Raw genomic sequence first — 118,378 nt, forward strand, 5'->3', positions numbered from 1 at the left:
GTTCTGAATCCATTGATTGAAATATCCTGTATTACATCACATTCGGGACAGATTTCATATTACTAAATATTTTTTCAATATTTCATTTACATAGCTATTTTAAATCCCCCTCAAATTCTAAGAAAATTATAAACTAACACCAATGAAAAAGATACTGGTTAGTAATTTCTTAAAGTCATGGAAGAACCTAAGTTGCCCAAGTGTATTAGGGAATATTTTATGACTCAGATGTCTCTAGGGTAGACTATGCCACAAGAACTGGCATAGCGCTCTTAGTTCCTCTGTAGTGGAATCTCATTTGCTGACCTTCCGTGCTTTTTATTGTTTGAATCAATGTGATTTTTCATGAGACAATACAATGCAACTATCATACAGAATTAGAATATTGCCTAGATAAGACCAAAGCCTTAAATTCAATGGCAATTTAATGCCTGTGCCATTGTTTTCTTTTCATCTGCTCTGATTTTTTGAGGCAGGCCTCTCCCAGAAATGTTGATGCATACAAAGGAAGTACATAAAACTCATGTTTTGCAAAGCCAAGTGTGACATCCTCTTGCTACTCAGAAATCTGAAATTTCTGAAGATGCTGGTTGGTCTTAGGAAGAGTAATATAAAAAGACCTATGGTGATAAATATTTGCCATGTTGCCAAACACACCACTCGAAAGTGGTAAAGTAACATAAGGCCAGGTGCATCATCAGGGGTTAGACTGGACTGGGCTAAATGGACACACACCTTGTCCCAGTCTTTTGCCTGAGGATCTGACTGCAAAAGAGAATTTGGAATTCAATTTAAAACTGTCCTTCCTCAGAGCTGAAATCTGATTCAAATCCCACACAGTTAAAGGTCAAGATACTGCTAATAAGTGATACTGATATGTGATGCATAAGGCATCAAAATCACTAAAAATCATAGTTAGATTTAATTGTATGATTTTTCAGAAACCACAAATTCAAGTCAGTTCATTACAGTTATGAATGCCAGACCATCCTGTTTCAACTCCAGCTGTTTGGTGAAGTCTTATATTTGGTCTTATATTTCTGTGGTACCAAGTTGGGGTTTCTCAGTCTTTGTATGAGTTATGATCCCGTTTTCCCTTATTCCCAACCAGTATTTTCATGTTTAACTGTCCTTATCCTAAATGCCTCAATAGATGTGCAAGACTTAATCAGAGCACATGACATACTTGATTCAAGTGATGAATTGTGTCAGAGACCATGATTATATTGTATCATGTGTTTTTAAAAGAATAGATGGAGAAGCCATTGGAGGTCTCAACCTCCTTATAGTACGTACAATGCAAATTTCTCTTCTTCTGAGGCGGCTTCTCTTGCAGCCAGCAGAGTGACCCTGCCCTGGGTGTCTGCGGGAGGATCAGGCCTCACGGCGACCAGCCCCAGTCTTCGTGCTGGACATCAACCACCTCGGTGCCTGCTGGAGAAACGACATAGCTGGGATGGAGAAATGTGCCAGAGGTGTTACCTGGAATCGGGCAAGTCGGAAATCCTAAACTCCTACGAGGGACAGCACCAATTGCCCTAAAGTGACTGGGAGAGTCCGGGCTAGAGCAGTCCCTTCCCCAGCTGTAAATCCCCACATTTTTTCACATCAGCCTTGACACTTTGGCTCCGACTGGGCCAAATCCTCCCGGGCTCTGCCTCGGTCTCGAGCTCTGGCCCAGAGGGTGCCACTGGGTGCCGAGTGTCCCGGCGGGCTTGGGGACAGCCCGGCTCCTGCCCGTGCCGCCGGTGCGGTGGGAGGGAGAGCGGGGCTCCCGACGGCAGCCCCGGGCTTGCGGGAAGCGCCTGGCCGGTGGCTCGGCGGGGTGGCCGCGGCGGGACTCCGGGGCGGGGCGGCGGCCGGGGGGGCCGGTGCCTGGATCCGTCCGTGCCCGCCCGTGCCCACGGGGTATCCCCGGGGCCGCGGGCAGCGCTGGGATGCGGGACCGGCCCGCGCCCGGCGCCGAGTGCTCGCCGCCGCCGTGAGCGCCGCCGAACATGTTCCTGGCAGGCGAGGCCAGGGGAGATGCAGTGAGGCGCGGGGCACTTTTCCAACAGCTCCTCCGCCGGGAGAGCCAGTGGCACGGCGCGGCGCCGCAGCCCGCCGCTCTCCCCGGCTCCCTGGAGGAGAAGCAGCCCGGGCGCCATGCAGCGAGGCAGGGTAAGGGGCTGCGGGCCGGGGGCTGCGGGGCGCGGGCGGTGGCGGGCGCGGCGTCCCCGGTGTCCCCATCCCCGCTGACGGCGGCGTCGTTGCAGGTGCGGGCGGCGCTGGCGGCGCTGCTGGCGCTGCTCTGCGCGGCGCTGCTCCCGCTCCGCCCGGAGGCCGCCAGGGCGCCCAAGCAGCGGCCGGCGCGGACCCGGAGCTGCGGCGAGCGGCCCGAGGAGCTGCTGGAGCAGCTGTACGGGCGGCTGGCGGCGGGCATGCTCAGCGCCTTCCACCACACCCTGCAGCCCGAGCCGCCGGGCCGCCAGCACAACGCCAGCTGCCCCGCCGGGGCACGGCCGCCCGCAGACAAGAGGGTCCGGCTCCCCGTCAACCTGCGCAGCGCATCGCCCTGGGCATACAGGTGACTCCGGGCGCCGGGGGAAGGGAGGTGCGGCCGCCTCAGGGGGCCCGGCGGGCTGTAGGGAGCCGAGGCGGTGTCCCCGTGCGGGACCGGCAGCGCCGGACTCCGCCGGCTTTGCTGCGCCGTGCCCGGGGCGGCTCGGGAGGCGAGGGGCGGCCGCGGCACCGGGCAGCAGCCAGGAAAAGTGCTAAAACACAGTCTAAGTAGGCGATATAAGGTAATTACGTAAAAGCAGCTTGTGTGAGGAATATGTCTAGCGGGCAAAAAGAGAAATGAATGAGGTGGAGCAAGCCATGAGATGGAGCTCACACCCACATCCACACCCACCCGGGAGCACAGACCACCCTCAAAAAGTCACTTAGGCAAATTGTCATATGTGATAATGAGAGGACCCTCAACAAAGGACCACCACCAAAGAAGCACCTCTTGATTCTGCAGCAGCCGCAGAGGGGCTCAGATGCTTTCCCCAAAATGTGACTCCAGACGCGCCGCTGTTTCTAAAATACATCAGGGTACAGTCTGTGTTCCCACCCACCACCAGAGCCGTATCTTCACCTACCAAACACTCCCAAGGACTGGATGTCGCATTTGCTGTAGGAGCGTAGGCAAGGAATGAGTACGGCAGTATTCTACACCTGTGTTTTCAACCTGTGCTTTGGAAACCTCCTTCCCCTGAGGGGGAAACAGGGTCTGACAGACTATTTTTAGGGGGCATAAAAACAACTAAGTAAAGTAAATTTGTTGTGAGGCTGGTTAATACACGAAACAAGGGCCTGCACTTCTATAGGAAGCTCTGGAAAAGCTTGGAAACCACTGATCTAGTACACTAAACCCAGTGTGTGATCACATTCTCAGAAGATTATGAAGTCTTCTGGTGGTTTGAGTAAGACCAGCTTCTGTTTACAGCTTTCTGTAAAAGACTGCAAACAACAGGAAGCTAAAACATGCAAACTTAAAAGGAACTGACTTTCCTGCTACTTTTTATACATTATCCCTGGTATATAGTTTGATGCAGTTCCTGTGTATTCAGCAAACAGTTATCTCCTTGTTAGGCTCTCCAATAAATATTTATTTTATGGCATGGGTTTTGCTCGCTTTTAGTGTAAGAAGTAATCCTACTGAGAGAAAGACGGTTTATTTGCTCAGTAAGCCTTTCATAAGCAAAGTATTTTTAGCACTACTTTTTCTCTAAGAAGACTGAGGATTTTTAAGCTACCTAAGAGTGCACAAAGCAAATACCATGAGTGAAACACCTACCATTTGGCTCAGGTATTTTTTACAGCGGTTTTGGAAAATACTAGTGCTATCAGAAAATTGTTCCTCTGGTTTGAAAACCGTGCCTTCATCCTTACATCTTGTTGGACAGGTATTTATTTTCAGTTGGAGCTCTGTATAGACTTCTTAACGGAGAACCAGATGCTTTTTGGGGCTTGGCTTACAAAAGTAAATCCACTGTACTTTTCATCCAAGTGTTTTCAGACAGACCACTAACCATTCACATATAAGTAATTTGATGACATCTCTAAGCTAGGAATTCCAAGCTAGGAACTGTAAAAGATAGTGGGGGAGAAGTATTACACCATTAAAAGCAAAATCTAAAATATTCAGAGGAAAAATGTTTCTTTATGATAAAGAGGCCTGAGTATTCTGTCTAATTAACAGACCTCATTTACAGCTTTTTTTGTGACTGCATTTTTACTGTATCATTAGTGTGCAATGAGACAGCAATAGATATCTCAAGATGTGTAATTAAAGTGTAAAAGATAAGATTGCTAATTAGCTATTACCACCTGCTATCTCATAGATTTTGAAGCTAGATGTGAAAATTTGTTTTGTTCTGTGGTCTTCAACGGGGTACCCTGGAAGCTCCTTAATCCTATTAGAGTTACTCCATATCTTTGAGAGGGACACACAGCTCTCCATTAAAAACAAGTAATGTCCCATTATGCTTTGTCAATGGTTAACCAATTTCATTTACACAATCCCAACAATTTCTTCTCCATGGCTGGAGTGTTAATCTGAAAAGCTGCACACGGCTCTCTTCTGTACAGTGCTTTCCTGACAAGCCTACTTGCATTTAATTCTTTTCCCTCGTAAATTGCAACCCTTCACAGATTCATTGCTATCTCCTTAACTGCCTTCTGAATCACCAAAGTTGGTGAATGCTCATAAATAAATTCACTGTAGGCTCTTGTATGCTCTGATAGGAAACTGCTCAATGGCTGAATCTGACTACTTGAAATTTGCATTAGGGTGCCTGTCCCATTCCAGCGTCTCACAGACATCCTGCTCTCCGGCTTCTTTTCCGCACCTAAAGACTTACAGTGCCGTTCATTTCTGCTCTGTGCAGAAAGGCTCTTTTTTCTTTTTGACGTGCATTTTAATGCCTGAAATACCTCATGCTGTTTCTCTGTCTTCACTGGCGTTGCAGCATTTCCCATTGTTACCATCTGCAGATTTCATTAACATACTGTTTATACTCCCTATTCCAGATCATTAATAATAAAGATATTAAGTCTGGCTCTACTTACCTTCCCCTGAATATCTCCCCAGGCACCTGCTCCAGCTGTTTAACGCTGCTGCTTGTAATTCTTCTGTTCACATGACTGTTCAGTCCAAGTCAACTGGAATTTTTTCATATCAGCATTTATGAGAAAGAATCAAATATATTACTTAGAGAACTGTATAATGTTGACTCTACTGCATTATCTGTATCCCAAGCCTGTCATTCTGTTTTAAGTGTGGAAGAATTGGGTTTGACTGGCTCAAAGCTCAGATAATTCTTGTGTGGCTTCTTTGCTTGTCTTTGTTCTGTGCTTATTGTTTATTTTCTGTTACTTGGTATTTTAATTTGGTTATACAAAAATCAAGACTTACATCATGTTTGGTTTGCTGCAAACCAGAGATACAGGAGTTGTACATGGATTGCACCTCAGATCCATCTGGTCCCAAACCCTGCTGCTAACAGCAACCAACAGGTGGTATTTAAGGCAAAAGTTAGGGGGAAAATACTTGTTCACGTGTCTGATACTGAAATTCCATCCTGGTGGCCACAGGAGATCAGTATATAACTCAGGGCACAGAGTTTAATCACGCGAATCACTCTTTGCTCTGCAGAGCTATAAAGAGACAGCAGAGTTCCCTGAAGTCAGTTGAGCATGCTGGATTTGCTCAGCAGTTCAGGAAGTTGGGCTACAAATTACTCAGCTTTTTTTAAAAAATAGAGCCAGCAGGAGGAGTTCTGCCATGAAATCATCCTTCCATGAAACCATCAGGCTGACTGTGTGCCAGCTTGCGACATCTGTCCAGGGGTTGCTTGTCCTTTTTAGCACTATTACATGGACAGTCAATGAAATCCAGAAAGCCTGCTTGTACAAGGATATTCTGGCAAGTGCAAGTAGCATTTGGCTACTGCTGTGGTTCAGAATTGCTTAACAAGAATTAATTATATGGGTGGACCTGCAGACCCTACTGACAGCGGAGGATAGGTGCTCTTGTTAACACTTACAGAAGCCATTCACCAATCATGGTGAATCATTAGCAGGGCAAGCACAGCTCCAGAGATGCACAGAAAAGTTGCTCATGGACAAGAGCCATTATAAAAACGATTAATTTTAAATGTCTGCCTAAACATTTGTGGGGGGTCTGATCATAAAGCTCAGAGCAAACATTGAAAAATCTGATCCCGCTGAAGTCAGCAAAGCTTTTACAGGTAGTGCTGATTTGTGATTCTATTAATGGTGCTGCAGAGCACAGGTGACATTCATTAACTAGCTGTAGCTATCAGCTCTATTTTCTGATGTCTTAAGGCTACAATAACAATCATAACTAGTTTGCAAACACACTTCTATGGGAGTTTAGCAAAATTTTTTGTGTGTATTCAAGAAGTCTTTCAGGTTTCTGAATTTCCAAATCCTGTGGCTTTTGTTTCTGCCTCTGGGGCCTAATTCTGCATCTCCTAATGGTTAATTTACAAAGATTTAACTTTTATTATCAGTGTTGCTCTGATGATGTTAGCCAAGTTAGCCAGTCCCTCTCTCAAACATTGCCCAGCTTGTTTTTTCTGTTTTTCAAAAATCAGTTTCAGTTTATAAGCTCAAAAATCAGTTTCAGTTTATAAGCATCCTTGGTTTAGTGCTCATTTACATAAATTCTTAATACAAGTAATATAGGCAAGTCATTTTTCACTGGTAAAAGCCAAGCTTGTCTGCAGTGTGTTGAACAAAGTCATACAGGAGGGCTTTCCTTCAAATAATACTCCAGTGATTTTCTAGAAGCTTATCCAAGGCATTTTCCAGGATTTAACATTACCATGTGGCATGGTATGCATGTCCCAAAGATGGAGCCAAGGGAAAGAATACAAGGGGATGCAGAGCTGTCATTCTTTTTAGCTGAGCACGTTTGTACAGCTCTTCAGAAAATCAGTTAGCACTGGGCTAGCACTGTGCAAGCACTGTGCTACCCATAGTAGTAATACCTATATTGCTGCCTGTATAAAAAATAAATCATAACATGAACAAAAGAACACCTGCTATAGGGAAAGAAATGTCTTGGCAAGGAGGGAAAAAAGCTGTTAGCTCTTAATCCTGTAAGTATTTCAGAGTGTGAAGGAAGGGGATGATGATCTGCTTATTAGACTTTTGATAACATCCAGCTGTAAGCCCAGTGCTAACACTGATTTTCTGAAGAGTCGGCTCCCTGCCCCAGCACAGCATCTGACCCTGTGGAATCAGAAGCTTGGAAATTATGAAGTGACAATATTATTAAAAATACTACTTATAAAAGTAGTGGTACAGGAGAAGGCAGATGAAGACTCTGCAAGTGTTTTACTTCTGACAGGAAGTTTTCTCTTGAGTTTCCAGGCTCAGTATGTAAATGGCAGGAAGTTTGTTTTTCACTGGGAGCTCTCAAAGCACTCATAGGGTCATAAGGAAAAGTAGCCAAGTCACACTTCATTAGCAGTTCCAGTTCAGCACAAACCTGAACTTCTTGTTCCAGCTTCTTGTTCCAGCAGATGGAAACAGAGCAGCCCGGCACAGCTCACTGCTCCTGTCACTTGTGAACCAGGAGTGCTGGCGACGCAGACTTGGCTTTCCACAGCAGTGACCTGAGTTCACAGGACACAGGCAATCCTCATCAAAGTGCCTGGGCTTATATTCTACTTTTATAAAATGTCTGGTTTGCAGCAGTGGCCAGCAAGTGACACAAGGCTGCAGGGGACACTTGAGTACCAGGGGAAAGTTGCACTTCTCTGGTTCTCCACCACTCTTCCCAGCTCCGTCCATCTCTTGGGTGTAACGGAAGACATAGCAGGAACTTGGAGCGTGCATTTTTACCTGGTTAGTTAATCTGATCAAAAATGTTTACCCTCTTCTAGGAGAAGATGTCAAAATATGATTTGTACTGGTTGGTGTTTCTTAGTGGCTCCTACCCAAGCAGGTCTGGGTTCCCTAGAAAGACACAAATAAGGTTTTGTTTATATGGCTTTTCTGAACAGGTTTGAGTTACAGATGCAAAACCTTGTATATGGCTTCAAATTTTAGTGACATTTGAGTTTAGGTGTTAATTTCAGGAGGCATTACTTAGAGGCTTCAGTCTTGAAGTTCTGGTCTGGATGCAAAACCACATCTATATTTTCAATCCATCATTAAGTTTGGATTCTCTCTGATTCCTTCCAGTTCTCACTGTGATGTATTAACATCAAACTTAGTAATATAAGAGATTTTTTCCCCTTGGAAAGTAGAAAACCATGCCACAACCACACCATCTTTCAAAAAACCCACCCCATTAATACTTGATTTTTTCCACGTGGGAATTTGGATGAGAAAGGTAGTTGTAGACCATGATTCCAGTGACAGTGTTCTCCTGTTATCAGTGAAACCTCTCATGTTTGCATGCAGAAGCATGTTCATGCTTTCCACAAATAACGATATCATAAACCAGGTGCTAGAGATAATACAGTAAATACCAATAACTTGACACATGGTGTGTTTAACAATCCACCACTGAAATTATTCACACTTGAGTTTGAAATGGGAATGTATCACAGTAGAAAGGCCTGTGTTCCCCTTTCTTCCCTTCTGCTGGCTACCAGACATTTTATTTCACACTGATCCTGTAACATGAAGGTATTTCCTGGGGAAGTAAGCAAGTATAAATGGGACAGAGGAGCATTGCAAAAAATATCTGCAACATCACAGATGTCTGCTATTAGGGAACTGGTCAGATTTTTTTTTTGTGAGGAAAACAAATACTTTAAATTTTATATATATATATATATATATGTATATACACATACATAATGGTCATAATATATGTATTAAAAAGTCTCTTTTCCTTGATGACAGGATAATCAAGTTTGTGTTTGGCAAAAGCTGTGATTCCAGATTTCCTTTAACCAGATAAACTGGTGATACTTCTGAAAAGGGCAGCTCCCTTCTGTCCCTGCCTAAGCTGCTTGTTCACTCTGGCTGGTTGGTGCAGAGCTCTGTGTACATGTGTGGCAAGACAGCTGACAGACCAAACCTCAGCTTCTGATGGAGTTATTCCTTAGCTGAATGAGTTCCTTGATCAATCCTGTGACCAGGAAAACATCAGTGTCAGCCCAGGGGTGGTGTGAGAGGGAGAGCCAGGCTGCCTGTTCTCACAAGGATAGATTTTGTTGACTAGCTGTGATTGCAGTCACAGCTTGAGGCAGACTTTGGGTTCTGCCTCTTCCAAATCTGAAACCTCTTCTCGTCTCAGGGACAGACTGAAGAGATAAACGGTGAACACTTTGATATCCAAGAAAGTGCTGCCAACCCTGGGAAACACAATTTAGGAATTGCTTTAAATCTATTAAGATTTAAGATCACTTTAAGATCTATTAAGAGATCCCACCTGGAGGACTGCATCCAGCTCTGGGATCAAAACACAAGAAGAACGTGGACCTGTTAGAGTGAGTCCAGAGAAGGCCATGAAAACACTCAAAGGATGGAGAACCTCTCCTATAAAGACAGGCTGAACCTTCCAGTATCTCAAGGGGGCCTACAAGAGAGCTGGAGAAGGACTCTTCACAAGGGCATGGAGTGATAGGACAAGGAATAATGGCTTTAAACTGGAAGACAGCAGGTTTAGATCAGATACTGGGAAGAATTAAGAAGTGAGGGTGGCGAGACATTGGCACAGGTTGCCCAGAGAAGGTGTGGATACCTCATCCCAGGAAGTTGCAGTTTATTTCAGTGTGGGCATGAAAATGTTGCTCTTCTGTGGTTAGAGGAAGATACAGTAGACATGAATTAGAAAAACAATACAGAGTTCAGCTTTCAAGGGGAAGTCACATTTATGACCCCAAATATACTAGGGAGAAAAACCTATTGCAGAAATAATAGTATAATTCAATTTTATTAAAATTACTAAATTTTAAAACACCATGTTATGGCTTTAACAATAATAATGTTAATGAGGATTTGTACCTGTTTTTGAAGAACTCAAGGCAGATAAAAAGTTTAGAAATGCCCAAGCGTCCTTTTTAATGCTCTGTTTGCCTATTCAGTCCAAAATGCAAAACTCATTCTGTTTAAACCCTTGAATCTCACAATTCAGAAAGCCAGACACTTCATACTTCCATGTGCACTGTAGGACCCAAACAATTCTGTAACCTGTTCATGTTTTTTTTTTTACACCTTACAAATTAGAAGCCAGACAGCAACAGCTACAGCTATTTTTCCTGGCGAAGACAACAAAAACATGATATAATTATTATAATGATATAATGATATATAAGATTATATAATTCCAGATGAATATACCTGGTTTGAGAGGTACTAAAGAATCTGTATTTGCTTCCCTCTAGAATTTCCTATGATCCCACGAGATACCCTAAGTACATTCCCGAAGCCTACTGCCTGTGCAAAGGCTGCCTGATGGGGATCTTTGGCGAGGAGAGCTTGCACTTCCGCAGCACCCCGGTGTTCATGCCCACCGTCATCCTGCGCCGCACGCCCGCCTGCGCCGGGGGCCGCTACGTCTACACCGAGGATTACATCACCATCCCTGTGGGCTGCACCTGCGTCCCCGAGCAGGAAAAGGAGGCAGAGAGCGTCAATTCCAGCATAGATAAGCAAGAAGTGAAGTTGCTGGTGGGCCAGAACAAGCCCTCATCGGAATGAGGAATGTATTAAAAGTCATGTTTTAGTACTGGCCTCACATCATCATCTCACCACCTCAGGAAACTGCAGCGCCGCAACAAACACACTCAGTCATCCTCTTTTTCTGCTTACAGTTATTTCAGATATAAGATGGAAAGTCCAGTCACTCAGTTCATTAGAGATGGCAATTAATTCTATTTCTTTTGCTCATGTAAACTTGCTTAGTTCATTATTGCAAACTCCAAAGTAGCCTTTTCTTTTTTCCTTAGAACAGAACATTTTATCTTTGCTTATTCACAGTAAATTTTAGAAGATGATGCAACTGTAAGACATGGTAGCTATTACTATAGCAGGCTACTGGTTGAAGATATTTTTAAGGAATCTCTTATATTCTACTTTAAGTACCCTTATATAAAAATCACTCAGCTGCTGTACATGTGACAAATCAGCAGTTAAAAGGACAATTTCTCTGGCTGGGAGAGCGTCCCTTTATACTGCATAAACTCCAAGCTTTGCTTCTGAGCTGTTGCCTCTTTGGCTAATTTATACACTACAGAAAGGAAACCTTTGCTGAGGTGGAGTCATTCATGAAGCAATACTCTATGTGCTTGCTATTTTTAAACTTGCCAAATTGCTAAAGGTACAAAGGTGTTGAGAAAAAACATGCTAGAATATTGTAAAAATGCAGTGGTCTTTCTTGATGCGGACTATGTCTAATTACACAGAAAATATCAATTAGGATAAACACAGTTTGGGTCCCAAGAATTCTGTATTCTATTTCATCCATCACTGACTGCTTAACTTCCTTGCGATAAAACTGTGTTCCATGCAGCTGAAAGGCCAAAACATTTTTCATTTTAGGAGAGGAGATTCCCCATTAAAAAGAAAGTACCAAGGATCAGCTTCACCTCAGGTGCGCTGCAGGTGAGTAAGCAGGTCTTAGGTCTTAACTTCCAGATCCTACAAGAGGTCATTGAGTTGAGTCCCAGCCAATCCAATCTTATTAAATCCAACTGATTTTTACAATTCCTGTTATTCATTTCTCCTTATGCTACATGTAACAGACGATCACCTGCAAAAGCTGACCGGGCAGCCTTCCATCTGTGCAGCCTAATGCTGATGGAACTTGATGGCAGGCCCTCACCAGAAACCCTGCGTACACAAAAACTTGCATTTCCAGAACAAGAGACTGAAGTTGACTCAGCCTAGTGAATGAGAATCAGGAACGTCCAGGCATGCCTTGCACAAATGTAATTCCTCAGAGAGCCACACTCACCAAAACAGATAAACCTCTGAATGCACAGCAGAGAATCTCTTTTACAGATGAAAGATCATGACTGCAATATCTTTACAGAATAAACTTCATATACAGCTATGTATTTGCTATATCATGAATCTCTAAATTTGCCTTAATTCATAGCAGAGAAAGCCCCTACTCTACATAAACAACTCTTCTTCGGAGTGTTGCTGCATGAAGAATGGAAAGACTGTGAGCTAATCACAATTAGCCAGTTGAAGACAGAATGAAAGTCATATCACAACTCCATGTCTTGGTGCATAATTATTGATTGTGCTCTCTCCAACTCAGTCTAGCATAACAGTATTTTTACAGTGCAACCTGTGAAACCTCTTAGAAAGCCTAAAATAACTTTAAGAACTCCAGAAATTAATAAAGATTCCCATCACATTGTCAGATTGAAGTTTGTACCTGTGTTTTTTGTGCAGATGCTTTTCCTCAATTCTCCTTGTCTTTAGATCTGTGTTTCCTCCAATTGTGATGCTTCTATCTCAAGAGGATTCTCAAAGGTGAGTTCAGAGATGGTCATAAAATGTTTATACTACTCAGAGAACAGCTAATTGCCTGGCTGCTGCCAGCAATTATAGGTAGTTTCCTTTTCTCCAGAGAATGTAAATACTTGCAGCAGTTACAACCTCTTTTCCTTCCTCCTAATGTGGAGGAACTTCTCACCCTCTGAACAGAGGGAAATGGTAATCAGAGGGGCTCAAAAGGGAGGCAGACCCACAAAACTGGAGAAACACTGCACTAGGTGATGTTTCAGTAGCCTGATCCAGTTTCACCATTAGATTGTGATGTTTTCCTCCACATACACACTTATGGCAGTGTAAAGCTGAACCTTCAGACTGCACAGTATAGAAAGCAAATTCTTCACCCTAACAGGCAATAAAATAAGCCCAAACAACAATAGCAAAATATCCAACCATGCAGCACTTAACATTTAGTAGATACCCAGAGGGGCTACCAGCTAAATTTGGCCAAACACTGTCCTCCAGCAGAACTCATTGTCTGCCCAAACACTTTTGTTATACAAATTTGTCTGCAACAAATTTGTTATTAGAGCACATGGATATATATTTGCATCATGTGGAGAAAAAAACAATCTCATTTTTTTTACTGCAATTCTCTTGTCTTCCAGACATAAATTATGGAGTCATTTTTAGGTTTTCAAGTAACTAGAGCATGTTCAGGGAATTCCTGGGAGGTGCAAGCCTAAAATAAGGTAAATGGAACATAATAATTTTCTCCATTCCAGAAAAGTAGATGCTGTAGTTTATAGAAAGTTTCAGAAATTGGATGACTGAAAGTACTTGAGAACTGCAAAACCTCTATGGATCAGTAGATCGCTTGTGTTGGTGACCTCCTTCTTGTCACACTGCAACAAGTGCAGAAAGCTTCCTATGGTTCAGGCATCTTTATGTTATCTTATTCAGAAGCCCATTTTCCCTTCTTAATCCTCCTTTTCCTCTGTGACAGACATTTTAGCTGAGCCAATTTGCTTTCTGATCCAGCTTTCCAATTAGGTGTCTCTTAAAAGCTGTTTATGCTTTAGCACGAGCAACTGTTTGATATTTTGTTAGTGAGCAACTGTTTGTTAATACTTAGCATCAAGAGCTATTAGCTACACAAACACTTGCTGGCCTTCCAAATATCCTTCCATATATCCTTTCTCTCCACATTACTCATGTGGGAAAGGTTTAGTGTTAAATGTAGTTTGCATTTGTTTGGAATTGTTTTTTTTTAATGAGGTCATCACATCATGGATTTATATCAGTTTCACTTCAAATGTGGTGTGACATTTTCCAGCTTCCAGCCCTCTGGTTACAGCTGCCACAGCCTTGCCTTTAATTTGCATGGGGGAGGGAGTGTTCATTGGAGTTGCTTCAAGGCTTCACAAACTGTTGACAGAAGGAAGACATGAAATGCCTCACTGAACCAACTCCAGGCCCAATAAATGCAAACAATTCAAAGCTACAACTATCTGGCAGCTGCAGCTGATTTGAGAAAATTTTTTGTTGTGCCAGGAAAATCTTTTCCTTCAACAAGGTTGTCCCTGGAATACATTAGGAGCCACAAAACACAGAACAATATCCTTGGTAATGAGATTATTTTCTTGTCTGTAGTATCGCTTAAGGTAGTGTGGAAAATTCCTATCATTCAGGAAGGCTGAGGAAAGCCTTAGATGCTAGTTTGGGTTTACTTACCAGTCATCACCTGAAGGTGTCTGTCTGAATAGGTGAAGATCTACAGCTACACATGAACATGGAATTGCATGGGGGAACATGAACATGAAAGCAGCAGGAGGAAAAGGGAAAAAGGCTGTGATGTGCTCAGAAAGTATAAACACCCATTAATCCCACAGGGACAAGGGAACAGCCATGAACTAGGGTAGTTAAAGAGGCTGTAGCACATATGACAGTGCAGTCATAACTGCCACTGGAAAAGGAGCACGGTGCTGACACTTCACCACCGTCTGTTCCAACAGAAAGTCCATCCATGAGACACCCCGGTACAGTCAGTCACTACTTGACACTGACATTTTTATTCACAATCCTGTTACAGAAGAAAAGAGGGTTTTGCTGCCACATACTATTTCTTAAAGTTACCACGCTGGCACAAAACACAAATTCACTATGGATTTTTGTGACTTGTACCCTTCTCAGAAACAGCTACTTCTTTGGAATAAAATATGACAAAAATAGCTTACCTCCCATCACTGTTGAAGGCTGTAAATGCCACTAGTCAAGCTGCTTGGGCAGCTGCCTGCACTCACTTTTAAGAGAGAAGCTGGTGGACAATGGGCTGCTCTGTTAAATGCATCTGCACAGATTTTCATGTACCCTCAGTTCAGTAACTATGCATCTTCACAGTGCCCCCTTTCAAAGCAGTCTGACCTACCTGTGAGAAGCAGCAGTGATTTTCTTGGAAGTGAACTTCATGGTACAACTGAATGGTGCACTTTTATCTTTTTAAGAAATATCTCTGATGAAGTTAGCAAAGTTGACTTTTAACTTTGCTATGGAGAGCCCAGTAATACACATTAACCAAAAGGAAGTGAACAAAGCAGCAAAATAGGTGAGGCTTCGATTTGAACAGCACATTCTAATTTAGGTGGGTGGCAGGGGAACAGTATCATCCCTTCTGGCAATCATACCTGTCCCACTTGAAGCCTCTATGTAGTTAAAAACAAAGTTTCATGAGTTACCTCATTGTCTCCATCTGCTTGGTGTGCAAGACACTGAGGTAATAAAGCAGTTTAAAGTACAGACTAGTGCCAAGAGCTATGCAGTTACCATTCTGGTTTGCTTTATTTTCAAACGGGCCACATGAAAGTGATGGTGTAGCCTCCCAGAAAACAACTAAACCCAGGTGTATTTCACCTGTGGACAATAATTTTCAGGGGAATTCTGGCTCAGCAGCAAGGAGAGGCCAGTGCCTGTTCTCCATGAGCGCTTCCTCTGCTGCACATCCCTTGTTTTAACAAAACCTGTGACCAGCCTGACAGAAACCAAGGCGTGTGAAAGAGGAAGAAAACTGTTACCACGGAACCCAGGAACACTACATGCAGGGAGGAAGCAGCAGGTATAAAATGTGAGGAGGGAAAAGCCTTAGGAAGCAAACAGATCTCTTGGAAAATGGGGAGTGGCTTGGGTGGGTATTTATGAACCACTGTTGTGTTCAGCTCAGACAACACCATTCTCTGAGCACTGAGAGAGGATTATAATCCATCTATATTATTCCTGCTCTGCTGTTTACTCCACCAGATGGGAAAATCTGCATCCAAACAGCAGAAACGTGAGTATTATCACTGCCTTATAAAAAGTCTCACCTCACAAGCTTAATTAGGCTTATTGCCACCACAAAATAAATTTAGTACTTGATTTTACGTGATTTGTTTTGTAGATGCAGCATTTCTGTTAGCCTTTACACAGTATGACATACAAAGACAAGTGCTTGTGTTTTGTAGAGTGTTTTTAGAGATTATAAAAGTGTTGAGTGCCTTGAAATTTATGAACTAATTTCCACACAGAAATACTTCAGTAGTGTAGTCAAAAGGTTAGTCAAAACCGAGTTTAAAATTCCCAGTTATCAAAAATCTCTACTTATGCAACGCTTTTCCAATTTATCATCTATTTTGACTGAAATATAGTCCAAACCTTGAATATAAAATCTAACATGTTTCTATTTGAAACAGTGGGAGTTTATCAATATGTTAATCCTCAGTGGCTTTGTAAGATTCAATGATTTTTAAGATGCTTCTATTCTACTGCTCTGCTGCTGTCTGTGGAACAAGAGAAAAAGATAAAACCAGGCAACTGGAAAAAAATACCATAACCATTCTTGTAACTTGACATACCTGTAGATCCTCTTTAGTTTGATACTGAAATTATTAAAATGCAGGCATTATATTTAATCAGAGCCATTATGGTTCAAGATTTAAGGGACATGTTTGGGTCACATTACTACAGAAGTATCAAGTTCTTTGGCAATGACGATTCTGATGGCTGCAAGGCAAACACCTATGTGTTGTTATAAGCTAAAATCACTTCAAAGAGGTCACTGTTGTGTCCTCAAATGGTAAAAGCTACCAGTTAAAATGAAACTCTAACAAAGAAGTTCCCATTATCCAGCACCTGCATTGCTTGGTCTGCATTTACCTAATATGAAACACAGTAACTGCAAATGCTTACTCATTTAAGAGAGAGAGGCTATCACACCGTGTTGATTCCAGTTATCCCAGAAAACAGTACTCAGAGCCGACTATTTCAGCCCTGAGAACTGTGGCATAACTGACAGTTAACAGAAAGAAGCTTGACTGAAGAAGTTGTAGATTTGTAGATGATCTTAGGAGAATCAGTCCAGTCCAGAAGCATAGTTCACATAGCATCGAAATTCATTGGCTAAATTTCGTGAGTGTTTTGGAATAAACCTGCACATCTTCACACCAAGTTGCTTTGCTGCCTCTTCCTCCATGACTGCACCTGCAGCAAAAATAATTGGTATTAAATAAGAAAAAACAGTAACAGAATGTTTGAACTTTTTAAATAGCTCCTCCCAAATGCATACATAGAGAGCCTGTTTTTTTTTAAGGAAGGCAGGCTTAAAGCAACTACACTCTCAGCCTTCCTTAAGAACAGAATCTGTTGGGAAACTTAAAAGTAAATCTAGAAGAATGGAAGACATTCCAAGGAAATGAATGTCCAAGAAATGTCATAAAAATAAGTAGAGGGTATCAGTGCCCTTTTTACAGAAACCAAACTTGAACTCAGTCTTCTTGCTACATTCCAAGGAAGTTAAATGGTAGCGAGCCGTGGGAAATGCAAACAGATTACATCTACTCTTTCACTTACATAAACCACGGAGTGATATTTGCAGCTACACACTGAGAAATCACTACTTTGAGCAGTAAACTGAAGGACCACCTATCCATTCTAGGGAAAAACTTCTGAGAACCACCCTTGTGTCTGACTGCCATGTGCACTTAAACCAAGGAGCAGGCTTTCTATGGCCACATTATTTTAATTTTTCTTTATTTTGCCTGCTTGGTTGCGTTCCCCCAAATTGTACATACAGAGGGGCTTTGACCTTTGCTTTTTGGAAAGGTTTCCCAGATGTCTTCAGATAACAATACAGTAATAACAAAACAGTTTAAGAGAAGCCATGACTTGGGTAGACACACATCACTTCTCAAAACAGCAACTGCACCTTCCTAAAGAAGGACCCACAAGTACAGATATCTAGTTATCTGGTTTCTGCTTTTATTACTGCTTTTTAATTCCTCCTGCTGTATTTCAGTGCCTAAAACATAAACAATAACTTGCACCTATGTTTGCCATTCCCAGATTTCAATCACTGCAATTATAGAGAGTGGCCCTTCTACAAGAAAAATTATATTTCTGAAATTTTGCTGGATGATCTTATAATTCCTCAAAAATTTAGTAAAATTCATAATGCCATAGGGAAAATGGACTGACTTGAACTATTAACACCCGCTTCTGTTTAAAATAAAGGTTGAACTCAAGTACTCAAATAAAAAGCTTAGAATTCCTCCTTAAATTGATGATAATTCAGCATTATTGAGTTAGTATTTGTCTCATGTAAGTTTGTCATTAGAAAGAGAGAAAAAAGCTACTTAAGAGGACCTAATATTTTTGTTAGTTATACCTGTGCAAAGCAGAATCTTTCCTTTTGTTAAGTATTTGATGGTCTCTGCAGTCTTTTGAAGACACTCCTCAGACAGATAGGGTGGATCTGCTATTACGATGTCAAAACTGTGTGGCAGGAGATTTTCAGGTAAGTCCAAAGGGTGGTTGTAATCATAGAAGATAAACTCTTGTCCATACACAGAAAACCTTCTGTCATACTCCAGTATACACACGGAAAAATCCTCACCATCCTGTTCTTTCAGTTTCTGGTACACACTTGGTGCACTAATGCATGCTATCCTGAAAAAACACATAATAACTTGAAATTGTAATTTTAAAAGGCAAATAACAGCAACAAAACTCTACAGCAGTCCTCAGAGAGGCTTTGGGAAAACATTTTAAACATTAGTCACAAAAATGTAAAGTATTCTTCCTCCATTCTAACAATTAATTGCTTTAGTAACAAAGTCTTAAGTATGAAAGTCATTACCTGTTGAACCCCATGCTACATAAAGATCTTAAGCTTAATTACAGAGAAAGTCTTGTTGCAGAAAAGCAAAGAAGTACACTCAAAAAATTTAAAATTACTGTTTATAGAAGTAGAAAGAAATCCAAGTTTTTTCCATCTGTTCTACAGAAACATAATACAAAACTAAGAAAATAATTACAAGTCAATAATGTGCTCTGAAGCACTTTGTGTTCCTCAAAAAATTAAAAAGATTACTAGTAAACTTTTACAAGGCACAGCCTACAACATTCAATGAAATGATAAACAGGAAGATCAGTATAAACTATTAACTAAATAACATCAAAGCAGTTCTGCAGTATCTCAGTTGAACAAAACTGAAGTACAATCAGTAATGAATTAAACTGCATGCTCTTGTCTACATAGCAGAAACAAAATATTTGCAGAGGAGACATGTTAAACCTACAACACAATTATTAAAACTTACCTGCCACCTTTTCCAGCTGCCAGAACTGCTTCCTTAGCCAGGCACGATGCAGTTTCATCACTGTACCAAAACTGGCTCAGTTGCTGAGAAAGAAAATGCACGATTACAAACAACATCAAATCTCCTCACTATGCTATGCGGCCTTACGTGTGGTGAGTCATAAGTGAAGAAAACCACAATCCACAGCAACTTCTCAGTTCACAACCTGTAAAGCTGGAAAGGGGACTGTTTTCCTGACAGTCTTCCTACTTCTGTAATCTAGTGATATGCAGCAGGTACCTCACACTCTGTGTTTCCAAAGCATGAACTGCAGTATCAGGAAAACCAAGAAATCCAAACCACCGACAAGGTATTTCAAAACTAATATGCAGATGCACATTATTTATGTGCTCTTAAATTGAGTTCCTTCAGCAGATCAGGAAAAAGGACCTTGAAAAGTGACAGTATGGGAAGAAAGAAAAGGATAAGAAAGCTAAATCAGAATGGATCAGAAAAAGGAAGACCAAAAAAAACCCAACCCAGAGACAAATCAGAAACCAGTCTGTCACAAGTAAAAACAAGCAGCAAACTAGTCATCCACAAAAATAAAGAAATAAAACACACACACACACACACACAAAAAAAAAAAAAAAAAAGCGAAAGGAAAGATCATTTGGTCTTGTTACACTATGTTTGTCTCAGACTCAGGGAAGAGTCTTTACTACTATCACATGCCAGGCTGGAGTTAAAATTTCCAGAAGCAGCTTTCTGTTAGCAGCTCTATTCCCTCTCCATGTACTTTCAGTTTGCACCCCCCATGCACATGTGGAGCAAACAACTATATCCAGATTTAATACTAAAGCAAATCTCCCTACAGTGTTGCCATCCATTAACAGGAACATCTTGAGTGCTCCCCTCTTTAATTTCATTATCCAGCCACAAAATAAACATGGTCAGGACTAGGCCTCTATCTGCGCTTCATTCACTGAAATTTATAGTTTCTTACCCAGTCTTCTTCTATTGAGCCAATGGAATATTGATTAAACCCTTGGGAGGTCTTCATGCCCTCTCTCTGCTGCTGTTCCAAATAGAACTCCTGGAGGGCAGCCAACGTATGGGATGAAAGCTGGGGAATGTCATCATCATCGTCCATTTTCTTAGATGTCAACAAGAAAAAAGAAATTAATTAAATTAACCCTTTTCAATGGTGAATGATTTTTAAAACAGCATAATCTTTGATGTAAAATAACTTCCACCGAGAATGCAGCTAACTAGGAAAACCTCCTAACAAAAGAAAACTTATACCCTCTACTTAAGCGCTCTTAAATCAGTGAGAGGCCAATTGGAAATAACAAGTCTCCACAGAGAATTCAGGAAGAGCAGCAACACTGTTCCCTTTCTGTACAACATGGATTTGGCTTGTGTTCTTACAGGGAAGTTGACATTACAGCTCTTGGTTTCCTGTGGATCTGGAAAATCCTACAGAAATTATTCCCTTCCTTCCTAGAAATAATGATAGCTATTGGTCATTCCTTCCCATGTTCAAAAGCCACATAATTTTGACTCCAAATGAACTAAACTAGCATTCTAGCTCAGCATCACCTGGTTTTAACTTCCATGCCATAAAAAGATTACTCTAAATGCCACAAATCTACAAGAAGGAAAAAAAAAAAAAAAAAAAAAAAGGCAGTAAAGAAGCTCCAAAAAGACACGGTATGTACCAATGGTAAAGCACAGCCATTTTCAGAAAGCTCCTGATCTGGGCTCTGCCAAGCAGCATCCCTGAGCCCTCTGACCCCAGGCAGCACAGCAGCCTCTCCCAAGGAACGGTGCCACCTCGTGGAACGGAGGTGCCGGAAAGGACTCAGCCAGTGAAAAGAACTGGAGAAAACTGGAGAGAACTCAAGAAACCCATTTTCCCTGCATCCACCCTAAGAACCAGCACACGAGCAATGCCTTTAACAGAGCCTGGAGACAGGGATATGCCTGCATTATGCAGAAGTCACTGAGAGCCACCAGCCACCTGAACAGTGAGTGAACATTTTGAGCAATTTCAAGTGGAGCTGATCAAGGTTTTTCCTCTCCTCATTCCCTGAATCACAAGGAGAGTGCCAGAACTGGCAGTCTCCTCCCCTTCCACCCTTTCCTTCTGCTCTAACAGAGCTTTCAAGATGACGTCTCCTAAAACAACTTCCTCCTGCTTGCTGGAAAAATGGTACTTTACCCTGGCACTGGGAGAAAACTCTGCCATTCCTCTGACACAGTACGCACCTAAGGAAAGCTCTTACCTGCAAAACCTGGCTTTTCCAGAGTATAATTTACTGGCTTGCTGGCTTCTCAGGCCAGGCTGGCCAAAGAGGGACTTGTTCACAGCCCAAAGATCCTATGGCATCAGCCTCACACAAGAGAATTGCGGAGGCAAGCTACCTAGTAAAACCAAAATCATTATTTTTCCCCTAGTTTTTCATTGAACAAAACACAAATGTTTTGACAATATTTACATTATTACATTATTATTTAAAGTTTATTATATTATTATTAAAATTAAATTATAGGCCATAGAGATCTTTTATCTATTAATAATTTTTAGTTGATTTTTTTATATTCTTCCTTTTGGTTTGTAAATTAAAGCCTTAGGAACCAAGAAGTAATAAACTGTGAGGTTCTGCAAGGAGAGGTAACTCAGAACATATGGTAGAAATATTATGTACAACTATTACAAATGCCTCCAAAATTCAATATATTTTTCTGAATGCATATACTGACTCGGGTTATTAACATGAACACATTCTCATGCTTAAGAACTACATCAGAAAACCCTTAAAATGAGTTTATGTGTACAAGACTTGTAAATTCCTTCAAGGGAGACAGTTCTACTGTTTGAAATCCCTTCATTACCCCTTCCAGAAAATTCACTGCTCTCAAGTCCAGAAGCAACCCTGAAAGTTCAACATGAGGATGGGAAGAAGCACAGAATCCCACAGTGCCTCTGACACTTAGGGAATCTTTACAATCTTAATTCCCAAGGCCCCTGAGGCTCCAGTTGACCAATTCCTGCTTGCCCCAGGCCCGGGGTCCCTCCACAGGCAGACCATGCTCTATCCTCACACAGACACTCTCTGAAAGCCACACAGGGGAAAATCACATATCCAAGAACAGCTCAAGAACACTGTGTAAGGTTTAGAAAAGCAACATCCACAGTGAAGTCAAAGTCCACCTAAAGGAAAACACCAGAAAAGGAGGTAAGCTCCCTCAGATAGAGAGGAACAGGAGGGGCTGTGTTCATAGGGTAAAATGGCAAATTTGAATGCTACCAGTCCCTAAAGGGCCAGATCTACCCATAAAACATGAAAAATGAGGTGACAAATTATACCATGTGAGCTGCAGTGCAGCAGGTAGGATGAAGGGGGTGGATGTCCCTGCAGACTCCTCAGTCCCTTCCCCTGCCCACAGCTCAATCTCTCTCTTATTAGCTGAGGCACTGTTCAGGCAAATGTCATCACTACAGAGTGCAAGCTCTCCAAAGAAAACAAAAAATAAATTAAGAGGGATAAGAGCAGCACAGGAGACTCGAAGGCCTTGTCCACTAAACAATGTTGTAAGTATTTAACAATAGGTTCTGGCAGTCATGTATGAAAAGTCTTTTTTTTTATATATATATATAGCCAAATTATAAAACAGAGGAAAAAATACTCAAAATAAACACTATGGAAAAAGTAACAGTCTTTGGTCCCCCGTACCTTTATTTCACCTGTAGTTATGATCATGTGGAGAACAGGTGATAAGAAAACATTAGGGAAGACTGCTAAAAGGCCATGGAATAGAAATAAATCTGGAAAGCCATGCTGCTCACCACTGGGAAGGAGGAAGAAGAGGACAGTGTTAGCCCTTTAGATCTTTTACCAAGAATATAAAAAGCACATGTGCAACTTCAGAAAAGATCTTATTCTAAGAGTAACCTTGATCAAAAGACAGAGAGTATGAAACGGAGTTAAATCTAGTTGTCTGCATTTTTCCCAAGCTGCCCAAGTCAGTCTTTGAGACAAGCAGCTCATCATCCACAGTGTTTATAGCACACATCGAGAAAAGATGGCCAGTGGTGTGCAACCGTAATGAAAATCACCTGGAAAGGGCTGCAACCACCTGCCTGAAGGTTGAGAAGTCCTGATCTAATAGACTGGAAAGCTACTAAATGTCTGGACTTGTGCCTTGATACCTCAAAAGCCGGAATTTTACAATGCGCCAAAGTCGCACAGAAAGTTCATTGAAGAGAAGCTCTCAGAGGATTATCAAATACACAGAAACTGCACTGGATTAACAAAGTAAAGTCAGAAGTAGCCTGGTGGCTACTTCAAGAGAAAGGAAAATATGATGTGTCCCACGGAAGACGCGCAGGCAGGGCTCGGGATCGCTGGTCCCTCCTACACGTGGCGGAAGGGACACGGACGGTTCCCGGAGAGGGCCCTTTCCTGCTGTGCCCTCCCCCGTGTATCGCTCCGAGGGCACCCTGCGGCCACACAGAACCCCCGGGTGGGAGCCCGGCGTGACCCCAGCCAGCCCGTCCGCGCCTCGGCCGCCATCGCCCGCGGGGCGCAGCGGGGTCGGCCGGTGACGGGACGGTGAGGGGGCGATGACGGGGCGGTGAGGGGGCGGTGAGGGGGCTCCGCGCCGCTCCGGCCCCGCCACCCCTGGGCGGGAGCGCCGCCGCCCTCACGGCGGTCCCGGGCGGGCGGCCGCGCGCGCTGGCCCCGGGCCGCGCTCCCGCCCCGCGCGCGGCCCTCGCGCCACTCACCGCCCGCCGGCTGCCTCCGCGCGCGCGCAGCTCGCCCCAAGCCCCGCCCCCCGGGCCGCGCGCGCCGCTCCGGCCGGGGCCGCGCGCCCCCTGCTGGACGCGGCGGGGCCAGGCGGAGCTGCCGGCCCCGGCCCGGCCGGCCCGACCGCGAGCGCGCCGGGAATTGCGTGCGTGCCGGGATGTGCGACGCGTACGGGAGCCTGGGCTGGGGGCCGAGACTGCCTCAGGCACCCGGCCTGTCTGACTCGGAGAGCACAGGCATCCCCCGAGTCAGATGGCAAGTGTTCAGAAGCCGCCAGCTTCTTCCTTGCACCGCAGCCCAGCGCCCCAAACTGGTTTTCTACATCTGGCTCTCCTGTCCAGGCTTTCCATTTCTATTCAGCATTAGCAGGCTCGAACAAGTTCCCTTTCTTGCATACAAATAGAAGTCGAGCCGATTCTTAGATGCTTTCAAAAGATAGCAAGTTTTAAAATACCTTCCTTGTTTAACTTCATAAAATCATAGAATGGTTTGCGTTGCAAGGGACCTTAAAGACCATCTAGTTTCAATCCCACTGCCATGGGCAGGAACACCTTCCACTATCCCAGGTTGCTTCAAGCCCCATCCAACCTGGCTTTGAACACTTTTAGGGATGATCCAAATCTTGTCTGGGCAACCTATTCCAGTGCCTCATCACTGTCAGAGAAAAGAATTTCTTTCTAATACCTCATTAAACATACTTGCTTTCAGTTTGAAGTCATTCCCCCTTGTCCTGTCACTATATACCCATGTAAAAAGTTTCTCTCAATCTTTCTGTAGGCTCCCTTCAGGTAATGGAAGACCACAGTTAGGTAACCCCAAATCCTTCTCTTTTCCAGGCCGAACAATCCCAATTCTCTTAACCTTCCCTCATGTGAGAGGTATTCCCCGCCTCTAATCAAGTCCCTCCCTGGGACTTGCTCCAAGAGGGCAATATCCTTGTACTGGGGACCCCAGAGCTGGAAGCAGTATTCGAGGTGGGGTCTCACTAAAGCAGAGGGGAAAAATTTAATTCATTGTATCTTTCCCTTTGGTCATAAAAACTTCCCGTTTCCCTGTTTCTCATGTGTAGGCACAACACGCTTTTCTGGCACCTCTCATGATCTCACTGCCCCAAAAAGCTCACCCATTTCTCTCATTCTTTCTTTATAAAGTCTGATGTTTGTAAAAGTTATGTGCATAGTGTTGTCTCTGTCTCACTCAATAACTCTCCTTGAATCCAACTCATAGGAGGTTGCCCATCAGATTACTTAACCCAACAGCAGACTCTTCTCATGTTCTCCAGAGCAAGAAGTTGTATCAGCATTGCGCTGAGTAAGAAACTACTGTTTTACCTACAACCTGCTCAGTCTTCATCTGCCACAACATTTCACTGTGGCTGAACAGAAAGCCATGGGCCCAGCACTGGGCATTAATGAACAGAGCAGAACTATTGCTTTGGAAGACAGAATTACTAAATTAATGATAAAATATTTTTGCAGCACAGCTTACATAAGCAGCAGAGAATCAAATTTTCTCGCCACCACAAGATATAGGGATAAGCCAATTTTTCCTTTCCCTAACCTCTCTCATGTGGAAACAAAGTGTTTCATGACAGTAGAGAACTGTGGGCATTTTCATTTGGTTTAAAAGACTTCTTTGCAGTCTGGATCTGGCATTCAGTGCTTTACCTACTTTGTCTTTGAAAGTTCTTGCCAAATAAAGTCTTCATCCCAGCACAGAAGACTGTGACATATGGAGGACATCCATATCTATCCATGCTACCACCACTGCTGTAATTTAAAACAAACAAACCAACCCCTTTTCCCTGCATTGTGGAAAGTGAAATTGTCTTGATATTGATACCTATATAGCATTACTGAGTGCAGCAATAAATGTGGTTTAGGTACTACAGTGAAATGACACTTCAGTAATCTCCCTATTTCATGCATGTTTGTAAGGCGTTTTACATCAAAAACATTCTGCACAGGGCTGATAATGAAAGTAGAAATGAGACTGGGATGACACACGCTCTCAGTCCAGGTTTCCCAGAGCAGAAGACTGCCCCTTGACAAGCAGTTCCTCCCCACCAGAAAGGTTAGACAGATCACATAAGGGCACATGGCTGTTTGGGGGCTTGGGGGTGGGCTGACAGGGTGACATTATTTAGGTTATGCTATCAGATACTGCTTGGCAGCAAACACAGTCCTTGCTTGAATCCTGTTACAAGACAGTTCTAGAAGCAAAGCTCCAAAGGAGCTCAAGTGACCCTGTAGGAAGGAAAAAACCCAGGTTATCTCTGGCTGCAATTCCTTTGCGATGCGAGGACAAATGAATCACAAACACAGGAATACCTGTAAAGTGCACCCTGAAAGAAATTTCGTATTAGCAATTGGGTTTTATTGTTCCCTAATATTTTTTGCAGACAGATATTTCCAGTTATCTATCTTCCCTGTCCTTTCACTGACAGACCCATGTCACACAGCAGTGATACCAATGTCCTTGAGACAAACCTGATGATATAGATCACTGCCTCTTCCCTAATGCACTTGCTAGATCTGAAACAGTGTTTAAAAACACAGTTCTATCCTGGAATGCAATAGCAACTTGTACTCACAGGGCATTTCTATTTCGGGGTTTGAGTTTTTATTTTTACTAATGAAATTCTAGTTTTGCTCTCACTGTAGCACAAGCCATAGCCATATGAAAAAGTATAATTAGGTTTAATTACTATGAAAATAGATTATTAAATTCTAATTGTAGAATCTTTCCTGTTGCCATTAAGTCTAAAAAACTTCTATTAACTTTTCAAAAAAAAACCTCCAAAAACCCTCACTAAAAAAACCCCTCAACATGTTCAGAGCTGGCAAACCAACTGCACATGGATTTGGAAGGCAGCAAAACATGCAGTGCTTTACAACCATAGAAGGATTATTTCTAGTTAATAACATAATCCTACTTGTGATGATGGGAAACAGCAAAGAGAAAATATTCTACTTAGAAAACAACCTGCAACACCTCCTCTTTGCAAGCAAAGCTTGCTGCAAGTTTACTTTCACTCCCAAGCTGTTCCCCCTACAGATGGAGAATCAAATGTGTGTTGGAGCCCCATGGGGTGGCTGTGTGGGCCAGGTGCACCACAGCTTCCCAAGACCTTGTGGCACAATGGAAGGACAGACTGTCAGTCAGCCTCTTCAGAACTTGCAGTCACTCCATGAATTCTCGTACAGAAGTAAGCTTTCATCTTTAAGTAGTTCATGGAGTCCCAACTCTTTCTCTATGTTTCTAAGCTAGAAATCTTAGAAACATCACAGTGATACAGGATCCCCGTGACTTCTTTATATTTTGCCAGACTTTGTGCATTCCTTGGAAGTGATTCAGGATCCACAGAGGGCTACAGCTTTCAGACAGAAAAATGCTCTACACAAGTGACCACTAGTCACTTAATACCACCTAGTGGTATTGACATTTAAAACAGACTTTACAAGTATTTGAAAAAAGAAAACCCACCCAACCCTTCAACAGAATTAGCAGTATCTATACTTCTGTACATTTTCACATCCCCATAGATTTTACCATGGCTTCTGAGTTACACAGTTCTCTTAAAAATGTCCCGAGATACATGGTAACATCCAACCTTCATAGCATTATCTGACCCCAAAGCCTTTACCATGGTTGTTTCTGCTTTTTCCCCCAGAAGATGTAATCACTCTGCCATCACAAGAAGCAGGAAGGAAAATATATAAAATATATTTAGCAAAACCAGTAAAATTAAAGTGGAACAGAAAATGCAGTCAAGTAGCAAACATGTACAGCAGCAGATTTTACAGTTTTTCCTACACATACCTCTGCACTTATTTCACACACACTCTTTAAGGAGAAGGAAGCAAATAGAAATCAGATAGTGTTACGAAAGAAAACATTTCTTTTCCTGAACAGTAAATGGGGTTTATTACTGCTTTCTGCTTTTGAAACTCCAATTCAGATTATATATATACCTCTAAGAAAAATAAGAGAAGGACACCCTTTTCTCTGTCCCTAAAGCAAAATTACACTGTCCTCCTTTTACAGACTATACTGGTATCTTAAATAGTTACACTTGTAGGATCTAGTCATTATCTGGCCATCTTAAGAGATGCAGGTAACAAACATTTTAACCAAGATACAAAACAGGTATCCAATTTTTCCAGCTTTCCTGAGGCTGAGTGAATTGTTTAAATACATGTGCGCTTATCAAAATCCATGTTACAGTACATTTTAACAGTAGTTTGTTAAGAAATCATGAAAGTGCATAACAGCCTAAAAGCAGGCAAAAAGTACTTCAGAAGAACAGTCCTTCCTTAAAGTGGCAGAAGAATATAAGCCTTCCCCAAAGTAGTGTTGATCTTGTGTGAGGACACCAGTGATCTTCCTAGAGATTCCACAGTGTGGTGGTGGGCTTTTGGCTTTGGGGTTTTTTTTTTTGTGAGTTACAACAATCATTTCAATGAACAAAAGACCATTAATAGTATTGGTGCAGTTCCAAAACTAAAGCAAATGTCCTGACAGCTTTTTAAACCAAGTTACCAGTGAGGCTTTTAAATCAATACTTGTGTTGGAGTCTAGTGATGAATTTCATTCAGGGAACACCGAACACAGAGACAGGAAGCAGTCTGAATATGCCACAAACCTAAACTGCAGCATCCAAAACAGTAAGTTAAAGCAAATCAAACATATTTGTCTTTACAACCATTAACAGTAGGCCAGACAGAGAGAGGAATAAAAAGGGAAGTACATCACACCCACAGCTTTGCTTTAACTTGTAAAGGCAACAGCGTGTCAGGAAAATCAAATCCAATACCATCTAATAGATGTTAAAGTGAAAACAGCTGTTCCACAAGATTCAAATATAGACAGCAGAAAAACTAGTCTTGAATTATGTATCCGTCACAGTGGGTAGCTTCTTTGCTCTCTTTGGATATATATAGATTTGTCTGGAATGTTTTCCAAAATAAACAGGAATTTATTATTTAATTAACAAAACTTACACTGATAGTATTGCATTTCATTTCAGAATTCCAAAACAGTACTCTTTCCCCCAACAAACTTGTTGATAAAATGGCAGGCTTTTGCTAATCCCTTTCAAGATGTCATGTTAAACATTACAGAATTACACTTGTAGATTGATCTGTTTTTCTTTTTCTGGATAAGATTGCAAAGTTATCACTTTCTTCTCCTCCTCCTTCCCTCTTCCAGTTCATGTACAACCTGCTGCTTGGTTGGCTGTCCAGACAAATTCCACTTGGAGGGTTGCACTTTTGTACTTTTCTGCTTGTAAGACATGGCAAATCACTGAACGAAAAAATCCACCACCAACTCCACCACTCACAACTGAAGCCAATATAAGTTTCAAAAAGGCAAAATTGATGGGGTTTGTGTATACTTAGACAAACAAGTGTGAATAAAGGCTTTGTACCCAAATCGTTCAAGTTTATTCCAGGACTTATATTTAAGGTAAGCAGAATAGTTCCATTTTCTACATGAAAGGCTCTTGGATACGCTGCTGTTAGTCTTACTAATTGCTTTCAGGAATTTCCTCAAAATTACCTTAAATGTTTCTGTCCCGCCCCAAAATATTCTCTGAACAAAACCATGCTAATATAAATATATAACTGCATAATCTTACTTTTGAAACCAGTAAAATTCTAGTGATACATACAGCCAAGATATATAGCAAGCTGTCACTACCATAGTAGTTGCGTAGTTTTACTTTCAGGATTTGTGAAGCTTTTTTTTTTTCCCCTTTTCTAAATGTTGTGAGTGCATGGAAGTAAGAGAGGGACACTAGAAAATAGTTGTAGTTTATTTAAATGTAATTGTATTATAGCACATTAGGAACTGCTGCCTGTAACTGAACTTATCTGATATCCATGAAGTAACATGCTGTTAGATGTTCCTTACATAGGAACAGATTATGAGCTTGGGGAACCTTTCTGTGCCAGATACCATCATAAAAACTGTTTAGATTAAATACACACACACACACACAAATTAAAGACCCAGAAATCAGTATTCCTTTTGAGTAGACAAATGCCACCAATATTAGTGACCTGAAAAGTAATTTTAAAACTTCTTTTGGAAGATGGGGGAAAAGATTAATCTGATTATATATTCACAGTCATTTCTGGTAATTGCAGTCCAGTGTGAGATACTGCTGTTGCACCCCTAATCACACTTTTTTCTGTTGATGGATAAACTCACGCCGTAAGTGCTGATGCAAGCTAAAGTTACTCCACCAACTTTTAACCTAATTACTGTGCATTCACTGTAGTCAAAGAGCAAAAGGTATAGCCTAAGGTTTGATCATGTTGCTACTTATTTTTCCACTGTAAGGAAGCATAACAAATGCTTTTTCAGGGATTCAACACAGGTGAGATTTTAGAAAAATATTAAACAAGAATACGCACAAATCACACATGGCCAAAACAAAATAAAAAAAGTCTTTAGTGGAAAACAATTTTATCCTCTTCCTGCTTAAGGATCTTAAAAATACACAAAGTGATCATTTCAAAATTGAAAATTCAGACATGATAAGGCTTGATTACACAGCCATTTCCCAAGTCTTATTGCAATAAAACGTGAAATACTTATATGCTACTTCATATCTTCAACTGTACAGATAAAACAATACTTGAAATCAACTAGCACTTCAATCTCTGTGTTTTTAATATATAAACTCAACACAGTATTGAATGACACATTTAAAATATTTACACACTTGACCAACAGCAGTACTAGCATTTATTGCCTTAAAACTGCATGTTCACTGCATGAAAGTTTCTTATTTTGCACAAAGAGAACAAATATTTTTTTCCTAATTAAAAACTCCTGAATGGTTTAATGGGAGATTGAAATGTGTGGCGAATACTATTAGAGAGGTTTTTATCAATTTCAAGTATCAAGCTGTAACAGATTGGAAAATTACATGGGTAGTAGTATCTTCCTCTTGAGGTTGGAAGGGCCTTTCAAATCTGCTTCAGAGCAGCTTAAAAGGACAGGAAAAGCAGGGGAGGGAATGGGAAGAAATGAAAAAGCAGAATCAATTTTAATTCACTGAAGAGAAGGGAAAGCCAGAGGTATCTTAATTCTCAGTTTCTAGAGCCCCAAGAAATCTCATACTGAAAAAAGGGTTTTATAAGATAGTTGAGTTTGAGGCTCTAGAGCAAAACACACTTCATGATTTGCTTAATGATCAGTGCTAGAAAACATTAATCTAATTTACTGAAAACAGAACACAAGCTACTCAAATGCTAATTTATGGGGGGGGGCAGGGAAGCAGGGCTGGCTCTTTAAATTTTAATTGTTATCATTAGGCTTTGGTTATACTTAGTGACTGGAACAGACATGGGAGAAACATGTGGTATTTGTTCCTTGCAGAAAAATGTAAAAAAAACCCAAAAGTAAATTAAACCAAAAACCCTACCACCACATGCAGCAATTGTCACAAGCAGAGGTACCAAAGCCTGAATAACCAATAACTGTCCTCTCTCTTAGAAGATCAGAACTGAGGCACACTGGTGGGGAATCTCACCTTATGTAAGACAAAGCCGCCATTTCAATCGGCTGTAATTGAAAAAATGACAATTTACAGCATGCATTACTGTACTGCAGTAGATCAGTCCTGGGAATACTGCACCACTGCTGCCTCTACTGGGCTTTACCATTATGAAAATCTTCTGTTTTCATTACAGTAAATCTTACACCTCACAAAACTAAAATTAAAGTATATAATATTTACATAGCATCTCAGATCCTCAATGCATTTTATAGGCATAAGCTAATCCTCACAACATCCCTGTGAGGTAGGTAGGTGTTAATGCTATTTTAACAACAACACAGTTCTAGTGACTTGCCAATGGCCACAGAGGATCCTTTGGAAAAACATTAGAAAATTAGAGGAGCCTGGCTCCTACTCCTGCGCTTATATTCATCAAGCTACTTCCATAAAAAACCCACCCTTCTTATGTAATTACTTAACCAAACCTGAAATTACTTGAAGTGTTTTACAAGCAAAAATTCTGCAAATTTGTATTTTTTAATAGTTTTACAGATCACAAATTAGAATCTGCTTTCCCTTTTAAAGAACTAGATTTAAAATGGATAACTGCTCAGAACAAGCTTATTTTCTAGAACTACATGGCTTAGATATAAAGGGATTTGCCCAGGTAAACACTGGGGCTTTAGTGAGTTCTTCTCACTATGAAAGCGATGACTCCAATTCAAACCCCTCTCTTTCAACTAGTAGGATTTGGACATGCTGAGAAAACAAGTTTCTCATTCCTGAGAAAAAAGGTGAGCCCTTTACTATTAAATAGTGAAACACAAACCTCTGGGCAAAAAGTAGCAGATTCTGGTGGCAATTCAGTGAAGCTAATTAAGGCATAAATGCACATGAAAGTGGAAGTTTCATGCATTCAGTCCACTTCTCCCTGTCCCTATGTATATGTGCTTTCAACAAGGTCTTGAATTTTATGATTGAACTTGATGGTCATGCTTGTCAACATTGAAAACTATAGGTTGACCAAAATTATTATGCCAGCATTAGAACTATTACAATGGGGAAGGAGCTGGCAAAATGGAAAAGAAGTTAGTCTCAGAATGAAAACACTGGTCCAATAATCTGTTTCAGCAAGAAAAGTCTAGACAAATATATTTGTTACAATTATATCATGCGGCATTTACAACTCGGTCTGAATTGCCTTTTTTTTTCCTTCAAAAAACAGGTGCATTTTTAGAACCATTATTCATTTTCCACAGTGAATGGAAAATTAATGCAATGATGCTATAAAACTTTCAGAACACTTATGCTGAGTCAGCTCTCAGTGTTCCCTACAGTCTGAGTCTTTCCTGTGGACCTCAGTGTGCTTTCACACCCTGATTTACAGCAACTGGATGTGTAGAAGATCACAGAAGATTCTTTTTTTCTATTTTTTTTGGTAGGGATGCAGAAGTCAAATAGCTCAGGTAGAAGCAGTCACCAGGAGGAGTATGAATGAACAGGACTTATTTCCAGAAGCCTTTGCAACTATTTCATGAATGTCACTAAGCAGAGATATCTTAGCACTGCTCTGAAAGAAATATAAAATGGCATGGAAAGATCCCTGTTGAATATATGAGAGCGAAAGGAAAATTTAAAAAACAGGAAAGTGTAACATCAAGCAGGAAATTACAAAAAAAACCCAAACCCTTATAGTTTTCCTTTAACATATAGTATTATTTTTAAACAAAGGGCAAAGGAAATTTTTAAACTACCTTTAAAACTAGTCTTTGAAAGTGGGTGTTCATACTTTAGCTAAAGTCTTGATACTCAAAAATGCTGTGTGTTTCTGCTCGCTACAACAAAATGGGCCTGAAAAGAAAAATAATGGGCATGCACATTACTTTGTCCAGAATACAAACTCAATTTGTGCTCCCGTTTATCACAATATGCAAGAGATTTCAACCCTTTAAAGTTAATAAATATTTTTAAATAGTGAGCCAGTTTTAGGATTAATAAAACAATAGTGACAGAGCTAGTTATAAAAGAAAGGATGACTGAGTGTATCAGTTACTCAGTCAGACCCAAAACATGGAATATTTGTTATGATCTCTTTGAAGACTTCAGTCTGGATACCTGACATCAGGCACATCATAACAAACCAGCAGCTCCTACTGGTGCTGATGTTCCCAGGCTTCAATGCCCTTCATCTGAAAAAAATGAGGTTTCAGAAGTTCTGCCCCATCCAATGTACAAACTCAGAAAAACTCCAAAAGCAGTTTCAAAAACAGCAAACCCCAACTTAAAAATAAAAACTCACAACAGAATGATCTGTTCATTTGAAACAGAATGATCTGCCAGGATCATTGTATTTTGTGCAAGTGCACAGTCAAGAAATCCTTTTAAAGAAAACCACTAGAGTTTAAAGAAAAAATTGAGAGCAATACCCCTGTTCTAAAATACTATGCAAGTTATCTTAGAAATAAAATACTATCTGGGAAGGTACACTATTATCTAACAAGTTTTATGGTCACTTTGTAATGTGTAAATGTGCCCTTGCCCAGTTTTCACATAAATTAAAAGAGAAAAGTATAATAAAGAGATGGTATTTTTGGCCTTGTGGATCCATGCTTGAGACACTTATGGATTTAACTTACCAAAAAAAAAAAAAAACCCACCCACAAAAAAAACCCACAAAAAATGAAAAAACAAGACAAAAAATGTCCAAAGACAAAAATAAACAATCAAACAAAAAAAACCTCAACAAACCTTAGATCACTTATAGCACAGTATTAGAGATTTATGTCTGTTGTGAGATTCTGGCTATTGTGACTAATTTTGAGATGAATAGCTGAAGAATGGCACAGAATTGCAAACACTAAGCTATACATAGCCATATAAAGGTGTATACCAGACTTTTTATATCAATTGTAAAAACACATGGGAAATATTTAACAGCATAATCTATTAGAGATCTTAAACAGAAGGGCCCACTTCTGCCTCTGTGTATTTCCACAAAAATAATTTTACTAGACATGCAGCATTTGTGTTTGCTTCAGTTTCCTCTGGCTCATGACAGGAGACAAAGCAGGCCTTGTTTTCATATTCATGTGCTGCTCTCCCTTGTTGGTTCTATATACTCAGGGCACTATATTCTGCTATGATATAAGCTAAAGTGCTGATATAAAAAACCAAGCAAGAGCAGAGCAGCTGGGAGAGCTCTGCAGAAGCAGGACTAGATTCAGCAAAAAACAAAAATCTCCTACAGCAGAGACTTCTCAATTACCCTTCCCCACTGGAGTCAAACAGACATGCTTGAGTAAAAGGGTTTGATGCCCCTGTGCTAGCATAATTGTTTTAGCTAATGCCCAACTTTACTAAGTTTGCCAGTAATTCACACCTTTTGGGTTGTTATTGCTTAAGCAAACAGTTCAGTGTAGAAATACATTGCAGTTGTGTGCAACCCAGGTGAGAATCAAAACAGATACTGAAAGTAAAACTACACATGAACCTTGCATTAGACACTCATTCCAAAACAACACATCAACATGAAGGGCTGCAACAGATACACAGCAGCTCAGTGCCAATATCCTAAACCAACTCTCAAGAGTCAAATCTTGCCTTAAATTTCTTACCTAAAGTATATGAGCGTTTTTTTTTCTTTTAAATTAAGGCAATGAAATGGCTACAGTTCCTAAAGTTCATTTTTGGGGAACAAAAATATACACCTCTTTTTTTTTCCTCTGAACTTTAGGCAGCAGAACATAATGTAAAAACCTGCATTGCATTAAACCTGCAGTGTCAGGTTGATGTAGAAAAACAGAACCAAACACAAGTTAAAATACCATTTGGTTTTTCTTCCCCATTGGAACTCAAACTTTAAGAGAGGAAAAATAAAGCTTAAAATCAGCTAAACTGTTTAGAGCTTTATATGTATCTGCATCACACTCTAACATGATTTTGGGTAGAAAAGAAATCTGTGTTTACATGACCACTCATATTTTAAACCAGTACAGGGGGAAAGGCACTGCATTTATTTCCTTGTGCCCATATCCGTTTGCGCATAAATGGAAAAAAATTCAACTCAGATTTTCTGTTCATTCTCTTCCACACCCAAATATGACAGATTGCAGCTAACACATAATAGCAGAAGCTGATTCAAAGTTGACCTCTCCTATTCCGTGGTGTTATGTTCAAACTTCCAGGCTCTCTAGAATCTGAGATGGCTGCAAAGAACCCAGAGACAGGTACAAGATTTAGTCAGCATTCAGCATTTCTCAGTGCATTTTGCAGAAAGGGTCTAAATTAGGCATAGAGTTTTGTTGTTTATTTTACACAGAGAAGTCCACCAACATTTGCCATAAATTCTTCTAAACTCTTTAAGAAGGCCATCTTCTGCTTACGGTCCAGTGTAGGAGGAGTGCTGCTTGCAGTAAGCTTGTTGAAGGCATCTGCTAACCGCTGGTAAATTACTGGATCTTGTTGAGTTGATAGCAATGTTTCAACTAACTCTGAGTATTCAGCCTGTTAAACAAACATTTAAAAAAAAAAAAAAAAAAAAGAAAGAGAGATACAATATATACAACTTCTCTCATCAGGACAAGATCCAGAATAAAGGCTGTGACAGAAAACCATCAGTACCTCTTCACCTCTCCTCACAGCCTTTCACCTACCTCTAAACCAGATAAAATACTTCATCCAGGCTGGGTATTTTGTAAGGTAAAGAAGTCTTCAAAGCGAGGTACAATGCTTTGCAGTGCAGAGTAAGATTACAGTTTTAAGGCAAAGGACCTTCTGGCTCTTCCTTAGCATAGGCTTATTTCTGCAAACTGGACTGTTTTTTCTTGATGCCTGTCCCCTGTTCCATACCACCTATCTCCTCCCACAGGTTCTCCATTTTCTAGGGTTCCTTCCCTGGGACAGAGAGCTTAGATTCCTTTCTAACAGTATCTTACTTATTCTCATGCTTATTTAGACAGAAACAAAAGACAAAGAAACATATCAAACATGACTAGAAGGACACTGCCAAGAGGCACACACCTGAAGCAAGTCCAAAGAGACTGAGCTCTGGGAGCACAGGTGAAGGACACAGGAGTCAGAATGGCAGTTCCCCCATTCTACCCATGAGGGGTTGGATGAGGTTGGATGACACAACAAGAATTTGCCACCTGTGGGTGGTATCACAGGGTCCTTTTCTCTTACATGTTCACAAGTTCCTCTTTGAGGGATAAGGGCTGCTAAGAAGAGAGAGGATGCATAGGACAAAGTGGCTTAGCAATGTCTTTGCCAAAGGCTTGCCAACCTGGCAGGAAGGGCTTTAAAGGGCTTGTTGAGGGAGGGTGGTAACAACTTGTAGATAAGAGACACAGACTAAGAGCATTAAGAACATAAAGAAGTGTCATGGGTTTAAAACTGCTCCTCATAAAGGATGAAATAGGCTGAAAGAGGCCAACTTGAAATGCCTGTGTAGAAGTGTGTTCAACTTTGGAAACAGAAGGAGCTAGAGGTACACATGCAGGTTCAGAGTTGCAACATTACTGCATGCACTAATATGTGGTGGGACAGGTGGCATGAGTGGAGTGTTCCAAGTGACAGGAGGAAGCTTGTTAGAGCTCTTCAGGGCAGAAGATGACAGAAGATTGACACTTCTGTGAAAAGGCAGCCCAAATTAAAGATGGTTTTCTACACACCGGGCAGCAATCTAGTTGAGTGCTTAGGAATCATGATCAGACGAGAAGCAGTAAAGATGACATCTTTTGGGGTGAGATCTTGTTACAAATCCCCAGAACAGGGCTTTTAGTCATCTTAAAGCAACTTGAGGAAGTTTCCAGATCAGACTTACAAGAGATTATCTCCCTGACATTTGCTCACATACCAGATGGGCTACCCAGGGGTGTGACTTTGCATCTGCTATTCACAGCTAGTAAGAGCTGGTCATGGTGTTGTAATTAATGCCAACCTTTCAGTTATCATTAAATAGTAGAGTTAAGGATTCCCAGGAAAGTGAGGAAATAGGGCAGCCAAGTACAGAACCTGGACATCATGAGAGCAGATGTCACCTTCTTCAAGACCGGTGAGTGGAATCATGTGGGAGTGAGTTCTGAAGACAAAAAGAACTCAAGAGAGCTGACAGGTCCTAAGGACAATCTCTTCCAAGCACAAGAATGGTCTGTCCAGATACAAATGAAACAGTAAGGACACTGATTCAGCTAAGCAGGGACTTGATGACTGAACTCCAACACAAGGGCAACACATGCAGGAAGTAGAAGCAGGATGAGCTAGAAAGGAGGAAAGCAGAAACATCATCTGGACAAGAACAATGACAGAAAAAATGAAGTTCAGCTAAAGCTGAATTTAGCAAAGGACATCAAAGACAACAAAAGCAGCTTCTACCAGTACTTTAAGAGTTAAAGAAGGAACAGGGAAAATATGGGTTCTAATGCTGAATGGAATAGATGATTTAATGATAGTAGACAAGAGGTAAGGCTGAAATAATCAATGCTTTCTTTTGCCTTGGTCTTCACTGACAGGTTTTTCCAGACCTTTGTGACTAGAGATGGAGTCCAAGGAGGAGATGAAGTATGCATAGTAAAGAGGATCAACCCAGGGATCTCTTGAGAAGTCTTGATGCATGTAAGCTCATAAGACCTGTGGGAATCTATCCAAGGGTTCAGAAAGCTGGCTTATGTCATTCATTACTGGCTGCTCTCTATCATCTTCAAATGACTAAGAAAATCATGAAGCAAGTACTCCTGGAAGTTATTTCTGGGGATGTGAAAGTCAAAGGACCCAAGGGAATGGCCTGAAGTTGTGTCAGAGGAAGTTTACGTTGGGTATTAGGAAAAGGTTTTTCACCCAGAGGGTGGCTGGGCACTGGAACAGGCTCCCCAGGGAGTGGCCACACCATCAAGCCTGACTAAGTTCAAGAAGTGTTTGGACAATGCACTCAGGCACATGGTGTGGCTCTTGAAGATGGTCCTGTGCAGGGCAAGGAGTTGGACTCAATGATCCTCATGGGATCCCTTCCAACTCAGCATATTCTGTGATTCTGAGAACAGGTAGCGTGGATTTACCCAGGGTAAATCATGCTTTACCAACCTGTCTTCTTAGACAAAATGACTTACATCTGCGGCTAAGACGAGTGCAGTGGATGCCTAAGGTCAGCAGGTCTTTAGCAGCTGTGTACTGCACCCTTGCAACCAAGCTAGGATTTTATTGTCTAAGTGGGTGAACTACTACATGTGTAAAAACACATCTGCACCATCAGCCTATAAAGGATTGAGGCTAATGGCTCATGGTCCACCTGGAAGCTGGTTGCAAGTGGCACTGAGAGCTCTCATCTGGACCATGTCCTGTTAAACATTTTAGTCAGTGACCTGGAGGAGAAGAGGAAATACACTCTTCTCAAGTCTGGGCATGAAACCAAGCTGGGGAGTGCAGCCAGTGCATTCAAGGGCAGGACTGACATTTAGAGGCACTCAGGCTGGAGCAGTGAGCTGACAGGAGAGTCATGAAACTCAGCAAGGACAAATACAAAGACCTTCAGCTGAAGCAGGCAGACCTTCTGAGGATGGCCCCTTTCAACCCAAATGATTCCATGATTTATCAGGTGCACAAGAAATAATCATTCTCCTTTAACAAATGACTTCAGGGTGTGTCTGAATGCCATACCTGATGCAAACACACTAATGTGTAGAATGCTTCACCTGCTGCAGTTGTCATTTCTGTATTGTGCTTCTGAAGTACCAGCATATCAAAAACCATCTGAAATTGCAAAACAGAAGTATTTGTGTAAGTGTAAACTTAACTTTCCACTTTATCAACATTTGCTGCTGAAGCTCATCTTCACTTCTGATAATAACAATGAACATTTATTACAAACATCCAAGGTTGCTGTTTGCTTTGTTGCCCCCATTTTTTATTTTTGGATTTAGGTATCAGAACTTTAGAAGCCAAGTCTTGGCTTAACACCATAAATTCACATCTCAAAGCACTGGAACCTGTTGTTGATTTATATCAATTGTTCAGAGAAACATGACATCACTTGTATTTTTCTCCAAAAGCTGCAGATATACCAGAGAAGTAATGAAAAAAGCCTTTGTTCTTCCAGAATAAAATACAGAACCTTTCCTCAAGTTTTGGAGATTCCTATAGCTCACAGAAAGTCAAACAAGGAACAGATTTGTAAAGAGGGTTATTATAATTTTAAGTGGAAACTCAGAAATAAGGAATGAAACTATGCTAACTTAGAAAATACATAAAGACAAAATTATGCAAGTTTTCATTCTCTCAGCTTGTCTGATGAAAGCATTTAATGAGCAATCCTCAGAAATCCCAGTCAGTTTGGTAAGAAAAGATGTCTTAAGTAAAACTGAAACATATACAAAATCAGAAGATAAGCACACAGATTTCACAATTACTTTGTTGCCAGTTAGTAGGAACCTGGTTGCTAGCAGGTCACTCCAAAATTCATTAAAGTGAATGGTCCTAAAAGTAGAGTACTGAACGTGATACTGAATTAAGAAAACGCGTAATTCATTGGATACATAGAATGAATGACAGCATTTCCTTTCTAGTTCCCAGCTATGCTCTTTCATGCCTTTTCTTTTAGTACTCTACCCAGCCTCCAGTTCACAAAATTCTGGAAGCCTTCTGTTCACAGCTTCACCAGTAACTGCTAAAACTGTCAATCTTGAGTGCAGAGCATGGATACAAAAATTACATTCTCAGAGGCTTAGGTCTTTGGTTTACTGGCTATAATAGATGTGTTCCCTCTACACCTCCATCCTCTTTTGTACTCTAGTCTGATATCTTCAGTTCTTCATGCCCTCTTTCTTCTTAAGCTGCCACTATTTTTTTTTTTTTGTACGTAACAGGCTGTTTCTCACTATATGTATTATCCTGATTAATCTGGATATGATCACTGTTTGGCCTCTGGATGCTACCTTTATGCAAAAAAACAAAGTAACAAGAAACATAGATCCCTTACCTTAAGAAAGTGCCTCGTTGCTAGAAAAAGGGTTGAATCTGTTTCTTGTGCTTTTGCACACTGTTCTGCTAACGGTGTTACAGCCTCCAGACAGAGCTGGCAAACCTCTGAGCTCATTCTGATAATGGGTGTTAAAGAACTGAAGTCAAATTTTGATTAAATTGTGGTCAAACTACCCAGCTGTGACACTAGAAAATATCTGAAATGCTTATATGTTTCAAGGTTTCTTTTCACCACAAAGTTGCTAATTAAAAAAATCTAATTAAAAAATGCTAGAAAAAAGGGGGGGGGGGGAAATTATTCCAACTTTATTATTATCTTCTTTTATTAGCTACATGCCCTAAAGTAACATAACCCTCTCTGACATAACATTTTCAGAAAGAGTCCCTTATGGTCAAGCTCATCTGTTTCTGACACGTGCCACAGATTAGTGAAAATGGTACTCCCATTATGAGAGGGAGAGCCCATTGGCACCCTGACAGGAAATGCTCTGGAGCCAGCCCAGTAGAACAGCAGCAATGTTTTGTATTACCAGCTGAGAGACTAATTCAGGAATGGCTTTGGGATACCAGCTGAAGGCTTATGAAGTTACACACTCTGAAATGAAGTAATGGAGGAGGCAGGAATGGCTGCCAGAAAAAACTTACATGCTAAGCTACTTAAAGGCTGCACCCAAGCCTCACAAGTCAGAGGCAATTCAGCTAATGCTGGAATCTCAATGGACACTACAGCAAAACTCTCAATCTCCAGAGAGCAGAGTAAGAGTCAATTACCAATATATAATTATACATGCAGATATTGATAGAAAAAGAAAAAACAAGATATTTTTAACAGGTCCTTATAAAAGCAACTTAAATTTTTAAAAAGCATTCCCAAACACTTTAAAGGATACGATGACATCCCTAACTCCAGTGAGTACATTAGGCTCTTAAAGAGGTCCTCTGGAAGTTGTGGAATTTTCTCAGGGAATATCTCACATATGAAAGTTATTAATTTGTAATATTGATTACACAGGGATGGAAACTGTCAAAAGAAAAACATGGTACTTTTAGATTCAATCACGTAACTATTTTGGCATAATTTTCAACTGTACAAAGAGAGAATACTGATGATTTGCACTGAAGAGAAGAATTTTAGTAGGAAACTTGAGTCATTAGAATGGCTACAACTTTATATAAATAAAAAAACACTGTAGTACAATAAAAGAAGATTCCTAAAGAGGAACAGTAGATGGTGGCAGTCTGATATCTGCTCTACACAAATTACAGGAGTTTTATTTCAGACACAGACAAATCTAGTCCTGTGGGGTAAAAGCCTCGTGAGCATTTGGAGCACAATTGAAGGGCTCCCAGGGCAGATCCCTGGCCTTGGTTTGATCTAAAATGGACGTGGCCCTCGCACTCAGCAGGCACTACTGGATGAGAAGGCATGTGGAGAGGGGACAGCTGAGACACCCTCCTGAAGCCTTCCCCTGCTTTGAAGTAAAACATGAACACTGCAACAATGAAATGCTGCCGTCCCATTGTGTCATATGTTACTGTTCTACTGACAAGCTGCTGATGCCTATGATCAACAGCCATCTGTATTGTGGAAATAAATAGTTACTTTTAACTCATATCACTATTTATGCTTTTTGCCACATTTCTGACACTATCAGAGAAAGGACACCGTGAGCCACATTTCAGGTTTGGCTGTTGATCTGCACAGACTTGCTCTTAGGAGAAAAGTTTTGTTTAGGACCTTCAGATATACATTTTCTCAGCTTACAGTATTTATTTTCAAAGAGTATTTAGAACTATGGAACAGTTATTTACATTTATGAAGTCTAGAAAATTCAGCTTATGGAGTACATAGAGGAACGAATTCTGGGAATTCATTACTATAAAGCTTTCATATTCTAGCAACTCTGTGTAAAGAATATACTTACCTTCAGCAGATCTTGTGACATTAGAGGCAGAACTAGATTAACCCCATATAAAACAACATCTGCTGCTGATACAGACCTATTTGTAACTTGCCCAGGCTCATGTCCTCTAAATACTTCATCTGCAGAAAAGAAAAAAAGTATTTTGTATAAAAGGAAGATTAAACATATTGAAGGAACGATCCCATTTCTTTATAATATAGACATTTTAAAAAATAGGACTAGTCTCCTCTCTCCAAACAAAACCATGAGGCACTGTACTAAAATAGAAACTTAGTGAGTGGAGGCTGTCACATCATTCTATATTTATATTCATTAGGACTAAGCATTTCATAATCACTTGTACCAGATGGCATGCTAAACCAGAACACTTCAGATCCTGAGGGCTCCCTTCCATTACAGAATACTGCATTTGTTACTAGTGATAGCTGCTTCATGCCTGCACACATGAACACATAGTATGTAAAATATAACTGCATTTTTATACTTTTAATAGATATTATATATTTACATATGCTTTTATATATTTTATGAACAGAAGGAGGAAAAAATGGGAGAGCTAACAGAGAAAGTTTGGATGTTGTCAAGTTTTCTCCAGTTACAGGTCAAGGCCTACATTTCCCATCAACTGGCAATGACCTTACTTTTATAATTCCTGCGTGGAGCCAACAGCAGTATGTAGAAAATTCGCAATAGATTTGATCTCTGGGCATTGCATCTAGGTTTTATTCACATTACTTTGTTTCATGGTAAATGTTTTCCACACAACTAACATCCAGATCTCAAAGCAAATGCTTTACAAAGCACTGGGTTGTCCATTCAATGGACAAAGTCTAAATCTGCTTCTGTACTTGTGTTGTGCATGCGTGATGAAAAAAAAAAAAAAAAAAGTTGTCCTGCATTTCAGAGTACAAGATTCTCTCTTTCCGTATGTACCTCAGAAAAGCATGAATATCAAAACATGCTTGGTATCAAACTGAATCTGCCTGGGTTGTTATCTGTGCAAAGTATATAGAACATGGTGAGATATGAACCATGCAAATTTGCAACAACTGTACTTTCAAATGGCAAATACATGTAAGAAAGTAACAGGCTGGGATACAAGAAGGAACCCTTAACTACACCCACAAACCATAAGGAATGTTCTGTGAAAGAGGAATACAGAAAACCCTCACATGATGGAATTTTAATGACTCAACATTTCACAAAAGTTGAATCCTGTACTAAGACCACCCATCTGCTCTCTGGTGCTACTTTACTACTCCAACTTCTCTATGTGCTTTTTGTTATAAAACTGCTGGTACAACATATTCAGACTTGCAACATTCAGATTTCAAGCTGTTTCATACATCCATAATTTATTTTATGACAGCAATAATAATTTCAGATGTTAGAATATTGTGAAAAGTTATTCTTTGCTACTTAAAATAGCAATTTCCATATCCTGACCTAGTCAAGCCTGAACTTCAGCTTTTACTTTACATGGACTGAATACAAGCCCCAGAATGGTTCTTACAGTTTAGAAAACAACATGTGGTTCATCAATTACCAATTCCTTAATACCTGTATCACTGAAATCTATGAATTCCTTTGATAGAAGATTAGTGAGAAGCTCCATAATAAGAAGGAGATCCTGGTACTGGTCTTCTTCTGCTGTAACATCTATCCGTTGTCGACCTAGATTATTCTTGGAATATACCTGGAGCAGAGTTAGGCAGGCCTCATACAAGTTCATGGCTTTGGCCTATAAAACAATGTTACATAATAAGAAAACTTCCATACGCTAAAAGCAAAACACGTGGTTTTAAGATGGCATTACTTGGTAGACAATACTTCAAGATTTTAATTTCAGTGTATGATCACTTTTGTACCAACTGTACACAAAATCATCAATGAAACAGCCACCTTAGACAATAAGAACACTTATAGCCATATATTGATGTGATACTGATTGAAAGAGCAAAACATTAATTTTCTGGATTCCTCAAGTCTTTTGGTTGTGGTTTGGGACAGACTGACATATCTCACTAATCTCACAAACCAGATTAGCAACAAAAGTCCCCCGGGACACACTTCACTTATAGAAGTTTGGATCCACAATACACTGTGCATTCTCAGTATGGAATAAGCAGGAACTCTTCCAGATGCAAAAACAAAATCAGCCAACAGTGCAAAGATGCAAGTGCACTGCACAAACTCAAAATTTTAACTGTTAACTTCTTGGCATCTATTAATGCCTTTCCTAGGACTAAGGCATGGTCTCTATGGTATGTATTTGCAACATAGAACACTGCTGCAATTCTCCTAGACTAGGCTTCAGAGAAGTTTGATATTATAAAAAAGTACACAACATAGTCTGTTCCTCTTCTGCCACTCATGCATAGAGTTAGACTAGTGATGAACTGTGGTTAAATTTATGGGTTAAAAAAACCAGTCTAAATGTCCTGCTTTAGTCTTTGCAAGTGTATGTTTTAAAACAAAGGAATTCCTTAACAGATGTGTCCATATAGTCTTTCTTTCTCTCTATAAAAATCATTACATTTTATTTTGTTTAAGGAATAGCACTGTATGTACATTTACAAACATTTACATTTACAAGCATGTGCACACACACTCTGCCCCCTCCTTCCCCTTCTGGTTGTATTTACCTCTCCAAGATAACAAATTTGTTTATGTGCAACTTCAACAAAGACTTCTATTATGAGATTAACAGTCTCTGGTGTGTTTTTGTATACTTCCATTAATCCAATGCAATTATTAAGGAAGTCCATTAGGAAATTGAAGAGAATTGCTACATTATCAATCTGGGTAGCCTCAGCAATGCCACAGAGTGCTTCTAATGTAGCAGTGATTTCCTGCTTCACTTCCTCCTCCTGGCAGATCTGCTGAAAGTTTTCTTGATTTATCACATTCAAGAATCGCTGCTGAAGTGGCTGAAGAACCTTGAATTTTTTCAGAAAAGTCATATTAAGATAAGCATACTATTATATGAGATGTGAGGTTTAAATCACTTAGTAAACTCATTGCTTTTGGCATGGCAGTACAAGAATCAATCACTTCCAGTTTTTAATGGCTCGGTTATGTCATTCTCTGTCACATTAATGCAAGCAGAAGTGGTAGTGAGCAGTACTTCTCATTGTCCATCATGGCCTGCAGGCAGGTGTCAAAATGAGCACCTCCATAAATATTTTAGGTAATTTTGTAGTGTATAAACAAATAGCAATGACTTTCTCTGGCTCAAAGTATTTGATTCCCTTCAAATTCAGTATTAAGGGATTCCCTTCAAATTCAGCATTAACAAGCATTAAGCTTGTTAATGAAACCATTAAGATTAATGCTCACAGTAATCTTTGCCACATTATGATTCTCAATAGCAAAATCACTTTTGTCACTGTCTGTATTTTGAATTTAGAAACACCCACAAAAATAGTTGAATTTTTTTCCCAAATTACTTGCACTACATTACAGTTTTACCTTAAATCACTAATTTTGTAGCTCTGTCAATAAAAGCATGTTTTTATCAGAAGGCCAATGCTTTACAAAGTCACATGGTCCTTCCTGATGCCATTTCAGCTGCTTTTTAGCATCAGTCTTTCTGGTATTAAACATCTGAGCTTTAATGGTGCCAGGGCACAAAGAGCTAGTCAAGACTCTTCATTATGTTCCACATCAGCTTTTTACTTACTGTCATCATTAAGTGATAACAGGATAAATCATAACACCATAAAATTAAAATGAAAGGAAGAAATGTCCCAGTGCAAGGGAAATTTTTAATCTTCCATAATAGTCTCTTTCAAACGTATTGCTCTACTATCTGCTTCACAAATCCTTCAATTAATTATTAGTGGTTTCTCTTTGAGTTAAGATATTTTAGATACAATTTAGATACAACAGATACAAGTATTGACCATCAAAGAGAGAATAATTTAAAAAATCATCAGTATTAAATATCAAAATATGTTACACAAATTGATTTTGTGTCACTATAAAATTCCCTAAACTAACTTGTTGCACTGCTAGGTTATATGCAAAAGCAAAATAGCTTACCTCTGTCCAGTATTGTTGCTTTGTTTCTGTATCCATATGAGCAAAACCTCCTAAAACTAAAGCTTTCATTAATGTTCTCTGCACAGAACTAGACAAATAGTGAAGAGGAGGGCTTCGCCTTGCAAACTGTTTAGCTAAATTCCACCAGTTTTCACACTGAATAACTAAGTTTGCCCTAAAAGAGGGAAAAAAATTTCATTGAAGACTTCACAAAATTGTATGAACAGAGCACATCAGGTTTCTAGCTGTTGCCAGAAGTTTTTTGTTGCTATATTTTTTTTATTCCTTTATTCTGAGGCTAAATTGCCTTTTGATTTTCATCTTACTAATGCCTCAGCTCTCAGATTTCTAAAGTATATACTCTGAAAATAAATCAATTCATACAGGAGAAAAGCAGGGAAGTGCTTTAGTTTTACACATATACACACACAAGAGTTAATGGACATATTGCATGGATTAAAAGCGTAGTCTCATTATTTCATAATAAAATAAGCAATTTATTCCAAAACTAGTTCCTGTGGGGTTTAATTTTTTTAAAGAAAAATCCTCAAGCATTTAAAATCCTCATACTTCAGAGAACAGTCTTTCAGTAGACTGTGAATGTATGATTCCATGTATAATTGCATGTGAATTGACATAAATAAAGCATTCAACAACTTCCTGCTTCACAGTTTCCAATATCAAAGAAAACTTACTGAAATTTTACTGAATCCACAAAATTCTGTATTAAATAAAAAATTTTAGGTTTACAAAACATATTTCAAACTGGCTTAGCCAGTATATGAAGTCCTAATCAACAAAAATTAACAGAAACACAAAAATCCTTGCAATAAGAGTGGAGACCAGTAGAGTTTTCCTTTCTCACTGTTTAAGAGTGAGACACAAAAGTAGGGAAGGAGAGTGCACTTCTAAACAGTAATAAAAATTTAGGTGATGTTTTGTCAAATACAGGTCTCACTCCTCTGCTTGTTAGACAAGTTTGTGGTGTTTTTTGCAATTATAGTATGTTACTAAAGTAATTTGACTTACAGAGACATGAATATGAAGTGCCCTATATCTGGATTACTGTGGCCAAAAGACTTTAAAGGAAGCAAAGGAACTTTTTGACTTCCAGAGGTATAGCAACTTACCGCTCTCTCCTTTCCACTAATGTTACTAGCAGTTGTACAGTATCATTTGCAAGGTCCTGCTCTGAACTCCACACTGCCAGGTTACTGATCACTTTTTCTAAAAGGTAACCCACAATCCACTGGGAACCCTCTGTATCAGCACCAAATGCTGTACTAAATGGCAGACTTATCTATAAGAAAAGCATTAAAATGAGTGAGTTTTACAGAAGCCAAAACCCAAAAGTGTATGGCAATCATTGTCAGCAAATTCTTTTCAGGCTGTCACTTCTTTCCTACTTAAATTACATAAATGTTACATAGACAAAGGCAAAGAATACCTGTAATAGAAAAATCTTTGCCAAATTTATCTTGTGATTTTAAGCACAACATCTAAAACAAACAAAAAAGGTTTGAGTTTGTCTAGCTGTTAAGGCCTGAATGAAAGTTCAAAAGCTTTAATAATTAAAAGAAAGATCCAAAATCACCTCCCAAAAGTGTTTCCATAAATTTAAGACATAATTCCTCAAAATTCAGTGGTAAACATTATTACTAGTTCTTGACCTATATAGAATCTTGTAAAAATTAATTTTTACTTCAATTTTTCTGCATCTGCATTCTGCAGATGGTTCCTTCAATCTACACAACTTTTAGGAAACATGTCACACTCTGGTCCTGGCACATTAAAATATGCTTCCTTGAAATTGCCTGTTCTCCCACCTTTAAAGAAAGTTTCTCAAGGGTGAAATCCAAAGACTTTGTAGTAATTGTGCAGGGGCCTCCTGTCAGCACACCACTAACGCTTCTACCTTTAAGAACTCATGATATATAAATGACTGAGCATAAGGTTTAAATAGAGGTTTCAATCACTTTCACATGTCAACACAAACTAAATGTGTGCATTTCCTAGACACTTTGTTTTGTTTCTTCACATTGTTTTTCACATGGATCTCCTTTTAACATGACCTCAAATCCTTGCCCAACTGGTACCTTTATGAATTCTTAGCTGTGCTATATGTATAAGCTGAATAATATGACTTCAAATATTTACAAGTCTGTGTGATACCTATTATTGTTAAGGAGAGGCCCCGTGAAGCATTAGTATTCTTAGTTGCTTCAATAGTGGAAATAAAGGGGAGGAGGAGACTTCTCAAAAATTAGAGCCAACAGGACCTCCTCAGGATGGGTGACCTCTGTGAGCTAGCTGGATTAGTTAGTCTGATAAGCAAAATCAGGATCAAGTTCTAATCATGATTAGTGCTGTCCAAGCACGGTAAGAAGTTGCTCTTTACAAAGAACACACTGTTGAAATCATGATATTTACAATGAGAATGAGGAGAGAAAGTAGCATGACATTAGCTAATGTATACTACCTTGTCATGGTATTAGGTACTATCTAACTCAGAATCATGATCAAAAGCAATCACTGTATTAGAGATAAAATGTAAAATCTGATGGACAGTCATGATTTATAACATCACTGCAGTCAGTGAGCTTCACTCACTATGAGCCCAGGAGCACTATATTATTCTGATATGGCAATGGCTACCCAAAAAAAAATCACATTCAGAGCAAAATGTACAAGAGTCCCCTAAAAACTTAAATTTCTAATTAGCAAATGGAAGCAAACATCAAATTTCAAACAAATTCCACAATAAATCACAACCCATATAATATTAAAAATACTTAAGCATTGCACTTTTAAATAGCTACACTGACATCTACATTCACAGGATAATATTATTGCTAATACTCACAAGTAAATTCATAAAAGTTATATCCTTACCTGATCATACAACTTTTCATCTACTAGGAGGTAAGTCTTTGCCCAGCGCTTGAGGAACCATACAATATCTTTGCCCATTTGGGGGCTCAGGAGGTGTGTGAGATTTGCCCTTATTGCTCTGGATTCTACTTCTGACACTCTTAAAATAGCAGATAACAACCTGCAGATTTAAAATACAATGAGGATGCTCAGAGCAGTTTTGGGAGAAGCAATGCAACTACCAAAACCACTTTCATTTTTCACAAAATATGACAGAAGGATCCGGATTATACAAAGCATTTCAACTCTAATCAAGTAAAAAGCACCTGAATTTATTGTTTTTGAAATGCACAGTAAGAGAGAGAGAGAATAGAGCAAATATTCTTCAAAAGTTCCTTGCACCACGAAGTTTAATAAAGGGTTCTAATTGTGCAGCGTTTGCAGTGTGACACATACCAAAAAACAAATACAGAAATGACCAGTTAGTTTTCTCTTGTTCATTACTGCTGGGAAATAGTCTGAAATAGTAAATAACAAGGTGATCACATGAATACAATCACTTCATAAAACTGCATTAAATACTACTCCTATAGTACATCAATTGAATTTTATAAGAATGTGGTTGTGCATAAGAAATTTAGGAGCTAACAGTGGCTTATTTCTTGAAGATATTTCAGAATTATTGCCAAAGGGCCTCAACTCTCTCCTTATTTTCGTCTGCTTTTATTCCCACTGCTGAGACACTGCATCAAGTAATCCTGTTTGGTGGCCAGTTCTTGAAGTGGCCAATAGTATAAGTGAGCAGTATTTAACTTTCTAAACACTAGGCACATACATCATTGCTAATGAAGGTACACTTTTTCTACCTTCTTCCCAGAAGAAGACATTTAAAGAATGCAACAACTAATCTTAGGTGAAGACTCTTCCATGTCAACTAAGAGTGGAATGCAATCTTCTGAAGTGCGAGGATTCAAACTGAGGACTCCTTTGTGAGCATCAGCCTTCTTGCAAAAAGAGAAGGGAAGTCTCTCCTGCTTCTTTTATAGGCTGACAGCGATGTCTGTACATAACTGACAACAAGTCCTCAAGCTCTGAGGATCAATTTTGCTGCTACTGCCAAGCTTGGGCAGTAACCCATATTCCAAGTAGAGAAGCTCACTGATGTTCTGGAAAGCATTTGCTTAAGCTGTATATGTGCTGAATTAATTTTAGAGTATACATTAACTAAAGATATAGATCTGCCAACTTCTTTTATTTCAGTAGTTTTAAGGATTTTCTGTAAAAAATAGATCAAAGATGGGTTTTCAGTAGAAATACAAAAAACATTTCTGTATATTCCCAAAACTTTGGCTTATGACGTCTGTAAAGACTATCAGGTCCATCTTTCATTTTTCAACATCCAGTATTTACATACTGCTTACTTTTCACATTCACAAAAGTCTACTCACATTCTAGGGTTTTTTTCCTTCTCTGAAAAAACATTTAATACACTTAATAGTACAAGATGCATCCTTACCTAATTACAGAGTCAGTTCTGTTGTACCCTGGGATGGAAGAGGCCTTTTCTCCTGGAGATCCCAGAATCTGAAGTGTTGTATTGATGTCAACCTCAGCTGAATGTTTAATGGAATATTCCATTACTTCTGGAGGTATTAGCGGAGTCTCTCCCTGAGTATCATTAGCCAAGAGGTAGCCTTACATTAAAAAAGAAAGAGTGATCACAACTTTCTACCCTAGGTTAACTTATGGCTTTCTGATTAAGGAATCCATAGACTTAACTGCAGATATCCCACCAGAATCAAATGTTCGTACAGACCCTAACACTGCTTAAATGCATACAAATTAATTAGAATCCTTAAAGCCATTCAGTAGGAAAAAAACTAAAGTGACAAGAAACCAAGACTGGAAAAAGAAACCACCAATGTAAAAACCAATTAAAAAAAATACAAGTTTTGCTTCATGTAAAAGTGCTACACTCAATTCATCTACCTGGAGGAGGGACAAAGCAACATTTTGTTGTCATTTTTTTCTTCCTCTATGTGGTAAAAAAACCTTGTTTTACAGCTTCTGTGCTGAGTCCATATCATTTGGGACTTCTGTTTTGCTAACATCTCAAATCTGTCAGTCTTCCAGACCTCAAGTACATGTGCTGTAATACAGTTTTCCTTGCCTAGCAACTGCAGATCAGTTGAAGCATGGGTTTTGATACAATACTCTGGTGTCTAGATAATATTAATTCCAGCTTTAGTTGTGGTTTTTGATATCTGACCTCATAACCATCTGTGAGCTACAAACTCCATCTCAGTGTTACAAAAATATTATAAGCACATTCATGTCAACATCTGAGAGCAACTTAAAAAACAGATCTTCAAAAAAGTCCCACAAATATTTCATACATTATACACTTCTCCAAGCAAAGTAGACTTAGTTGTTACTAGGTTTGCAAACTTAAGTAAAATATCACCATCTAAACCCAAGAGGCTCTAAATTCAAGAGGCTCTAAATTTAGAGCAAAATGGCTCTAAATTCCCCAAAACATAACAAAATAGCAGGTCATGGATCATCAGCACTGAGAAAGTCTAGAACTTACATGGTTCTCTGTCACCATTACTCTAATCTCATGTTGGTTCCCTTATGAAGTCATGTGCACCCAGCCACTGATACCATGAACAGACTAATTTCTTGACTAGGTTGACTGATAACACAACTCAAAAAATCTATAACAAAATTAGTTGCAGGAATTTCCAATGGACATTGATGGAACCTTTACATGAGGCAATCATTAGAGATAATATTCCTGTTACTCAAGGCAGATGATAGTAAGACAAGGACTTTGCAAGTCCTGTATATAAGATTAAATCATTGTAAGGGATAAAATGTATAGTCAATCAAGAGTAGTTGATATACAGGGATTTTTTTTTTTTCTTGAGGTGTTCCAGCTGCAACAAAACTACCAGAATAAGTACTATTTAAAGCTGTTCACTAACCTGTGACTAAAATAAGCCAATGAATATCCTCATACAGGTCGTCAAGCACTTTATTGTCAATTGAACCTGATGCTGGTGAGGCAAGTAATTGCTGCTGATGCCTTTGCAACTGTCCATGGAGCCTTGTCACTCGGTCTTCTAACAAACTGTGAACAAATAACAAAGTAGCTTCACTATTTTTAAACTGTCTTGGCAAAGCTAGGCTTTTCCTATGTGACTGCTTTATTGCTTTGCATTCATGACTATTTTTTTTGTACTTACCTTGTGAGAAGTGGTATGCAATGTTCTGCAGCAATCCTCCCCAGCATGCCTACGCTGGCCAACTGGTCACAGAACTGGTCTCTGTCATCTTCCTGCAGCTCACTTATTTCTTCTTCTTCCCGAGAGGCCACACCATTGGCAGTCTTTGGTTATTTCAACAAAATCAGGAGCGACCAGTTAGGGTCATACATGTTAAATTCATTGTCACCACAATTTTCTGCATTATTTTGGCTCTTTCTTGCATGATAATTTGCATTTATCAACAACAGACTTGTACTAAATTAGACAAAGAAGAGTTAAACAGAGCCAACAATATGGGTTCATATTGTTTTAAAATCAGCATTTCACAAGCTCATTACCAAAATGCCACTACTTTCAGTTCATTTGCTAACATTTCAGTAGTTCTCAATTGTCTGAGATCTTACATAAATCATGTAATAGGCAGTATTTTTCATGATGAAATGAATGTTAGACCTTTCATTAAAGATTTTCCTTAACCTATCGTTTGAGGGGAAATAGTAGTTTTAAAAGTACCACTAAAATTTTAAAAAGTACATTAAAAGTAAATGCTATAAACTCAGAAAACAGCAGACTAATAATCTTGATGATCTCAGTTTTATTTCTTGCTGATGCAGGAGTTGCACTGTTCAATTTCTCAAAGCTTCTCTTGCTTGCATTATAAAACTATTTAAATTATAATCAGATCTTATTCCTTGAAGAGATGAACCATGATATGCAGAAACCAAGTATAAACATTAAAAGTGTTTCTTTCTTATCTATTAATCATAAAATTTATGCAAGTAACAAAGTAAAATACAGGAGGCGGAGAAAGCCATCAGTCTGGTTTGTTTCTATAGAAGCCCTGGAAAACTGAATCCACACACAATTCTTTATGCAAAGTGCTTTTAACTCATCTTTTCTTTATGTAACCCAGCAAATCCTTCTCTTTTGGCAACTTCAAAGTTGCAGCTGTTTATTGAAGGGTGAGCCTCTGTTCTCAAAGCAGAGACTGAAAGTTCCTGTTACCGCTTTGATATAGAACAAGAAGCATTCTAAAATGCCAGCTGTGGCTTTTAAAGGTTACCCATGGGATAAATGACTTATCTCATAGAATGACATGAATCAACCTGTGAATACAAGTTATGTCAAGACCGCCTGATATGAATCCAAAGCTCTCTTGTGAAATATTTCTCTCAGTTTTGGCACTGTTATTACCATCTGTTACATATTGAGATAGTAGAATTATGTTTTACATAGTGCTTTTCAGAATGGGGTATCTCTGAGATCTTTGCACAGCATCAAATTACAGAGAGATTTTATACAGTTATTGAATTGAATCTGTGCAATAACTAACTCATCCAACATCTACATCCAACTGTCTGTATAAGAATTTATTTTAGTAAGATACAGATTCCTGGCAAATAGACAAATCATCTTTCTTTTTCAATGGTTCAAGAGATATTTGATGTACTTGTAAATTTTCTCTAGACAGTCAACTGTTCAAAAACTCAACTGGGAATTTATTTTATCCAAAAAGACCACATGATATTCCAAGTTTCTTCTACTTTGAGTACAGTCAGTCTATATTTTTTCAGATATTTATGCATGTCAGTTATATTTTGAAGACAGTGCATGGGAGGCAACAATCATAAAAAAGGTCCCCAATTTCACTGAGACTTTTAACTAAAATTCTAATCCAGAAGGAAGGTCAAAACTTTAGTCACTGTATCCGTGGAAAGAACAAGATACACACTGATCTGAGTTCCAGGTTTACAACTTTACATTCCTTTAGTTTCCCTCCAGAATGAGAGAAATGGACTGGGAAATCACAACTGAGTACCAAGTTCAGCATTTTTTTTTTTTTTTTGCATTTCCAAATGGAATGAAATGAGAGGATTTCCAAAGTCATAAATGGCAATTCTACACTAGCTGCCTTGAGCTACATAATATACAGACACCGAAAGACATGGGCCAGTTACTGTATGTTATCATCCAAAACTACTACAATGAAGGCTTACCAAATTCCTTGTGCCATCAGGAGCAGCTAGATGGCACTGAATGTAGGAATTAAAGACTTGAACAGCATGTTGGGTAAAGAAACCTTTATGGAAATGTTTGTCATCTTGGACCAAAGTAAGCCAAGATTCCAGTAACTTATCATATGCCTCCATATATACCATGTCATCTTTGTCAAGCTGTAAGAGATGAAAAAAAAAAAACAACAAATAGTAATAAGATTTTACTAAGCTAAAACAGAAGAACATACCTATATTTATCATTATTTTACAGATGTTCTTCTACTGTTGAAACAAACAAAGAAACCAGGATCTAAGGATAGCTAAGAAAATATCAGAATGAACTGAAGCAATGCATCAAAAAGGTCACTGCAGCTTTCATGCCTGATAGGCTTTAAAAACCTGTCAATGTGTTTGGCTAGTTCTCTTCACCTGTTGTTGCATATAGATTTATAGGTATTCCACTATCTCTGAAATACAGAGAAAGAAAAAACAATGATTCCAGATGAAATCACTGCAAGATTACAAGTGTTCAAGAAATGTTATTACAGGTAGCCAATTTTGATGATGAATCCCAACTTCTCATTCTATGAAGAAACCAAAACCCAATGAATTAGAACAGAATAAACCTGAAGTTTTCATTACTGAGTACATTTTAAATGATGTTTCTTCTTTTTAATTAATCATGTGCTTTTACATAGTACATAAGTTACCAAAGGAAATAACTTCTCTCAAAAACAAAGTCCAGAGTGGCAGGCAAACGAAAGAATCCAAAAAGCAATGTGGCCATTTCTTTTTAAAAGTATTTTTAATGTAACTCTCGATTTTTTGTTTTGATGCAAAAATTGAATGTTTGCAAATACATCCAACTTCCAAAAACTTCAGTGTGACTGTACAGATAAACATCCTACTAAGATGTTGTCTTCTTAAGTTTTAGCCAACAGGATGGTTCACAGAAGTTACCCTGAGATAGCAAAGGCTAGTAAAATGGTTCAATTATGAAATAAAGAGCTATTAAGGTCTTAATCATGCTCCAGACACAAGAATTCCTGACTTCCAGTGAAGATACAAACACGGCTGGATGAACAGGCAAGGGAAAGAAAACACTAGCTGGATGACTGATTAAGAGGAAAAACTGATATCACATTGGAAGTATTCCAAGATAGCTTCACAGCATCCTTTTGTAACTGCAAAATTGTCATATTTCCAGCAGTTAAAATATGGGACATACTGACGCAATTGTGAAAACAAAACCTGAAGGTGACAAGGAGAGAGGCAAAATTGTATTCAACACTAACACAAGTCATAAAAATTTAGGAAGGATGCCAAATATGTCTTTTTAAATCTTAGCTAAAGACACATGAATTTATTGGCAGTCATTCAGTCCTGAAGTAGTTTGACATGTATGTAATATATTTACAACTTACACATATGATTTTAAATTTTTAATAATTAAGAGCATAAACAAATAGACATATTTTAATGAAGAACAAAATACCTTCAAATATAGTCAATTCATTTATTTGAAAAGGTAATAAAAAATTTAATGCCATGAAGAAAAATTATTTCAACACTTAGAGACAGTCTCATAAAAAATCTAGGACTAATAAGTGCCTCCATAAGATAAATGCCCAAACAGTAGAAAGATTTTATCCATATTGAACCAGTCTGGTCCCAAAGAAACCTTACTAAAACATCCCAATCCTTGTTTCAGATGATCTACTGCTGGGCTACCAAAGATGTCATACAGGCAAAGTGCCATGTTGTAGAATGGGAGCTGAATCATTCTGATGGATCAAAACTCAGATCATCAGGAGAAGCAAGACAAACCCAGTAAATGTAAAGCAAAGATGCTTAATTCCTCTTAATTTCCTCTCCATGAAAAAAAAAAGAAATTCGGTCCTTCCTCTTTTCTAGTTTGCTAACCCTTTGAAGAAGGAACACTCCGAAAGTTTGTCAAGCAGCAACAAGCTGCAAAGACTTGAAGTACAGCAGAGAGGACCAAATTCAGAATGATCTCTGCTATTACATGATATTTGAAAAAATATCATGAAACAGGAACAGTACATTAATATTTGTTTTAAGAAAATGAAGTCTTTGATGTCATTTTTATTGGACTTTTCACCCAACATCCTGTTCATACTTTTCACTAATTCAGGTGGACTATTTGATTCTACTTCTGCATAAGCATTAAGTGTTGAGCAAGGCAGAGCATAGCTGTGGAGGAGCATCCTCTCTCACACCCAGTGCCATTAAAGGAAGAGATTACTGGTCCACCTTGCCCCATAAACTTCAGCACTGCTGAAGCTTACTGCCCTCCCTCCACCAGTGTAGGTGGTTCAGGTAAATGTTTCAACTTCCTTCAGCTGATCTCCCCAGCTCAAACTAGCAGGTTAATGTGAAACAGCATTCAAACATGATGCTTGGATTGTGGAGTTTTCCCTATGGTTGAAAATCAGTATTAGATGCTTTGAAGTGGTTTGCAGATTTTGATTCAGGATCTCCATATTTTGACAGTTTTTATAGCAGGTCTTCAGCTAAGTATATTCCTTGTGCTTGATGGGGTTTCTGCCACGTTCACATGGTGTGTTCTGCTGGCATATGACGTAGCAGAAATATGGGGAAAACAGTTTTACCAACCAGCAAAGCCTAAGAAGTACACCTGCTTGCATACTGCTGCATTTCTTATTTCTGAAAAGCTCCAGGAATATTATTTGAGGATTCTACTGAGCCCAACATGCACGGTATTTTATCTGTCAGAAAGCTCTTAACTACAGACAGCACATGAGCTGACGGAAAGTATCACTGCATGCATTCTAAAAGAAACTTGGGGAACACATTAGCCATGGCCAGGACATGCCTAAGCCAAAAGATTGTTTTCAGGGATGCAAAGTAGTACTTCTATAGGCACAGCACACAGTATCATTGCACCAGACAGTAGCACAAGCTAGTGTAAGCTCTTGCTGAGAGACTGTTTTAAATGGCATCATGCTGCACACTATTTTCATTAAACATGATTGCGTACTCTAGTTCTCAAAGTAACAAGGTGCTAACTGAGGAAACAACATCCCTTCAGTTCCTCTGAATTTAAATGATAGCTGTCTATGGTTTTGATGAATCTTACAAAGGCTTCAGGAGCATTTCTAAATGTACTGATGAACACCAGAATAAGTATTCAATATTCTACTAGAAAATCTCATAAGCCCACAAATTTTGACCAGTGAAGTTTGCAAAGGAGCTTTATTTTAGATTCTAAATTTAACCACCGATTTTTTGATTAAGACATGAAAAAAAGAAAAGTTTAAGTGAGCACTGGGCCAAATATAATACATTTTAACCTTGCAGCATGGTTAAAAGACATGCTCTAATGTTCTGCAATGAATGCTAATTAATACACCTGTGCTTTCTGACAAAGAAACACATCCATCAACTTTGTAACTAAATATTCTATAATTATTTTCAAGCTCACTCTGTCACTGCACCAAACTGCCAAAACAAAGAAAATCATCCTTTCTCATGATAGTGGGTAAATCTTGGTTAGTATCTTGATAGTCTCATTTTAAATCTATAGCCACTGTACATAAATAGCTGAAGTGCAAGATTATTCACCTTAATTCTTACATTATTTTCCTTAAACTATATGTCCTTGGTAGTTTTTACTTTTAATGTAACTTTTTGGTGCAGAACACTTGGGTGATGCCAACTGTTCTTTAATGTTACAACAAAAGTTTGAAAGAAAAGAATCCTCTTAATTCCTGTGCTGGATTTGTACGCACAATTAGCATTTGAACTGTGTCAGCAATGAAGGTATGATCTGAACAGCTTAGATGTATGAGGTTAACAACATCTTAACGGCTACACTCACTTGAACTCCTGACTCAGAACTCTAGGCAGCAGTTAAGTTTCAGTCTGTCTATATGTTCATGTAATCATTTTAGACTTTCAGGACTGCAGCTTGTTCATTATCTACAACAGCAAGTCAGCAATACTTTTAGACTTTAATATTTTAAATTAATCAGTTCACTTAAAAAATTAAGATGGATTTTAAATCAAAACGAAGTCTGAAAAATGCACACTGTGTAATTATGTTCATTACACTGCGTGAAATAAAAAGAAAATCCTCTTGTATGTGATTTCAGAAATATCTAGGACAAAACCACTGAATTCACAACAGTTATTAACAAAATAGCCAAATTCTCATGTCACTTATGCTTACCGCAAATAGAAGTAAAAAAGGCTACCCACTTTTTTTAGAGCAGCTACTTACCACTTCTTCCAAGGCAGCACTTCTTCCAAAAGAACAGGTGAGGTGTGCGAGGCAGTTAACAAATGAAGAGAAAAGTTCATTTGGAATGGCCGTTAAAATATTGCGAGGAAATACAGTTATCAGATTGCTGATAATACTGGAAATTCCCACTGCTTCAGAGTCTTCTATTTCAATTCTATAGATAGAAATAGCAGTTTTTTGCCATTAAGAAAATTGCTAAAAGGGAATTGGTTTCGTTGATACATTTTCAATAAATCTATTTCATAACAAGCACCACCTACTTTAATCTGCCCTTTCTCAATTTAAGCAATCAAACAGTAAGCACAAATTACATCCAGAAATAAGCAAGCCATACCACTTCTCCACACAGATATGCTACAGTCCAAACTAAAGATTAAAAGATGCCATCTAAATTTAGACAGCAGGCATACATACCCATTGATAGTATTCAGTAATCCCTCAATGAAGTGTGCCAGGTAATCAACTTGTGAACCTTCATCAGGAAAGACTGGCCCATGCAAAGACGCCAGCTGTGCCAGGCACTGTAATGAATCTTGGGCCATATCTGTATCTTCTCTGATTTTTCGATGTACCTTTCAGGAAGTGAGGTAGTTAATAATACATGAAAACAGGGTGTTCTTACAACAGTCACATGGCTCTCAATCCAAAAGAGCACACACCAAAAAAAGCTTACTATAACTTCCACTCAGTCTGAAATACAAGGGATTCTGCAACTCCCTAAACCATGGCAAACATCAAGATCGTGACTCAGCTCACACAATCTCAAGCCTTGAATTAACTCATTGAAACTAACATTTAGTTAAGGCTCACCTACATGTTGAAAATTGAACTGTGTCTATTGAATGTTATGTCTTAAAGAGAGAAACAGATGCCAGCCAGTCAGACATGCTGCTCCTTCTAAAAACAGCAATAATGACAGTCATCTCTATTATGCTAACTATGCCTAGGCTATAGAGTCTTGCTAAAGTTAGTCAACAAGTTCAATCAAGATTATATAGATGCTTCTTTAGCAGAGGTAAACACTGAAGACATATACAAAAATGAATGCATCACTTCCTTGGCAACACCCTTATATTATACAAGGCCAACAGTAATCTTCCTGCATTTGTACAAACTGTTATGTCATTATTTCTGTTGTTAAGACTTTCTAGATTTGAATCTTACTACTTCAGTAAACATGTTCTCACATATTTATTTTAATCAGTCAGGTACAGATTCAAAGAATTTTTAGGCTCGTGCCTATTTATTCACAGAAGATTTCTTGAATAAATAAAAAAATATAGAGTAGCTTTTTCACACAGAAGTGAAATTTAGCTAAATTATTTCAGTAATATTACACCAAAAAGTACAGTTAAAACACTAACCACTTTTCTGTGGTGTTACAGTTACAAGTTCAGCCAACTCATAACTAGTTGGATTAGCTGCAGTTAATACATGAAAGATCAAACTAGCAGGAGAAATAAACCCTGCAACAGAAAAACCCTGCAACAGAAATACGTCCCACATGAGGCTGAGATTAGAAGTGAAGGCTCTCGCTATAATACAGCAATCCTGCCAACTTTTGCAAGGTTATTAAAATTTCTCAGATCAGATAAATGAATAAAAATTACTACAATTTACTTACATTACCTCAAACAGCAAACTACTACTGCAAGCGTCAACCACTGCAAATCAGGAATCTAAAACCAGAACTGACAGCATACTGCCCTGGCTAGCATTCATTCAAAAATAATAAAATACAGGCAAGACTTGGTTACTATTAAGTAAAATGCAAATCTGCATATTATTACATTTTTTTAAAATCACAAATAAGTAATTGTAAGCTAATAATGGAAACAGATATGCAACTCTGACAACTTCATACTATTAAACATAGAAGAAGGGTTAACATGTAAGCCAAAAAGTTATTTGCATGTGGAGGTTCACAGCTGACAGTAGCAACTGTCTGGATAGTCTAGACAGCTGTTCAGATTGTGTGTAGCTGGTGAGAGTTCTGCCAGTGCTTTTTTTTTCACTTTTTCAAAACTGCTGGATAAACTTGCAGTAAAAAAAAAAAAATTATCGAAAATCCTATCAAGTAAGGACATGTATCCAAACACATACTATCAAACACCACTGGAGAGTTACATTTACATTGTCATATAACAACTTTGTCCAAGTTTTGAGCACATTTGTCTGCTTTGCAAAAATGAAAAAAAAGCCTGAGAATGCTGAATTCTCAGATCCCAAGAGACGTAACCTAAGTCAAATTGCATAGCAAATGAATTTATAAGCCAATATACATTGCTGCTGCAGTAAGTCCTAGCTGAGAGATGATTACAAACTTCTCCCAACAGTTGTAAAAACAGAACAACATAATTCTATCAATTTTTAACATTGTGGGGCTTTTACATTACAGAAATTGAGTACTACATTTCCATCTCCCAACACTACCTCTTCCTTATTCTTTCTAACTTCTTCTACTTTAACTTTTGTGGATTTCCTTTGTGCTGAGACAAGAGATGTAGAATTCTGTATGCTGCAAGTAGCTAGAAAACTGCAACTACATCACTTATTTTCAGCTGCTCTGTTGAACAAATGCTTTAATATCAGCAAACACACACTGCACGTTTGATATTTTCTGAGAGCCGTTACACCTTATCTGAAAGATTCACTACTCTACTACTGCTCATCGTACTTGCTTTTATCTGATGAATACACGTCCAGAAGCATTAAATGTATAAAACATATTGAGATAACTATAAACTTTTTTCTGTTGCTAGTGGTCATCAATTTAAAGCAATTAATAGGCAAAATACAAATTCAGTAGCCTAGGAAAAAGACAATACTTCTGTCTGCTTAGATAAGCAAGCTGAAGTGAACAGAATCAATCCTACCTGATGCAAAAGGAAGAGTCCAACAACACAGTTTTAGAACAGGAAGGAGCTGCTTTCCCTGTGGTCTGGACTATGAAAGTTGAAGAAAGAAACTTACTGTAAAGAAAAGCTCCATAACTCTGCTGTCCAGGAGGGTCTCGCGCCAGGATTCTGTTGGCTTTAGCATCACATTTTGTGAGGATTCAAACATAGCTATATAATGTCTGCCCAGTTATCTGGTGTCAAGGTCAACAATAACATTCCTACTTGGCTTTAAAAAAATCCTAGATACAACAGGATCCATTCAGAAAGAATGTAATGGAAACAAACTTTAAGCCTCTTCACATACACAGCATAATTCATGCATGAGGCCAAGGAATAAAAGGTATTAAGTATTGAAAAAAAGAATGCTCCAGGAATGTTAGATAACAGTTTGATCATAATTATGAGACATACCATAGTGATACGATCACTTTGATAACCAGGGTGTCTAATGTGACACAGCGAGAAGGGAAAAAAGCAACCGCAATTAACAGGTGTTAAAATTTATGCAAAATAGGAAATAATTTTCTAAAAAATTTTCCTGGCAGCTTTTAAAAAGGCCTTACCACAGCTAAAGATAGCTCATTGAAATGTATATCCTATTTTTCTAAATAGCCAGATATGTGTCACAGAATGCAGATATGTTAGCCGCTATTAATCTACATTTTCTAATCATACTGAGAAGAACAAAAGCACAAGTCAGCACAAGGCATTGTTGTATTCAACATATTTGTAAGAGACACTCATGAAAAATGTGCATGCTGTAAAGACACAATTTTGCTGCACGCATTTCAGCTCTCACCATGTATTCTGGCATAACTTAATTTACAAAATTCTGCAAATATTCTAGTACAGAAAAAACAGAGACGTGAGCAAAAACATTTAAGCAAACAGGTTCAATTCTCTGTCAGTCTGATCACACAACAGTTTTAATCAAAAATTTTTTAAGTACTTCTCTTTGTGACACCATCCATTTCAAGTAGTACTTGCTAAGTTAAAGCACTTTTACTAATGTTTTATTTGTCTTTCTTAAACCCTACATTATCCTCTTTGATCCCCTTCTAACCCAACCGTCAGAGTCAGTAACAGCATGTTCAGCTGCACATATTTTACTTGATGAACATTACCTTTTGTAGCATAAGTAATCCAGTACTATAAAATGTGTATAAGAAATTATTTCTATGTCTACAATGAAATAAATTTTGCAATGGCATCATTCACAATAGTAGATGCCTTAACTTTTGATGGGTTTTGTTTAAGTGACCAGTATTTAAAGCAAGGAGTTTAATAAGAAAAATTGTGTCACAAAGCAGGATACACAATTTCAGTTTATTTATACTTGTCTTCTGAGTTCTGCCACGAAACAAAATTCCTAACGACACTGTGCAAAACCACACTCTAAAAAAAGGGACTTTTTCCACAGTACAGTACCAAGTGCACCTTCACTGGTCTTATGTGTCCAGGACTGCTGTCAGCATGTAAGAACAATCAGAGGTTTTCACATTAGTGCAAAATAAAAGCAGTTTCACTATTTTCAAGATTATATTAAAAGCAGTTTCACAATTTTCAATGTATGTTGAACTAACCAGATCTGCATTATTTCAAATGGGGAAAACTGAAAAGTCACAGAATTTTCTACTTTACCTCCATCTGAAAAAATGATGTAGTTTAATTGATCAAATATGTTTTGGTTCCACTCAGTAAAAAAAAATAATTTATACATGCATGAAATTATCACATGCAAGCATCCTTTATCAGGAGTAATATTCTAAATCAAAACTAATTTTATCTGGCAAATTAAGCAATGCCTTTTTTTCCTTTCCATTTAGAATGTCTTAGTCAAAATTGTCTTTTAAAATCTCTTACAAGAATGTCCTTTGCTGTGACTCTCCAATAAGCTATTGGCTTGGATGTTTTATCAGAAGACAATTATAAACACATTAGCAATCTGTGAAAAATTTACGCTTTGCTAGGTTGAGTCTACAGAGGGGACCAGCTACAAAATGCTTTTCACATGGCATGAAAGAAGCACTAGTTTGCTGTCACTATTTTAACAAGACTCACTATTTAGAGGCCTTATCCTGTTATTTTTAGTCTTGTTTCTCACACTAATGGACTGATGACACATCTGACAATAGGAGATTTGTGGGTAAAATATCTGTTCACTGAACATTACAAATTATGACTACACCTATCATGGAGATCTTGCAGCCATTTTCCAGCATGTACTACATGTATGCAAGCATTAGCAGAAACTGGCTGTGGAGATGCTTACTGCCACAAGTACTCCAGCTGACATTGTCCTACAGTTTGGTCTTAGTAGCAGCAGTCTAGTTATGCCAAACCTGAAAAAAATGGCACTGAATTACCTCATACATGGGTGTACATAGGACAAACGCACTCTTCATCATCCAAAATTAACTTACTTGTCATGACTTATAAAGAAACAAAGAGTACAGAATGAGCAAAACACTTTTTTTTTTCTAAGCACTCAAGCTTACGATTTAGACTTACAACACAGAAAAATGATAAACATAGATTAGTCCACTATGACATCCTGGAGAGTTGGGGGATTTTTTTGTTTCCAGAATGAAAAACAATTGTAAACCACTTCTGGTAATAATACAAATATTTCTAACATTCCCAGGCCTCCTGAGGAATGATAAACTTTTAATAAAATTCACTTTGAATTATATGGAAATCCAGGCTAACAAACAGCTACCAGAAGCATGTCAATGTTTCACCCATTTTGCAAGGCTTAGGACACTGATTCCTTCAGAGACTTGAATCTTCTGCATGAATCAGATTATTCAGTGATGTGAACTGAACTCTATTAAAAATCATAAAAATATAATTAGATGGCTTAATGTAAGATAAGGTCCATATGCTGGTTTTTACTGCCTAGAGAAGAAGACTAGAAGACCATAATGTTAAAAGAGATTTTCTTTTATCTTTGACTCAATTTATGCATGTAAACATTACCTCTATGTTTGGTTTTGTTTCATGAGATGGAGAAATAACAGTAGTTTTTTCAAAGTTATAATTTTTTTATTTTAAAACTAATTTAGAAAAAAACCAAAAAGTTTGAGGTTTTATGTGCTCCTTGGAGGAACATGAAAACAATGAAAAAAAGCCCCAACAAATGTGTAGTTTTCCTCTCACTCACTAGCCTCTATCCCAGGAAGGGACTGATAGGTGAAGATGAATATTCCAGTATTTCATATCCTAAGGCAGTCATGAGGGATTATAATATTTTACTTCAGTACTTCAACAAGTTCCAGTATCTGAGAATGAATCCCACAATCTGTTTCCCAAGAGAGGCAAGGTTTGTTCTTCCACAAAACAGTAAGTTTGGAATTCAAAAAACAAAGCTGAGATTTCTTCTGCTAGAACCCCATTCATAAGTTTGTGCACAGAAGTGAAACATCTCAGAAAAGGAGGGAAAACTGGAGTGCTAAGGTCTGAATACTTTATTAAAAGTCATTTTAATCACTTTACTTTTGTTGTTTGAAATATTTCTAGACTTTTTGCCAGTCATAGACTTACATTTTAAAAATAAAAAACTGCATTAGAAAGGTACCTGCCCTCTAGTGTTATGTTAAATACTGATTTTATCTGGATTTTTAAGACCTCCTCTGGCTTTCTAGCTAATGAGCCAAGCACATGGGATAAGTCGAAGGAGCTACTGCCTAAAACTGCTGCAGAGGCCTGCTGCCCCCTATGGAGAAATCCTTCACAGACCTTTCCATACCTTACACTCTCGGCAAATACATCCAGCAACGAGGACAAGGAGCATATGCTTAAATACTATTAAACACAAGTATTCTTAACAGTCACGAGAATGAAACAATACTTTGTGTTAGAGACACTGGACTCAGATTGCAGGAACAGGAGTAGGAAGTGCAGGAACATCCAAGCTAATTTTAAACCTGTCTGATTCCAGAGCCATGCCAGTTCCAAGGCTCATGACCACCCATGTGCATTCTGCAGTTCTTGGTACATTCTACTGCTATAGTTATGCAGCTTATGAGATGCAAGCTGATCACTTCCAGCCTAACCAGCACATAAAGCACCTGTGCACACATGGCCGCCACACAGATGTGGCTCAGGAGTCACACCTTTCCACCACACACCAGCTGCCATCCAGGATGCTGTAACCATTGCTGCAAAACTGGGAACCTAAAAACCACTGGGGCAAGAAAGAAGAATATCAGTTCCCCTTCCCAAAAAGGGTCATTCCTGGTCTCTTTTCCTCTTCTGATATTAATGCTGTTAAGATGTTCCTATATTGAACTGATTACAGAATTAATTCAGGAAAACTGAAATGATGAAAGATTGTTTAAAAGTTCAACATCAATACAGGTACGTTTACTGCAATTATGACAGAATTCAGGGGATCTTCCAATCTTCTTGGGTTTGCCCAATGTTGTCTTAAAAATTTGCTAGAAAGGATTGACAAGAAAACACAGTGTCCTAGAAATCATTTCTAACCATCAGGGATTTCAAAGCCAGGTCAGTTTTCACCTAGAAGCAGTAGGTGATAAAGGTCTGATAAGAGTAAAATGCAGCTCTCTTAAATACAGCTGTTTCAGTTACATTGAATTTTGCTCTATATCCCAAAAAATAGACAGGATAGTGCCCCAACGCTTCATTTTTCAGATAAGAACAGATTGCTGCAGTAAATTCAGGATAATTCCAGGCTGCTCACGAACACAAGGCCTATGGAAAGCAACCATGCTGCTGAAGAAATCAATGTTGTCACTCCATGGTAAAGGTAGAATCATTCCTGTAGCTGTGCAACAAATCAAACCAGGGGTCAAAATCTGCTAAAAAAACCCACCACATTTTTAGCCAGGTGGTTCCCTGCTCAGCATCATGTTCTTGGGAGGTGATAAGGCTGGATGCTTTTTCAGCAGCACTGCCAACTTGAACCATTCCTCAAAATCAGCCTTGAGTTTTCTGTATCATTTTCATGCACTTCCATTATGCACAACAGATGCTACCAATCTGGGCTGGACGGAGTTCAAATCTTAGAAGTCTGCAGACCTATATGGTTCACAGAACCTCCCACACAGGTGTCTCATTCTGGCTTGAGGTTTAAAAGACATTTTCAAAACAGAGATATTAAATGTGTGGCCAATGAACACAAAAATATTCAGATCAGACAAAAGCTTCATTCAGTTCATACAACTGCCATGGCACCACCAATTCCAATGGAACAGCAATGATGTGTATTAGTAGAGTGCAAACCACTATGTCTACATAATCTGCATTTTAAATCCCCTATTCTACATTCACTTGAAAATTTGCCAGCTTGCCTCCAAACAAGTACAGGCATTAAATCCAAAACAAGAACTAAAGCTCAAGTATCTCTTTATTCATGTACTGTAATCCATACATTGAATAAGGGATAAGTACTTCCATGACAGCTCCTAATGACGGATAATAGACACCTTTCTGTAGATGGGAGACAGCTGCGCACAATTCTTATGTTCTGTTCAAGAACTTCTACATTTGAGGACATTCAGCCAAAGTCCATTAGAATATAGCTACCAGGAACAGAAAAATCCCAAAGTTGACAAGAGAAATATCTCTGGAAATAAAATGATAAAAATTATAATTACATGCTGACTTCACAGGATGTGTATGTTCATGCCAAGGTGTATTAAAGCCCAACAACACTTTGCTTCTTAACTGGAGACTTTGGGTACTCACAAATCTGACTAAAAGTCAGATTCTTGAAGGAACTTTTGTAAAGGAGAGGGTGGTATATTTTAGTATTGGTCATCCTTAAGTATTTCCTTAATTAGTTGAAACATTCATTTTAGAAAAGATGCAGTTAAAACTAGTTCCATCCAAGTAAATAATATTTAACAATACTGTAACAGTACTGAAAAAAGAAACTGTGCAGAAGCCAACATGCCACAAGATACTATCTCTGAAGCCTCCACAAACACCGGGTAAACTAATATCTCAAGGTGGCAGATAAAAATAACAATAGATGATTGCTGGAAAATGAAATAGGAGAAACTGGACATGACTGAAGGGAGGCCTCCTAGGTCACTGTGCCTTGTCCTTCCTACTGCAGACTCTACATCCCAAGATAATTAAAAAATACTGCGTTCCAACTTGAAATTAGGTAGAGTTTCTTCCTTTGTTGCTCCAATGAGGTGGGTATTCCAGAATGCATCTTTCATGGTAGCAACAGACAATGCAGACTTACCACAACTTTTCTTACAATTGGTGGCAACACTGTCCAAAACTGCATTTAACAATGCAACATTTATAAAGTTGTCCTATAACAGCACAGAACTCTTGAGAAGTGGTATGTTTTGATTCAATTCTAACAACCTGGGGATTTCAATAACATGCCACTTTGCAAGAGCCACCATACAGCTGATGCACATTTATGCTATTTCCCCTTTTTGGAAATACAAGAATCTTGCTAAATATTACATAAATTACATAAATTATGATGTAATTAAAATTACTGCAGATTACTGTGATGCTGCAGGGAATACTGAGAATCAATACTATCTTGCCAGGGGAAATACCAACAAAAGGAAAGAAGATATACCTGAGAATACAATGGATCGTTTTACTCCATACTTCAGGTATTAAATTCATGCCCATTGCTTCAGCATATGTACTGTCAAGATTTGGAAAGAGGACACCAAAAGGACTCCAATCAATCAACATAGTAATTCTTACAGTGTTATGTAATGTGCTATCTATTTAGAAACTAGAGCCAACCTAAGTTTCACTGCCCATGAGCTAACAATTAACAGTTAAAGTGGTCATCTTAAGGAAAACAGATTTATGCCACAATACAATCAATATGGCACTGTAAACCCCAAGAGTTACTGAATATTTGGCAGCTAAGACCAGCTTTTCTCAAGGACAACTGAAGATGTTCCAACTTCTGTAAACACAGGCTGATACATAAATAAAGACAACCCTAGCTGGTGCTGTAATTCTTTCAGCAAAATGAACCATCCAATGGTAGAAAATAAAAAGATGGTATCGGGTGGATCAGAAATTACAAAAATATTTGAAATTGATCCATTAAGAGAACTTAAGTCCATCCGATCTCCAGAAACGGCCAGAGCTTGTTTAAGAGCTATAATATCTAAAGTAGGTTAAATAGCAGAAAATATTATTAATCTTAGCAGTATTTTGGCTTGCTTGGTATTTCTAGTAACATTTATTTACTAGCACCTAAATCACTTAATATTATATAGATGTATAAAGGAAAGCTGGAATTCCAAGGCTCCACATGTTGCATGGGTCTACCTCTCTATCTGGTTCCACCACTCATCCAAGGACAAAGAGCTCATGAAGAACTACAGCCTTCACTTTTGAACTATACCAAGATCCCAGACACACCAACAGGTTAGAAGTGATTAAGAGCAGCACTGCAGAGAAGGAGCTAGGAAAAATTCAACCTGAGCCAACAATGTGCACTTACAGCCCAGAAAGACAACTGCATGCTGGGCTGCATCAAAAGGTTGAAAGAGGAAACTTCTCCCTCTACTCTGCTCCTCTGAGACCCCGCCTGGAGTACTGACTACAGTTCTGGTGTCCCCAACATAAGGAGGACATGGAATTGATGGAGTAAGTCCAGAGGAGGCCACGTAGTTGATAGGAAACTGGAGCACCAGCCCTATGAATACAAGCTGAGAAAGTTGGGGCTCTTGAGCCTGCAAAGAGAAGGCTGTGTGAAGATCTCATAGCAACCTTCCAGTGTCTGAAGGGGGCCTACAGGGAAGCTGGAGAGATTCTTTGTCAGGAATTGCAGTGATGGACAAGGAATAATGGGCACAAACTGAGAGGAAATTCAGGTTAGATAGTAGGAAGTAATTCCTTCCTGTGAGGATGGTGAGGCTCTGGCTGCCCAGAGAAGCTGTGGATGCCCCAACCCTGGAAGTGTTCAAGGCCAGGTTGGATGGGGGCTCTGAGCAGCCTGGTCTAGTGGAAGGTGTCCCTGCCCATGGCAGGGGGGTTGGAAATTGATTTTTAAGGTCCCTTCCAACCTCTTATCATTCTATGATTATGTATGTAGGACTACATAGTTTGTGCGGAGCCAGACTAAAATTCAGAGGGAACCAACACTGCACAATACAAGAGCATTTACTTTCTATTTGAAATCTCAAATCCACTTCCAAAGACTTTTATAAGGTGCAATAATTTGACTACAGTCTCCATTTTATAGGCACATGCGCTAAATTCCTCTCTGAACCCCTGCCAAATCACTTTAGGGATGAATAGAAGCGGGATATTTACTTTTAATCTGTAGAACCTTTCTTAAAGCCAATATAGCTGGCATTCTGCTTTACAGATGTGAACCAAGGAATATCCAGTTTCCAATAAATTTACTTTTGCCTGCTGCATAATGAACAGACTAAAAGAAAACAAAACCACACAGGTATCACCTTTTGACTGCCACACCAGGAAAGCAAATAAAATCCTTCACCGTAGATTTGACAGCAACATCAAGATTCCTGCAGTATATATAACTTGGTAGGAATTTCAGAAGGTTTAAGAAGTTTATAAACCAGCTTAAAAGTTTGCTGAGCTTCTTAAAGGTAGTCTGGCTATTAAAACAGGTGCTATAATGATTTACTACACATGCTGTCTAAAACCTCTATTAAATACAGAGTGTGACTGAGTATTTCTACAATATTTGTCTAGCTCATTTTTTGGACTGAGCATTTTTATATCTTTTTTTCTTCTCTCCTTCACTAAGAGCCTTTCTCTTTCTTATTCCCATTTCCTCCTCTACTTTCCCACTCCACCTTTCTCTGGACTAATGAACAGCAGATATCACAAAAATATCAAAATGAAAGCAGTGGCACCTGTGAAAAATATTGACATTTCTTTTCTCAGCTACCAAATACTTTTTTTTCAGGCTGAAGATATTCCATATTCTAGTATATACTATGTTCTTTTATGGGGAGTTGGTTCACCTGCATGAACATGCATATTCCTGCATGATGGGGCATTTGCCTGTCCCTACCTCTTCTCTAAGGGAGTAAAGTAGGACAGATCAGATCTCTGCACAAAAATTGAACAGGGCTTAGACTCTTCACCATATGGTTCTACACTGAAGTAGCATATTGCACATTTCCTGTTCCCTGCACCAACCAGACAGACCATAAACCTGTAAAAGGTGGGTACTCTGTACACCTTCTCTTTCATGTAAAATACTTTTAAACTTTAATGAAGACCAACAGCAGCTTCTGTATGTAAGCATCTCTTAGCAAGCATGGTGGAGACAAAAAGCACTAATGGAAGAAAACAAAAATTAAGGACTAAACACAACGCTTCTACGTTTTACTCTCCTTGCAAAGACTTTATGCCTCACCTAAGAAGTGACCCAAGTCAAGGGAAACAAAGGGCCTGATATGAAAAGGATATAATTTGGAGGAAGGAAGTTCCAGCTTAAGACCTGATTGGCTAGTGCAAGATAACGCTGAAACACTGAAGACATCTGAGCATTGAGGTTTTCACGTCTGCTGAATTCCTGAAGTACCTCTACTGTGAGCATGAAGATCTGCCGCAGGTCATCCTCCTACAGTCAGGACGAACACAATACATTCAGTATCTCAGTCATTAGTGAAATGTTGATCAACAAGAAATACTTTTCCAGAGAATAAAAATTTCCAGTTTCACCCTGTTTTCATTAAAATACAGGAAATACTCTGAAATTGCCAGTGAAAATCCCCACTTTTGTCAAAATTAATTGATTATGTTTGCAAAAACTATGAAAAAAATCCTCACATAAATATTAGTCATTAAAAGATAAAAAAATCAATATGTTTTTAATAAGTGGTGGAGAAAAGAGTTGGTCTTTGGCATGAAAAAAAGTTGGTAAGTTGTTCCACAACAGTCAGTTTAAAGCAATGCCTTCACATAAACATTTCTGACTGGCCAAACAATACATCTGAGACAACCAGACTACACCATCTGCAATAATATTTTTAAATACATACATAGCTCTCCTTGGCTTTAAACCAAAGCTATATTTAAGACTATCATTGTTCCACAGAGTATTCGTTTTGTTTGCAATTGGTAGCCAAGGAATTAAAGAGTTCAATGGTATAAAGATCTGTAGCTCTACATTCATAAAATGGGCACAACGGGGTTGCACCTTTTTTGATACAAGTTTTTTAAAAATACATTATCAATTTTCCTGAAGTAGTCAGTATCTGCATTATTTGCAGTACCTGCCCTATTAAATGCTTTTAGGCACACAGTGTACCTGACTGCACCTGGCACAACAAAGTACTTTTGCTTCCACACATTTCAATTTTAGAAAGAGAGGTAGCATATATCAATACAGAACTAGTTTACCTGAAATATGCGTTTACAGTTACCATGGAACTCCATGCTTAGTCCAATGTTGCTGGTTTTACTTGAACTTGAGAACTCGCTCAACAACGCCGTTAGAATGGAACAGGCCAAAGTTTGCTATAAAAAACATAAGGGAGAATAATAGAACTAAAAGATGTCCAATAACGCAATAGCACCTACAGTGTCCTTAATTTTTCTATTAGCATTTTAATACAACTACTACTTCAGTTCTGTCTAACACAAACTAGAACAAGTCAAACTTTCAGGAAAATAGATCCTTGGATGAACCATTTCTGGAATCATCAGGGCTCTATCCTTAAAAAAGAAATTCAAATATTCGAGCAATATAAAAGCTGGCATCTGTGTGATCATCATTACAAATGAAACCACCTTATTGCAAACCATTTCCCAGCCTTGCCATTTACTCTGTCTCCCTGTGCACAGGCCTTTACAGGTATTAGTTTCAGGGAAGATTCACTGTCCACTTATTTCAATTAATGTAATAGTTCAGGTCACTCTGAAGTTTGTTTTAGCCCTTCTTTACATTTGCTACACTTACCATATTGGAATTTGATCATGAGTAACTTTATAGCACCAAAAATGATACAAGTTTGTAAAAACAACACCTGCAATAACACTGTCTACTACATCTTCTCCCTCTCTCCCCATAAAAAAAATAGGAGAGGAATTCACAGAAAGCTCCAATACTTGAACGGTCTTAGATACCTCCCTCCAAAGCACCACACTGACAAGCCTCAGAAATAACCCTTAAAACTACTCTATTAAAATTATGTCTCCGAAGTGATATAAAAATTGATTAGAAAAAGGCATTTAGAGAGACAGATTCAAGAAGACTAAAGGTTTTAAGTATCATTTTTGTTCTCAAAATTTAAGATAAGGTAAATGAAATGCTTATCTAAAACTCTACTAAAAAACCAACTTTCTGTATGAAACACATGGCTCCAGCCTTTGCTGCTGTTTTCTGAAATATATAAAAAAGGCTTTTTTTTTTCCTAATGCCAAAGTTCAGAAACCATCATCACCAGTTTTAATATCTTTTAACTGATCCTTGCACACAAAGGGGAGCAAGTACTGCACACTGGAGATGCAAGTAGTACTTCAGACTTGTGCCGTATGCTACTCTAACAAGCACAATAGAAAGTGCATACTGCTGAAATGAAAAGACTTTTTGTTAAAGAGATGTTCTTTACAAAAAGTTCCAAAATTACTGGCTATCCTCCCAGACTGTTTGGAGCCAAGGTGCCAGGGATGGACGGAGGGATAGGAATTGTTAAAGGGTCATGCATGCCAGCAAGTGTCCAGGGGTTAAACAGAAATATGCACACTACCTCTGAACACCCGAAAGATTAAAGTGGAGATGATACTATTTATGCAAGCTCATACAACAGCTGAGACCAGTGCCATCCACCCACCAACTGCAACATCTTTGTTCAGAAATGCCTCTGAAGTCAGTACCTTGACCCCCCCAGACAACTAGTTATCTTAGTCAGTAAACACTAAATTAACATTCTTACTCGCTAAATAAGTTCCAGACAGATCAAATATAGTGGCTTTGTGATAAAACACAGGTTTTCTCTTTCACTATGCAATAAAGCTGCATAAGCACAGCAGATCAGCATATTGCTGATCACTTGCTAAGTAAAAGCTTTTGCATTTTTAAGAAATTATTTATTTCAAGTGGACTATTTCTCATTTACAGTCAGCTCTATCAAACAACACATATGACTAAAAAAGCATTTAGCCAGTGAAAACCAACACCACAATTTAAACTACTCCAGTGAAAGTGCAACTTTGTCACTTATATAATAGAAGTATTTCGAATTAGCTCAAACATTTCACAAATTTCAAATTTCTGTGCAAGGTATTCACACAATAAATATTTTTTTTCTTGTTAGAGAAAATATAGATTTGATCTAATATTAAAAAACCCAAAACAGTATAGACTAGTATGGAGTATTAAATCCAACATTAAAAGTTCCATATGAAAAGAATTAACCTGGTTTAAAAAAAAAAAAAAACACTAAGAAAAACCCCTCAAGTCTGACTTCAGAACAATGCTTCAGATCAGAATGCGTATTTTTAAAGAAATAATGCAGTTTTTTCACATGACTCTCTAAATAGTTTAAAATACAAATTTTTATTTGATGCTTAAATTACTGACTCACATTTTTCAGCTCAAAGCAGCCACTACGCAAGAACATCACTAGCTGCAATTACAAATTTGTAGACTTTGATGCTCAGCAACATATCCTGATTACCAAGTGGTATCAGTGGCTCCAATAATACAACAACTAGGCAAAAACTAAACTGCTTCTGCTTTAGCATGCTAAGATCTTGACACCAAGCCACCATCCAGATCACCACAGGACAAGCAGGGCAATGACGCAGACTACCCATCTTTTGCAGATGGTTGCCAATTACTGGAAAATCAACCAAGTTCAAACGGGCAGGAACAATAGGAAAAGAAGTTAGTTCCCATTGTGATTACAAATACTTCATATTAGCTGAAATAGCGCCTTCCTTTTTCTCCAGTGTGTTTATATGTATATAATAATTTATCCTTTCTCTTTGCAGAGTTATGTGTTACTACATGGTAAAAGTGTGTTACAGATTTTTTTTTTCTGTGTGCGCTTTTCTCCTGATTTCAAGGAAAAATTTAAAAGGAAGGTTAAATTTTATGACTGATGGTAAAGACATCTCTTTGAAAGTGTAAAGAGCAATGGGTACAGGTAGGTTGACTGAATCTGCAAAGCAGCTTGAGCAGTGACCTATCTCCCTGACTTCAATGAGAGCCAGTTCAGCTAGTTCTGGGACATCAGTACCTGATTTGAGCATGACAGGAGAAAAATTATGTTACTAGATTTACACACCTTATTCCATCCAGCAGGCTAGCTCACAGCAAATATCAGGGCACAGTGCACCCCCCGCTCTCCCCTCCCTCCTATTGAATTCCCAGCATCCCATCAACTTCCTTAACTTGGTATTTCAATATCTGGGGTGCAAATCCTGCCCCATTCCCTCACCATCCCAAAGGCCTCGTGCAATATTTGCACATCCGTATGCAGTTGCCATCTGCACCTGTGCTTACCCCTTGTATCCGTAAGGAATTGTAAGCACTCCTGTATACCCAGGGCACCAGGGCAGGAGAAGACCGAAGAGAAGATATTGGGCAGTAATTTCAAATTTACTGCAACAACAGGCTGAGGTGAGATGGCTTGAGACTGGTTTCCTAGAAGGCAGGTGCCAGCCCCCATGAGTTCAGCTTTCAGACAAGAGCAGAGGAACAGATCAAGACCGTAACCTGTCCTTGCAATGTCAAGTATTTGCACAGATATTTGCAAAACCACCACTGCTTCCCAAAACTGCCAAAAGGCTATAGGAATTTATACAGACTATTGTCCATAGCAGTAAGATGGCTATTTTCATGAGTATTAACAAATTATTAACTTAAAAGAATATTTGCCCTACCATGTATTAAACTTCCCTGAATACACAATAATATTTCAGAAACACTGGAATAAAGCTCAAGTGAATTCTACTAAAAGTAAAATTTGATTTTCATAAAGTAATTTTACTGAAGGTTAACTACTAATATTTTGAATTACATTTTTTTAAATATACAGATATGTTTGGTGTGAAGACACTAAGTACCTCAACATAAATATTATCACAAGAAAGATTTCAAGAATCTGAAAACCAACAATTTCAGAGAAACCAATACTGGTGTGCTATGTGAACTAAAATTTCTTCCTCTTACATGTAAGAAAATTGAATGCACCTAACACATAAAATTCTAGGGTGGAGGGTTCTGGGGGGTTTTGTGTTTCGTTTTTGGGTGGTTTTTTTTGGTTGGTTGGTTTTTGTTGTTATTGTTGGTTTTAGTGTGGTTTTGGTTGATTTGTTTGTTTGTGTTCTGGTGGGGATTTTTTGGGTCTTTTTTAAAGGTTTTTCCTAAGGTTTTTGCCACACCACAGAAGAGATTAACAATACAAGTTAGTAATACCACACTGTAATAAGTAGAAAATGCACGTGACGCTGGGCATCATATTAAAAGCCAGATCTGAATGTCTATTGTGCAGCAATGCCATTAACTTCATACCAGTAAGAGTACACCTCTGAACCTAGTTTGACTCACTCCCTAGCAATTTCACTAGTTCTGCCACAACTACATACCCAAACAATAAGCCCATCTAACAAAATAAAATCCTTCTCTTGTTGAGAGAGAGCACTGCCTCTGAGAATAGCTTGGCACTCACCCCAGTTAGCTTTATTACCAGGAATAAACTTTATGAAAGATTGCTATACATAAAATAGACTCTCAGCTGCTCAAACAGAAGATCAATGGGACTTGTGATAAGAGATTAACTTGGCAATCAGATACCCAGTAGTAACATCGTTTTAGTGGTTTTCTTTTTAAATGACTTTAATAAAACACAGACACTACAGAAAGACCGTGTGTCATTTTAACTGCAAACAACATTTATATATCATTCATAAAACTCAGCTGCAAAAAGTAAATACAACTTATTCCTTCAAACGGAATGTCCCCTATAAAAGAAGCTAAAGCCATAATGTTTGAAGGGATTTCACACTTGTGTCTGGGCTGCCCATGGAATAAATGAAGTGCTTAATTTGAGGGTAGTTAGGTTACCAAGTATCTGAAAGGAAGAAGAGTTCAAATACAGCCTAGGAAAAAATGGACATGTGGTACACCAGCTCTGCAGCAATAAAGTCAACAGACAAAGCAGAATGAACTCCAATACCAAAATTGTTTCCTTGTTTTGAATTCAGAGCAGAGATACAGTTAGGTTGCCAGAGATTTGATTAAAGAATTAATTTTACTACAAAACCTAAACTATCATGCAGTGCCTTCTGCTAGTATCATTTATACCTACAGAAAAAGCAGTAAGCATATTTAAAAGAAGAAAGATTGTGCCTGAATAGAGCAAATCATAACATCTACTCTCTTACATTAGATCACTGCCAGCCTGAATATGCATTTAGAGGACTTTTTCTCTCCACATGTATAATGTAAACTCTGTTACTGAAACCAAAGGGAAGCCATGTGAAGACTTAATAGTATTCCTAAACTATCTAAATTTAACCTGCACAAGAGCAGGAAGAATTAAAGAATAAATGTATTGGAAGCAGAATTTGCTGTGTTGCTCCTAGGTGATAGAATTTCGTAATGAGAATGTATCAAAAGCAATTTTACTAAGTTGTTTAAAGCAAGGCTTTCTTTATAAAAGCAATAATAGTCTTCTTCTCTAGTTTCCTTGAATAAGCACAGCTGTTTTTGCTAACATTTTCAGAGTATTTAAATCTCCAGAACATAAGCTGCAACTCCAAATTGGAAGGTTAAAAGGATGGCCAGAGGGCCAAAAGAAATATATTTATGTACACAGAATAACTGGGATCACTCCAACTTTTCAACTTGGGAGTATTGCAAGATGGGTGGGGGAGCCAGGAGCTGAAGTAGTGGTTCCCAACCAAAGAAAACCAGAACATATTTTTAAGAAATGTAAGCAAGCACCAGTAAGAACCCACTGATTTTCATCTCTTCCTTCCCAAATGAGCCAACTGGTGGAAAAAAGCTATAGAGCAGGGATATGATGATAGGAATAGGACCCACAGCTGCAGTTCTGTGCTGTCAGCTGTAAGGGACTAGCTAAGCAGTGCACTCCTTTCCTCTCATTCCCTTTCTGCCATTGTGCAAAGACAGATGAGCAGCACCAGGTTAACACATCAGAGCTACAGCGGAACAATCGGCAAGACCTTGCTTCCCTTCCTGGGAGGAACCAGCCAAACCAAGGGAAACCCCCCAGGGGTGAGCTGAGAAAGAAGTCGTCAATTCCCCTATGAATCACCATGGGCCAGAGGAAGATGATCTTGTGGCATGTGAAGCATGCAGGCTTTGGACAAAGAGAGAAGGGAAGTAGCAGTCTCTACTAATAATGGAAGAGGTCCAGGCAGAGTTTGCTGGAGCACAGGGTGCAAAACATGCTTTTCTTTGTTTCTCTGGAGACAGGCAAAGTTGTGGAGCAGAAAAAAAAAGTAATCTCATAAAAGAAGTTGAAGGCCTGAAAACCATTTATAAAGGTAACATATCCTTCTCCAGGTTCTTGTCTGAATGCCACCAGTTGGATCTTCACTCCTACCACAGCTGCATGAACAAATACAGGACTTTCAATTAAACTCAAAATAACAAATAGTTAGACTAGCCATGCAGCTCACCATCAGCAGCACCCAGCCTTAAATATACAGCATCCCAACAAGTGCTCTTTGGTGTTCTCCCTCCCCCTACTTTTCCAAGTACTCATTCCTGGTCTTTCTTGCCTGTCTCTGCCTGCCTTACTGCCAGCTATGTCAAATGAGCTGCATTACACAGCTGTGTTCCACAGCAGATCTGCCCAAAGTAAAAAATGAGAGGCTGTGAGGGACAAGGGGCAGTTTCTAAGCAGACTAACAGAAAGATCCAGCATGTTGCACATTTTTTCTGAAGGGTAGTACCTTTGAGAGGAAGAATGACTAAACACCAAGCAGCTACAGTCAACAAATGTCTTAAAGAGGCTTTTCCCCTCAAGCCTGTTAATTTGTGTGACACAAATTTTTATGTAATAAAAAAAATACATGGTGTAACACATGGAAAGGCTTAATTTCTTCTTTCCCAGTGAGTCTGTGAGGTCACAGATGAGGGACTCCAGAGGTGCAAATCTCATGAGATGGCAAAATTGAGGAAAGAAAGGGTTTGGGATGCCATACAAAGAACAGGGGATGCACATCTCACCACTAGGCCCGTATCTCCTCACTTCCCAGTCCTGTCATTGAAACTGTGGCTCTAGTATGAATGTAACTGGGGAGTTATCAATTTCTAGTAGTTATTAAGCTGGGGACTTGCATCTCTGGTAAAGCCAGTTCCCTTTCAACAGAAAAATCTGAAAACTGCAAAAGCACCCTGATTAATTCAACTACTAAAAAACCAAGTTTTCTTGCATTTCTATCACTGAGTTTTAATCTCACATGTGCAGTAGTTTCTGGATTCCTAAAATTCCCAAACCAATCTTTAACACACTAACTTAGGCCTTTATAGAAAACTTATCAACTTAAATATCCTGGTTCACCCTTTGCTTTTTAGACTCAATATGTCTCAAGGGCAATGAGATACATAGAACGAGGCAACAATTTTATTAGACCAGAAGACACAACTTGGGGTGGATAATACACATATTTTTATCAAAATGTGAAAGTCAGGAGAGTCTCTCCAACTCCTACCCTACCACATGACACAGTAACAGCTAGATAGGTTTCCAGAAGTAAAATTCCTTTTAAAGAACAGAAACAAAAACTGTAAATGTTAAATAAATAAAACTATCCAGGCAGCCATTATAATGGATAGATTAACCTCAATGAAGAAGAATGCCTAGAGTTTTGCTTATTAATATTTCCCACCACTCACATGAAATCCATTCACAGAACATCCCTCAGAGAAGCTTTAGGTAATCTGAAGCAGCTGGATCTTCTCTCTAGACCAACTAGGAACATTGAGAAACAGAACAACAGATTTACAAATGTTGCAAGAGAAGGAATTGTTAGGATTCCAGAGCTTTTCCAGTGAGTCTTGACAAGTGTTCTTCCACGTACAAAAAAAACTATGTAGGCTTCAGATATGGAGCTTTATATTAAAATACATTCAAAAAACACAGCTTCTGTTGCTTCCCAGTTCCATGTCAAGTCTATAGCAGCTGGATCCCTTTGCATCTCCATACACCAGGAGAAATCAAGGTATAATCCATATCTTGGTCTGGTTTTAAACAAAATCTGATTGTGTTCACATGCAGACGAGATCCTCCTCCTGGGAGTCAGTCACTTAGCTGCCAGGATTCCTGTCCTTCTGGCAGGGATGAAGGACAAATTAAATCTTTCAGCTATGCAAAGGCAGAATATTTTAACACAAGAAGAAAAGGCCAAGAAATTGAAGGCATTTATAGTTGAGAAGAACTTGGCCCACTCAATTCTCCAAAATCTTGAAATCAGTGATAGAAAACATGTATATAAAATTGTAAGATTGGCTCATGATACTGTGTCTGTTGCCAGAAACTCTGTCCCCCGGAAAAATGAAGATTTTGAAAAGAGATCCTAAAATTCCTGTCGCAGGGAGATTACAGATTCTCCTTCATGAGCAGAGGGCTTGTATTGATAATAAAAGAGGAGCCAGAAAAAACAAAACCAAGAACTCCAAAGCTAATCTTTGTCCTCCTAGAATTACCTAAACTCAGTTACAAATAAATAGGCAGCCAGACTAAAAGTTTGCTTTCCCTTCTCAGACAAAGGTTTCTTCTGTGAGATTCATAAAGCACCAAATGGCAGAGATGCAGCAGCAGAAGCCAACACTCCAGTTCTAACCCTGGCTCTAAACCATGCATCCTTCCCGTCCCTGAAGTATTAACTCTCCTTAGTGTCCTGTTATTTCCTTGACACGTACATTGTGTTCCACTATTAAAAGATTACCCAATACTAAAGCAATTTTATTACACTAATCACAATTCCTCTCCTTATCTTCCTTCCAACCTCCTTCATATTTTTTTCATTTTCAACAGTTCATCCATCAGTCTTGCTCATATGTCAGTTTGCCACTACATACCTTCAAGCCCTAGCCTCAAAATACATCCATCTCTTTTTAACTAGTACTCGAGAAGTTGAGGTACTAAGCACATCAAATCCTGCAAAAGGACACAAACAACAGACACTACCATCTACTTTCACTGCCCTCCTTATTACCCCAACTATCAAGACTTGATCCTGACAAGATATTACTCAAAAGTCCCAAAGAGTTCATGGAGCAGGATGGGCTGATGATCATAAAATTAGTACAGATGTCTGACAGAAACTAGGGGGAGGGCTGCAGGGAATGGAAAAGATTAAGTACCTACATTATTCTTGTAAGGTAAAGATGGATCAAGAAGTTTCACAGCCAACAGGGAGGAAAAGATAAGCAAGAAGCAGACAAGAGAACACTTTGCTTTTTTAAAATGGACATTCTCTCAATTACAAACTGCTGTAGAAAGCCATTACCTCAGAATACTCTGAGTTGGAAGAGACCCACAAGGATCAAGTCCAACTCTTAAGTGAATGGCCCATATGGGGATCCAACCCACAACCTTGGTGTAATTAGTACCACGTTCTAACCAATTATCAGCAGCTAAGAGCTGCTAATAGCTCTTGTTTGAGAGCTTTAAACATTTTTAAATACGAAGTAACCTGCTGCTGACTTCATGTGCAGTGAACCTCAGGCAGGACAACACAAACGGGTGAGCAGAAGGTCAGAACAGAAGGCTGAGAAGGATACAGAAAGGACAAAGAGACTGGAAAAAGAATTAGGAGTCACAAAGGTATGATAAACTCCTGGAACTAGAGTGTACAAGGAGGCAAGAGTGCATATCACACCATGGGAAAGATGTCAAAAAAATTGAATGAATCCTTCCACAGAGAAGCACACAAGACTGGAAAACATCTACTGATCTCTTTCAATACCTATATCCTCGTCTCTTCTGTGATTTGAATGGAGGCCTGTATTTACAAGTAACATAAATTAATCTCCAGAAACACCTGTGACACTGCACGGCACTGTCCTGACTGCACATCTCAGATCTTGAAAGCACCACTCCCTTCAGGATGTAGGCTTCACACCATACCCTGAAGCACCCTTAGCTGAGACTCCCCACAGCAGAAAGGCAACTGTACCACTGGGGTCCCACAAGGCCCCACAAGCATGGCTGAATGTTACAGGGACACTAGTAAAGAAACAAAACCACCCAGCCATATTTGAAAAGATAACTAAAATAATAAAAAAATTATTGTATGAGTTATTTCATACAACCTTTCAAAGTTGTTTCATATTTATGCAAGAGGCATGCCCTGATGCCCTTCAGAAAGCAGTTTTGGCAGGTAACATGCTGAAATACCATTTTATTACTGGTTATTATTGCACATGCCAGTCCTGGGTGCTAGTACCAGAGTCTCTCTTGCAGCTAAGTCTCAGAAGATTACAAGAACATTTTCATGAATGAGAACTGGTTTATAATATAAACCACCACATATACATGGAAGCACGTGTTTATAACCAGTTTGCCAAAGACTACAAACCATACACCATGCCATACAGAAAAGATGTTTCAGCAGCATCATGTCTTTTTTTTTTTTTTTTTGCTAGTAAATCTTATTAGCACACCACAATAGAAAACATTATATATCCTAGATATTTTCAATACCATTCTTAAAACTTGAGCACAAATATTTTGGAAAAACTATGGAGAAATTCATACTTGTGAAGAGGGGGAATTAAAGGAAAATGAAAAACTGAGCTCAATTTGGCAGTGAGCTGAGCTTGGAGAAGAGTACCTTTTCCCCCAGCCAGAGCTCCTCTGCAATGTGCTCTGCTCTGCAGCATGCCCAGGACGATATGCTTGGAGCAGGCAGTCTTAGCTTGCTGTATGCTGTGGTCAGTGCAGTGTGTCTGTGGACAGTGCATGCATAGAATACAACTGCACAAGTTGGACTGTGCATTCCTTAGTTCAAAGTCCACATTTCTATTTAGGCCACTTTTGTAGCTTTACGCAAATATCCTACAAACTACATGAGTATTTACAGAGTCATGCATAAAACTTGAAAACCTCAGCTGTAACTCCGTTGTAATAACCAGGCTATGTTTCCTGGAAAAAAGCATTGACTCAGTTCTTCTTAACAAATACCCATTTCTAGCCAAATTATGCAGAATCAAAAGGCTAAAACAGTTTCCTTAAGGTAAATTACTGTGAAATTAAGTTTTACAAGACTAAATGAAATTTCCATACCCTGAAGCGATATTATTTGTTGCTCAGAGGTGACACACTATTTTTAGGACCATGACATGAGCTGGATTACTCTAGTACACTTTGATTGAATTTTCAGAGTTAAATATTTGCCACTCCTATCTATCTAGTACAACTGCTGCTCTAAATGCTCAGCAGTGTAATGAGCCAGTTCTCTCAAGGTTGTTTTTTTTGGTTTTGGTTTTTTTTTGTTTTTTTTTTTTTTTTTTTTTTTTTTTTGTTTTGTTTTTTTTTTTTTTTTTGTTTTGTTTTTTTTGAGAAAAGCTTCAGTTAAAGTTTCATCATGGAATCTATATACTCTTTGATTTTCATCTGGTAGGAGAAAAAATCACCTCTCTTCAAGCTCTAGTTACATGCCTCTATTATGACCTATTCTAAACTTATCCCCTGGCATAGCAAACGGAATTTCACTAAATGCATAGATAGATATTGGACACCTTGTTTCCACTTTGAGCTCAGTATCGAAGGTAACACTTACCCCTAGTAGTATGACATTAAATCAAGAGTAAGTTTTGTATTTCCATTCCATGTTTTACTTCCTCACACCCCTTTCTCTCCACCTACTGTCTCCCAAAGAACAGCAGAGGCCTATGCCTTCTGCTCACAGTCCATTTCGACAGCTGAGCCACAGCAGAGTGCAGCACTGCACAGATGGAAGGGGAACAGAGTGTGCAAAGAACCTCCCAGCTAACAGAAGATCTGTTTTAGATCTTGCTATTAGATTAAAGAAAACCAGAGGAAAAAGGACAACAAACAAATAATATTAAAAAAAACCACAAAAAACCCCCACAAGACAAACCACCAACCCACAACCCCCAAATGCCGTAGCATTTAAAGCAGCTATTCAGAAAAACATTCCCTAAAAATATGGTCTCCTTGTGTACCAAAGTATGTATACACGTACTACCCCTAGTCCCAAAACATTAAAAAAATCTCCAATTTGGTAAATGACTGGATAGTTAGCAATTTAATGACTAATTGTATAAGCAAAGTATAAAATATTTTATAGCCACTAAGTATGTAATGTAAGTTGCTGATGCAGACTGCTTAACTTTCAAAGAAAAAAAAGTAAGTACTTACCACAGTGGGGTTACCACTGCTGATCAGCTGGCTGACTTCATGAAAAATGCTCTTGCAGTCGATTGATTTGTCTAATGATCCCCGTTTCACTATCACCGCTACCGCTAATAAAATCTGCTCCCGAACATACTTTTGAAGGCTGTAAACAACATTGCACAAATATATTTGCAGGTAATTCTGGACATCAATGCTCAATAAAATTTTAGACACATTTCAAATATCTTGTGTGAATTCGTAAGGGAAAGTTGGCAGAAGTTAACTGCTAAGACTAGAAGACAAATTATTCTTAAAATGAACTTGCACTGCTACCAGACTTTATGCAGAAACCTAGACGTTCAGAAGTGTGTTTTCTGTACTTACTTAGGCCTTTGTAAGACATAGGTTAGAAGGAATGTTCTCAGTGACTCAATGCTAGCTTTTTCCAAGAGAATCCATTCTCTTACAACTGCTTCCATTATCGCTGTAGCAGCTTGAAAAAGGACGTAGTCCACTTTACTAGTTTCTGTGGGAAATAACAAAGGTAACTTGAGTATTAGGAGACATGTTTTCAGCTTGAATGTGTTTCCAACAAAAAAAAATAATGGAACTTACTATCATTTATTATTAAATAGAATATTGTTGCTATGAAAACAGAGAAGGAATTTACAACTCAAAAGGGGGAGAAATAATCAATAACCCAATTATCAAATTGTCCAGTATTGTTCAAGTCAATGACCTAGGAGAAAAGTTGTCTGTGCTAGGAGGCTGGTTGAAAGGACAGGAACAAGAATGCTAACAACAATAGGGGAATAAAATAAGCAAGGTAACTGATTTAGTTCCAATAGACTAATAAAAGTGATTAATCTTACAGGCATATCAAAGCTGAAAATTTCTGTGTTTGCCTTTGAAACAAATAGTGCATAAAAGTACATGGGTAATAAAAAGAAGCAAATCCACTTACACTTAAAAGTAACATTTGTGCTTAATTATCCAAGCAAAAATTCTATACAATTTTAAAGGGTTCTCCATCATGTTCAATTTTCCAGATTTATTTTGAGTTAAACAAAATGACCACAGTGTGGGAATCATTTGCCACTATCTAAATATCGGATTACTATGTATACAGATGCACTAAGGAAAGTATAAAAGTATACTATGGAGAAAGGTTAACAGTTTGGATGATTACAAAATACAATTTAAAGAGAAATGCCAGAATATGAATATAATTTCTATGATGCTAGAAAGCTATAGAGACATTTGTTGTTGTTGTTCCTTTGTTTTTAAAAATTTTAACTTGGAAATAGCAGGTAATATCTCAGAAGCCAGTTTCAAAACTGAGCTCTGCAGAAAGAATTTTCAGAAAGGGTGCAGCCACAGGGTGGCAAAAGCATAAAATATGAAATAAAATTCCCAAACAAGAAGCAGAGTTTGAACTATAGTGGTTGACCTGCCAGGACTAGAAAAATGGTGTTTGAGAAAACCTCAATCATGAGACAAAAGGCTTTAAATTACTATAAAACAAACTTTCTTGCCCCAGTTACATACACACAAGTTTATATTATAAATTTCCTTTATATGCAAGTTCTATATCAAAGACAGCAGATAATACACTAAAATATTTTAAAGTAATTTAATCAGGCTCCAAATCTAAACCCACAGAGGTAAACATGCTTAAATAAAAATAAACCACATTTAAATCTGCTTAGCTTAATTTGGAAACTAAGTAACCACTTAAGTAAAAGATTAATGTGTATGTCTAACACATATAAAAACAAATTTAATTATTCCTGCATGGGAATTTTAATTCTGGCACTTGTTACCTTGGGCCTTCATCTTTTCTAACTGTACAAAGCTCACACACACACACAAAGAGAGAGAATGTAATTAAAAAAGAACAGAGTTTCCCCTTTGCGCCAAGTGCGGCAGCCGCACAACTGCAATCGCTGACATGCAGAGCTGCAGCCCCCAGTGTAAGCCTGTAATCAGCCAGAGCACCACGATCCTCCATGGAACTTACTAAAGAAAGGAAGGACAAGTTTTGCCAGTGCACTGAACAGCTATAAGTTACAGCAGAATGCAGTGCCTTGTGCTTCCTGGCTTCAACCCCAGGTTTCTAAAGAACATAGTAGTGGCTGTTCCCCTTTTCCATACACTCACCTCCATTATTCTCCCTGTGTCATTCCCACATTTTTCTTTCTACAAATGACATCATCCTTGTTATCTCTCTCTACCTCCATTCCAACTCCTATCTTGACCATTTTTTTCCTGTTTCTTTTAAAAGCCATTTACTTGGTCTTCTGGTTACAGTCCATCCTTCCTGCACACATCCCTTTCATCATGAAAAGCTTGTTTCCCTTCCTGGTTCCTGATTTCACAATCCCTGCCTCTTCTTCCTCAACTCCCAAATCTTAACTATGTGTTCTTTCTGTCCATACTGTACAGATACTTACTGAGGAAGCACAAAGTTTTGAAAAAGTCTCTAAGTTCCAGGTCTCAGCATAACTGCTTACATTTCCACGAAAAACCTGTTCCATGTGGAAACATGCTGGATTTTCAATGGTGGTAGCATATGAACAGTTTAAGGATGTAATATATCTAGACATCCAAAAAGTATTAAAATCAGCATCATATTCCATTCAACCAACCATATTTAAGATTTCATGAGATTTCATTATTTCTGATTGATGATGAATCCTTAGATCCAAATGGTCTGCAAACAAACTTACTTAAGGTTGTTTTTGCCCACCTTATTTTCTCTAAAAATCAATGTGAAAACAAAAAGCATCAATTTTGCTGACCCATCAAGCAAAAAGTGTGATTGCAGTCTTCCAAACCAGGTGGAATACTACTATAATATACTAAACCCAGAAGAAACCCATTTGTAGAGATAAATTTTGGTGTGGAGTGGGTGTAGGAAAGGAAGTCCATCCTGGTCTCTATATCACAGTGTAACATAGCAGTAGGTCTGCAATACATCATAATATTCATGAATTCTAAGTCTCTAATCCAGTAAATTTATAAATAACTGTTAAAAAAATACTGGAGAATGAATTAAGTATGAAAAGAATATTTTTCAACATAATTATAGTATTTCTCTGTTCATTCTGGCAAACTCTTTAAAAGAAAAGTTGCTTTTTGTGGTTTTGGCATGTGTTTTTTTTGTGCTAACTCCCCCCGTAAGGTCACAGAGTCAGTTTTCATTGAAATTCCCCCTCACCTGCCCCCAGCACTCACATCTGGCCAACACGACAGTGCTGAGCAGCAATCTTACATCTTTACTGCCCCTGTAATTTCCAGATTTAGCTGCCAAACTCTAATAAGTCTCTATAGCACCTGTAAAAACATTTATCCTTTATAACTTGCTACCCAACCACATTTAAAGCACTTCCATTAAAATCAAAGAAATTTTTGATGAAGGGTGGTATCTGCCTCTTTCCTTTCTCCACAGGAATAATCACACAAAATTTCAAATCAATACCGTCTTGCTTCTACCAAGTGGACAGATATTTTCTAGCTTTTTCCTCTTTTCCTCCAGCTGGGCTGTCAACAGCAACTAAGTTGTTCAACTAGAAATAAACTCTCATTTCAGCACCAATGCAAAATCTGGTAGAAGTGCATAAAATTGCATTGTTAGCTGATTTAATGGGAAGCAAGCACAAAGCCAAGCAACCACAGTACTGGCAGCTGCACAGATTAGACAGTATTACAGTAATCACATTGCAGAGGAAATCTATTAAATCAGTTTAGGAACTTAGCTACATGAAGTTACACCTCACAGCTTTGAAACTGACAGAAACAAAACAAAAAAGGACAGTAATAGGCTTCATGCTCCATCAAAAAGCTCCCCTCATTAAAATCAAAACTGATGTTCATAGTCCCAGCTGCAAAATAAGAGCACAGTTCCAGTTATAAAAGAACGTACACGCCTAAATTCATTTATTGAAACTTACCCAAAATATGTTTGCAAACAGCAAATGGTGATTTTGATTTCCTAAATGATAAGAATATGTGCTCAGCATGTTGGCGTTGTTCATTGTTGACCATGGAAGGTGGTGCCTGGAAAAAAAAAAAGTTATTCAAGCACTGATCAAAAATATACTAAAACCAATGTCCTGTCAATGTCATGAATGTCAAACACATAAATGTTTGCCTTTTAAACACCAAAACCCCATATCTCTTTGCAGAACTGCTTGCTCTCAGGCATTACCTCTTCTTATATACCACTCTGCATTTACATTCCATGCACATAGGTGTGAATATCGAGGTATCAGGCAGAGAGTGAATAACTTAAGTATAATTTCTTAACAATATTTCTGAAGTTAGAAGTCAGATCTAAATTCAAACCAGTTCTTTTTCTACTCAGACCAAAAACACCACTGCACATCACTAAATGCTGCTAAGCCTGCTCACAGTCCTGGAAGCAAAGCACATTTTTTCTTCAGTTCTACATTAGTTTTAAAATATTTAGTTGTATAATAAATTCAGGGGATTTAAAAATTACCACAGACATGTTCTGAAATAACATATATACCAGGAACATACTACCCTCTAGTGTTTAATATTAAAATTGACATCCTGAGAACTAATGTGATTGAAGAGACAAGTAAGCCTATTTGGGAATGGCTATGGTGGTTCCTCAGCTTACACTCATCCCTTTATACACCCACCCCATTACATCCTGGGCAGCTTGGCTGCTCAGGTAACACCTGCTGCTCTCCTGTTGAAAGCCAGCTCCAGGGAGGTTTCTACCTGAAAATCAGCTTGAGGTAAATAATGAAACCATGCAATAACCTAGACCCCTGTGAGGTGCCTACAGAGCAAAGAGGAGCTGCCTGGACTGCAGTCTCGCCTCACTGCACAAGCCCAAGACCCCACACTGCCCTACAAGGTAAAAACAGGCATGCAGAAAGTATCAGCAGCTCACAGCACCACACTGCTCTCCACTTCTGCCACTAATATTCTCTGACTCCTGCTGTTTGGGATTTATCTGAACTGCACACGGCATGAGATACTCTTGCAGGGGATTGATACCACAAAACTGATGCTAACCTTTGAGAAAGGAACATGCACACATGTAGGAAGATCACATCCAAACTGCAGAGCAGGATCAAGGTGACAGCGTAGGGTATTGAACTTCAGCTGAACTTTCGAACTCCCCATTCCAGCCCCATCCCTAGCAGCTTGAGAAGAACATGTGTGCTGCCTATCTTTCAGTCATGATTTATATCCACTGCTTTGGGAAGAAAAGCATCAAGACCAATGCTTTTAACATAAGTGAAATATTTCCAACAAATAAACCACAAGAAATCTTTAACAGGTATTTCCGTGATGTAACCTCAACTCTCCTGCGTGCAGCAGGAGCTGTTCCTAATGGGAACAGCTGATTGTGTTTTCTGCATTGTGAAGGACCATCCTCCTCTGCATGGACTCTAACTACATTCACTGCAATGGAACCAGCTGTACAGAATGCCAGAAGCATTTGTAGCAAGTTATCAAACATGCAAGAATTACCTACACAGCAACAGCTTGATACACACTTCAGTCAGAGCTGCAGCAAATAAATCAAACCAACTGAAAAAAAAAAACCCGCAGTTCCCACTTTTTCCCTCCACTTTATGGGCAAGCATTTGTACAAATGCACAGAGAACCAGACTGGGAAAGTGATTACCAAAAATCATCCCATATCTTTTCATCTGGATCAGTTCCCCAGTCTGCTTCACCATAACCCAGCACAAAAGCCTAAACCAGCACAGTATGGCACATATTGGGTGGTGATAGTCTGCTTTCTTCCAGCACTAGTTATCATTTTAGGTGCATTTAATCTACAGCCTCTATTGCTGTGCAATGCTTGGGAATAGTTTTAAGTCTCAAGGAACACACAACTCTGTCCAATGATATTTCACAAGAACTAAGAATCAAATTTCTTGAGACAAGTTACTTATTTTAATAACTTTCTGCTACCAAAAGGAAAGGTCCTCCAACTCCTTTCTTGGTCCCACCTGCATGGTCTTGTTACCTCTTTATATGATACTTTCTATCAGTTAGTCCACAAAAGAAAAAGAGGATAGAGGGGAAATCCAGGGGAAAGGGGAATGAATATTTGTTAGTCTAAAAAGCATCAAAAAGACAAGTGCCAGAGCCAGTGCAATGTATGGAGAAAAGGAGTGGAGTGACATTTCCCTTTCAACACTACTGACCTTGCAGCTCAGAGCTCTGCAGTCTCATGAAGTCTCACTAATTATAGCCATGTTAGAAAGAATCCTTTGGGTGTGACAAAGTGTAACCTTTTGCAAGCCCAGGTTCATTTATATTCACGTCCTTAGAGCAAGAAGACTAAATCAGAACTACCTGATCCAAACTAATTTTGCATTAACACATTATATTTAAGTTTGCCATACAGAGATCCTATCTATTTTCACTGTTCTGTAATACTTAAGGGCACTTTCAGTTGCAAACTATGGCACCACTAAAAAAACAACCAGAGAAGTTTTATGGGAAATACCTCCTTTATGCTTATAATAACTAGAAAGTAGACCTCTTGCTTTATATTATTTTAGCTCTTCTACTTCTCTGAAGTCCAGTTACAGAAGACATTTGACACCTTGGAAAGGCGTATGGCACATCATATTCCTGTATTAATTTTTAAAATTACAATAACTTAACAATACATTACAAACTTCGACTCTCAAAACTGTCCAGAGCAGACAAGTGCAACAGTTAAGGTTTGAACTGTACTGTAAAGCCACCAGAGGGAGCTTAAAGCACACTTTACTGCCTTCACTGCATTCAGACAATATTTATCTGTACAATGAAAGTAAAGTCCAGCTAGTTTTTGCTTTATAGAAAAGGCCAGCATATACATATTCTGTGCAAATTTCACATTATAAGAACACTGGCTCAGTGAGCCCAAGAGCCCTGTAGCCTGGTGCCTAGCACCTCCTTGGCACAATAGGCTTAGAAACATATCCAAAGTATTCACCATGTTTGGAAGGTCCCCTAGAGCACACACGCCCATTCACTGCATTCTTTCTAATTGTCTCCTTCAAACTCTTCTCTACTACCCAACTGACAAGGAATTAAAACACAGTAAGGTAATGAGCAGGTTCTTTTGGCATACCGAAACCATTTGCAGCTATATCACTTTCTGTACTGCTTGACATTACTTCTAACCATCTCTTCTCTCTTTCGTCCTGCAAGTTACCTATGAAAACGTCTCCTGGACAATTATCATCTTTCTGATTTTAGCATAACAAGCTACTGCCCCATAAGAAGACAGTTCCTATGTGACACAGCATTATAAATAAAATTACAACCTTTCAACTACCAAAGCTGTATGGATACAGAAAAGGACCAGAAGCAGCAGTGCCCACAAATAGGATCCAGCAGGACTACTGTTTCAAATGGCAGCTATTCACTCAAAGGAAAGGGAAACAGGAAAAAAGACAAGACTAGAAACACTGTAGCAGATTAGCACTAACACTTACAAGACCGCTAAACTTACCTGAAATCCTGGACAACTCCTAAGAAAGTTACATAAATGCAGAAGATGGGAAACCAAAAGTACACACATGACTAGGAAACATCTCTTGATGTACATGTGGGAAGAATAAGGGCTTTGGGATTTTCTTTTATTTTCAATAGGAGTAGTTAGATGTATACAGAGGAACTGAACCTACACACATGTATTCAGAAACACCTGGTTTATACAAGCATTTCCTACCTCAGTAACATACCTTTCAAAATATAGTGTAATTATGACTTACGTGCCAGGATTAAAAGTGCCAAGAAGTTAAGGCAATAGATATAAATAGATAGAAAGGAAGCAAACAGGTTGTAAATACAAGACATTCATTAACACTAAAGCTGCAGTCACCCTGTGTTTGCCACTAACTGGCTGAAGAAGTAACACCACATCCACATTAGAAGTCTGCTTTTTTAGCTCCTTCCTTTTATCAGAAAACACCTTTTGCTTTAAAAAAATGAATGCATCAAATTCCACCCTCCCAAGTGATTCTGTTCAGGTAGTTTCATGGCATATACAAAATACAACTTTTTTGGATCATGTATTAGAAGTTACATTATTTTCTTGGTGGTTTTAGATCACAGAACAGACTTGCAGAATCACATAATAGTTGGAAGGGACCTTTAAAGGCCATCTAGTCCAACCCCCCTCCATGGGCAGAGACACTTTCACCTTCACCCAACCAGGGTATTCAAGAGCCCCATCCAATTTGGCCTTCAACATTTCCAGGGATGGGGCATCCACAGTTTCTCTGAGCAACATGTGGTGAAGAACTGAAGCCAGCACTATGAATATCAACCTCTTCAATACCTTCAACATCTTGTTGAAGTTGATTGTTTAGTAGTTTCTTCTAATATCAATATGGATCCCATAGAATATTTCACTTGTTGCTTACTTAAGACACTGATAGTATCTTAAAAGTAACAACTTCTACCATTTAAGTGACAACATTATTATGAAAATCATTAACAGAGCAATTTTTAATTTAAATATTAGTTAACCAGCTTGCATTGGTACTTCTGCATCAAAATTTTGCTAAGAAAAATCCTGGCCACAATCAAATATAAACATAACTAAGGATGGGGTGAGCAGTGTTCATTCCTTGCAGGAAAAAAAAAAAAAAAAACTTGCCAAGACAAAATTTAATTTTTCACTTTTGCTATGTCAAGACAGCACTGAATACAACCAAAGTCAGCAGCTTCCTACAATTACACTGGGGGAAAACTGCAAATTAGCATGTCACAAAGAACAGTCACACACTCCTCCAGACTTCGCTGCTTGGGAGAACACAGAGAGTACACTGGAGTGTTTTAAGCTTACACCCACAGTATTCCCACCTACCAAAAAGGTACCCTATGAACAGCACAGCCTAAACACTAGAAGGATTATGGAAAAGCAAACATGCCTACTGAAAGAATTTTCTTGGTTAAAAAAAAAAAAAAAGAAAAAAAAAAAAAAGAAGAAGAATCAAATTGCTTGTACCTGCTAGTACCAAAGCCAAGTAGGAGCCCTTCTTGCCAAAGGCAATGTTTATGTCTGTAAGTGAATTACATTACAAACTTGACAAGAGCAGAAACAAAAATCTGATACTTCTACTGAAGTGTGACTTCATAAAATTCACCACAAACTCTCCAAATTGAGCTTCTCAAATATGTAGGGGAATTATGCCATTCTTGCAGTCAAAAGGTACAATAAAAATTGTGCCCAAACTCTGGTCTCTGGGCCACTCTTATGAAAATCCAGTTCAAGACATTCTTGTTCTTCAGAATGGTGTCTAGACTCTGTGCTGTAGAGAGCCTGGGAAACCCATGGGGGAAGAGCTTAGGAAACAGATCTCTGTCAATATACAAGGATAAGCAAAAGCCACCACAGATGGCAATGGCACTGCTGGGTCTGGACTTTGCTGACAGCCACCATCAGGCAAAACACACTCAGAAAAGCAGGGAATAAAGGAAGCCCAGATGGTTTGCCAACCTGTCCCAGCAGGCAGGGAAGCCAAGTAATAGTGAGGCATATGCAAAGGAGGCAGATCATGAGTGAACTTGAGAACCATGTGCAGGGGAACACCATGTGATGGTGATAACATAGCTGAGGAGTACAGGCAAAAAACAGAGGGAGATAGAGAAAAAAAGGGAGAAAATAACCCAAGGGCAAGCAATAATTTTTAACTAGTACATATACTGCATTTAGGACAGCTAAATATATTTCTCCACCCATGTAAGCAATTGTTACAGCTGCAACATAACTAAATAATCAAAAGTCATTCAATTTTAAATTAATGTGCTCCTTTACCAAGATAGCCAAAAACCACTAAAAACAGATTTCTATACCTTAAATAACAAAAATACCTTGAAAGAATTACTCCCCAAACTAGTTCTGCTGTATAAGCAATTTATACAAAAGAATCAGACTCAGAATAAGGAGATTTACAAGTTTAATTCTAACAAAGGCATATCAAGCAACATGCCCCAAGACTGAATTACCCTGACTTCTGTGAAGCCAAGCCATAACAAGTTTCCATTCCAGTTTTAGCAGTAACACTTTTCAAGTGTTTCAAATAAGCTTTTTTTCCTACAATATATCACAGCACACTCAAAAACTGTCATTTGTCTTATTAAAGTAGCTAATCGAAGAGATTAAATGTAGGAGTCAGACCCAAAGAACTGGACAATTAGCCACACTTTTGTTCTTAGCTATTCACACTACTTCTCTTGCAGACCCTGATACCTCATGATGCAAGGATGTCTAGTCGTCTCATGAAGCAGATGCCACAAGCTAACAATTCAGACTAGATGAAGATGTTTGCCTCTGCAACTGCTTTACAAGTAGATCAGACATTCCAGCTTTGGGCACAAGGCCAGAAGAAATTGAAGATAATTGATAACAACAACAGCTTCTGCTGTCCCAGTCAGATCTGTCACGACATGACTGCCTAGCTTTGAGTAATCGTTACTACAGAAAACTTAGCTGGCACAAAAAACATCTCCAACTACGTTCCAACGACTTCCTCTGCACTTACTATTTTGAATAATCATTTAAATTACAGCAGTGACTCAGCCTCAATTCAAAGGATACTCAAGATTATTTTGAGAATTGGTAAGAAAGATGCAATAAATAACTTCCAGCCAGAACTGCACTAGAGACAACACGGTGGAGATTTAAGACTTTCTGAACAAAAACTTCCTTTGATTTAAAAAAAAAAGTCTTCTCCAAAAGTAATTATGACTCAAATTATTTAAACCCCAGAGTGCCCAGTATTTTTCAGCATATATTTGGAACAAATGTGTGACTGCTGAAGGAATTGCCTCCTACACACCTACTCACTCACATCTTGCTTTCATGCAGAAAATTAACAATAGGGAAAAAAGACTATTTTTTCCTCATCAACTTTTGCTTTAATAACATATTTCAGCTTCAAAGTATAAGTCTTTTTCAAGTAAATCAGGAGACAAATTGTGGTTTTGTAATAAGAGCTATTCTCAGTTTAGTAATGTTCTTGTATAAGATACTATATATATACACATTAATTGACTAAAGACCCAAAGTAAATCATTACCATCAATAACAAAACATTTTCTGAGACCAGACTTCTCTCCAAGGCAAGCAGCAAACACTACTGAGATTTTACTTCTCTGCTAACAATTTGATCCACAAATATACACTGTTAAAGGCTCTCCACTAAAATTACCCTTCATTTATGTGCACAACACAGCTAAATCTGAGAAATATCCCATAATGGATATTTAGCCTACAGTAGTCTGACTGTTAATAGTGAGAAGATGAATGCTGACATGAGGCTACAGTTCAGACCCTTAAATTAAAAGTAATTTATTTTATAATCTCTACATTCACTGTTCTAACATTTCAAAGCACAAATGAGGTCTGACCTGCAGTTCTGTTTGGCAAAATAAAACTTTTCTAAAACATGTGATTGATGGCAATGGGAAAATCCACATGGTCCCTTGAAGTCAGTAAGATCCAACAAAGCAACAAGATGGCAATCCATGTATGCCAGAGAAAGCTCAATCAAGACAGAAAGTGTGACTCACTATATAAGAGGACAAAGATAAGAAAAACACTGTAACTACACACAGAACAGTTACAGAAAACCTCACTGTTCCAAATCCAAAGCTTTTCAAAGCATTTAATGTTAACAACCCACTTTGACTTCAGTAAAAATGGCACATCACGACTGTAGTAGCACAGGAACAAGAAATGTTACTAAAGGATACAAAAAGTCAAAGTGCCCTTACAACAACTGCATTCAAGTCCTGCTCACCTGTTTCCTTTCATTGTGCAAAAGCAAAATCTCCCTATTAAGAGATGGGAGATTAATCAGAAAATAAGCCCCCATGCATTCTAGCTGCTCCTCAAGTATCACAGGGCTGGTGGTGGCTGGCCTTAAATTCTGAGTGATAGCCAATTTGGCAATCTGACCATTTCCTGGAGCTGGAGTGAGCTTGGCCTCCTTATCCTGAAGCAAGAAAGAGAAGAGTTGGTGGAAATTAACCAAATTTCTCCCTCAGCTCCCACCAACTCCAGCTGCTTCTCTCTTTCCCCACAAGGAGGCATGGAAGATACATGGGTAATAGGTGGAAAGGAATCTCAGCATTAACACACACCACAAACCACACTGCGGGGTGGACTATCCCCATGGCAGGTCATGATTCTCCAGCAAGAGATAGGATCCTAGCCTATCCACAGCCTCTGAAATCCTGATTGCAACTCAATCATAAGATTCAAGTGGCTCACCTCTGTATTGCTCATTTCTGTGCCTGTAAGACAGCACAGACACAACTTAAAAACCCAGTGAATTTCAATACAAAGTTTAAAGTAAAGAAAGAACCATTGTGACCAATCTTCTACTAGACAAGAGATCATAGTAATGCTGGTAATGGCAATACTTGTTTTCCAAAGTTCATAATTTGAGATATACACTATATATGACCCATTTATCAGGCTCACTATACATCAAATACAGTCAGCATCTGCTCTCCTTCTGCAAAAGAAACTTTCACATTGTGTGTGAAGAAGTGTCTCATACTATTTTTTTTCCTATTGTCCAATTTCAAATTATACTTTCTGAAAGAATAGCTATAACCACCCATTGCTGTATGGGTGGCATTACTTTTACTTCCATGTAGCCTTCTACAGTGAGCACGTGCAGTGGAGTGAGACATCACAGGGGTAACCCCCATGCACCTCAGACCCCAAAACACAAGACAAAAAACATCACTACATGAAATACTTAAACTGAGATAGTGATAAATTTTGATTTCTGAATGGTTTAGGCTTTGACTCCCATCAAAAAGACATTTCCTCCCATCTAGATAATGAAGAAAGGCAGGCACACAGGGCAGCCAATTTCCCTGCCAAAATTCAAAGTTTAGCACTTCCTCCACCATCAATCTTGTTAAAACGTCAAAGCCATTTTTTCCTATCATAGTTATTTAGTAAGAGTTGATTAAAAGCAAGATAAGGAAGTTTTAAAATTTTATCTAAATTTGATGTGGAAAACTCCTTTGGTTTATTGTACTTTCAAAATGGCATGGCCTAAAATGTCTGCCTTTGTTAATGGCTTTTAACTGTTAGGGCACTAATGAAAACTTACAGACACAAGTGAAACACACACAAAGTACAATATTTGAATCATGTAAGAAAAGAGAATAAGATACAGACAGATACAAGGTACATATAAGAAATCAAGGTTTAGCAAAAAAGAGGAGCAGAATAGAGGCCAGAGCAGGAAGTTCATAATCTGCATTAGGTGGAAGATAAGAAAGCCAAGAGAATTTGTGAAATTGAAATTAATTTTGTGAAGAGAATAACATCTTTCACTCAAACCCAGAAAAATTATGAACTTTCATTGAACACACCTCAAAAAAGGTTCTTCCCCAGTTTGCCCATACTGGGAAACAGTGAAAATCCATCTAGAATTGTACATATTGAGACAGTAAGGTATCCTCTCCTTTTACCTTGTTTCACCACTTTGTTCCACTCTTGCAAATAAAGCCTGAACCGTGATACTGAAGAAGTTACACATCTCTGTATTCATCCTCTGATACACAGGAGAGCAGACACATGACACATATTTTGAGAAAACCTCTTCTAAACATGAATTTTCTATGAAAAAGTTGGGGTTTTTTTTAATCCCTCCAGAAATGTTTGGGGATTTAATTTAGAAGATGCAATTTTTAGGACCCCCTTAAAGTGAGTGCCTGAGCTCACACTAAGACACCCACACAAATTAGCCAAGTCTCAAGTTCTGAACAATCCAAGGGCTCCGCATATTTCCACACTGAAAAAATGAAGAAATGTGGTCATAATAATATATTTTATTCTCAGCCCTCTTAGAGAGAATATTACTGTAAAATGAACAGGAGACTAGCTCCAGAAACAATATTGTCATTTCTCTTGATATTAGAATTTAATATTTATATATTCCCCACTAAACAGTTCATTATTATGAAGCTACTCAACATCTGCTCCTAATCCCACTTAAAAACAACCTCACAAAATAAAGGATTTGCAGCTTACCATCCCTAATTCTCTCAGGAAGAAGCACATTTGTTTTTGTGCTTGGGCTTTGGTGCTTGTTGTTGACAGGTAACGAAAGCACTATTCATACTCTCATCACCAGAGAGAAGTGTGCCTGTTTTGTAAACTTATTTTCACATTTCTTCAATAATAATGCAAGATGTAGTCATCTGGGAAACTACCAAGACTATGGTTGAAAGAGAAGTCAAATAGCAGAAACATTATTAGCAAAATAAACAGTAGATGCCAATGGCCCAAGAGATGAAAAAGCGTAACTAAATGTGAACAGTTAAGACCTGAATGAAAAACAAAACAAAAACCAAAACAAAATGACGCAGAAAAAAAATGCAAAGCTCTCTTTGCACATAAGATGAGTGAAGGTGAATGTAATACTTTTCAGCCACAGCTTCAATAGCACACAATTCATCTTTAAGGCATCTAGAATCAAACCAGCAGCTAGCTGCATAGGGGGAACATATTCCTTCCCTGCCACGGGGCTACAGTCCTGTGCAGCAGAGATACAGGCTGCCACTTGGGGATCTCCACCTCCTGTATACACATATACATAGAGATGCTGTGGAGACGTCCTCAAGAAACCTACCAGTGACAAATGTGTAAAATGTGGCTTTTAGATGAGGGGTGTAACACAAGAGGAGACCAACTGAGCTGTAAGGTGAAACCCAGAGCAGGTAGGCAGGGTCTGCCAGCACCAACAGCAACTGTGTGAAGTCATGGCAAGATGAGTGAGCAACTCATGTGAATGCCAGGACCACCAATATATGACCAAGCTATGGCAGATCAGTTTTGCGGAAGTTCACAACAAAACCTGGAAGACCACCTATTTGCAGAACCAAATGAAATAATCAAAAGTAGAAGAGCCTTTGCTGCTTGCCCAAGGCAGAGAAGTGACACATGTAGATGGTGGGCAAGAGGATGACAGTTAACCTCACATCACCAGCTTGGATACCTTCCACCTATCCCCAGACAGGCCATGCACAGAGATATAACTTCTCTTGTGTTGCCACAAGACACAGGTGGCAGTTCTGCTGCAATTCATCAATGAGCCAGTGTGGTTTGTGCTTGTACAATTGTTTCTGTTGCTTATTAGCTCTGATACTGCTTGCACTCCATCACTAATGCCACAGTTAATGATAGCTGGAACATTGTTTCACAATAATAAAGGACCGGATAACTGAGTGTTGGTTGTCATCCAACTGCAACGCTGATCTTCGTGCAGACCAATCCATGTTAATGATGCTGCAACACATTTTTTGAATTCTGCAAACCGTCCCTGCCCTCCTGCACACATTGTTGGAGCAAAAACCTATGCAGCCAGGATATTTACTTGTGATGTGAAAGAGTAAAATTAAAGGTCCTTCCAAAACAGCCTGAAGAAGAGATAGAACATGGCTCAATCGCTTCCTTGTGTCTTAAAAACGATCAGATTACGCATTTCCAAAAAACTTGAAATACAAAGTTGAGGAACATACCACTCACTCCAATGCAATACCATGTAGCTTTTCTGCAGCTCTTCAAATGAACAGATTTCAAAACACATTTGTGAAGGATGCTGGTATTATTATTTTTCATCATTACAACAAGATCCTAGTCTAAGTTGACAGTAATGAAGAGGGGCTGTCTCTCCAGAACTCCAAGGCTGTGGTGCTTCGAGATCTTCCATTCCTTCCAGCCATGTTAATTCCTCTCTGCTCCTAGACATACATTATTATCCTGTGCTAGCTCTGGCAACAGGCAAGTCCTTCTGACAACCAGTCCAACTCACTAACCTAGCAGATAATCAATCCAGCAAAAAGACAAGTGATATTTTTTCTCTGCCACTCGGTGTTAGGCTGGTTTAGGCTCCTGTGAAAATATAGCCTATGTCACACCTACAAGCCTGAGACTGCAGATGTTCTTCACCTTAGCCAAGGCTTTTGAAATCCCAGATACTGCCATCATAAACTCTAAAATTCCATGGCAAAACACCTTTCTGCACTTCACTGATTTCACAGCCAGAGATTAATTATACAAAGCCTTCAAGAGACCCTGGCATAAGGCATATTTCCAACATTACCAAGCTGTGCCTCTAGCATTTTGCACAGCTGCACATAACACAGCTGGCCTGAATGACAACAAAGAGTGAAATTCACAATTTCGGCACAAATCATTATATACATTTAGCCTTTCTTCATATTCACTTTTGTAGTTCTGTAAATTTAGAATTTGGTAGGCACCAGTAAGCCAACTGATCAGGTTTACAAAGTAACAAAAGCAAAAACCATTATTCACTTGCTCCTACATTATCTTAAATAACTTTTTAATGTATTTTCTACTAAAAAAAAAAATCAGTCTTGATTTAAAGAGAAAGAATTGTACATGCTACTTCCTAAGTGGTTTAACAACATAATTTGACCAAATTTCTTCCAGGAGCATAGGCAAGCTCTCTCATCTCAGTCAAGACAGAAGAATTGTCTCTAATGCAACACAGTGATAATTATTTTAATTAAAGACACTTTTCTGCCTGAGTTCACTACCCAATCTAGCTCACTACACAACCACTCAGGTGGGTGTACTATTATCCTACATTTTGGCAGAGCCAAAGACAGCACTGTACAGCAGCCAGTCATTGTTACATTTCTGAAGTAGGAAAGTTTGGGGTTTTCCTTTTTAGGAAGATGGGGAACAGGAAGAAGAGGGACTATTTAAAGTATATCCTCTTGTCAATTTTCCTTCATTCCCTAAAATCCCTATCTTAACAAGTACTCCCTGTTCAACAAGATGTTTTGGACTTCAAAGTCCAAAGGACCAATGTCTCCTACAGCTCAGATCTGACATCTTCCCTTGTATGCCACATCTCCCAGCACATATGTGGGTTTATGCCACTCATACACCCCACTACACACCAAAATTGCAGAGATCTTATGTACACCTAATTCAGACAGACTTTTTAGAATCAAAACACTGTCAGAAACTGATGAAAAGGAGTATTTTACTTATCTGCTTGTGACAGGATCAGCTCAACTTAATAATCAAGAGGATTTCTTCCACCTCTCCATAGGGAAAGCTGTTAATTAACTAATGAACACAGATTAGCATAACAATGATAAGACTCTTAGGAAGCAGGTTAAAGGGAAAACAACCGTAGGTAGTGCCTGAAGAAGAATAATCCAGATGGAGTTATGGACTAATGAAGCTCCCCAGCAGATGAATGCAGAAGCAAGCACACAGTATTTACATCGATTACTCAGAACAAAATATAGAGATATGCCAATGCAATGGTGACATGTCAAACGGGTGTGAAACATATTGATTCAAAAAGACAAACACTCCCTCTGTGAAACAGTCAGGGGAAATAAACTCTAAGCATGCATAATCCCATTTCACTAGATTTTAATTTCATCAAACACAATGTTTACTTTTCAAAGATATCAGAATCTCTATCAGTTCTCACTTCTCTAATCTCAACTCCTCACTTTAGTACAGATAAGCTCCATGCACATTTGTTCTTGGCTCCCAGGTATGAGTTTCACTAGCATGGTGCACACTGCATGCACACTTATCTCCTAGGCAGTAATCTGAACTGTGTGCTTGTAAAATGCACCAACCATACCAGCTCTTAAGCAAAAGAAGAAAAAAACTATACATATATACAATGGACTGTTAAGTTACTTAGTACTGTTCCAAAAAATTATCTGGACAGCCTGGGTATGGTTCTCTGAAAACATCACCTTGCTGCTCTGAAGCAAAAAAGAAAAGTACAATGTCAAGTACTATTAGGAAAGGAATACAGAAGAATATAAAAAGTTTACAACCATTGAAAATCCTCAAGTACCTACATCACAGAATTCTGGTCAGTTCATTCAAAAAGAGCATCATAAACCTAAAAAATTACATTGGGATGATTTGATGTATGGGGGAACATCCCATATAAAAAAAATTACAAGACCCTCCAGTTTAGCTAAGAGATGGCTGGAGGATGCAATCAGATAATTATACAAAATCACAATGGATACTGTAGAAGAAAAATCAGAACATTTTATAGTTATTTCTCATAATTTAAGAATTACTTAAATTATGAACCAGTAGGTTTCACTCAAATAACTATATTGATTTTTTTCCAAAAACACTTGTAAACCCCATTACACTCAGAAAAGCATGTTTTATGTGTGTATATATATATATATATATATATAAAGACTAAATAATATATATAAAAACTAGAAGAAGAAAAAAAAAAGCACTCCAAAAGCAACTGGACCCATTTGTGGGCAAAAAACAATGACAACATCTCAAGCTTTTGAAATTGCTAATGCAAATAATGTAAAGTGTCCACTAATAAAAGAATCATCCTTACTTTTCAGACCTCTCTAAATCAGCAGCTACAGGCAACCACTGGAAAAAACCCATCTGAGCAGAAGCTTTCTCTATTCAAGTCATAATATAGCACACATCCTGCTTGTTTCATGGGTGACAACTTGGAGGACTTTCACAAATCTTCTCAGCATGGGAATGATTCATTTGTCTGATTTTTTCCAACAGGCAACCTGCCATAACAAAAGCAGAGCTACTCCATCTCTCCCTTTCACCCTTACTATGAGCCATGCTTCACAGTCTGAAAAATTGCCTCACAATGAAGACATATTGCAACAAGAAACTGAACTTCCTTGTGGAATAAGGATTGTCATGGCCTTTGTGGAGAAAAGGCTGGCTGGTTATGTCAAGATGTGAGATAGTGGAGAATTGATGAGGCTGATTCAGTGAAACCACAAGCTAGGCCACTTGCTCATCTTGCACCTGGGCTTGAGCAAGGCTTAACAACTGCATGTTGCCTGGGTGAAGCAGAGACCCCAGAGCCCTGTGTTGTCTCAGTGAAGTGCAGAAGCACCCATGTCTCTGTGCCAGCCCTCAGCCTCACTGCCCCTTCACTGTGCACAACAAGCCCTGGTTTAGATCTGTTCCTCTGAGGAGACAATGATGGGAGTAAAGATCTGGTGAAGGTCAAATGGCCACCACTGCTGCCTCAGCCGTGTGGAGGAGCACACTGAAGTATCACACTTCTGTGCTTTTTCAGCCACAAGATAGGTAGCTCAGTTTGAAGGTAACCAAAGACCCTCATTCACCCCTTGTTTATATATTAAAAGCCACACCTACCAATATGAAAATAAGAAAACAGATGTTCCCCCACCCTTCAACTATGACGGCAGCAACAGGCAGCCAATGATTTTTAACTGCAGTCATTCATCCTTTTGTCCACGAAGTACAAATTGATATTTGAAATCCTTCACTATGGAAGGACAAGAACACAATCCCACTCTACATATAAGTCAATGGGCCTGCTCCTCTCCTCTCCCCAAAGCAGGCACAACTCTGTGGTAAGATTTGCTTCTCTGACTGCATTGGAGCTTACCTGGGAACACTTGCACACAGAGCTATGCACTTATATTTTGTAGGTCTAGTGCAGTTATCAGCAATCTAACAAGAACTTATAATCTGCTGCTTCAACAAAACAGACTATTCATGACTCCACAACCATGAAAGTTCTCATTCAACGTGACTGGACTCTAGTGCCTAAGTGGTTATAAATGAGAAATTAAGCCCATCTGTACCCAGCCCACCCTGATATCTGAGGACTAGCTAGAAGGCAGGGGGGTTTATTTCCTTACAATTTCATACACTTACCACAACAGGCCTGGTCTCCACAAAAGTAGGTCAAAAAGAGACACCACATAAATTGTCTTGGTTGATGGTATAAACAATCTGATCCTACTAACATGCTCCCTTATGCTCTTATTCTGTAAGCTTATTTGAACATCTGAAAGAGAAATTTCTAGGACCACTGTCATACCACCCAACTTTAGCCTGAAATCTCCTTCAGAATAGCAGGATAAATCATGAATTAAGTGGTACTGTGCGAAGGTGGTGATGTGAGAATCCAACACACACCTAACATCCACCCTTTGAAACAGACCACAGTCAAAACAGAACATTTACAAACTTCTAAAGAATGGAACTCTCCTGCAAAATCACAGAATCACGAGGTTGGAAGAGACCTTCAAGATCACTGAGTCCAATCCATGCCCTAACACCTCAACTAAACCATGGCACTGAGTGCCACATCCAGGGATGGTGACTCCACCACCTTCCCAGGCAGACAATTCCAGTACTTGATCACTCTTCCTGTAAAAATCTTTTTCCTAATATCCAACCTATATTTCCCTTGGTGCAGCTTAAGACTGTGTCTTCTTCTGTCAGTTGCTGCCTTTGGTCAAATGTTCTTTGAACTTTCCAAGAGCCACGCCACATAGAATAGCCTAACACGGACCTCTGGACCTACTTCACTCAAGCCCCTGCCCAAAAAATAACTTCTTTCAAAGTTAAATCAGGTTGTTCAGGGACTTGTTCAGTCAAGTATTAAATATCTCCAAAGATAGGAGATCCCACAGCCTCCCTACACAGCTTGCTCCACTGCCTTCACCAGTCACACTTACTATGGTTTTTTGTCTTCTCTCCAGCTGGAATGTTCCCTTCTGAAACTTGTAACCCCTTCTCTTTCCAGTGTGCAGCTCTAAGTGAAGTCTGGCATTTCTAATATCAGGAGTTGGAGTTAGCAAGTAAATTGTACAGTGAAGGTATATTATACACTTGAGCCAACCTGACAACTCACAACTAGCAGGGGCAGAGCAGCTCTGTATGTGTCCAACAATCTAATTTCAGTGCCCCTGTGCTAGCTCTGCAACCTAAATGGTTGCACAGATAGCCAATACATCTTGTTAACCTGACAGAAATCCATTCTGTTGTTTAATTCCTATGTCATCTCAGCAATATTAATATCTTCTGCACAGGGTCACAAGGGAGAAAGCAGAGATGTAGGTAAGAACAGAGCACCTCTTTTTGGAGGGAGGTGGGATGAACAAGCAATAACCTGTGAATTTACATTTAAGTGTCAGAGAATATCATATGCCAGAAAATTTCAACCTGCTTTAATAAACTCTCAGCAATAACTAGGCGTGTTAGGCATGTTTCCTACTTCGTCCTCTCACTTCTGGGATGAAATTTACATTTCTTTCCTTAATAATACAACCAATGTCTTCTCTAATCCATGAAGACAGCTATTAAAACAGTGCTTAACTGGTACTAATTATATTTGGCATTAATTACCACCAGAGCTAAACAGAACATAATAGATAGGAGATACATGGTCAGGAGACACCATGCCAGTAGGAAATAGAAGAGGAGTAGATTAAATCAGGTCATGCAGATGTTGGTGTATGGTCTTTACCAAGCCAAAGTCACATAGGCCAAACATGGATACCAGCCTGTGACACAGAGAAACTTCACAGCAAAGCATTAATGGGGATCTTCAGGTGAACACCATGCACCTTTACTAGAAAGGAATTACATACTCAATTTTTATACCTCAAATACTTTTACACATATTAAAGAAAATAGTCATAACACCAGCCTTCAAAATCATATTTGGCAGCTAATGACAATTGATCTTTTATAACAATTTGTCAATTTATACCAAATTCCAATCCTTTCTCAAATTAGGCCTTTTGAATGTGAGCTACCTAGAACCTGTTGAAAGGCACTACTGGTAACAAGGGAAAAGCATTTCTATGCACCTGTAGAAGAGCTTGGTGAGAGAAAAGATTGAACATTTCCAGTTTTTAAACATGGCATGCCATGGTTTGTAAAGTCTATAAAGATCAGCAGTTTAGCAATCAGGACTCAGACATTTTTTATCTGACATCTAAAAAGTAATTTTTCAAATGAAAAGTCAACTAACCCAGAGCAATGAAAAAAAATTAAGAAAATACTTCTCAAAGATTTAGAGAGCTCACAGTAATCCATGCTTATCCTCAAGGAAAGTTAATTAAACACATTCAGGTCTTTTTATTAGCATGCCATTATTTTCCTCAAGGCTTAGTATTTCAATTTGAAATCAAGGCAAGTATCAAGAAAACCACCACCACTCCCTGCTCTGTATTTTGAAATGCTGAAAAACCTTTGATGCATCCCTAGCCATCCGTATTTTGCAAGGATTGCCACTGTCTCAGCTGCGACAGACTGTCACAACAAAACCTTGCTGAATCCCTTCACAGCACCCTGCCCAGTTAAAACCTTCTGCCATCTATTGTCAGACAATTCACAGCTCTGCCCTTTCCCATTGCTTCAGGTACGGCTCCACTGCAAGGTGGCTGATTCATGACCTCCAACGCTAGCAACAGGTTCATCACTCTTCACCCCACAAGTCCACAGATTTTTACATAAATACCTTTCTAAGTGATCCCAGCAGGTTGCTTGATCAGTTCACTCCTCCCATCTGCCACAGAGAGATAACTTCCCGCTCTCATCCCTAAGAGGACCTTTAACCAAACAATGCTGCCCTCTGGCTAAATGATATTCAGATCATCACTGTATAGGTGCAGTTCTGAAACACAATTAGGCTCCTATTTTTGTACACTTGCTAGCAAGACAGAACAGGAGCAAAGCTCGTAACTCTTTCAGTCTCCAGGGTCTCATGTCTCATGTCACCTGCTGAGCTGCACTCCTCTTCTGCATCCCTCCAAAGACTTGATGATTTCTGAGAAGGAGCTCTTCCACAGCCTACCCTGCTTAAAGCTTGTTTCTGAGTCCTTACCCTCACAGATAGCCTTAGTGAATATCCCTGTTTCATGCAGCTTCCTCAGTAAGAGCCATCTAACTAGCTCTTCTCACATTAGTGCTGTCTATGAAACTTCCAAGATCAGCCATGGAAAAGAAATAAAAGAAGAAAAAGCTAAATACCACAAGTCCGCTTTCATACTGTCAGAGGCTGTAGGGAGGAAGGTAGAAATTCAAAAAGGATCCTACCATCCATGTGCTTGCAGACCCAAGACGTATTTTTATCAGCAAGTTCAGCAACTATTCTTCAACAGAAGCACAAACATTACCATAAGAGGCCTGCACCTTTTAATTGTATTAAGGCTTTTACTTAATTCAACTCCACAGTAAGTTGCATTTCCCTCTCTGTGCTAGCAGGCTATGCTAGAGAAACAATGCCCACAACAAGTTACATTTAGTCTTCAAGCACAGATGCAAGACTTTGGAGATGCCACTGCACGTGCGATTGGTTTGATACTGAAAACTACTTAATTACCAGCTTCCTTCTACACCCCTGTTCTGTTACACAGTAATACTTACTACTGATTTTCCTTACTAAGTCAAACTCTCCTAGTAATTACTGCATTTGTGTTATTTTTAAAACAGAGATACGCAGACCTTACCAGAATATCTAACAATCTACAAAGACATTTTGTAAAGCATGCACAAATCAAAGGCAGCTCAAAGCTTGAAACCCATCACTAGTGGCATACTTTTTGAAGTATTTTTCTAAAAGGACTAGAGCTTGCCGCCAAGCTACTTATATTTACTGTGCTGCTTGGAAACACAGTGTTTTTCAGACTTTTACTTGACAAGGAGTAACACGAATATTTTGATGGGACACCCATGAGTAAAGCTGATCACCTCTCACTTTGCAGTCGAGCTACTTCAGCAAGACATTAAAACTGAATTGTTCAGGCTCTGGCCATTGAGTAATTATTGATACCAGAAAAGCTTTGCTAGTATTTCTTTGGTTCTTTTGAAATCGCATTAATAGCAACACCTTACAAACTTTATTTCTGTCAGAATCACTTTTTGGTAAGATAAATTCTGTGGGGAAGGCTTTCAGCTAGACATGTACAGAAGATCTGCAATAAAGACCTGTAAACTATACCAGCCAACACAGAGCTTTTCATTCAAAAAGTCTTTTACAAGGATGCTAATCTAGAATGTTTTAACACAAATGGTCACTACTGGCATCCAGCCCCACCGCATTTCTGATCTTTGCCCATATGGGCTTTCTCTTCGACGTAGTTATGAAAACAAGGTAACACACAGACATCAGGGACAGTTAATTGATAATTAAACAGATCAAATGCGAAGCACCACTAACGGCTTTGCTTCAACGCGGCAGCACCGTGAGCCTCTGGCTCCTCGGTGCCCCTCCACTTAAAGGAAAACTCTGGAACCGGATCGCGCCACTCCCGAGGCCGCTTCCACGCTGCCCAGGGTGCCTCGCTGTCCCCGCTGAGCTGGGGACGGGCTCGACCTCCCGCCGTTCCTCCGCTGGAGGTGCCCCGGGCCCCGGCCCCGGCAGAGAGGGAGGGAGAGTTGCTCACTGGCAACTTCGGCGAGGGTCTGGGCGGCGGACGGGGGCGGTACGGGGGCTCGGGGACGGACAGCCCGCAGGCGGGGCGGTCAGCGCGGGGTGAGGGCAGCCGGCAGAGCCTGCCTGGGGCGACGGGGAGCGGGCGGCACATGGAGGAGCGGCGCGGCGTGCGCGGCGGGGCCGGCCCCAGCTGCGGGGCCACAGGGACGAGCCGGCGCGGCGGCGGAGGGACAGGAAGGGAGGGAAGGAGCCCGCTCGAAAGGGGAGCGGGATGGAGCGGCGGAGGCGGCGCGCCCGGGCGGGCTGCGCCCCGAGCCCCGCGCCCGAGGGGCGAGGGCAGCGGGAACGGAGGCGGGGAGGAGAGAGAGGTCCGGCGCGGGCGCCCCTTCGGAGGCGAGACGGCGCTCCGGACGCGGCGGTGCCGCCGCCCGCCTCACCATGAGCACTTTGGCCGCGTTCTCCAGCTGGGCGATCACCTCGGGGGCGCCCCCCGCCGCCGCGGCCGCCGCCGCCATCATGGTCTCTCTTCAATGACGCGCCATGCGCTGCATTCTGGGGCGAGGCGGCCGCGCGGCCAATCCCGGCCCGGCCCGGCCCCGCCGCGGAAGCGAAGCGGCGGCGCCGCCGCAGCACCGCGAGCGCCGGGCGGGGACAGCGCCCGCCCCGCGCACCTCCCTCCGCCCGCCCGCCCCGGCCCGGCCCGGCCCGGCCCGGCCCGGCCCGGCCCGCCCGGCCCCGCCCCGCCCCGCCCCTCAGGCCCCTCCCGGCGGCCTCCGGGGCGGACCCGGCCCGCAGCACGCGGCGGGACCTCCCGAGCCGCGGGGCGGGGCCGCCGCCGCTCCCCGCCGGGCCCAGGTCGCAGCACTTGGCCGGCCCGCAGTTTGTTAGGGGTGGAAGGGGCCGCTGGAGATCACCCGGTTCAACCCCCCTGCCAAGCCAGGGTCAGCTAGAGCAGGTTGCACAGGAACGCATCCAGGTGGGTTTGGAATGTTTCCAGAGAGGGAGGCTCCACAACCACCCTGGGCAGCCGGTTCCAGTGCTCTGCCACCCTCCATAGAAAGAAGTTCTTCCTCATGTTGAGGTGGAACTCGTTGTGTTCAAGTGTGGCCATTGCTTCTCGTCCTTTCGCTGGGCACCACTGAAAAGAGCCTGGCGCCATCCTCTTGGCATTCTCCCTGGAGATTTACATGCACTTCCTTGTGTGTCCCAATGAGCTCAGAACCAGACTGCTGGTTTCTGGCAGTCTCTTGTGCATTGCAGTGCTTGCAGATCTGTGTGAGATGAGAAGCTGAGTTTATAAAATATAGCTTACAAAATGGTGGGGAGGGGAGAGGGTGGTCAGCATCTTTACAAATGAACTGGTTTACAGCAGACAAAAAACCAAACCAAACAAACAAAAAAACCAAAAACCAAAAAACAACAACAATAAAAACAACAACAACAACAACAACAAAAACCAGCAATGTTTAAAACGGTTCTAAAATGCAGTTTTTCCCACGTAAATCCATTTGGAGCTCCTTTCATGTTATTGGTTGTGAGTCACAAGACAATTTCAACTCTAAAAGATATGCTGAAGAGAGCACTTGTGCACCCACAGGAGCAAAAGGATTCTTAGATTATGCCTTCACTGGCATTTCATTCTGGTTAAAGATTTGGCCTTTTAAACAAATCTGATGCCTTCCACTTCAGTTTGCACACTGGAGCAGACTTGGAGCTTTGATACCTTCAGATGAAGCCAAAATGGAAGATCTGCAATTGCCAAGGAGTGTTCAGTGCATAGGTCCAGGCCAAATCCTCTTTGGAGCACATCCCTCACAGTGCAGAGCACTGAGCACCGTCAGCTGTTGTGTTCCCCTGAACGCACTGGACCACTCTGCCCTTAACAGAGTCAGGTGTTTCCAGCCACAGTTCTCTCAGCCTTGGGCAGGCATTAGCTGACCTCAAGCACTGAATTAATGCGAGGTTTGGAATTTATCAGCTAACTGAGCCGGCTGATAGCAGTGTTGAGTGCTTGTAGACTGTTCACATAATCTGTCAATGGACAATGTTTCCATGCAGATGATACAATGTAATAGCCAAAGTGGAAGAAGGAATCAAGGAAACGAATGACAACAAGAAATTAATCTTTCCCGTTCCAAAGACAAATGCAAGTATTTTTCTCCTAAGAAATGACAGCTTTCAATGCTGAAGAGGGCAGTGCTTATTACTAGAAAAGTTTAAAAGTAGCAGTAGAACCATGTAAATTATTGATTTTGGGGTTTACCTAGGAGGTAGAACTAGAACATGCATTTCAGGGTAATATTCATCTTCAAAGCTGAAGAATGTGGGGAGATCAGCAGGGCTGTACTGAAAGGAGGGCTCAAGATACAGAAAATTGAACAACAGTCAGAGATGGAGCAGTTCAAAGGTAGTGAGAGTGTGACAACACACTTAAATCCTGGAGTGTGTTTATTGGGCAAGCAGCACAATGCACATTAAGTGTCACTCTAAAGAGCAGAAACCAGAGCTAAAGACTTAGAAGTTTGTATACAAAGAGGTAAAATGTCAAAAAAAAAAAATCCCTGAAAGGTATGAAAAAAACCTATTTTAAAGAATTCTCTGTTCAGTAAAGGACTACTTCAGTTGAGTACTTCTCTACTTGTAATCAAAATGAGATTCTTCAACAACTTTTTCAGCATGCTCAAAGGTCCTTCATTCTCCTGTGGCCTTGTGTGTTTAACAGCACACTTGAATAGCCATGAAAGCAATAGCAATAGAATAGTATTCTTCAGGTTGGGAGAATGCAAGAGGTCTCTACACACACCTTCTGTTTCTTCAGCCTTCTGATCAAGTTGCTTAGGGCTTTATTCAGCAGGGTCTTGGAAACCTCCAAGAATGGCAAGTGCACAACTCTCTGGGCAACTGTGTCAATGCTTGATAGGTGTCACAGTGACCTCTTTTCCCCCTTAAATCAGAATGTTCTCATGAGTCTGTTACTTCTCACCCTGCTGCTGTGCACCGCAGTAGAGACTGTTGGAGCATTTTCTTGACAATCTCAGGTACTGGAAGAAAACTCTTGGGTTCCCTTTCATGCTTTCTGACTGAATGCAATTCCCTCAGCCTTTCTTCACAGGTGCTCCCACCCCCACGCCAACTTGACTGCCCTCAGCTGTACTCACTGTAATTTGTCAACTTCTTTCTCATAGTGCGGGCCCTAGAGTGCAATGTGGTTTTCCAGACATGATGTAACAAGTGCTGAGTAAAAAGGACTAGTAGTTCTTTTGATCTATTGGCTGCATGCCTGTAAAAACAACCTAATATGTCTCTATAAAGGTAGCCTTGCTCACCACTGTGGTGTTCTGCTCACTTACGTTTAGCTTGGCTCCTGTCAGGCCAAGTAAAGTGCATGTCTGGGCCTTAACTGCCCTGACACCCTCACCTGGGACTTTAGCACATGCAGTGCTGTAGGTTTGCCTGTGCCAAGCCTGGTCTCCTCTCATCATGGTTCATCAGTTGTCCTTCCTCGATATGCAATATATAGCCTTGTCTCCAACCCTTTCTCCTGCATAGATCTTTACTCTTACTCTGTCTTCTACTCTTTCTGGCTTCACTTTCTATCTGGATTCTGGACATGACTCATTATCTTGCCTTGTCTTGGACTCTCAAGAAGACCTGCCACCACTCCAGCCCTACCCAAATCCTTTGGAACTGCACCCTTTTTGGTGAGAGCACTGCCCTGCCTATCCTGTGGTCAACCTCAGCTTATTCATCCTTATGGAGTGGCCGTGCTCATGCTGTCCTTGCCACAGTCCACCAGGACCTCCAGATTCCTACTTTGATCAGACTTCAGTTTATACTGCTGTGGTGGTTATTCCATTTTAGGTAAGGTATGACACCACAGGATCTATCTGCCAGTTCCCTGAATAGGCATAATGGTTTGATCAATCTGTACCTATCCCTTCTGCCCTAAAGTTGTCTATTTGGGCACACTTTAGCATGTTCATTAAATTCACTCCTCGTTCACAAGTTGTATGATTTGTGCAGACAAAATAATGCATATCATCATCAGGTATATCTTGTCCTCATTTTGAGTAGGAGGACTGAGTGGAATAATCTTCAGTAAAAATTACATGTTCAAGTAGTCACATTTTCTCTCAGCTATATTACAATCTTAATGTTCTCTTGGCTAGTCTTAGAAAAGCTGATTGTTCATTTATCTTGTCAGAGTGAATGCTGAAGCTATTTCTGCTGTTGGCTAAAAAAGATGCATCACATTGTTCCTTCACGCTTTCCTCTTTTGTGGTGCTAATCCTCTTAAAATAGTTCACAGTTTTGGAGTCACTGCCAGAAAGAGTGTTGTTGGTAGTGGAGCCTGGGTTTTCTGCTCTAGCAGTCCTTTTCTACCTTTTTTTCTTCCACAGCTGAAAACAGCCAACTACTGCCAGTTTGGGCTAAAGATTAAAATGTTAAGGAAAATGAAACAGCAGTTGATTGTTCAAACCAGTCATGAATTTGGGTTTGTTTTGAATGTGTTAGTCAATCCTATGCACACATACAATAAAACTAGCAAAGATCTCCTGTAGTCAGGAGCATCTGACAAAGTCTAGTGCAAGGAAATAGAAGTGACTGAGCAGTGAGTTATATGAGGTAAGGAAATCACAGTTAGCAGGGAAGCGGTTGACTAGTACAAAAGTGCAATGACAATTGCAAGCACGCAAGTGGCAAGTTTGGTGTGGAATTAATCTTTCATCACTGATTAGGTAGAAGCTTTAGAATCCATCCTCTCCTATCAGGACATACATCTTGATTTATTTTCTGTGCTTGATTTCCTGAGATGTTCCCAAGGTTGATTTCCAGCAGTGTTCAAAAGATCCCTGCCTACATAGCCTGCACTTCTTTTTCTCAGTAGACCTCATTTCTATGGCCAGAACATCCAGTTTGCTCCCTTTCCCAGGCTCATTTTTCCTAACACCTACCTTGACTGCATGGGTTTCTGCAACAATTCCTGCAATAAATTCTGTAAATAAATTGCAGATAGGTTCTGCAATGAATTCCTGCAATACTTCCTGATTTATCTCTGTCTTCTCATCAGTGCCTAGCAGAAGTCTATTCAGAGTAATGGTTCTAGTACTCACTGTTCCACTTGTGGTAGTCTGTGATGCTCATCACCAGTGACACAGAAGATCTCTCAGCAGACACTTCAAAGCAATTCAGATTAAGTCCTTCAGACAACCTGGCTAGACTTCCATACAAATGGCCTCAGTCAAGTTACCTGGGCACAGTAAGTCACTATTCCCCTCTGGAGGAAAAGCTTCTACCAAAATTACTGTAAGCAAATTTGATAGCACTGCCCAGTGCTGTTGGTCACTTGCTCTCAGTTTATTTCTTAAAAAACCACAGTAAGCAGTGCTGCAAAGCTGGATTAGTCATTCAAGTAATTAATTTCAAATTCTCAGTTTTGTTAAGAATGGCATTTGACAAGGAATGTCATAGATTAGTTTAACAGGGAAGAGGCAAAATATTAGGTCTTTATGTGAGCAACCTCCACATTGCAAGACTGGGTCTTACTGGAAGCAAGGTTCAAACGATTTATTAATCATATTACACAGAAGAAGATACAGGGGCTAAGAATGATATTCTAGAGAATTGGTGTGTAGTGTAGTTGTGTGTGTGCAGAGCTTGTGACACTGTCAGAGCAGTAAACAGTCACAGTGGCCAGGAGCAGCCATAGCACACACCAAGGATCAGTTGAGATGCCGTGGCAGCAGCCTGCAGAAGGAGAATTCAGGAGAATGTCAGACACGCAAATGACTGAGTCGCACTCAAAATGTTAAACTAATATTCTACCCAAAAACTGAGGCACACACCTTGCACTTGAACTGGCTTTTCACAAGCAAGGCCTTACATTGGAATAGATTGACACTGGATGGCCAGTAGAGTTTAAAAATGTAAGCTATGTGGGCAGTTCTACTACATACAGACTTCTGGCATCTTGTGATATGCATTCCTGTATTTGAAGCTGTAACAGTAAGAGCTTAAGCATTGTTTAAAGCAAGTGAGTGCATTAATTGTTTTACAGGAAACCTGCTGTATTTGGGTTTGTTTCTGCTTACGTTGTGTTTCTTCCTGACTCCACTTGTCTGGCAACCACTGTGTTGGGGTTAGCACTGCAGTGTGCCAAGAAGGGGGGAGCTCAACAGAACAGTCACTAAATTTAGCTATTTTGACCTTCTGAGTTATCTTTGGGATTTATGACTGGTTGATCAGAATATGTTGCTTATGATTCACACTTGGAAGTTTATCAGTGATAGCTTACACTAAGTATTTGGAAAATATGTATGCTTTCCTCCACACAGCCTCTCTGCTGCCTCTGCCATGGACTTCTGAAGTATTTGGGAACACTTTCCTAGTATACTAGATGGTAGGATGATAGCTTAAGCTAGTCTGTTTCAACTTGGCTGTAACAAACACTTAAAATCTTCATGCAGCAGGTATCTATGTTGAAGGACACAAATGCCAGCTCAGACTGCCAGCTCACTGCCTCTTTCATCTAAAGACTGTTGTCAAGGCAAACTTACCAACCCAAAAGGGATCAATGTAGCACCAGTATATTTTAGGCTACTGTCTCTAGACACTTATTTCACATAAGTGTCATTCACTTACGATTGAGTCATTTTTGATTAGCATAGGCTAGAGTACTGATGCTTTAGTCTCTTCTCTGAAATTGTTCTGTTTTGACCCTGCTCTAAAGATGCCTGCAAAGGGCTTCCTACTCCTATTAGTTTATTCCTAAGGTCATCTGCTTAGGAGGTGACTTTTCCTTCCTTTCAGTAACTTAAAAGTCACAGCCAAATTGTCACTGATCCTGCGTAAAAAGCAAGGACCTAAGTGGAAATCCTCAGCAAGACCCTTAGGTAATACTTACCACCTTAGGACTAGGGGATTCATGGGCCCAATTGGGATGTGTGACTCTCCCTGTGTATTGTATAGGTACAAAACAGTGGGGTCTGGAGAAGCTCACAGGTGAAATATCTGTGGTAGTTCACAGAAGGTGCCAGTGAAGCCTTTATAGCTTAACACAAACACACACAACACACGTGCACACTCACAGCCTTGTTTTACTTGTGTTTGGAAATGCTGCTGTACTGCTTTGGAGGTTTTCCCTTAAGGAGGTCTGACACAAACTTTTGCTCTAAAATGTTCCTCCTGGATGCAGAAATACCATGAAGTACTCGCAAGCTGGTTCATCATCTAGCCATTTCCTATTTAAAAGGCAGTCCATGGAAGACAAGCTAACTGCTCAGCCGACCAGTCTTCTGTACATTTACCATAAGTATGTGCCATGTAATGAATCAATTGCAATAGAGAAAGCAAGATCCAGTAGTTAGCTATAGACAGGTTATCTGAAGGTGGCTAACTTCTGAAGTTGCAGCAGAAATATGCAACAGGACTCTATTTTTGTTCCATATATAGAAGAGGCATGTAGTAGAAACACCTGCCAACAGATTCTCCAGTAGCTGAGGTCCTTGGACAGAATGATCATTGCATAGAACCATTTTACTGCTTCAGTTTGGGTCTGTAGTTTGCACCAGCTCCCTGGAAAGCTTATCCTATAAATGAGGAGATTTTTCAGCTTTGGCAGTTGCAGAATAAACTTGGATTTTCAAAGAATTTCTTTCTTCCCTTGAGTTGTATGGATGGAACATGGCAGTGTAGCTTAGAAGGAGATTCCTGGGTGACAAGTTTGTATGAGCTGTGGTCATCACTCTTACCTGCCAGGTTTGCTCTGGGGATAACTACTGGCACCCTGGTTTTGAATCACTGAAAATCTTGCCTGGATTTTGCACATCCCCACTGCTTCCTGCAACACATCACAGCACTGCACTGTTAGAAATGAACTCTGCTTGTTAGCCTCACATGGATTTGACTGTTTTATTGAAAAAAAATTTATTAATTTTCATGGTGTGTTGAGACATTAGAAAGGTCCTTTAGCAGGTCAAATTATACCAGCTAGTCCAAATATTTGGTAGCCTTATCAGAGATTAGTATTAGATTAGTATCCATGTGGATAGTTGGTATGACCAGAACTATAACAGCCTAAAAAAATCAAACAGGGAAAAAAAATGTTGTCTATCACCTATGAGGGGAAGCTTACTGCCCAAAATAATAATGTAATTCTGATAAATCAAATAGTGATAAATCAGAAGAGATAAGTATTCTAAATTTAAGTCACTTTGCAGAGTCATGTGTAGCCATGCACAAGATGATAGTGTCTAATGTGAGTTAATTTTCTTCTTCTAACATCTCTTGTTGAACAGTTGTTCCAGAGTTTGACTTGGAGAGTTGTAAATCCTTCTGACTTCCAGCTTATTTACTTTCACTATATTTGCTGGCACATGGATAGATATTATTCTTTATCCCAATTAATTTTTTCCTTGCTTCCTTATGTTTATCCTAGGTCTATTTAGAATATTATGTTGCCCTTATTCTTCATTTTGTGAGTTCATATAGAATTAGAAGAGATTTTTCCCATAAATAAGTTCCTTTCCACAAATAATGCTTCTTCTATTCTGGCATGTATTGATCTTTCTCAAAAAGTGATGACCAGAATGGTGATACTCCAGATGATATTTTACAAGGGGGTTGCTTTTTCTGTAACTGTTGGAAATGCATAGAACAAGGTGGTAAAATTGTCTCCACTAGTTTCATATTTGTATCATTTTAGTGGCATAAGTGTCCCCCAATCAGCTGATGCACATACACACATAAGAATACACATATGGCAGGAATTTTAGAGGTTAATCTCAGAAATCATACAGTAAAAAACTTCATGGCATTTTTATTATTCCATGTATCACCATTTAGTTTTCTCTTTTACAGTGCTGTTAATAATCTTTTACGGAATGTGTCTGAATACTACTTGCAGATTTCATTAGTGTGCTTTACTTTTTTGTTCTCAAGCCATTTATAAAAGTATTAAAATAGGATCTATTTATAGGCTCTACAGTCCTCAACATGTCCCTTTGCAATGCAGTCTGTATGGCAGAAATACCATCTCTGTTCTTCAGCAGCAGCCCCTCAGGGACTTCACCATGGATTTTCTTAGGATTAGAATCAACTCTACATAGGGCAATTAATTTAAACAACCATAAAGAAATTCCTAATCCCTGTCATAAATAAAGAACAGGTATTCTCCATCTTGCAGGTGGACCTGGAGGTCTCAGGCATCTGTATACAAATTTTAGATTATACCCTCATGCCATGTATGTGCCCACCTCCTACTTATTTATCCAGCCCTTCCTAGCAGGAGTTCTAGAGACACCCAGCCAGTCCCTCTTTCAGCAGCTGAGATCCCTGACCCTACTTTGTCTTCTCCGTTTTGAGGTTTGACATGGTAGCAAATAGGTACCTTGCTGGCCAACCCTGTAACCTTAGCTGAAGAAACTGGTCAGCAAATTATTTTACTGCCACTCAATTTCTAGTAGGAGCATAGAGGAGCTAAGGGATAATTATTTGAAGTTAGTTATCCTGGTTAAGATTTCCCTGTGGTCCCCAGACATAGTGTTCTAGGAGGCTGATGGACAGCTTGTCCCTTGTTTTCAAGGAAGAGTTTAGCAAGATCACAGTTCTTCCCATAGATATCCCACCTTAGTTAAGAGTTTTTTTGCCTGGAAGTGGCCAGAGAAGCCCAGGTGACTGCTGCTGCTTGCTTGCCAGTTATGTGCTGTGCACCCAGTTTTGATCTGTCCAGCTGGGGTTCCCTGACTGCACTGCTGAGACACTGGATCTACTGCATGGCAGCTGTAAGCTGCCACTGACAGGAACATGTGAGGAAAGTTGTCAATGGATTGATCTTCATGGCTCTAGACACTCTTCTAGACAATCCTCTCAGCCCATTTTCCTTCCAATACAATCCATTCTAGTTCTCTCTTTGATAATTTCTATTCTATCTAATAAACTTAAGCATCTTTAGTTTAACTAATAATTTCTGTGCGATGATAGAGCAACTGCTTTTGAATTCCAGAAAATTTAATTTGGAACAAAATAATGGTTTAACTCTGCAGTTTTTTTGTTTCTGTAAAACAAATGCAGGCTTTCCCCATTCTGGATCAGCCTTTATATAGATCTAATGACTATCTTGTCTTGTACAGAAATCATGCCAACTAAACCATCAGCAAAGCATTACATA

General features: G+C 39.4%; 3 protein-coding genes across 8 annotated transcripts; 1 reads left to right on the forward strand and 2 right to left on the reverse strand.

Moving 5' to 3' along the window:
* Positions 1-1,905: 1,905 nt before the first annotated feature.
* IL17D (interleukin 17D) lies at positions 1,906-12,388 on the forward strand. Its single transcript, XM_053936392.1, has 3 exons — positions 1,906-2,160; positions 2,256-2,566; positions 10,401-12,388. The coding sequence occupies exons 1-3, from the start codon at positions 2,146-2,148 to the stop codon at positions 10,714-10,716; spliced, it is 642 nt and encodes a 213-aa protein (XP_053792367.1). The 5' UTR covers positions 1,906-2,145; the 3' UTR covers positions 10,717-12,388.
* A 2,132-nt stretch (positions 12,389-14,520) lies between these two features.
* On the reverse strand, positions 14,521-23,881 carry EEF1AKMT1 (EEF1A lysine methyltransferase 1). Of its 5 annotated transcripts, none has more exons than XM_053936205.1 (5): positions 23,863-23,881; positions 20,077-20,226; positions 19,092-19,174; positions 18,158-18,438; positions 14,521-16,974 (listed from the first exon to the last, which is right to left on the reverse strand). In XM_053936205.1, exons 2-5 carry the CDS (start codon positions 20,221-20,223, stop codon positions 16,847-16,849), a joined length of 639 nt encoding a protein of 212 aa, XP_053792180.1. In that variant the 5' UTR covers positions 20,224-20,226; positions 23,863-23,881; the 3' UTR covers positions 14,521-16,846. The 5 variants fall into 5 exon arrangements, with proteins under 5 accessions (XP_053792180.1, XP_053792177.1, XP_053792181.1 ...); XM_053936202.1 differs by lacking the exon at positions 23,863-23,881 and adding an exon at positions 22,811-23,726; XM_053936206.1 differs by lacking the exon at positions 23,863-23,881 and adding an exon at positions 23,287-23,294.
* Positions 23,882-35,293: 11,412 nt separating this feature from the next.
* XPO4 (exportin 4) lies at positions 35,294-108,797 on the reverse strand. 2 transcript variants are annotated; one of them, XM_053936388.1, is made up of 24 exons: positions 108,648-108,797; positions 87,907-88,012; positions 84,338-84,479; positions 83,978-84,116; positions 72,009-72,125; positions 71,073-71,226; positions 61,732-61,844; positions 59,173-59,330; positions 58,738-58,912; positions 54,474-54,650; positions 52,456-52,598; positions 52,195-52,340; positions 50,724-50,901; positions 49,229-49,388; positions 47,467-47,636; positions 46,337-46,511; positions 44,938-45,231; positions 43,853-44,033; positions 42,293-42,411; positions 41,258-41,388; positions 40,366-40,483; positions 39,048-39,140; positions 35,730-35,900; positions 35,294-35,602 (listed from the first exon to the last, which is right to left on the reverse strand). In XM_053936388.1, exons 1-24 carry the CDS (start codon positions 108,726-108,728, stop codon positions 35,570-35,572), a joined length of 3,474 nt encoding a protein of 1,157 aa, XP_053792363.1. In that variant the 5' UTR covers positions 108,729-108,797; the 3' UTR covers positions 35,294-35,569. The 2 variants fall into 2 exon arrangements, with proteins under 2 accessions (XP_053792363.1, XP_053792364.1); XM_053936389.1 differs by lacking the exon at positions 35,294-35,602 and having other exon boundaries at positions 35,682-35,900.
* Positions 108,798-118,378: the final 9,581 nt, after the last annotated feature.

The sequence above is a fragment of the Vidua chalybeata genome, chromosome 2 (assembly GCF_026979565.1).
Source record: "Vidua chalybeata isolate OUT-0048 chromosome 2, bVidCha1 merged haplotype, whole genome shotgun sequence".
Classification (NCBI taxonomy): Eukaryota; Metazoa; Chordata; class Aves; order Passeriformes; family Viduidae; genus Vidua; species Vidua chalybeata.

Bases quoted from the DNA above. Each gene is read 5' to 3' on its own strand.
- IL17D (XM_053936392.1), top strand. The intron at 2,567-10,400 runs GTGACTCCGGGC...GCTTCCCTCTAG, and splicing joins GCATCGCCCTGGGCATACAG to AATTTCCTATGATCCCACGA.
- EEF1AKMT1 (XM_053936202.1), bottom strand. From the start codon at position 22,837: ATGATCATAACTACAGGTGAAATAAAG. The intron at 20,227-22,810 runs GTACGGGGGACC...TTGACATCTAAG, and splicing joins TAACTACAGGTGAAATAAAG to AAAATGGACGATGATGATGA. The intron at 16,975-18,157 runs GTATAACTAACA...TTTTTGCTGCAG, and splicing joins AAAGATTCTGCTTTGCACAG to GTGCAGTCATGGAGGAAGAG.
- XPO4 (XM_053936388.1), bottom strand. From the start codon at position 108,728: ATGATGGCGGCGGCGGCCGCGGCGGCGGGGGGCGCCCCCGAGGTGATC. The intron at 88,013-108,647 runs GTGAGGCGGGCG...TTTTTTTTCCAG, and splicing joins ACGCGGCCAAAGTGCTCATG to GCACCACCTTCCATGGTCAA. The intron at 59,331-61,731 runs GTAAGTTTCTTT...ACTTCCTGAAAG, and splicing joins TTATGGAGCTTTTCTTTACA to GTACATCGAAAAATCAGAGA.